Source organism: Cervus elaphus, chromosome 8 (assembly GCF_910594005.1).
Source record: "Cervus elaphus chromosome 8, mCerEla1.1, whole genome shotgun sequence".
Taxonomy (NCBI): Eukaryota; Metazoa; Chordata; class Mammalia; order Artiodactyla; family Cervidae; genus Cervus; species Cervus elaphus.
In genome coordinates, this window is record NC_057822.1 from 28007888 (window position 1) to 28140471 (window position 132584).

Consider the following 132584-nt stretch of genomic DNA (forward strand, 5'->3'; position numbering starts at 1 on the left):
TCTCCCTTACCTCCTACCCTGAATGGCAGGGAGAAAGAAGGCAGGTAACCCAGCCCCCACAGCTCCCTCGTGAGTGAACAAGAGGAAAGGAATGAGGCAGGTGTGTCTGGCTGCTCCTGCCCACCCCTCCTCCCCGGGGGACTCTTACCCGCCTGCCTGTGGGGCTGTCTTTGGGGGGATGGGTAGAGAAACCCTGTCTTTTCCAGAGGCAGAAGAGCTGAGCATGTGGAAGGCCCTGCTGCTTTAGGCATGTCTGGGAGCTGCTGGGATGCAGGCAGTTGGAGAGAAGGGAACTGAGGGCAAGTGAGTGGGGGCAGCTCACCCAGGTGGTGAGCCTACGGGGGTGCATCACCAGGAGGGCTTCCTTCCTTCTCACCCCTACTCAGGGGTGGAGAGACGTGAGTTAGGGCCAGGGAGGTATGGAGATGTGTGTAGGCTGACAACTGGGAAAAGGAACAAGACTTCATCCTTGGCTGGTTCATCAAGAAGGGTGCCATTCTGGGGTAAATTGAGGCAGGCAGCAGGACTCTCAACTGTGAGCAGCAGGAGGCCTGGATGAAGTTGACAAAGTGTACTTTCTCCAAGATCCTGACCCACCCTCCCTCTCCACTGCCTCCTCCTTGAGGGTCTATTCCAGAAAAACATCAGCTCTGAGAGCCAAGGAGAGGGCAACACTGGACCTAGGCTGCCAGCTCCGCAGTGTTCTTCTGAGGGTCTAGACAGGAGGCCAACTGACCTGCCAAGGGGTACCCCCAAACTGGGGATCTGGGGGCACAAGAGGCCCAGAAAGGATGTCCCCCACCCCCAGCCTTACTTACACACCCCGCCTCCCCTACCTGGACTGAGAGAGACCAGAATCCAGACAGTGAGTCTCCTGGCCCTCCCCCGCCACCCTTCTCCCCGGCCGCACCTCCTAGCCCCACCTGCTCCCCGGGGCGCTGGGCTGGCTGGGTTGAGCTGGGTCTTGCCCAGGATTACTGCTCTCAGAGTGCCTCCTGTCTCTGCTGACGGGTGCTGCTGGCCAACACTCGTCCTGGCTTGTGGCAGAGGGCTCAGGCATAAGGTGGACAGCTAGAGCTCTGGCCTCCAGGGCTCCTGATCCGGCTCCTTGCCAACTTCCCCACCACCTCCCATCTAATCCAGGCCTTATCTCTGGTTGTCTCTCCTACCTGGCCCCCTGCTGTCAACTTGTCCCCAGTCATTCAGTTCCCCAGACAGCAATCTATGTGGGAATCAGACCATGACACTTGCCTGCCTCAGACCCTCTGAAGGGTCCTATTTCTCTTACATAAAGTCCCAACTCCTTACCTTGGCCTGGAAGGACACATCATGTGCCCATCCCCCTACCCCCACCTGGGCTGCTCCTTTCCAACATCTGTCCCTTGATTTCTTCCCTCCAATCACACTGGTCTCTTTGCTGTTCCTTCTGAGATCTTTCTGACCTCAGAGCCTTTGCATTCACATGGCCTGTGCCTGGAAAGCCCTTAGCCCTCAGTTTGTGCATGGCTCTGGCTTCCCTTGTAGCTCAGCTGGTAAAGAATCTGCCTACAATGCAGGAGATTCCAGTTCGATTCCTAGGTTGGGAAGTTCCCCTGGATTCCCCAGTATTCTTGGGCTTCCCTGGTGGCTCAGATAGTAAAGAATCTGCCTGCAATGTGGGGGACGTGGGTTCGATCCCTGGGTTGGGAAGATCCCCTGGAGGGAGGGCATGGCAACCCACACCCACACCAACCCACACCAGTATTCTTGCCTGGAGAATCCTCATGAACAGAGGAGCCTGGCAGGCTACATATAGCCCATGGACTCGCAAAGAGTCAGACACAACTGAAACGACTTAGCATACACATTTTACACAAATACTTTAGCACAGCTCTCCTCATCATGAGGTCTCAGCGTGCAGTTCTCTCCAACCAGCCGTTTTATCTTAAGGGGCCCCACTCCCCACAAATCACTCTACATCTAGCACCTTGCTTTATTTTCTTCACATCACACAGCATTGTCTGAAATGCCCTTGCTTGTGCATTTTCTTGTTTATTGCCCATCTTCCCCAGCCAGAATGTAAACTCCAAGAGGGTAGGTGCTGTGTCTCTTATTCACATCTGTATCCCCAGCACCTCTCATCCCCACAGAGTGCCAGGCCACAAAGAGTGCAAAATAAATATTTGTTAAATGAATGAGGAGGGGCAGGGGCTTGTGGAGGAGAACCTCTGAGGCCTCTGCGGAAACACTTCAGCTCAGTGATGTCCATTTCTTCTTTGTACTCCTCCTCCCCCTACCCACCAGCTTCCACTGGTTTCCTCCCACTCCAGGGGAAGGGGTGAGGAGATAAAAGGAGGCAAGCCCAGAGCATGCCTGGCTGACACTGCCCTAAAGTGTGGGGCAACCCCCACCCCAACGGAGCTGTCTGAGCTTGGGGCAGAGATCTGGGAAGGGAAATCGGTCCTGGAGCCCACAGAAGTGAGTGGGGGAGGTCCAAGCAAGCCTGAACTGTCCCGAGATTGAAGTCTTGATGACCTCAGAGCTGGGAGGTTCCTATAAAATCTTGTGGTCCAGCCTCCACTCTCAGGAACCAAAGGTGATGCTCGGCCAAGACGGCAGGCCACAGAGGGCCAGCCTGAGGGAGGAGAGCCGTCGGCTCACTTGCAGACGCTGACCCACTCCGTGATGCGGCACTCCTCGCAGACCACGAAGCAGCACCAGTGGAAGCGGCAGTGACAGCGCTCACTGCGCGTCTGCCGAAGGATGTTGTGGCCGCGGCCACAGCACATGCTGCCGCAGCCGTCGGGGCCCGCACTGCTCTTGTTGCACAGGCGGCCCACGGTGCCCGCCGAGTCCAGGCGCGGCTCCCGCTCGCAGAAGTCCGGCGACTTCTCGAAGTAGACCAGGTCGGCGGGGCTGGCGCGGCGCCGTGGCCCCGGAAGGCCCGGGGCGGGCGAGGGTGCCCCCGCAGGACCGGGCTCCAGCTGTCCGCTGTTGCGGTTGTGCGGCCGGATGAGCGTGGCGCGGTGGAAGCGGCTGCGCAGCAGCGCCCCCACCGCGCGGAACTCGGGCGTCACCTGCCAGCAAGTCTTGAGCTGGCAGCTGCCTGACGTGCCGTGGCACTTGCACTTCCGCCGCATGTTCTCCATCACCGCCTGCAGAGGGAGGCACGGGGGAGGGTGACGCCCGCGGCCGGCCCCACTGCCCTCCTCCCCACGCAGACCTTGGCCTGGGAGAATCTCAGAGGCTTTGCAAACCAACTCCCATTGAACAGAGGCAAAGGCTGAGGCCCGAAGCCGCTGGGTGGGTGGCACAGCTTCTCAACCAGGCAATCAGGACAAGAGTTCTGCCTACTCTTCTGCTGTTCTGTCTTCCACCTCCCACCCGGTCAGACCCCAGGGGAATTCCCTCCTTCCTGCACCCCTCCTCTCCCACCGCCTTTCCCAGCAGCTGCAGGGGGCCCTTGGGGCTGGAGGCTCTTGCTTCCTGAGGGGGATCCCAGATCCTCAGGGAAATTCCCTCTTCTTCCAACCCTCAGGTGGGGACCAGGAGCAGGGGTGTGCTGGCCCCACTACCTCCCAGCCCAAAGCCTCTGGCCTCACTCCAGTGAGCAGAGGCTGTGGGGAGTCTGAGAAAGCCCCTTTCTTCCTCTGGGCCCTGTAGCACTTTGCAAGGAGCCTAAGGGGAGAGCCAGGGCCTGGAGAGATTCCCCGTCCCCTCCTCCCCATCATACAGGCTGGGGCTTATTCTGCCCAGCACTGAGTGCCACCATTCCTCCTAGGAAACAGCATCAAAGGCTCAACCTGAATACAGAACCAAAGGGAACGCAAAGAGCCAGACCCCCAGGGCAATGAAAGTGGAAAGAGGCTCCTGGGCTTCCAAGGGAGCTAGTTACCGTAATACAACCTACCCACTTCTTGCCCAGCCCTTAGCCTGCTCTCCTGAGTCTCCTCCCAAAGAGCCCCTTCACGTTATCCTCACCAGAGACCCTAGAGGAAACTGGCCACATGCCCCTCCCCCTGCTCCACTCCAAAAACACAAAGCAATGATTGGGGGCCCTCAGACCTGGGCAACAGGGCCATAAGAGAGGGACCCCATTCCTCCAAGTCTTAAAAGGCTCTGCAGCTTGTATGTGCAGCCTGTGGTGTCAACACCACGTGGAAAGCAGCCCAGTGCCTCCCCAGGCCAACAGCTCCAGAACATCTGCTTCCCACAGGCAGCAGCCATTAATTAACCAGTTTAACAAGGAGGAGGAGGCACTGCTGGTATGGGCTGAGGTAGTAATGGAAGCTTGGGAAAAGAGCTGCATGAACAGGGCAGAACCGGGTGGGAGCTGGACGTGACCTGAGGGTGGATATGCCTCAGTTTACCTCACCTCTCAGTCATGATGGGAGAGCTGAATCAGCTCCAGTCTTTGTGGAAGAAGGAGGTGAACCGGCCTGGGCTGAGAAGCCAGGAGAAAGGGGAGTGAGACGGAGAAAGTGCCAGCCAGAGTGAGGGGAAGTCAGACACAAGGCCTGAGCAGTCGGGGCGGAGCAGAGAAGGGACAGGGGGCTGAGTAGCCAAGAAAAGAGGGTGCTGAGCTACCACAAGGGCTAGGGAGGCATCTTCATGTAGACTACACTATAGAACAAAAGCGTTCAGGGCTCAACTGCTTGGAGGTGAATCCTGCCTCTGCCACTTTCTCACTATTTGCATCACCTTAGCCAAGCTTCTTAGTCTATTTGTACCTCACTTTCCATATCTGAACATGAGGTGAATAATAGAACCTTCATAGGTAGGTATAAGTGAAATATGCAAATATGCAGTAAAATGCTCCAGAACAATGCCTAACACAGAGAAAGGACTCAATAAATCGAATGTGTGCTATTACTTTCCCTTCTTTCCTTCCTCCACATCTCCCTTCCTTTGCTTCATCCTTTCTGTCCTCTCCCTCTCCTCCTCCCCCTCCCTTCCTCCCTTTCCTCTCCTTCATCCTCCTCCCCTTCTTCCTCCTCCCCCTCTTCTCCTTCCTCTTCCTCCCTTTCCTTCTCTTCCCCATTCTCCCCCTCCTCCTCCTCTTCTTCTTAAAGGGGGGAGCCCCCTTTAAAATGAATGACCCTTTCAGGGAATATGAATATTGGAGGTGGCAGGGGGTGCAGAGAAAGGAGGATGAAAACATAACAAGTACCACTGTGGCCCCAGGGAATCTCCCTTTGCAGGAATTTCTCGTTCTGCACAGAAAACCTGGGAGAGGAGGGGTGTCTAAGCATAGGGAAACAGAATCAAGGAACATTCGCACTAGGGAGTCTTAGGGATCATCCAGTTCAACCTTCTCACTTTATAGGGGAGGAGACTGAGTGGCAGAGCTAGGCCTAGACTTGGAGGTCCTGACTGCAACCCAGAGCTCTCCCCTCTGCTCACAGCAGGAACTGGGAGGATCAGGCTGCTCAGCAGAGGGGAAGCTCTTCCAGGTCAGAGGCTGTTTTGTCCTCATAGCCCCAGGCCTAGTCTGGTGCCTGGCACACAGTAGCTAGCTGACACACATTTGATGACCAAATTAGGAGGGGGCAATGATAAGTTGGGGCTTCCCCGGTGGCTCAGAAAGTAAAGAATCTGCTGTAGGAGACCTGGGTTGGGAAGATTCCCTGGAGGAGGGCATAGCAACCCACTCCAGTATTCCTGCCTGGAGAATCCCCATGGACAGAGGAGCCTGGAGGGCTACAGTCCATGGGGTTGCAAAGAGTCGGACAGGACTGAGAGATTAAGCACACACAACGATAAGTTGTTGAGTTAGGGACAGTGATAAGGTCTCCAGAGGAGAGATGAGCCCGGGGGAGGGGAGGGGCCCTAGGCAGAGGGGTCTGAGCCGGCCCAGCGGGGTGGGGCGCTCACCTGCCTCCCTACTCGGTTGTTGTGGAGCCTCATGCGCGCATGGATGTCTCTGTGAGGTTCCCGGGAGTCCAGAAAGTCTTTAGAGAAGCGCTCTCCAAAACCCACGTCAGGGCTGCAGCCGCCCCACTCCCAGGAGTCCTGCAGGCCGGGGCTGGCAGGGGGCAGGGCAGGGTGCTCGGGAACTCCGTGGCTCAGGCCTTTGCCGCGCTGCAGCGCTTCCAGCTGCAGGCGGTGCAACTTCCGACGGAAGGCCTCCTCGTCGCCGCGCCGGGACGCGTCGCAGCCGCAGGCCCTCAGTTTGCCCAGGGCGCAGGCATTGGATACCGCGTGCACCACGCCGGCTGCCGAGATGGCGTAGGCGAAGGCACTCTCTCGGAAACCTGGGCGTAGAAATGCGGGAATCGGCCTTTGAGTGGCCTTCACATCCCATCCCTCTGCCCTCCTCACCCAGCCTTCTCACCGCACCGAGGGGAAGCAGAGGCCCAGTGTTCGGCGGGGGAGGGATCTGGTACAAGGACATAGACTCAGAGAGGGGCAGAAATTACGCCTCCGGAAGTTCTGCACGGGGGATGGAATGGGGGAAGTCTTCCCACAGCCCTCCGTTTTGAACTCCTTTCCCTTCACCCTTGGCAAGCTCAGAGTCGGATTTGTGTCTACAGCTCTCCCGTTGGACAGACACTATCTAGTAAACATTTTTTTTTTCGCCATCAAAGACTTAAGTTATTACCTCTCATGCAATATTTGCAATTTTAAGATAAGCCTGCAGAAAGAAGGCAAATTTTAACTTAAATAAATTACCAATGATGGAATTCTGGGCCCCAGGGGATGGTAATGGGCAGAAGGGTAAGTAAGAGGAGATGGTGTCCTCCTAAGGTTCCCAGCCCCAAGATATCCTGACTGCAGCCACCCCTTTGGGCACATCACAGAACACCCTCTGATGGCCAGGTACCAGAGGAAGGGAAAAGAGCCAGCGGAATTTCCCCCTTCCCTGTCCACGTGACATCCCAGAAAGTCTGCTCAGAGAAGGGCATTGCCCAGCCACCCTGCCTGTGGTTTGTTCAGGTCAGTTGAAGAGGTTGTCTCAAGGATGCTAGGAGTGAGCCCCCTGCTGACTCGGGGTTAAGAGTATAGTCATGTTGAACATTGAGAAGGAACAGTTAGCTAAGGTAGATGCCTTCATGAGATGCTCAGGGGTGCAAAGCTTCCCAGATGGGTGACTCTCAGGAGCCCAGGACTTGTCTACACTGCTCCTCCTCCTTGACATTCCCAGCTTGAGCCATCCTCTCGGTCTGTGGCAGGGGGAGGCCTACTTGCAGAGGAGGGTTGGGCTTCTGGACCTGCAAGCAGGATCTTATTCTGCATCTGAGAAAGGACCGGCTAAGGGCAGGTCTCTGACCAGCCTCTGAACCCGAGAGAGTGTAAGCAGTGGGAGAAACCAAGGGCAATAACAGCTCCCACATGAGCAGGAGATTTGGCTGAGCCATAGACACCTGTGGGGAAGCCAGAACTCGGCTAGGAGCTGATGGCTTAGGAGAGGCCAGAGATTCAGAAGAAAAAACTCCGGATCCTACTACCTCAGCATCAAGACTGAGAAGACTTGGAGGCCTCACTGACCCCAGAGAGCCAATCAGGACTGGACAGAGACCTTAACCCAGTCCCGCCCCTAATGCTCACCCTCTGCATCACAGGGCCCTGTCCCCCTCTCCCTGCCTGGCAAAAAAACAAAAACAGAAAACAAGATGTGTAAAAGAATATGAACTCTGGAGCCACACTGCCTGGGTTTCAATCTTGGCTCTTCCACTTACTAGCTGGTAATAGCTATGTGACCTTGGCCAAGTGACTTGACCTCTCTGTGCCTCAATTTTCTCATCTGTAAAACATCTGTCTCATTGTTGTTCCAAGAACTGAGTTAAGAAATTTAAATTGCTTAGGATAATACCTTACTCTTGATATTATTGAGAAGTTCCTTCCTGCTGTCTGACTTCACCCACCGCTGCTGCAGTTTCAGGCTATTGCCCTTTCTTGTTTCCCCAGCCAGGCTCAGAGCTCTGCAGCTCATGGCCCACTCTAGAACAAATCGCTTGGGTCACCAGAAGCCCATAAAGCAGATGGTCCCTCTTTAGCTTCTCATTCCAGCCGATGACATCTCAGGACCTTTTCTAAGAAACACCCAGCTCTGAGGAAACAGGAAGGAACAGAGAATAGGCAGGAGCCCTCAGAGGGGGCTCTGGGAACTGGTGGGAGTTGCAGAGGAGTAGACAATGCCCTGGGAGGTGGGGCCCAAGGGAAAGAAAGGCAGACTCTAGCTGAGGCACACACCCTGTATTTATCCCTTGCCTTTTATCTGTGGGACCCTGAGCACTTATTGCTTGGGGTTGGGGAGTCATCAGCCTGCTTCTAGGACAAATGGCCATATATAGACCACCAGAGGCGGCCCAGAAAGCACCCCTCCCAACACACACACACACACACACACACACACACACACACACACACTTAAACACACTGTACAAAAGAGGGCTAATGTAGCTGGGCCCAGCCCCAGCTCTCCCAGCTCCCAGGCCTGGCCACTTTCTGCTGAAGGACAATTGGCTCTGGAGAAGACTTGCTGCTGAGTAAGAAACCCAGATAGCACAGTTCCCAGTCCTCTGACTGTCTATGCATAACACCAGGAAAGAGCAAGTTGCTGGCCCCAGGAGATGTGCTGGGCCAACCCAACCACCATCTTCCAGGCTCCATTACATTCAAGGGCAGGCCTAGAGGAGTCTGGAGAAATGTAGCCCACAACCTACAAAGAACACCCCTACCTACCCTGGGCAGCTAAAGACACCATCCCATGGCCTCTGGCACCTCTCACAGCCACGTGTAGGAGTGACCAGGCAAGGCTTGTGTGGTCACCCTCTGCTCCAAGCATTCAGAGAAGGCCAGGCCATTGGGTCTGCCCCCAGCTCCCATTCTGGGCCCCCGTTTCGGTCCTGGCCCCAACTGTCTGGGGCAGACGCAGGCACAGTGCCAGCTGGCCAGCTGGAGGGGGAGGGGGTGGGGCCTTGGCCAGCTGGGCTGCCCGGAGCACTGGGGGGTGGGGGCTCGTTAAGACGCACAATTAGCCGCCCTGCCTTTGATCTGGGACAGGGACTGCCAGCATCTAACTGGAGTCAGCTGCTGCTACAGGACGCAGCCAACGGCCAGGAAGGGGCTGGGGGAGGAGGTTTGGAGGGCAGGGAAGTGTGGAGGAGAGAGGACTCGGGAGCCAGTGGGAACTAGGAAGGTTTAGAGAAGCTTGGGACCTGCCCATTCAAGTCAAAGAGGGAGGAGAGGTGGAGAAGTCTGGTCTCCATTCCCTCCACACAAATAATCTGTGTGCAAATAATCTGTGCGTGTTCATGTTCCTGGCCTGGGAGAGAGAGAGGGTTGCGTATATGTGGGAACACTTAGGAGTGACACTGAATGTAGTGTCACGTCTTCACAACTACGGGTAGGTGCTGGTGTGTGAGAGTGCGTGTTTATGTGTGTGCATGTCAGTTCCATTTTTTGGATTACTTCTCCATTGTACCAGTTCACCTCTGGGCACCAGGTAGGAGATCATGGTGGCCTTGCAGCTTGGGAGGCAGTATGCAGGGGGTTGAGTGCAATCTCTAAGAACAGCTGGCCTACACTTGAGTCCTGGCTCTGCAGCTCATGTACAAGCTGTGTGACTAATGGCAAGTTACCCAACCTCTCTAAGCTTCATTTATAAAAGGAGGATAATGATAGAACCTAGTGCATGGGGTTTGTTTGAAGATCCTACAGTACAGGTAAAGTGCTTCAGAACAGTGATCAGCACACAGCAAGTACTTAATATGTTTTGGGTAATTTGTTTGATCCCTGGGTTGGGAAGGTCTCCTTCCGGAGAAGGGAATGGCAACGTGCTCCATTATTCTTGCCTGGGAAACCCCATGGATAGAGGAACCTGGTGGGTTACAGTCCAAGAGGTTGCCGAAGAGTCGGACTCAACTTAGTGACTAAACAAACAAGAATAACAGGACTTTAGGTGATCTTGTTAGGATATGATTACGATTATGGTTAGGATAATCATTAGGATATGATTGCCTGTGCCTCAGTCTCCCCATGTGAGTGCCATCACTTATCCCAAGCCCACACATAAAAACAAGACTCCCTGAGGGTAAATGTAAAAGGGAGGTGGGAGACAAAGAGCCAGGGCCCTGGAGAGCAGAGGCTAGACTCTCAAATTGCTGGGTTCTCCTGGGCTGGGAGCCTGGCTTACTGCAGAGCCTCACGCCCCCTCTTTCCATCCATTCTGAATGAGTCTGGGCCTTAGGGAGGGCAGTACCCAAACTGTGCCAGTGCTCCAGGACCTGCTGCATGAATCTACTCTCTCCACCACACCTGTCCCTGTCCTCTCATCCCCTCTAACTCCAGTGCCCAAGTCCAGCTCTAAACAGCCCCTTTCTCAAATCTCCCTCTGGTCCCTGCATCCTGAGTAAGAGATGGAGTTCTTTAATCCACATAATAAAGAGCCCCTTCTAAAGCCAATGTTTGTCCAGCATCTCACCCACCCAAGCACCAACCGTGTGAGTCCTCAGAACTGAAAGCTGGGGATATCAGGATCCTTGGGTCACAGCTGCCTCTGAGATGGGGGTGGTCCTCTCACAGTTTATTTAGGACTCTAGTCCCCACTCTCCCTGCCTCCCAACTCCCAGGTTCCAGCAGCCCCACCTCCCTCTCCTTGGTTAGGGAAAGCCCTATTGTGTGTCCTGCTTCCCTAGCACCCATCCCAGGTGCTCAAACACCCTTCCCTCTACTTCCTACATGAGAACTCCATTCCTTCAGCCAACCCATTGCAGGGAAAGTGTCAGGACAATTAGATGACAGTGACAGTACTCAGGTGGAAGACCTGGGGGACCACCTCCTGGAAGCAGTCTCTGAATTTTAAACATGGCGGCATGCATGTGCATGCTAAGTCACTTCTGTCTGACTCTTTGCAACTCCATGGCCTGTAACCCACCAGGCTCCTCTGTCCATGGGGATTCTCCAGGCAAGAATACTGGAGTAGGTTGCCATGCCCTCCTCCAGGGGATCTTCCCCACCCAGGGATCAAACCGACGTCTCTTATGTCTCTTGCATTGGCAGGTGGGTTCTTTACCCACTGAGCCACGTGGGAAGCCCAAGTGCACCTTTAAAAGAACTCCACTGGCAGCCTGGGTCAGAAGAGGGGTCACCATACTGATATTCCATATGGGGAAACTGGGGTCACCTGATCTCCTCATGGACAATCTGTGACTTGAAAAGAAGGGAGACTGGGGGAAGAATCCAGTCCAGGGGCTCCTTACCGCCAAGACTGGCCCATGGGATTCAAATTTAGCTAGTCCTTGAAGTGATGGGCCAAGAAAATGGTCCCACAAGAGTGTGGAGTGAGTGAGCAGCGCAATGGTGGCCCTGGGAGGTGAGCAGAGGGATGGGGGGGGGGGGGGACATTTCTTTCCAGAAGCCCCCTGAGGAGGCCATCCTCCGAGGAGGATGGAGAGGTAGAAATGAGGTGTTGCAAGGGGGAGGTGGGGGTGCAGGGAGAGGCAGAAGCCGCAAAGGTAGGCCGGAGTTCTGAGGCCAAAGGCAGGAGCCCAGCCTCCCTGCAGGAGTCGAGGAGCCGCGCTGTCCCGCCCCCTCCCCGCGCTGGGCGCCGCCCCGCGCCGGCTAGCCCCGGCAAGTCTCCCCCCTCCACACCTCACCTCCCCCCCTACCCGTCCCCCCAGCTCACCTCCCGCTTAATAAACTGCAGGTGAACCCGGGAGCGCCTGGCACAGCGCCAACCCCGCGGGGTTCCACCGCTCCGAACTCTCCCCCAAGCTGCAAAGCCCCCGTGTCCTCCACCAGCCCGAACGGGCCTCCCCTGGTCGAAGCAGTCGGGGCGCCTGGGTTCACTCGGTCTAGAGGGGGCAGGAGGACCAGAGGGAAAGAGGGGACACGGAGGCCCCGGGAAGAGGGGCGAAGAGCTAGCCTCGCCTCCCCCGAAGAGAGAGCGGTGCCCGAGTCCTCAGCGAGCGGAACCCGGAGCAAACTCGGGGCCCAACGCTGGCGAGAACCGGACTTCGGGGAGCGCGGGTGACCCAGAATCTCGGAGTGGGTTCGGGCGCGCGGCAGTGGGGAGCGCCGGCCCAGCCCGGCCGGGGCAGGAGAGATGCAGGGGCCTGTCACTTCGTGTCCGTGAGCCAGGCGGCAGCGGGGGCGGCCAGGGCGGGGCGCCCGGCCGGATCGGGCCGGCCGATCGGCCGGGGGTCGCGGGCATCCTCTCCTGGCAGACGGCTGGAGGGGCTCGGGGGCGGCGGGGCGGGCGGGGCGGGAGCGCGGGGACGGGGTGGGTGGGGGGGTCGCCCTCTTTGAGAGGCGCGCGGCTGGGGCCGGGAGCCGTCTGCCGCGGCCCGCGGGGATTAGTTCGCGGCTGCATGCCGCCACACGCGTCGGGCTGGGCTCGGCCGGGGAGAAACAGCGCCCCGGGCGCGCGGGGGAGGGAGCGGGGAGAGCGCGCGGGGGCGGGGCGGGCGGCCAGGGGCTGGGCTGGGGGAGGCTGGGGTGGCCCCTGACTTGGGGGCTCTGGGGATGCGCGGAGGGGTCCTGGTGGACAGGGAATGCCCCTGACTCAGTTCTTTCTGAATTTAGGGTACATTAGAGTCTGACTCTCCCAAAAGCCCGTGGGCCCAAAGCCACCCAGTACAGGGGTACCTGGCCTCCTCTCCTGTCACCTGAGAATCGTACAAGTCCCAAGGAGTCAGGTCCCCACGCTGTCCCACCCGAGTAGTTGCGCGGAAGAGAGATAGACACAGTTAGGTCCATCCAGGAGGCAAGACCCCCATCTTTTCCCAAAGACCTGAGTCAAAGCTTAAGATACCAGGGCAGGAGGTGGGTGTGAGGGGAACTGATGAGGAAAGCACCTGCCATCTCCAGCCCAAGCCACTCTAGGGATTGTCCAGGTGGGTCACCCAAAAGTCCAGGGAGGGGGACAGATAGTAGGTTGCAGCTTCTCCCAGCCATGAGGGGAAAAGGGATAGGCAGAACCGTAAGTGAAGCCTATTGGGCAGAAGACAGGCACACACCCCGTGCCTCTGATTCAGAGAGGGTTTGCAGGGGCAGCAAGGATGACAGGGAGGCTGGTGGTGTTCCCTACTGGGAAAGGCTTCTACGAAGTATAGTTTTACCTACTTAGGCTTCCCTCACCTACACTGTTGGGCAAAGGTCCCTGACCCCTCTTCGTGTGGATTCTGGGTAGTTCATCACAGGCCCTCCATCCTAAATGCTATTTACTAGTTGGGTATAGGTTAAATTGAGGCAGGTGACAGATATGGTTATTTCCTGGGCCTGAGATATGCAGAGTCCATCTCAGGGCAGGATAACCCAGGAGTTCAGTTCTCAGGGATGAAACCTGCCACCTGCATCCCACACAGCCCAGCCTGGAGTCACATCTGCCCCGTTTGTCAGACTGCCCACCCCCCACCCTCCAACCATGGACTTGCCCAGAGCAGAAAGAGGCAGGAGGAGAGCAACGCGGCTAAGAGATGAGCACCTGGGGGAGCTTGCCAGCTTGAGGGAGTGGGTTAGGGGACAGCTGGCAGATCACCTCTGGAGTGGGGGTGCTGAATGGGGTGGGCAGGGCAAGGGTGAGGGTGAGGGGCAGCTACCTCTGCTGAAGATGGGACTCTCATAAGGGATCTTGTTTCGAGTCTCGAGACTAGAGCAGTTCCAGCGCTGATCCCGAAACTGGTGCTGGCACTCATGGATGGCGATCTGGATGCCCTGGATGGCTGAAGCAGCCACGTCAGGGTGGCGCACACACACCTCCATCTGCCGCTTGCTCAAGCCTGGCAATGTCAGGCACACCGTGTTGGCGTTGAGCACGGGCTCCTGGGGGAGGCGGAGGCCCAGGATATCGTTGGGTGCAGACCTGCAGGCAGGTGGGGTTGGGGTGGGTGAATGTTTTGGGGGCTAGGAGGGCCCCATCTAACTATACACACTCTGTCCCAAAGGCCATAATCCATCTGTTCCAACCCCTGCTTTCCAGGGTTGAGCCCATCAGTGTACCCCCAAAGCACTCTCCTTTTCTTGACCTTCTCACCATCCTCCCCTCCAAGACAGCCCACTGGGCTTATTAATCACCCATACTGATTAACATGTGCAAATGCGCACACATCCGGTATGCCTGCGCACACAGTATTTCATAAGTACATCCCGAGGCACTGATGCGCTCAAGCGCAGCGTTCTCCTGGAGACCACTCCCAACGGCATGCTTCAGACAGTCACATTCATGCAGACACACTTGTGCACACATTGAAGTGGACACACAGATGCAGGAACACTTACCCACATGCACACTTCCTCAGACATAGTTATACACATACACACGGACACTCACAAGTTCACACACATGTTCATCTGAACATACATTGATCTATGAGCCCTCATATCCACACATGTGCACACACAGACTGCTGTTTACAACTCAGCTTGCTGGGCTCACTTGACCACAGACAGAAAGACACGCACACACACACATGCATATGCACCCTAAGGACACTTTAGCTGCCATCTCTCATTGACCTCACCTGGGCGACCCCCTTTGGGCTCCCAGCCCCTGCCTCTGCCTAGGGACAATCTCCAAGGTAAAGCTTGGCAATTTGAGCTTACTCCTGGGGCGAGGTATGTACCCCCAGCATAGCAGGGACTCCACGTTGGCACTTGCTGCCCCCTAAACACACTTCCCCTTCTAGTAGCCATCACTCTTCTGGGCACTGCCCTGTCTCCCTGGCTTGCCCTTATTCTGTCACCAGTTCAACCCCCTCCTGTGAGAGTACTCTTTTCATTGGTCATCAACACTTTCCTGCGACACCGTCCCTCCCTCCTTTCAGGGTCCCCTGCCCCAGCAGGCGCATAGAGGCCCCGGTGGCTGGGGGTCCCAGCTCTCCAGGAGGGCGGGGCATAAGGTGAGGGCTCACCTGGGCACGGAGGCAGCCAGCAGCAGTAGGAAGAAGAGGAGAGCGCAGAGCGCGGGCCGCGGCTGGGGCCGAGGTCGGAGCCGCAGCCAGGGGCAAGGGTGAGTGCTGCCCATCGCGCGCAGGCCGTGATGGGCCAGGAGTGGGGGGCTCACAGCCCGGTGGGACCGGCGAGCCAGGGGCGACGGCGCATGATCCGCGGGGGGTCGGGGCGGCTGCGACACACAGCTCCGACTCGGGTCACGGCTCCCAGAGCAGACGGTGCCCGCCTCCCTGCTCCATGGGGCAGCGCCCCCGGGCACCGCCCTCGGGGGGGGGGGCGGCGGGCGGGCGCACCGGGCACCTCCTGGCACAGGGGTTTGGGGAATTTCCCGAGGCCCCCCTGCAACAACTCCTGGTGCCTCTTGAGTGTAAGGGGGGCCCGGAGGTGCTGTGGGCTAGGGAAGAGAGGCTGGGGTGCCGGGGAGTCCCCGAGCACAGCGCGGTGAGCCTGCGCTTCCTAGGGCTTGCGAGGCGGGCGGCGGGGTGGGGGGAGTTGTGGGGGGGCGGCGCTGTCTGTGCCCGGCCCCACCGCCCAAAAGAGTGAGTGACTGTCCCGGCTCGGGGAGCTCGGCCGCCTCCCCTTTCCTCCCCCCAACCCCCGTGTCTCAGGGCTCTACCCCACGTGACGTCACGACGACGGGGGAGGGGGTCAGAGGCGTGTACTCCTCCCGAGGCCACTGTGTCTGCTCAGCATTGGGGTGGGAGCCGCGGTGCAGACCGTGCGGGGAGGGGCGGGGAGAAGAGGTGTTGGGGTCTGCGCGATCAGGCCCAGGGCGGTGCCAGTGAGCCGGCTGGCTGGTTTGTGTGGGAAGGTGTGTGTTACTGTGAGGTGTGTGCGCCCGGCTGAGCCCCAGCTGCTGGGAAGCCATCCCCCCCCCACCTCCCCCTACCCCCTGCCGCATATACACACCTGCAGGGACTGGGAGGGGCTGGCCCTCTGTTCGCCTCCCCCACCTCAGGAGGGACTTCCCAGGCTTGGCTGCTGAGGCAGGTGTGGGGTCCTGCAGAGGGGTTGGCAGCCTCCCCCTGCCCACCCCCCCCCCATCTCGCTCTTGTTGGCTGTGCGACCTTCAACAGGTGCCTCCTGGACACCAAGCCACCCTCTGCCTCAGTGAAATGAGGTTAATGAGACCCACCTCATCTCATCAATGAGCCAGTGAAGGTAAAAGTCCTGGGACGCCAGTGGATGCTTGTCTGGGAGCAGAGCATCCAGGGGTGGCATACCCTAAGAGGAGGGATTAGACAGCCTTTTAATCCTAAAAGTGTGCTTTGAGGTCATCTTATTTCATCCCCTTTTATTTCATAAGAAAATACTGAGGCTCAGAGAGGGTCATGACTTACTCAAGGTCACCCAGCAAGATAGTGGAAGAGCTGGATCAAAGCCCACTTGAGCATAGCAGCAGCAGTCCCAACAGTGAGTCCTCCTTCCCCACGCCCAGCCTGTAGATACCCCAGGTCTCATCTTGGCCCTGCCTGTTGGTCCTCTGGGAGCTCCCAAACACCAGCTTCCTGGCTCAGGGCCACTTCTCTCTGGGATCCCTTTCTGTCCTCGTATCCCAGCTGAACAGTAGGCTCGCCTGGCAGGATGAGTGTACCGGATCCGGGTAAAGGGCCCGAAAGCCAGAGAGGTGGGGACAGAGGCTCCAGCTTCTGTTTCTGGCTCTAACCTGTGCCCTGATAACAAAACCTATGCCCACTGTGGCCTTGACATCCCCCTCTGTAAAATGGGCACAAGCCTCTCACTCTATACCTATGTGTCCCTCCCAACCTCACTGCCCCCCTCTCTGAAGAGAGCCCCTCCTGGCTTAAGGATAAACAACCAGAGCCTCTGGGCTCAGAAACAAAAAGGGGCCCATTCCTGGAATCGCCCCCCCCCCCCCCGCCCCAGGGAATCGAACGAGAGGGGTGGGGCCTTCCCTGTCCCCAGACTGTCAGGTGGTGGGGGCGGCCTGGGCAACAGCAGGCTGACGGCATCTCCCTCCTCCTCTCCCCCATCTCTGCCGGGAGCCACCGCAGCTGTCAGGAATTAAGGGCTTGAGGCTGCTGGGGGTGGGGGTGGGGCAGTGGGGGGTGCAGTCTGGCTGGACAGCAGGGAAACAGCCGGGGGCAGGAAGCAGTCTGCGTCAGCCAGAGCTGGGTTTGACCCCAGCCGCCTCCTGCCCTCCCCACTCTCCCCTACCAGGCTGCAGGAAGAGCGACAGCTTGGGTCTAAAGTTTGGGAAGGGTCTGGGGAAGGGCAGGGCAGAACCAGTCTCAACCCAGGAAGGAGGCGTGAGCCCAGAGTAGGACAGAGCACCAGCAGGGACAAGCCAGACTGGGGAGCCATACTCCCATTGGCTGCTGGGGAAACTGAGGCCCAGAAAGGATCAAGCAATGGGTTCATAATCCAGGCTGCAGACCTCCTTACTCCACATCTAGCGCTCACACTAGCATTTCCCACACTTGATGCATTGTATGTTTCCCCTGGGGTAGGCCATTGTGGGAAATTCCAATTCTGGGCTCTGTGAAGCTGAATCAGCCTTTCCAGAGGCAAGACCTGGGGGTCTGCAGTTCTATCCAACGTCTCAAGTGCTTTTCAAGAGGACCACATTTGGGAAATGCCACTGACCTGGTTTAGTGACTGATTTTTTTTTCCCCCTTTGGCCTTCACCAGAGGAAGACTGATCTCTTTGCTCCCCTACCCTCCACTATTCATGAAATACAGAAATGTAAGGGAGAGGGAGAAGACCCTTTCTTTGAAAACTCCAGGAAGCAAACAATGCCCAAGCCTTGCTGGCACTCAAGCATGGCACTAGCCTGCTGTCATGAGGGTCCAGGAGTGCCCCATCTGGGGTGCTTCTCCCTAGCCCCAGGAAGTGAGGACCTATGTGGGCCCATGGCCTTGACATATGTGAAAATGAAACCCTGAAAGGGTGTCTGCTGCTGGAGCCCCAACCCCACAGGACCCATGCCATGGGCAAGCCCGTATCAGCAGCCCCCAAGCCCCGCCCTGGCCCTGCCCTGGGCTCTGGCCCTCAGCCTAGCCCCAGCCCCCGCAGCCGCTGCCTGAGACCACAATTACAGGGGCCACTGGGGGTGGGGGAGACCAGGGATGAAAGGCAGCGCCGGAGAATGGTTCCAGCTGTGGCAGCTCCGTCGGAGGTTGCGGGGAAGGGAGGGCCAGGGAGGCACCAGGGTGAGAACAGGTGGGACCCCCACCGCCCCAGCTGGCCCAGTCCAAGCTCAGTCCTAATGCTCTGCTGGAGAAGGTTAGCTTTGTGAAGAAGGGAGGGAAGGAGCCCCAGAGCAATGAGGCAGTTCTTCGTCCTCTTGTCCAGGCCTCAGAGACCATGACCCCCTCAGGAAGGTAAGGAAGGAAGGGGGAAGAGCCGGCCGCTCCAGTCTCCCAGACCCGTGTGTTAGGTCCGGAAGGGGAGGGAAAGAGCTTCCTGAGTCCTGGGCCTTCCTCCCGGCCTCCCCGCCCTTCTGCCTGTTTGTTCCGGCGTTCCCTGATGTGGTCACACACACATCTGGAGGGCCTCTGTGCTCTTCCCCCATCTCCCCAGTTCCACATGTCCCCCACCACTCAGCCAGCAGGGGACCTCGATGGCTCAGACTGTGCCTGAGGCTGGGCAGCTGGGTGAGCAAGCGGGGGAGGTGGGGTGGTCATGGTGTTGAGGCATTTCTGAGCTCTGCTTCCAGCCCCCATTCCAGTCCTCAGGGCAACGATGCAGAGCCACCTCCAAGCTTAAAGAGGACCAGGATAATGGTCAAAATGGTGCCTCCCGGGGCCACCACTCTCACCTTTCATAGAAGGCAGTTCCCAGACTCCTGCTGTAGTTCCCAGTCTCTACTGGTCACAGAAGATGGACGCTAACACACGAGTGCCCGTTCAGAGACTGCAAGCACTCTTGCCATGTGCTATCAGGCACTCTCATTTCATAATGGGGAGACTGAGGCTCAGAGAGGGTAACTGACTTGACCCAGCTCGAGCTGGCAAACTAGGCCTTTTATCCCCCAACTGTGATCGTGCTACTTCCACTGAATTCCTTTTAACCTACTAGGGATGGTGTCAGTTTCTGCCACTGTCTCAGTTGTCCTCCCTAGCATCACAGAAGAGGAAATCCAGCATCCCACACCCTGTATCACTGCCCCACCATCACCACTCCGCACTAGAATCCGGCAGTAGAGACAGAGGCAGGCATCCCAGCCCTACATCTGGGTCAGCCTAGAGGTCTCAGACAGTCTGGATCCCTAGCAGCTTGACCCAGCTGTCCGTGGGTCTCCTTACTTCCTTTCCATCCTACCCTCTCCTACTGACAACTCTTGAGTTCCCCAGATGTCCTGCAGGTCCTATCTGTGGGCCGTGTTAATAGGGAAGCTGGGCTCTGTGCACCCTCTGGTGGCCTCTGAGAAAAGTTCAGGAGACTTTTTTTTTAAACAGTAAGTGTTGTACCCAGCCAGGGAACTGGGGGGGTGGGGGTGGGGGGCCGGGGCGGGGAGCGGGGAAAGCAGTTGTTCATTCGCTCAGTCTGTTCTGACTCTTTGCGACCCCATGGACTGCAGCACGCCAGGCTTCCCTGTCCTTCAGCGTCTCCCAGAGCTTGCTCAAACTCATGTCCATTGAGTCGGTGATGCCATCCAACCATCTCATTCTCTGTTGTCCCCTTCTCCTCCTGCCTTCAGCCTTTCCCAGCATCAGTGTCTTTTCCAATGAGCAGGCTTTTCACATCAGGTGGCCAAAGTATTGGAGCTTCAGCTTCAGCAGCAGTCCTTCCAATGAATAATCAGAGTTGATTTCCTTTAGAATTAATTGGTTTGATCTCCTTGCAGTCCAAATGCAAGGAGTCTTCTCCAACATCACTGTTCAGAAGCATCCATTCTTTGGTGCCTGGAGAAGGCAGAAATGTGAATAAAAACCCTATCCTGTACAGGGCTTCATTTTTCTTCCATGGGCCCACAATGCTGGCTCCATTCTCCCGCCTTGGTAAGTTAGCCAAACCCCTTAGTTCAAGAGATTATGAGTCTGAATTCTCCATGATACTTCCCTGAAGCCCAGGTATTTGACTTAAGGGAGACAGGGGGAAGAAGATTGGAAAAGAAAAAGAAAAGAAAACCCAAATGTCTGTTCCTTCTCGCTGCAGCCTGATTCTCCCTCTCCATATCACTCTGGGGTGCCGATGTGATCTTCGAGGGCTGGACCAGGTGAGGTCACACAGGTGTGTGTAAGGGGTATTGTCAGGGGAGGGCTGATACCCTGGAAGCCACGTAAAGGGTCTGTCATACCCAGGATGAGTTCCCCTTCCCTCTCTTTCATTTGAAGAACTCTTCTCTCCTCGCTGTGCCCCAATTCCCTGTGGTTTTAAGGGGGCTACCAATGCCAGTCGTGGTGGTACATTTCCCTGGACACTAGTTTTTTTTTTTCCTGCACTATGCAGCATGTGAGTTCTTAGTTCCCACTGACTGGACCCATGCCCCTTGCATTGGGAACATGGAGTCTTAACCACAGGACTGCCAGGGAAGTCCCCCCACACACACACATACCCCCACACCGCACTGTTATTAGTTCAAGGATAGGCAAGCGGGTCAAGTTGACCTGATCCTAGCTTCCTTAGGACTTCTGCTGGGAATTCCATTCTTTTTTGATCTTTTATGGGTCAGCGGCACTAAGAGTCTAAGAATGTAGACATAAGGCTGCCATATAGAGAAAGTCTGTCTGCAGCAGGAGAAAATGAGGACAGTATGAAAAGAGAGACAGAGACAAGTAGAAACAATAGACCTGGGAGTCAGGGTGAGAGAGAGGTGACATCAATCATTTGGGCCCCTGAGCTCAGCCATGCCTAAATTCAGATTTACCTGGACTTTCCAGGTATTTTTGTTGTTGTTCAGTCACAAAGTCATGTCCAACTCTTTGCGACCCCATGGATTGCAGCACTCAGGCCTCCCTGTCCCTCACTATCTCCTGGAATTTGCCCAAGTTCATGTCCATTGAATCAGTGATGCCATCCAACCATTTCCAGGCGTGAGATCCACTCATTAATTCCCTTTGGCCTAAGTTAGTTTGAGTTGGGTATCTTCATTGGCAGTCAAGACCTGCCCAATGCCTGCAAAGTATCAGCTCTGTATCCCCTTTCTCACAGTAACTACCATTTATTAAAACAAACTTGACATAAATTATTGCATCAAATGTTAAGTGCTTTGCATATCTCACAGAATCATCCCCAAAATTATATGAGGGTGTGGATAGATTATGATGGGTGTAACAAGTTGCCCTTGTCCTACTGAGAATCCCACAGTCAGAGGAGCCTGGCAGGCTACAGTCCATAGGGTCACAAAGAACCGGACACGACCCAAGTGACTTAGCACACACTCAGCACACTGAGAAGTGGTCTGTTTTCTCTCCCCTTGAATTTTGGCTGGTTCTGTGACTTGTGTCAACCAAGAGGGAATGACAGTGATGCTGGGTACCTTCCAAGGCTGGACCCTAAGAAGACACTTGCAGTTTCTGCCTTCAACTTTGGCACAGTATAATTTGAAATCCAGCTTTATGCTGAAGCCACCATGCTGTAAGGAAGCCCAAGCTAGTCACATGGAGAGAAGGAGGCTACTGGAGAAACTCTGGGACACTGGACATACATGAGTGAAGTCTTTTGGACTGTCCATCCCAGCAGAGCCACCAGCAGAATCAGTCAAGTGGATGACCACAACCAATAGCTTGTCACAAAGAGCAGAACCACCCAGCTGAGTCCTGACAAATTCCTGACCTAAAGGATCATGAGGAATAATTACTTTGGGATTGTTTGTTATGCAGCAATGGATAACTGAAACAATGATATTCCCATTGCATAGGTAAAGGCACTGGAACTAAGATGACCTATATCGTAAACTTCTAAGCAACAGCACTGGTTTCCAACCCAGAGTGCCTGAATCTAATGTTCATGCTTTGCTCTGCATACCTTGATGGGAGAGTCATTCTCCACTGCGGTTTTTGGACTGTGGGGACATTGGGGGCTCCAAATCCCAGCCATTTGGCCATGTCCTCTTCCATTCTCTCTGGAGAAAGATGAGGGCCTTACCCTCAATTCTGGAAGACCCAGAACCCCAACCCTTCCTCTGTCCCTTTACCCTCACCATTAGCTTTCCAAGAGGAATCAGAAAGGCAGGAATGTGGTTGGATACCAAGAGAAACCTTGGGACAGCTTTGCTTCCCCTCCCTCTAAGTTTGATTGGAAATGCCATTCTAAGTTTTTTCATTGTTAGTGGGGGTGAAGTTAGTTTTGATGACAACAAAATCTGATGTTACTAAGGACATTTTCATCACATTCTACCTTTTTTAAAGTTAACTTTTGAGTTTGGGTGGCCCTATAAGTCTACCCTCAAATTCCCAAGAAACAGGAAAATAAACTCCCCCCACCCTGAATTAGGACAAGGGCTGACCTGAGAACTCAGTATACCACCGGAGGCTTCTGGTCCTCTTTCCCTAGATCCCCTCAGTCTGCTCATTAAAGGGGACCCCAGGTCTCCCCCAGCTTGCAGATACAGACCCTAGATGTGTACCAGCATGAACAAGAAGAATGCCAAGGGCGGGATCCGGCACTCTTCACCACCAAGAGAGCCCAGTTCTGGAAGACAGATGGGGACCCAGGCGATGACCCCTGAGAGGCCCATCCTATCAAAACCATCTCCCTTCAATCACTCCTTTCAGAGCCTGTCCCCACAGCAGCCCCGCCTCCCAAGCCCTGGGCCCAGGTTCAAATATCTTTATTGATATATCCTATTGGTTTAAATATCTTTATTGATACAAAACTCACCCACCCACCCCATGGCCAGTAGTTCTGAGGAGCCCCACATCCAGAGGCCTAGAAACTGGCTCTTTGGTTTCCATCTGGGGGCCGAGGAGAGAGAGGCTCTATATGGTCTCCTCATGAGGTCCCCGGGAGCCCCTGTCGGGCGGCTCCTTCAGTGCCCTGGGCCTTGATGAACCGGCATAAGTCTCAAGCCCCACCGCCTCGCAGTTTCCAGAGGCCTGGGAGATGGACTTTCTCAGAGGGAAGCCGGGCCGAGGCAGCGCCCTCTGCTGGCGCCCAGATGTTCCGCAGATGCCGAGAGGCGGCCCCGCGCGCAGTTCCGGGTGCGGCGGGCGGCGGGTCAGAGGCAGAGGCTGAGCTCCTTGCGCACGCGGCAGCGGTGGCACTGCACCACGCAGCACCAGTGGAAGCGGCACAGGCAGTTCTCCTCGAGAAGCACGCTCTCCTGGCGGTGCCCGCGGCCGCAGCACAGCAGGTCGCAGCCGCTGAGGTCCGGGGCGCTGCTGTTGCAGGCGCGGCCGCGGGTGCCCGGCGAACCCGTGCGCCGATTGGGGGCGCAGAAGTCGGGCGAGTCGGCGGCATAGAGCAGGTCAGCGCGGCCCGGCGGCTTGAGCGTGCGGACGGCGGGCAGCAGAGCCTTGCCATCGTTGGTGCCCATGACACGCGAGGCGCCGTGGAAGCGCTCGAGCAACCGCGCGCCCACCTCGCGGAACGGGGGCAGCTTCTGCCAGCAGGTGCGCAGCGCGCACGAGCCGGACAGCCCGTGGCACTTGCATTCGGTCCGCGTGTGGCTCCGCACGGCCTGCGGGGAGCAGAAGAGCAGGCGGATGGGAACAGATCCGGGAGGTGGGGCGCAGAAAGGTCCAGAGGACAGACGGAAAATAAGATAGGGGAGGGTGGTGAATGGAAGACTGCAAAGAGCAGACCAAAAAAACACAAACAAACAAAAAAGCGAGAGCGCGCAAAGTGGGAAGGAGGAACTCACGGGCCAAACACCCCGGAGAGGAGGAGTAGGAAGAATGATGGCCAAGTGGGAGCAGTGGGGAGTGGGGGACAGTATGCAGTGTAGAGATCCCAGGATCCAAAGCCAAGGAATGGGGGAGAACGCGGAATGGACAGCAAGGGTGAGATTCTCCCTGGAGGGAGGGGGTAAAGGTGGCAGCTGTCGCACGGATTCCTCTTGCCAGCCAGCCTTCTCATTCCTGCTCTCAGGGCCCCAGGCAGAGCAGGAGGCCTGGGCTCTGTCTCCGCCAACCCTCCCCAACCCTTTCCGACAGGTATGTGGGCCTGTCTGGACATTCCTCTCTGAGTCCCCTCTTCCCCCCCTGCCCAATGCCTCAGGCCAGAACCCTACAAGACATAGGATGTGGGGGTTCCCTGGCACACCCTAGAACTGAGGCATAGGGTGCAGGAGGGCCCCTATGAATGCCCTACTGAGAACTGAAACCCAGGAGTCCTGCCCTTTATTTACCATTTATGTCTGAAGCTGGAATGGAAGATTCACAACCCTGCTAGAGATTTATGGGGTCAGATGCCCCAGAAAGATCATTTCCGGAAGCTCAGAGTCCAGGGGCCAACCTTATCTACAGTCTTAAAGTCTACGGGCCCCCTCCTAGGCCCCTTCTCTTTCCCCTCCCCCCCCCCAACATCTGACTCATACTTCTTCTTGTCCCTAAACAGGAGCTCCTGAGGCTCTGCTCATCATAGAGGGAAGGGGAGAGGCTGCCAGGGCTCTGGGCAGGGACTGGTCTGGGGTTGCCAGGCAGCCAGTTGACAAGTGCCTAGACTGTCACAGCTTCCCTGGCCTGTGCCTGACCCCTCCTACCATCAGGATCCACTACTCGTCCGTCCTTCACTCCTTTGCAAGAAAATTGTCCCTGGAGCCTCCCTCACTTCTCCCAGCTCCCCAACCTCCAGACCCCATACCTTTACTGGGTTTCTGTCCTTCCTCTCATCCTTGGCCTTGGTCTCCCTCCTCAGCCCCTGCCCTGGCAGCCCCTAGCCACCCAAGCTTAGCCCTACTTGTCCTGTCTCAGAAGTATGTCCTCCCTACCTGAGGTCCCTAAAGGCCCTGGGTCCTCTTCCCTGCGTGTCCCCTCCCTACCCTGCCCACTGGGCCATCAGCCCCTAGCCCTCCCAGGCCCCCCAAGTGACTCCCTCGTCTAGGTCAGCCACCTTGCCTCCCACTGGCCCAACCACACCCCCAGCCAATCTTCCCAAGTGGCCTCCCACACATTAACAAACTCCTACACTGTGCAGGCCACTCACACCCTCACTTCCCCACAGTCTTCCACAAACTCCTCCTCATATACCACAGTCTCCACATCCTTTCAAACTCACCCACACTCCCACATTTCCACACTCACACACGCGCGCACCCTTATACGTGCCTGTCCCCACTCACCAGCCGGCCCGCCTCGTTGTTGTGAAGTTGCACCAACATACGGATGTCTCCGCGTCCCCGTTTGTGCTGCGCGTCCATGAAGAGCCTCGACTTCTCGTCCCCGAAGTCCACGTCGTCGCCGCAGCCCCCCCACTCCCAGGCGGCGCTGCCGTCGGGGGACCCCGCGGGGCCGGGGGGCCCTGGGGTGCCTGGCAGGCCGGGGGGCCGGGGTGGGGCCCGGCCGCGGGGCGCCTGGCAGCCGCACTGCAGCAACTCGCCCATGGAACAGGCCTGCGTGACCGCGTGGCTGGCGCCCGCCGCCGTTATAGCAAACACGAAGGCCGTCTCCCGAATGTCTGCGGAGGCGGGGAGGGGCGGTCAGACAGCAAGACCCGGGCTGGGTTCTGGGGCGCTGCGCTGGGCGCGAGGCAGCGTGGTGTGGGGCTGGGAGACAGGATCGGGGCCGTGTCCTCTGACCCGTGGAGGAAGTGGGGCTCCGTGGGCCTCCCCCACCCCCACCCTCTCCTCTGACTCCCCCAACGGCGAGACAGCAGCCCCCTCCTGGGTCCTCCCCACACTGACCCTGTTGCAGGATGCGCCCGAAGGCCTTGCTATGGCTGGAGCAGTTCCAGCGGCGGAAGCGGAACTGGAACTGGCATTCCCGAACCCCCAGCCGGGCGCCCCGCGCTAGCTCGGCCACCACTTCTGGCTCGGCCTGGCACAACTCAGCCTGCCGCCCTGCGAGCCGCCGGGCCTTCCTGCAGATGCTGGTAGGGTCCATGACCAAAGGGCTGCCCACGGCCCTGGGAAGTAAAGAACAGCAGACCATGGTTGTAACTCGAAGAGCTTGGGGGAGGGGCGGGAGACCAGCCGCGCCCAGCCCACAGCCGGGAGCTGTGACATGCCTCCTGTCCCACCAGCACCCCCAACTGAGATAGATTGTCCCACCTGGTTCTCTTACTATTCCGTGTGTGTGTGTGTATGTGTGTGTGTGTGTGCGCACTCTGAGCTAGATTCTAGGCTGAAATTGCTATAGAGCAAAGAGTCAGTATTATCCTTCTGTGTACATATTCATTAATAAATCCTTACAGGATTTTGACTCAAGGTGAAGGCTTCTGGTACCCGGTAGACCAAGGTTAAAATTCACCAGGTCTAACCCAAAAGGGAGAGGAAGAGGACGTTAATGGAAGGAAGATCAAGCAAGCCATCACGGGGCTTCTTCCCTGGTGGTCCAGTGGTTAAGAATCAGCCTTGCAATGCAGAGGACACTGGTTCGATCTCTGGTCCTGGAAGATCCCACATGCCTCTGAGCACCTAAGCCAGTGTGCAACAATTACTGAGCCCATGTGCTGCAACTACTGAAGCTCTCATATCCTAGAACCTCTGCTCTGCAACAAGAGAAGCCACTGTGATGAGAAGCCGGGCACGCTGCAACTAGAGAAAGCCCTCCCACAGTAATGAAGACCCAACACAGCCAAAAATAAAAATAATAAATACATGCAATTAGGAAAAAAAAAAAGTAAGCTGTCAAAGAAAAGAAGGTACATATCATAAAGAAATAAAAAGAAAAGTAGACAGTGTCAGAAAAGGATCTGGTCTTAGTGGACCACAAGCTGGTCTTGTGTTAGCTGATTAGCCCTGATGCTAGAAAGGTGGGGCAATCCCAGCAAGCCAGGGTATGTTAGAGCGGTCAGGGAAGGGAGCCTTTAAGGAAAGTCACACCCCCTGTCTAGCCCAGATTTCTCCTTCTGTCAGATCCCTCCCTCCCCCGATATCTCCCTGTTTCCCTGAGCAGGAGGAAGGCACTGGGGACTGAGTCTCTGAAGCCATGTTGTAAAGTAGATGGCACTGACCCTTCTCCTGCTCCAGGGTCTGTGACCTTTCCAGAGCAAGATGGTAGCAAGCCAAGACCAGTGCATGTGGCGGGGGTGGCAGGGCAGATAACATAACTGATTGGGGAGGGGATACTCCTTGACTTGGTGGGTAAAGACCTTCCACACACTTGCAGAAATCCCTCCATTCTCAGCCTTTGTTTCATTTGAGGCTAGCACTTCCTTTTAGTCGCTGTACATCATACCCCTGAAGGTTCACTTGGCTGGGTATTCACACCTGGAGGGGACTACTTTAATTGGAATGCTCTTATTTGAGCACTTAGCTGAGATCGCTGTCTGGTAAGAATAAGTAGGTAGAGCATTTAGGCTGAGGGTAATTTGAAACCACTCAAAAGCCTTTAGCAGGGGGTGGAATAAGATTTTGGGTGGGGAGAAGCGACACCACGAGAAAGAAAACCTGGAGGAAAATGTTGGTAGATATGTGCCAAAGGTCAAGGTGGCCTACTTTTCAGCTTAGCTTTAGTGCACATCCACCCCACTGTCCCCATTTGCTCCACAAGTATGGGCTGCCCAGGCATGTTCTGGGCCCACAATGAGATGTAATGGGCTTAAATAGCAGCAGGAGGAATTTAGGTCTTAAGGTAGAACTTCTCTCACTAAGGAGTGAGATGCTTGAAGACGTGATTGCAGGAAGATGTGTAAGCTCAATCCTTGAGCTCAGTCCTCAATCCTATAAAGTCTCCTACCACACTCCACCCCACCCCCATCACCAACCTGTCCAGTCAATGTCATCACCCTTACCCCAGTAGTCCAGGAACCAAAGTTCTCTCCTCAGTGGAGAGACTCATAATCCAAAACTGCCTGCCTCCATACTTAGGACTTACCATCACTGCATTACCACTGTACCTGGGAAGGTCCAGCCCCAACCCTTTCACATCCCTAGAGAAGTAATAGATGGGGCAGGGGCAAGTGGGCCAAGGGTAGGAAAACCCCTGGCCATACTAGTTGATCAGTCTCTATCTATCTATCTTTATTTCTATCTATCTATTCACCCCCCTTCTACTTACTTATCCCATTTCATTACAAAAATAAGTGGAGGCAACTTCCAGTATGGTTGTACAAGGTTGATGAATAAGACTATGGAGCACCTTGAGAGTTAGGACTGTTACTTTTGTTTCCCATGGCAGATTTTTAGCTGCTTAATTTGTATTTCCCCTCCAATATTTATTATGAAAATTTGCATATTGTGAATGATTACTATGCTTCTCCAATGAATACCATCTAATACATGTGTTTTGAGTGAATGAAGGAGCCATCTAAGGAAAAGGTCCTCACTTGAACCCTGTCCGCATGTGGCTTCATGACTCCTAATTAGCTTCCAGAAACATTTTCTCACCAGTTGGATTCAGAGGCGGGGAAACAGACCTCCACACAGCCATCCACTCCTCTTCTGCCACCTGCATGTTGAGAACTCTACCTGGGAGCCTGGGACCCTGCAAACCCATCTTCCCCACTCCACCCCCAAGCTGCCAAGTTCCGCAGTCTCCCCTCCCCAATCCTGCCCTCTGCTAACTCCCTATTTTCCCAAGGCTGACTGGCCTTATCTTCCCAAGGTTACTCTGTCCCATCCCGCTTCTTTCCCCCCTCCTGCTCTGGGGAAGTAGGAGAGGGTGGGCTATGCAGGCGAGAAAGGGAAAGAACCTCTTGACCTTGTCTTTTTCCCAGAAGCTTGAGATAGGAGAGCAATCAGGAGGAGCACGACAGGCAGGGCCCCCAGGAGGTGGGGCTGGCCCTGCACAGGGTTGAGGGGCTGCTCTGGAGTCAGTTTCTGGTCCGGGTCTGGCTCCTCAGGCTGGCTGGCTGCCTGGGAACTAGACTTGTTTACAAGCCGGTCAGGAGGAGGGATGGGCAATAGTAGCAGCTAGAATCCCATGGGACCAGCTTGCTCCCTGCCCTCCTGTCCTCACTCCCATCTTCAAGTCACAGGAAAGGAAACTCCAGAAGGGGACTGGCAGGGAAGCGTTGGGCAAAACACCAGGCCTCACATCTGTACTCTGGTCTCTGTCCACTCTGGGTGAGCTGAGCTATGCTGAGCAAGTCATTTCCCTCTCTGGGCGTCAGGAAGATAAGGAGTTGGCAAGACAGACTCAAATAGCCTCTCTAAACTTTAACACCATCTTTAACTGAATCACAAAATAACTTCCCCACCTCCCCTCTTCCTTTGCCCTCCTTCTTTCCCTTCTGCTTGCTTAGAGACTGAACTCTGCTTTGGGGGCCTCTGAGTTAGCATTGGCCTGAGATCAGCCTAGGAAAGTGGTGCCTGTCTGGAAGCATCTGCGTGTTGGGTGGGGGCTGGTGGTTGGAGCAGAGTGGTGGTAGGAAATATATAATATGTAGGATCTGAGATCCTAAACAAATAGCCGCTCCTGGGCATAGAAAAAACAAAGCTAGCCCTAAAAGAAATCAGTACGAAGACAAGAAGGAACAAGCCTGGGTTTGGCCATTCTAGCTGGCTTGGCCTCCTGTGCCAAGATCTCCTTCCCAGGGACCTCGGTTGGTAGAATAAGTAGCCAAGTGAGGTGGCACCAGGGGGCAGCCACTTCCTATTGGCAGCATCTGTGAATCTAAGCCTTGGAGGCCTGGGTTTCTGGCCTAACTTACCTTTACATGCCTGGATTCAGAGGGTGGAAGATTTTCTAGTCCACTTCCACCCACTTCACCCTTATTATACAGGCAAGCAAGAGAGGGGACTGACCCTGGCCACTCAATGGGGGAATCCCCATCACAAGAAATTTAGGCAAATATTTTAAAAACCAGAGGGACTGGAGGAAACAGCCCTCGCGCCCCAAGGGCTTCTGAAACCTCAGGGGCTCATGCATACTGTCCTCCACATGGTCCTTAGTCTGATCAGGGTTGGCTGACTCTGCATCCATCCCAGATCACACCGCTAAGTTTCTGAACTTAGAGACACCCCCACTCCTCACACCTAAGTCATCCAAATCTCACACAGCATCTCTCCAAACACGCCTCAGATCCCACCTGCTCTAAGGAAACTCTGGTGGGCCCCAGCCCTCACTGACCTCCCCCACCTGCCTCACTCCTGGTGTCACTCATGGCGGGGGGTGTTGTTTGTCATCCTGGCCAGTGGCATAATTGTTTTGTCACATCTTCTTGTCTTATCTTCCCAATTAGATATAAACTCATTCCAGACAAAGATCTCAGGGAGAAGTATAATGTCATTAGCAGAATACGACTCAGGGCCTTGGAAATCCATTGGACTTGGGTTTGGATCTGGGCTCTGCCATTTGCTGGTTCCACGATGTTAACAAGCCCCTAGCCGGGGATGTTGGCACTTAGCCTTTGTTGAATGGATGAGGAAACTTGACCTTCTGAACCTCAGTGTCCTCAGCTGTAAAGTGGAAATAAATAATAATACCTGCCTACTTCTTGGGTTACACAATGAAAAGAGCCTGTCCAGAGAGTGGGCTTCCACAAGTGTCTTCCCATGGGTGACTTCCCATTCACACCCTTAATCATCTCCTGGGCCTACACAGTGCATGGCAATCAGGCAGCAGGTATGAATTCCTGAGAACATGCTTTGCTCCAACTCTTCTTAGCCTGGATCCCAGTATCTCCTCCTCCCCTGCCAGTCTAACCCATGGACCAGGAGCACCCTCCAAGATCTCCCCACCCACTGCCTCCCTTCTCCAGCCAGCACTCCTGGGTGGATTCTTGAGGCCAAGAGGATCACAGACCTTTCTGAAGCCTGCTCCTCTAAAGGGTCTCACAGCCAAATCCCCACTAGTTCCCCGCACTCATTCTGGGTACTCCTTAGTCTGACCCTCAGCTCCCAAGAGCCAGCAGAGGGAGCCCTGAGCCCTGGGGCTGTGGGTGGGGGCTGCACAGGGATGGGGGAGGTGGGTGGTGGAGAAGGGGTAGAAAAATGTTGCCTGACGGCTGGGCTGCCGAGGAGGCTGGGCCCGGGCCTGTGCCCGGCCCGCCTGTCCTGTCCTGCTCTGTCTAACTCAGTAATTACTGTTCCCCCTCCCCCAGTCCCTACCCCCATCCCAACCACCACATCAAAGTCAGTAATGCCCCAGCTCCATTAACCCCTACCTCCCCACCGCCCACCAGCCACCCCATTCCCTGGCTCCCCAACCCCCCACCCCCGGCCCAACTGGGTTCTTTCTGCCCAGTCCCAGGTGCTGCCCTTCCCACCTCCTCACACTTCTCCCCTTGCAGGGGCTTTCTCTGCCCTGAATGACTTCCCCACACAAGATGGCTTGCTGCTGGTCAGCGGCCTGGACACAATGACCATCCACTGGATATCCTGCAGAGAGTCTGCCCTGTGCCATCTGCTCTCCCAAACCGAGGTGGCGAAGCCCCGTGAGAAGGGGAGGATGGGGGGAGCAGAAGGGGCTTGTGCAAGCCCCTTTCCTGACCCCTACCCCTCTGCACTCCTGGTACTCATCGGGAGGTGGACTCCTGGTCCCCAACCCTCAGCTACGTGCATTCTGGGTGGCCTTGGGCAAGTCACCTCCTGTCCCTGAACTTTGCTAGACTTCTCTCTCTCTGAGAGTGAGAAGATTGGGCCAGATGATCTGTAGGGTCCTTTCTAGATCTAATTTCTGGATTAAGCAGAGGGCTCCAAGCTGGAGGAAACAGCCAAAGAGACCGGGCAGAGAGTGGGTGAAGTACTTGCCCAGCGACCTTTGTCTCCCTCTGCGCCACCTCGGACAGTCCAGGGGAAGCACTCAGGGCCTCGCCCCACCCTGCCCCTGGCAGGAAGGAGGGTGCAGGCTAGAGGGCGCTCTCCCCACTCCCCGGGGACAGGCTTCTGTGTTCCTGAGCACCTCCTGCTCTGGCTGGCTGGGTGCCCTACCGCCAGCCTAACTGCAGCCCGGCTGCCCATACCCCACAACCCCCCCCACTCCCGCCTCATCCCCTCCACTGCTGCATTTCTTCATCAAAGTACACATTCTGGAATCCCCCTGGCTGGGCCCTGATGATCAAGCCTCCCGCTGACTCCCCCCCCCCCCCCCCCCCCCCCCCGCCCAGCTCCTGCTCCCACCCAACTCCTGGCTTCCGATGAGAATGGGGCAGGAGGGGACTGCACCCCCCGGGAAATGTCACGGTGCCAGGACTCTGGTGGGCTCAGGGCATGCTCTGGCCTGGACCAAGCCAGCCTCCTTTTGCCCCTGCCCTTTTCTGCTCACAGCCCCATTGTCTCCCTCCAGGGGAAGCTGCCAAGGCGAGGGTGGGGGGGCTGGGAGGGGAGGCCTGGATGGCCACCCTACCCCCACCATCTACCCCATCCTAAGCTTGTGGGAGCCAGCAACAGGACTGCCCATGAAGGGTCAGGGGCCCCAGAGAAAGAGAGAATGGGAAGGGGTGGTGGAAGTCACAGCTGGAAAGCCTGGGTGTCAGGAAGAGGCCTGGGTCCTTTCCCTGCCTCCCTGAGGGGCCAGAGCTGACCAGCACCTCGTTCCTGTTTCCATAGGGAAGATGAGATGGGGGAAGGGAGTGAGACTGAGTGGTGCTTTTCCTAGTGGAACAATGGGAGGGTTAGTTTCTTTCATAGAAAATATCAAATGGAAAGAGGAAAAGAGAAGAAGGGAGATTGATTTGGCTATTCTGTGAGACTGAGCTATTTTCTACATTTACTGATTGAAGGTAGAAATAAAGATGGGCCAGATATTGAGAAGAACTTCCTGGGGGAGGATGAGAAGGGGGCAGAGAGCAGGATGGGAGGGCTGGGAGCTGATGACCAGGACAGAATCTGTCAGGGCCAGAGCATAAACTGGATAGCCTGGAGGCAGTAAGCTGGACAAGATGACCTCAAGAGAGCCTGGCCAATGTCCTGGAATCTGGGATTCTGTGATTCACAAAGATATGGTTACAGATGAGAGAGAGACAGACAGAGGTCAGAGGCAGAGTTTAGAAAGCATTGGAGAAGGCGGGGCAGGGGGCGGGAAAGAAGGGGGAGGAGGGAAGAAATTGAAAGGAGAAACTCTGGGTGACCTAGAGCCAGGTCCGTGAGCCTAAGGCCTGGGCCATACCCATCCAGGGCCCTCCTTTCCTAACCAGGACAGTCCGGTCACTCAGAGTTCCTGGAGAACTAAGTCTTCCCAGCCTGGCTGCTGCTAGAATGACAGCAAGGACTGCAATGGGCTGCTGTGAGGGCAGCCGCTTTCCTGTTCACCACTGGAGCTCCCGCCTGGTCAGTGTTCTCTGAGAAGCAGGAAGAAAGGATCCAGCCAACCAGTCCTAGACATCAGGGAGCAGCCCATACATTTCTTGCCTGAAGAAGCTCTTGCTTCAGGTGAAGCCTCCGGGGTGGGGACAGCCTCTCCAAAGTATCTGAGTGAGCCAGTCGCCAGACACCTTATCACTCCAACTCCTCACTCTTCACCCGGCTTGCCCTGCAGCTGTGGCCATGAAGGCCTCTGTGTTCTTCCACACCTGCCCTCCTCCCCTCCTCCCCCACTCCCTCCTTTCGAGCTTCAGGGTCAGTCTCCAAGGGACGAGGTCTCTCCTCCTCCGGCATGGCTCCCACCCAGCAGCCCCTCCCAAACGAAGGGGCCACCATGAACACAAACCCCAGCAGATCTCCATACAGCTGCGCCCAGCACCTTTAGTCTCCAGGCCCTAAAGACAAAGGCTCCGCCTCCCAGAAGCGGGAAAGGGGACCCAAGAGGAGAGGGCAGTCAGTGAAATGCCTAACTGGCATAGTGTCCAATGCATGGAGTGCAGTGAGCATAGAGAAGGCAAGGGAGGGAAGACAGAGGGGCAGCGTCATGGAGGAAGTGGTATTTTTAAGTGGAAGGATGATAAAATTGGGACAAATAGTAGGGGGTGGAGTGGGGTGGGGAAGGAAGACAACAGCCCTCAGGGAGAGACCTCTGTTTCCATACTTTGAGAAAGGGCAAAGTTAGGACAGGTGTGTATGGGGAATAAGAGATAGAGATCCCTTTGCAAAATTTTGCTAGAGACCCTAGGTTTTAATGTAAATTGATCCCCCTTTCACCCATGGGGATTCTGGCCAGAACCTGGGGTGTGGAGGAGAGGACTTACATTTAGAAGCACCTCCCAACGTCAGATTATGCTGTAGGTCATCCCACCCAGCCCTCCTATCAAGCCTTCCAGGTAGGAGGACCGACTCCCTATCTTACAGTTGAGACATCGGGGAGCAGGGAGAAGTGACTTGCCCAAGGTCATAGGCTTGACAATGGGGGGAGATTAGATCGCAGGTCTCTTTATTTCAAAGCTGCTACTGCATTATTCTAAGTCAGGATCCAAGGACGCATGTTCCCTAGCCGGGACCTAGGTCGCCCTGGCTTGGCCCCCTCACTGACACCCTGAGGGACTACTCTCCTACATCATGGAAGTGGGATCGTGGCCAGCAGCTCCCTGTGTGGGCATCCAGCTATCTTCCTAGAAAAGAGGGAACTGCCTGCCCCACCCCTTCTTCCAAATCCGGGGTGGGAGAGGAGTGGAGGGTAGAGAATCCAGCCAATGACATGGCGGTATGCAAATAGACAAGGTTTTGACTTGTTAGGATTGGCTAATGCACCAGCGGTAGCGTCCAAGTCCCTCCTCTCTAAACACAACTATTCCGGGCGGGTCCTTGCTGCTCCCAAGACTGAGAAGGGGAAAAAAAGTCTACGGGATCCGGATCGCTGAGCGGTCCCGGCCGGGCACCCACCTCCCCAGCCTCTATCCATCCCGCAAGACTCCAAGTTCCCGCAACATCAGCTGCTTAAGTATCTGCTCTAGCTAGGGCAGTCTGGGAACTCGACCCCATCCCTTGGCTGGCCAGGCCTTGCTCCCTTCCACCAGGACCCTCCACGATTCCCAGCAGCACATTTTTTTCATCCATGACCTCTACATCTGGAAGGGCCAGGAGTCTGGGTCCTTTTCCTGCCTTTCCTCCTGTTTGCTCGGGGAGGAGAAAGAGAAAGCGAAGATTCTGACTCAGTTTCCCCTTTTACGCTCCCTTTCCTGCCCCTCCCACCCATTCTGAAGGAGCCCAGAGAGAAGCTGGTGGGTTTGTGGGCAAAGTAGGGCGGGAAGAGGCAACAGCTTGGCTCTCCCTGCCAGTGGCTTCCCACCTTGTTCTTCTCTTTCCCCCAAATTCAGCCTGTCTCCCCTAAATCCAAAGCCGTCTTAACACACACTCTTTTATTCGGATCTCAGACTACAGATCTTGCCCCCGTCTCCCCATATCTCTTTCCTACCCATCCGCTGATTCCTCGGTGATCTGGATTGAGCGCGTAACCTGCGGTGGGGGTGGGACACAGGGGGAGGAAATACAGTAGAATGTAGGGAGGGGGCAGGGGGTGTGTGGGCACGTCTAAGTGGCAGTTCAGAAATGCCCCTAGAGGAGGTCGGCAGGAGCGGCACGCACCTCCCCCTCGCGTCTCCTGCCGAGGGGCTGGGCTCCGCGCACAGGTAGAGCCGGGAGGCGGCGGGAGCGCGATCCGGAGCCCCACCTTCGGCCCCAAGGTCCCCGAGTCCGAGCTCCAGGGGCCCCGAGGGGGCAGCCAGACGCAGCACTCACCACCACAGTCCGCCGACGTGCGCCGGACACAGGAGCAGCAGCAGGAGCAGCCCCAGGCGGGAGGGCGCGGGCGGCTGCATCGTGACAGCTTTAGGGCCGGCGGGTGCGGGCAGGGCGCGAGGCTGAGGGGCCAGCCGCTGCGCGCCGGGGCCCGGGCTTCAGGGCGAGCGCGGCGGCGGCCGGGAGGCGATGGCTCCGGCGGCGGCGGCGGCGGTGGCGGCGGCGGGGGGGCCCATCCCGGGCGAGGAGGGCGCGGCGGAGGCGGAGAGCGGACAGGGCAGCCAGAGCCTGTGTCTCCTGCCGAGCTCGCTCGGGAGAAGAAATCAGAGCCGGGGGCGGGGGTGGGAGGGGAGCGGGGCCGGGGCGGGGGCGGGGGGCAGGGGGGCCGTGGGGGTGGCAGTTGCGACAGTCAGGCGGCGGGACTCTCGGGAGGGAGCCGAGCGCCCCGGGGCGGCGGGCGCGGAGCTCGGCGGAGGGCGGGGCCCGAGCACGCTCGTGGCTGGGGGACTCGCCTGCCTCGCCCCCTCACCTCGCCTCTCTCACGGCCTGGGAGCCCCCCGCCGCAGCTTGGAGTCGGGGGCAAGGAGGGGCGGGGAAGCAGGGTGGAGAAGGGTAAGCGGGGGGAAGGAAGAGGAGCGAAGGAATGGGGGACGGGCTGGAAGGGAGACGTTTGACAGGTTTGTTGACTGTAAAGAGAGAAAACTTCCCAGGAATGAGGGAGTTTGGGTTGGGGGGCGGTGCGGAGTGGGATGCTGGAGCGGGGGCCGGGAGACGCAGTCGGCCCCCGGCGCTGGGTGCTCCGGGGAGGGGTGTCGAACTCGATGGCCCGATGGGCAGACTCCGGAGGGGGTCACCTCTGACCGGACCCCGCCTCCGCGCCGCAAGCCCCGTTTTTCAGCCTTTTCTTGAGCATGGAGGAAGCGATGGGCCTCCACTCTGCTCCCCAGCCCCCGCCTCATCAGGCCGGCGCTGAGGGGAGGAGGTGCGGGAGGGCAGATTAGGCAGCTAGAGAGAGGAACCTCTTTATGGCCTGCGATCAAGTGCTCGCACGTGCAAGCGAGCGACCGAGTGGAGGTTGCAGAGCGAAGGGTCAGGACTCGCTGCAGCCGGGCCTTGTGGGTCCGAGGGTCCCTGCCTCATCACTGCTCCCACAGCTTGGCCGGGGCCGGAGCGGGTGGGAGGGCAGCTGCAGGTGAGATGGCGTTTTATCTGATTCTCTAATGCCACAAAAATGTCTTTGATGCCCCTGGCCCCCTCCCCACGAGGGGAGATCAAAGGCCCCCGTGGGGAGGAAGGACAGCTCCATTCATCACGCCAAGCGGGCTGGCAGGGAGCTGTAGTCCCTGCTCCTGGCTCCAGCCCCGTGTGCCCCGGGGGTGCAGAGAGACAGGTGGTGCTGGACATTCCATGGCAAGGGCCAGTCTCCCTTCCACCTCTATCCAGAGCGGCCATCAAGCTGTGCGGGTGCTCCTGGCTGGAGAGAACGATGGAGGACCTCAAGTCCATGTGGCAGAAACTTCAGGCGTCTAGAGGAAAGCTCTTGGTCTTCTGGACTGTGTGTGGTGGTGGGGGTGGGAGTGGGGAGCACCTGAACTTGGGGAGTAGGGCCACTGCCAAGAGTGATAAGAGAGAGAAACACCCTGGTGAGCAGAGAGAAGCCACAATTCGGAGTGTAGGGACAAGTGGATCAAGATGGGCTGGAGGTGTAAGAAGAGACCACAGATGTGGGTCCCAGGGGAGGAGGCAGATCTGGGAAACGAAGGATGAGCAAATGGAGAAGAGAAAAGAAATGGAGAAACGTTGGCCTAGGGGCACAGGGAAGCCCCTGGATTTGCCTGGGGCTGTGGTGTCCAGGTTGAATCAGTCTAACCCCTTGTCCTGGTCACTGAGAGTTCTTCTGGTGAGGGTGCTGGAGTGCTCTAGAGAAGGGGGCTAGTGGCTTGGAGAGGTAGGGGGCGTGGCCCAAGTGCAGCCCCTCCCATTTTAGCCTTTAATAGCAACCAGATGCCAGGCACAGCCCCTGCACCTTTTAATTTTGGACCCAGTTGCTGTTTCTGTAGGGCAATGCCAACTCCGGACCCTGCACACTCAACAACGCAGCCAAGGTTGGGCCCACACTCAGGCCAGATGGTGCTGAACAGGCGGCTGGAGGGCTCGGGGGGGGGGGGGGGGGGCGGTCCCTAGAGGCTGCAGGTGGCCAATGACCAACCCCCTGGGAACCACTGCCTGGGTTCCGAACCCTCTTCCCCCCCCCCCCCCGCCCCCACCCTGCTACTGTTATTGCAGATTATGAAATGCTCTCCTGATCCTGCATTCTTCTCTGAGGCAAGAATTTTAATGTATTTGTCTTTGTCATCAGGGGACCTGGGCTCTGGGACCGCCCTGCTTCTGCCTGAGGAGGGAGCGCCCCAAATCTGGTCCCTGCTCCCTCCAGACCCTAGCCTCTCTCCACTACCACCCCCTCATGCCCTAGCCCTGCCCCTCGCCTCCCCCTCCTAAGACACGGTCTCTCTGTGGGGTGGATAAAAATGATGTTATTGAAACAACAGAATTGGGAGCAGTGGCAGGGAGCAGGGATCAGCTCAGGAAACTGGGGCGTTTGCCAAGAAGCCTTCTCCCCCGCAGGCGGCCTTTCTGCCCCCACCCCCCACCTTTCCTACAAACACACACAGAACGCCCCACCCCTCCTGCAGTACTCTCTCTGGCCAGACCTTGTAGAATATTTGGCCACCCCTGGATTTCCCAGGTCCTCATCCTTCCCCCAACTCAAGCACCCCAGAATCCCATTCCAGAAACAGCTGGCCCACTAGTGCCTGTGGAAGCACTGGGGCAGGGAGGGGATGGGCAGGTCTCCTGAAACATCAATTCTCAAGGCCTCTGTTTCAAGGGCAACCTTGTCTCTGCCCACTGCTTTCTGCCTTCTCTGCACCCCCATCTAGGTGTTGGTTGGCATCTGGGCAGAGCGAGAGCCATGACTTCACTCCTGAAGCCCTCAAACCTTAACAGAGATGAGTTCAGATGTTCCTGAGGCTTCAAGCCATCACTATCACCTTGGAAGACCCTCCACGGAGAAGGGCTGGGAAACTAGGAGATGGAAACAGAGGCACACAAAGACAGATCGAGGTGCATGCACAGCATACGCACTCACACACACCCACAGCTGGGCATAGATTTCCAGATAGCCTCGCAGAAACCACAGGACACCTCGCCTCTCCTAGACGATGCTGGATAACTTTCATCCACAGGTAGGGCAGGCCACACAGGTGGGCTGGCTCAGACTGAGACACATGCTGGCTTTCCTGGAGATCACGCACTCACACACGTGCACACACACATGTGCACACACGTGCACACACACACCACCTCTGTAGCATGGATGGGGTGCCGCACTGATCTCTTTCTCTCTGTCCTCCCGGCCCCCTCCACCTCTTCCCCCATCCCTCCACCTTAGGTCTAGGCCCGTCCAAAAGAGAGGAGGGGACGGAGAAACAGGGTTGTCTGGCTATGGGGTTGGAGAGGAAGGAGGGGCAGAAGTGGGGACTGTGGAGGGGGAGAGAGGCAGCTGGGGAAGATAACATCAGATTCGCTGCAGGGGAAAGCGGAGCCCTCTGTCGGATTCTCTCTCTCTCTCACTGTCTTTCTGTGTGTCTTTTCATGTCTTCCCCATCTCCATAATTCGGTCTCTGTTTGTGTCTCTCTCTAAATCATTCTCTGTTTCTTTGTTTCTCAGAATGACTGAAGCTGCAGGAGCCCAGGAATTTGGGCCTGTGACCCTTCCCCTCCCAATCACCTCTCTCTCCCTCTCTCTCTTCTCCCTTCCCACCATCCTCCCTCCCTCTTTCCCCAGCAATGAGACCTAACTCTCATTCCTTTAGGGTGGTGATGGGACTTGAGAATTCCTCAGGGCCCTGGGTCTCTGGGTCCCGGGAGAAGAGAGAGCGGAAAGGCCAGCCCTCTAGAGAGATGGCAAGAAGGAAACAGATAGAAGAAAGGAAGAACCGCTGTCCTCTCCTTTCTGAATCCCAGATGCTAGTCTAACTTTTCCCAGCCCACCTGAAATCATGAGAATGTGCCTTTCCAGCCCAGAGTGGGAACTCAAATGCCTGGTTCCCAGCTTTAGGCAGTTTAGGTCAAGTTTCCCCTGAGATTGCCTCTGGGCCTTTGTCCAAGGGAACCCCCACCCCAGGCCCTGGTTCCCCATGGAACCCACCTGCCTTGTATCTTCCACATCTCTCAAACCTATCCATGCTCCAGCCTTCCCATCACTCCATCAGTCAAAGGGAGAAAGAACTCGGTGGGGTGGGAGGGTGGGACGGCGGAGGGGGGAGCAGAGGCTGAGAGGGAGGAATTGCTGCTCGCCCACTAGGACTGGGCTGGTGGGAAGCCAGGAAACATTTGTTTCTACTTAGCTCAGCCCCAGTGGCCCCAAGGAGGAGTGGTTGGGCCCAGGAGCCTCCCCAGGCATCCCTGTCCAGGCCTGGCTCCAGCATTAGAGGCCATGGGGTAGGCAGAAGATCCCTGGCATGGCCTCTGGGGTTCTGGAGACAAGTCCCCACCCTCTTCTCACACTATCCCTCCTTCCCAGGTCACACCGCCTATCCTCACTGCTTCAGCCCTCACCTCTCAGGGAATCAGATCTCCTCCACCCAGGTCTCCAGGACCAGACACCCTCCTAACTGCGTCGGTGTCTGCTGGCTCTCTCTCCCTGGACAACAGTCAGCAATTTTTTAACAGAACACATACTATGTGCCAGCTGTTGTTATTTAGTCACTCAGTCATGTCCATCTCTTTACGACCCCATGGACTGTAGCCCGCCAGGCTCCTCTGTCCATGGGATTTCCCAGGCAAGAATACCGGCATAGGTTGCCATTTCCTTCTCCACCAATGTGCCAGGCACCCAGCTAAATAGAGGAAAGACATGGTGAGCAAAAGCAAACATAATCCTCACTTTCATGGAGCCGACAGTTTTTAATCATATCATCTCACAAACAAATGGAAAAATCACAACTCTGACCTGTGCTTCGGAGAAGAGAGAGCACTGGAAGAGGCTTGGGCAGGAGGGTTGATCAAGTCAGGGAAGGTGGAAAAGGCCTCTCAGAGGGGGGACCCCCCAAGTGAGATACAAAAATAAGTCAGAATTAACTGGGAGCTGCAAGGGAGGGAAGAGCATTTCTGGCCAAGGGAGCAGCCCTGTAAAGCCCTGCAGGGATATGGAGAAGGCACCAAGGTGGGGGTGGGGAGCATCCACTCAAGGTTGGCTTGAGGTTGACAAGAGAGTAGAAAGCAACCTGGTGGGAAAGAGGCTAGAGGGACTGGAGTGGGGGTTGATCAGACCAAGTAAAACCTTATAGGAATGGAAGGGAAATTTTTTTCTTACTTTAAAAGCAACGGGAATTCTTTTAAATACATTTGAAGAAGGGAGAATAAAAAATAGAGGGGAGCTGCTAGATTAAAAGAGAACTAACAGACATAAATTTTTTAAAAAAGCAAAATATTTTGGGAACTCTAACATTTCGGGATGTATGCTTAGATGACAAAGAAGCATCTGTGGATGCTTACTATAAAAATCAGGTTAGTAGTTTCTCTGGGGGTGAGGGAAGGTGGCACATGGAGTGGGATGGTAGCCAAGTTCTGCCTCCTTTCATGGCAGCTGGTTTCAAGAGTGTTTCATTTGTACATTGATTCTGTACTCTTTTGTGTATCATTTTAATAAAAAAAAATGTTTTAAAGCAATGGGAAGCAGTGGAGATTTCACTGGGACAGTGGTGACACTATCAGCTCTCCTTTTGAAAAGAGGGGGTTGGACAGGAGCCAGAGTGCATGCAAGATCAGTTAGGAGATTCCGCAGTGGCCCTAAGTGGTCCAGGAAAGCCTTTGCGGCTTCCACCTGCGTGGACCACACAGAGGTGAGGAAAGAAGCGGATAGTGCTGACTGCTGTAGAGGAAGTAGAGTCAGTGGACTTGGGGAGAGGTTGGAAATGGGATGAGGAAGAGGGAGGGGGCAAGGGTGGTGCCTCTGAGATTTTTAACTGGCCCCACAACAGAATGAATGGTGGGATGTCCACTCAGGCGAGGAACGCCGGAAGAGGACCAGTATTTGGCGAACTGGAGTGGGTGAGTTTGAGACATGAATTAAAGATGCTTTGAAAACATTCACAAAGAACTGACAAGGAGGCAAGTGGATATATGGGTCTGGAGCTCAGCGGGGAGGCCCGAGTCATCCTGAGGTAGGGTGTAATTAAGCTGAGCCCAGAGGAGAGTGAGGAGTGAGAGCAGCCTTCATGAAGTTGTGTTTCATGGCTGGATGAAGGGGAAGAGGCTGCAAGGGAGACTGAGGAGGGGCCACAGAGGCAGGAGGGGGAAAAAAGCATTGCGCTTTCACAGAAGCCAAGGTGGCTCAGTGACAAAGAATCTGCCTGCCAGTGCAGGAGACACGGGTTGGATCCCTGGGTCAGGAAGATCCCATGAAGAAGGAAATGGCAACCCATTCCAGTATTCTTGCCTGGGAAATCCCAGGGAAAGAGGAGCCTGGTGGGTTATGGCCCTTGATGTATCCACAGAACACGCTTAGGAAAACCACTGAATCAGTTAGATCTCAGGCTACTCTTGCCAGAGCACAAGGATAACCCCACCATTTTATTGCTGTGACACGTCCATGTGCATACCTCTTACAAAACCAAGTCCATGCTTCTTGGCATGGCATCAGGTCACACTACAGTTGGGCTCTCTTGGGGTCTCCCCAACCTCATCTCCTGTTAGTCTCCACCAGAGCTCCAGACTCACAGTGGTTCTCGGTCAGACCCCCACCCTGGCCCCCACCTCCTCCCCTCCGTGCTCTGCTCACTTGCCTCCTGTCCCAGCTGACCCAGCTCAGCCCCCACGTCTGCCAAGACTCCACCCTGTAGTTGGAGACAATCTTTCCGATTCCCAATCCCTCAGTGCACTTAGAAGCTGTTTTATAGGAAGTACAGCATTTCAAGTTGATTTTGTCCTCCACTTGCTTATGAGTTTTTGAGAGGGTGTGATGATCTATGTCTCCAGTCCCATCACTTCATGGCAAATAGATGGAGGAAAAATGGAAACAGTGACAGACTTTATTTCTTAGGCCCCAAAATCACTGTAAAAAAAAAAATCACTGTGGACGGTGACTGCAGCCATGAAATTAGAAGACACTAAAAAGAAGATGCTTGCTCCTAGACAGCATATTAAAAAGCATAAAAAATAAAATAAAATAAAAAGCAGAGACATCACTTTGCCTACAAAAGGTCCATGTAGTCAAAGCTATGGTTTTTCCAGTAGTCATGTACGGATGTGAGAGTTGGACGATAAAGAAGGCTGAGCACCAAAGAATTGATGCTTTCAAAGTGTGGTACTGGAGAAGACTCTTGAGAGTCCCTTGGAATGCAAGATCAAACCAGTCAGTCCTAAAGGAAATGAATCTTGAATATTCATTGGAAGGACTGGTGCTGATGCTGAAGCTCCAATACATTGGCCACCTGTTGTAAAGAGCTGACTCACTGGAAAAGATTCTCATGCTGGGAAAGATTGAAGGCAGGAGGAGAAGGGGGCCACAGAGGATGAGATGATTGGATGGCATCACCGACTCAATGGACAGGAGTCTGAGCAAGCTCTGGGAGATGGTGAAGGACAGGGAAGCCTGGCATGCTGAAGTCCATGGGGTCGCAAAGAGTCAGACAGGACTTAGTGCTTGAATAGCAACAAGGTCTACGTCTGGCCTGCAGTGGAACTTGGGTTCTGTTGAGTTTGAGAGGGTGGTAGATACACTGCTGGTGGGGGTAAAGCAGATTCAGCAGGTGGGGAGTCACCTCCTCACCAAAACCAGGTCTTTCTGACCTCAGGTGTGAAACTGGGGTTCTGGTGGGGGGGAACCAGAGGATTTCTTGACATCCCCTCTCCTGGTACACACACACATACACACACACACACCGTAACAGGCTGCTTAGTCTGTCTCAGGAAGCCTAAGCACAGAGTCACAGCGCCATCTCTTGGCAAGATGGGACACTGGCCCCTGGGCCTTAAGAGAACACTTTCTGCAAGGTCACCATAACAGAAATGCAAATTTAAAAAATATTAGAACCAAGAAGAACATCAACTTGTTAAGTCAGTAACAATATTTTAGAAAGTGAAAGTCGCTCAGTCATGTCCAACTCTTTGCGACCCCATGTCCATGGAATTCTTCAGGTCAGAATATTGGAGTGGGTAGCCTGTCCCTTCTCCAGCAGATCTTCCTGACCCAGGAATAGAACTAGGGTCTCCTGCATTGCAGGCAGATTCTTATTTCTAAATTCAAAACTGACTGAGAAAACTCTTGCATATTGCTTGTGGCACTATAAATTTGACCGTGCTTTCCAGAGGGCATGCTGACAAAGCTGATCATATGCTTTGCATGATTTTACCTCTGGGGTGAAACCCAGTGTAAGCTACCTAAGAGGAAAAGAAAGAACTTATTTTATGCATACAAATATAATTATAAATATGTTTTTCTATGTAGATGAAGATTTAGAACTTTATGCAGTACTTAGCCAGTAATAGGGTTTAGTTAAACCAAATATGATCTGATCATTCAATAGGATATTGTGCACGCATTACAATGACAAATACATTCACTGTATTGAAACAAAGAACAGTTCCTATAAAATAATACCAAGTGACAAAAGAGCACCCAAATTGTTATTTTTACAATAAAGACTATGCAAGCCTCCCCTGTGGTCCAGTGGTTAAGAATCCATCTTGCAATGCAAGGGATACAAGTTCTATCCCTGGTTCGGGAAGATACCTAAAACGATGGAACAACTAAGCCCATGTACCACAACTCTGAGCCCCTGCTTTAGAGCCCACAAGTCCAACAACTGAGCCCATATGCCCAGAGCCCATGCCCCGCAACAAGAGATGCCAAGAAATGAGATCCACCATGCATGGCAAAGAAGAGTAGCTCCTGCTTACTGCAACTAGAGAAAGCCCCAGTAGCAATGAAGAGCTAACATAGCCAAAAACAAATAAATAAGTGTTTTAAAAGACTATGCAGTAGAAACAGTGGGTGCAGTAATAAGGATCAGGGGAGGATTTTTAAATCTTACAAGTAGTTGGACCATAAAGAAGGCTGAGCACTGAAGAATTAATGCTTCCAAACTGTAGTGTTGGAAAAAGCTCCTGAGAGTCCCTTGGATTGCAAGGAGATCAAGCCAGTCAATCCTAAATGAAATAAACGTTGAATATTCATTGGAAGGACTGATGCTGAAGCTGAAGCTCCAATACTTTGACCTTCTGATGTGAAGAGCCAACTCATTGGAAACAACCCTGATACTGGGAAAGATTGAAGGCAGGAGGAGAAGGGGGCAACAGAAGATGAGATGGTTGAATTGCATCACCAACTCAATCGACATGAGTTTGAGCAAACTCTGGGAGATGGTGAAGGACAGGGAAACCTGACAGGCTGCAGTCCATGGGTTCCCAAAGAGCTGGACACAACTGAGCAACTGAACAAGTTGTTATATTCAGTGATAAAAAAGCATTTTGAGGGTTTTTTTTTTTTGCTTATTTAGTTACTCTTTGGCTAAAGTTCGTTTTTCATTATAGAGATTTTGATTATTCAGTGAAAAGAAATCAAAGAAGGAGATAACTGTTTAGGAAAATGTCCAGAGCTCATAGGGCTAAGAAATAGCTCTTAGGGACAGTCAGGGTCAGAGGAACTCCTTGAGGCTTTTCTCCAAAACTTTTCCCCTCCTAGCTTGAGCTCTCACACATAATGTATGTTCAATGGATGTCTGTGGAGCTATTGCCTAAGGTGATGCATTGCTGGAAGCATCACCCATCTTCCTCGGCACCGTTCTCTCTCCAGAAGCCTCCTTCAATTGCCCCTCAGCCCTTTTGTTTTTGAGTGACTTGCCCGGGTTCTGTGAGGTCACATCATGCAGCAAGGCTGCCTGACTGTCCTGCAGCCTTCAGTACTTCCTCCCAAAATGACTCTTGATCTGGTCAGAAGGTAAGTCCTGATGAGCTGGACAATTCTCACGTTTAGATTAACATCCAACCTCGTTTCATCAAAACCGGTGGCATGCCTCCTCTGTCCTGAGTGTGTAAAATGGATATGTCACAGATTGGGTTCTCCAGAAACAGATTTGGAGAGGGAGTCGGGGGTGCCAAGGGTTTATTTGGAATCAGCCCCTGTAAAAAGAGAGGGGACAGAGGCGGCACAGGACAGAGGCAAAAGTGGAACAAAGCCTCCGTCGACACCGGGACCTTGAGCTCTGGAGGGAGGCTCCCTCCCCGGGTTAAAATGGGTGGGCCTTTCCACCCCGCCTTCACTCAGTCATCAGATGTGCCCACAGCCCCAAGAGGGGGAGAGTGGGTTCTCTGCAGCGGACAGCTGGAGGCTGCTGACCTCACTTCCCATAGATGGGCAGCAAGTTGTTCCATGAAGGGGAAGCACAGGGCACCTCTGTGGGACTTTTGGCTGAGGAGGAAACTGAGGCCAAGGTCATAATCATCAAGAGGTAGAACTATGAGTCCAGCTTATCCTTCCACCTGCACCTTTACCCCCACCTTGATTACCTGTCCCTTAGGGACACAGCCCTAGCCTAGGAGAAGGCCGCAGGCAGAGCCACCCCATCAAGAAGGGCTCCCATGGATAAAAGTTACTGGATGATCTATAAGTGATCAGAAGGGGCCACAGAGGACCCAGCAGCATTGGAAAAGCACGGCCAGGAATGCTCCTCTTGCCCCCTCCACCTCCCTGGGACTTAGGACTCACATCTTGTCTGATCTTCTTATACTCCCACATGTTGGATGCTGCTCCTGGTCCCCTCTCTATCACACACGGCCCACCCTACTGTATTCCTATGTCTGCTGTCTGCCTTCCACCTGCACAGTGAGTCCCTCCAAAGCACAGATGCCACACTGGTCATTATCTCTTACTATTGCTTTGCATCATTTTACTTTTTAAAAATTGCATTTATTTATTTGGCCGTGCTGGGTCTTTGTTGCTGCGTGGGCTTTTCTCTAGTTTCAGCGAGTGAGGGCCACTCCCTAGGTGTGGTGCACGGGCTTCTCATTGTGGGGCTTCTCTTGTTGTGGAGCATTTGGGTTTCAGTAGTTGCAGCGCATGAGCTCAGTAGTTGTGGCACACAGGATTAGTTGCTCTGCGGCATGTGGGATCTTAGTGGACCAGGTATTAAACTTGTGTCTCCTGCATTGGCAGGCAGATTCTTTACCACTGAACCACCAGGGAAGCCCCCATTTCACTTATAATTTCAAAAGATCAGCAAGTTCACATCAGTTGGCTTTGGAAGTAGAGCGTGATCCAGTTCAGTTCAACTATTTCTCAACTGTGAGACCTTGGACTAGCCTGTCTGTGCTTTGATGTCCAATTTAGATAGTAGCTACCCCCAAAGAATGTAACAAGGAGTAAGTGAAGACTGAGAATGGTACCTGAAAGATACCAGTTTCTTATTCCCTAGTAATAGTTGTTTTTCCCCCCAAACTTTATACTTTTTATTTTGTGTTGGGGTATGGCTTTTTCAGTACTTATGTATGGATGTGAGAGTTAGACCCTAAAAAGTACTGAGCACCGAAGAACTGATGCTTTTGAACTGTGGTATTGGAGAAGACTCTTGAGAGTCCCTCTGACAGCAAGGAGGTCAAACCAGTCAGTCCTAAATGAAATCAACCCTGAATATTCATTGGAAGGACTGATGCTGAAGCTAAAGCTTCAATATTTTTGCCACCTGATGCGAAGAACTGACTCACTGGAAAAGATCCTGATGCTGGGAAAGATTGAAGGCAGGAGGAGAAGGGGGCAACAGAGGATTAGATAGTTGGATAGCATCACCAACTTGATGAGCATGAGTTCGAGCAAACTCCAGAAGATGGTGAAGGACAGGGAAGCCTGGCATGCAGCGGTCCATAGATCACACAGAGTTGGACAAAACTGAGCAACTGAACTGAACTGATAGTCGATTAACAGTGTTGTGGTAGTTTCCGGTGAACAGCGAAGAGACTCAATTATACATATACATGTATCCATTCTCCTCCCCGGAGAAGGCAATGGCAACCCACTCCAGTACTCTTGCCTGGGAAATCCCATGGACAGAGGAGCCTGGTAGGCTACAGTCCATGGGATCGCAAAGAGTTGGACCCGACCAAGCGACTTCACTTTCACTTTTTACTTTCATGCACTGGAGAAGGAAATGGCAACCCACTCCAGTATTCTTGCCTGGGGCAAGAATCCCAGGGACAGAGGAGCCTGGTGGGCTGCCCTCTATGCGGTCGCACAGAGGTGGACACGACTGGTGCGACTTAGCAGCAGCAGCAGCATTCTCCCCCGCAACCCCTCTCCTATCCAGGCTGGCACATAACACTGAGCAGAGTTCCATGTGCTATGTAGTAGGTCCTTATTGGTTATTCATTTTAAATATAGCAATGTGTCTATGACCTTCCCAAAGTCCCTAACTATCCCTTTCCCCCAGCAACCATAAGTTCATTTTCTAAGTCTGTGAGTCTCTTCCTATTTTGTAAGTTCATTTGTATCATTTCTTTTCAGATTCCACATATAAGGGATGACAATATGATATTTCTCCTTTTCTATCTGACTTAGCATGATGCCCTCTAGGTCCATCAGTGTTGCTGCACATGGTATTATTTCATTATTTTTAATGGCTGAGTAACATTCCATTGTATTAATGTATTTATTTATTTACTTATTTACTTGGCTATGCCAGGTCTTAGTTGAGGCATGCAGAATCTTTTTTGTTGTTGTTGTTGTAGCATGTGGGATCTAGTTCCCTCACCAGGGATCAAACCTGGGCCCCCTGCATTGGGAGCTCAGAGTCTTAGCCACTGGACCACCGGGTAAATACCTATATTAATATATATGTACCTCATCTTTTTTATCCATTCCTCTGTCAATGGATGTTTAGGTTGCTTCCATGTCTTGGCTATTGTAAACAGTGCCACAATGAATGTTGGGGCGCACGTATCCTTCAGACCATGTTTTTCTCCAGATAAATGCCCAGGACTGGGATTGCAGGGTGATATGGTAGCTCTATTTTTAATTTTTTAAGGAACCTCCATATTGTTCTTCATGGTGGCTGTACCAATTTACATTCCCACCAACAGTGTAGGAAGGTTCCCTTCTATCCACACCCTTTCCAGCAGGTAATGGTTTTTATTTTGTTTTTAAAGGGAAGATTTCTGGGTGGGATCAAGTCTTCTTGCACTAAATGCAGACAGCAAGGGCTCAAAGACAATTCCAAGGGAACCAGATGCATCTATGGGTTGTCACCTAGGGAAAGGTGATTCATTCCCTCAGACTTTGAAGTTTAAAATGAGACACTTTAAAGAAAAGTATTAAGTAAATTATAGTCTGAGTGATTTGTAGACATGCAAAATCCATGAAGGAAGCTGTGAATGATGGCATTTGGGGAAGCACAGGCTATGCCTAGGGCATCATTAAATCCATCCATACTCTGATGGGAGTATTGAGGTGTATTAAAAAGCAGAGACATCACTTTGCCAACAAAGGTCCGTCTAGTCAAGGCTATGGTTTTTCCAGTAGTCATGTATGGATGTGGGAGTTGGACCATAGAGAAAGTTGAGAGCCGAAGAATTGATGCTTTTGAACTGTGGTGTTGGAGAAGACTCTTGAGTCCCTTGGACTGCAAGGAGATCCAACCAGTCCATCCTAAAGGAGATCAGTCCTGAGTGTTCATTAGAAGGACTGATGTTGACGCTGAAACTCCAATACTTTGGCCATCTGATGTGAAGAGCTGACTCATTGGAAAAGACCCTGATGCTGGGAAAGATTGAGGGCAGGAGGAGAAGGGGACAACAGAGAATGAGATGGTTGGATGGCATCACCGACTCAATGGAGATGAGTTTGAGTAAACTCCGGGAGTTGGTGACAGACAGGGAGGCCTGGCATGCTGCAGTCCATGGGGTCGCAAAGAATCGGACACGACTGAGCGACTGAGCTGACTAAACAGAGAGGGCAGTAGTACCACTGCCCTAGAATACAGCAATGGAAAAGTCCAGCTCAACATTCAGTCCTTCCCCAACATGGCAGGAGGGCTCCTGAGGATACATGTGGAAGGCGAACTTTTCCCCAGCCTTGGAGTCAAGTCTGCCATCTCTTCATTTCTTCCAACGACAGTGTACCCGAGAGAGTGCAGAAAGAAGGGTCAGAAGGCCCAAGTCTTAGCCCAAGAAGTTTCTTTGCTTTCTGTTCCGGATCCAGTCACTCCCCACACTTGCTGCCTCAGTTTTCCCTATGACTTTGGGGAATGAATGAGCTGCTAAGTTCAGGGCAGGTCGGGTGGTCCTTTAACGATTGTGGTGAATCCTCAGAGCCAGCAGAGGGCGCCAGACCCTAAGGAGCAGATTCGAGGCACCCTTCAGACCCAGAAAAGGGAGGCGATGGCCGCAGAGGGACGGGAAGAGCGACGGCTGCCAGCAGAGATGGGGTAACCAAGGGACTCACTGGAGGGGCAGGTCTGCTCAGGAGAAAGAGCTCCGTGCGGACGCAGGGCGAGCCGTGTCCTAGCCTGGCTCTGGGCAGGGCAATTCTCTCTCTGGGCTGATTGCGGTGAGAGACCAAGCCGACGGTATCCAAGAGCATCTTTCCCGTTCCAGCCCTGACTTCTTTTAGGAGCCTCCATTAATTGAGTGGGTATTGAAAATTAGTCTCTCTCTCCCTGTTTCTGTCTCTCTTTCTCTTCCTCCCCTGCCCTCACAAAAACAGTTTTAAATACACGGGGGAAAGAAATGTAGCAACAGAGGAAACTATTGTATTCCCCACAAGACTCATCTAAGTTCACATTATAAAAATTAAAATTTTAAGCTGTTTAAGTAAGACAGCTCATTAGTATATTACCAGTAATGGCTTTTTAAAAAACTGTAAACAAATTTCAATGGGAAATAATTATCTTTATTACAGCATATACTACAATAAAATATGGGCTTCGCTGGTGGCTCAGTGCTAAAGAATACACCTGCAAATGCAGGAGACTCAGGTTCCATCCCTGGATCGGGAAGATCCCCTGGAGAAGGAAATGGCAACCCAATTCAGTATTCTTGCCTGAGAAATCCCATGGACAGAGGAGCCTGGTGGGCTACAGTCCGTGGGGTCACAAAGAATTGGACGCAACTTATCAACTAAACTTTTTCCATTTAACAGTCCTGAATACCTTTCTGTATTACTAAAAATATCTTTCCCATCTTCTTCATTCCCCCTTTTCTAATGTACGTGTTTAATGCTATAAATTTCTCTCTCAGCACTGCTTTAGCTATTTTAGGGATGTAGAAATCAAGGTTCAAAGAACGTAAGTGATTTGCTGAAAATTACACAGGCAGGGGGATACTGTTGGCTGGGCAGAGCAGAAGCTCTGCTGAGGCCCAGACTTCTCAAAAGACCTCTCTCTGTGCTTCTAGGTAGACTAATCGGACCTCTCAGGACAGAAGTCCCTTGAGTTTGCATGCCACCCAGGGGCTCTGCAGGAGAAAACTTAGGCTGTCATTGGCCTTTAAACATATGCAGCTGGTGGGCTGGGCTTTCCTGAAGAAGGTAGACTGGGAAGGGCCCCCAGGGGAAAGCGAGCCAGCTAACGAGCCCAGAGGCAAAGTCACAGCCTGTGAAAGAAGTCTGTACTGGGCAGCAGGGCTGGGATGCTGGAGGATGCTGCAAAGCCAGGTGGGAAGTGAGGCTGTGTGTGTGCATATATGCTAAGTCGTTTCAGTCGTGTCTGACTCTTTGTGACCCTGTGGGCTGTAGCCCTCCGGGCTCCTCTCTCCATGGGATTCTCCAGGCAAGAACACTGGAGTGGGTTACCATGCCTTCCTCCAGGGGATCTTCCTTACCCAGTGAGGTCTCTTATGTCTACCTGCATTGGCAGGCAGGTTCTATACCACTAACGTCACCTGGGAAGCCGAGGAAGTGAGACTGTACTTGACCATAATCCAGTCTGCACTCCACACCCTGAGACTCTGGGAAGAAGGCGGCTCTGGTACAAGGGAATGAAGGATATTTCTAGGGGTCAGAAGTTCGACTGTGAGAACCCATTTTGAAATAGCTGATCTGAAGTAGATGGAAAGTTTCTGTTGGCCAAAGAGAGAGACAGAAGCCTCAGAGGTCTGTGGTCATAGGAGTAAGGAAATGGAATAGTCAGTGGTGTGGGCAGTGGGGCGATCTCGGCCAATGGAGAGGGTGGCCAGTGCAAAGGGCCATGGGACCCTAGCCCAACATGAAAGAACTGACCGTGTGCAGAACAGACTCAAACTCAGAGAAGGAGTTGGGGGAAGGGCTAATCCCAGGGGAAAATAATAGGTCTTTTGCTAATCAAAGAGCATCACTTTAAGCTCCAGGATTTTGGCATATCAGATGCAAAAGCAGCACAGTTACTATATTCAGCAGGTGAGAAGTGAGTACACACAACTCATATTGGTTTCTTTTTGTCATCTCTTAGTTTAGGTCAGTTTCACAGCCTCCATAACAGAGATTTTTAATCTCATTTAATAGCTGAGGAGGCTGAGGCTCAGAGTTTTCTAAATGCATGTAACAAGAAACAATCACTTCATTCCCCCACCCAGTTTCTCTTAAATCCATGTGCACGTAGCTGACTCGATGGAGAGACCTGCACATCTCCCAGAAATGCTGGGTTTGCACCTGGATACATAATGAGATGAAGTTCGGATGGTGCTTTTTTCAGTAGGGCCGGAGCACATTTCATTAGGTATGAGCGTTTCTGAAGTGTGTGTAATGAAGCATGGAGGGTGAATGTGAATATTGGACAACTAAAGGGGAGGACCATAGTTGGGGTCTTCCTGTGAATCCATTCCATTCCTCCTTATTTTGTACCAGCCATGCCACTAGGAGGATTGACCTTAGTCAAGGATGAGCCTTGACTAGTCTTACATTACCTTGCCGACAAAGGTCCGTCTAGTTAAAGGTATGGTTTTTCCAAAAGTCATGTATGGATGTCAGAGTTGGACTATAAAGAAAGCTGAGTGCCAAAGAATTGATGCTTTTGAACTGTGGTGTTGGAGAAGACTCTTGCAAATCCCTTGGACTGCAAGGAGATCCAACTAGTCCATCCTAAAGGAAATCAGTCCTGAGTATTCATTGGAAGGACTGATGCTGAAGCTGAAGCTCTAATACTTTGGCCACCCGATGCGAAGAACTGACTCTCTGGAAAAGACCTTGATGCTGGGAAAGATCGAAGGCAGGAGGAGAAGGGGACAACAGAGGATGAGATGGCTGGATGGCATCACTGACTCGAAGGACATGAGTTTGAGCAAGCTCTGGGAGTTCATGATGGACAGGGACGCCTGGCATGCTGCAGTCCATCACAAAGAGTCGGACATGACTAAGTGACTGAACTGAACTGAACTGAGTCTTACGTCAATTGTGTTCTGCTGGCGATAGGGACTGGTTCTAGAATAAGTACGTGGCTCAGTTTGGACCAATAGGATACAAACAATTTGTGGAGGATTTTTGGAAGGTATTTCCTTCTCTTAAAAGAAAGTATAGAAAAGATGGTCTCTTTTCTTCTGGGTGTGGTTGGGCATCGATAAGGAGTTCAAAACTGCTGCCACCACCTGAGCAGTTGAAGCTGGCGCCAGGGGAAACCACGACTAAGACAATCAAGGGGAAGTATATCCAAGCCACTGGATCAAGATCACTGGAAGCTCAGCTTGCCCCCGGATGCCCTGTCAAGTGAACCAGCAAATCTCAATCTTGTTTAAACCAATTTGAATTGAGTTTTCTATGACTTGTGCCTGATACTGATACAGCCTGCCTTCTGAAAAATTTAATCTCAGTGAAATCAGGTTCTCCTCAACTCCCCTGGGTTTGTGTCTAAGTTTCTGAGTACTTACGCAAAGCTGAGGTTGAAATGCCAGAGTAGGTATTCAGGTTCTCAGTCATCAGCTGTCCACCTGGGCATCCACAGAGGCATCCATCACACCACGTGGTCCTTAGCTGATGGACCATATAGGTTGCTGTCATGCTGTTCCTCCTTCCCATCTTCTGCCTCTGTCTCTCCATTTCTGTCCCACTCTTGGTCTCACAATAAACACCCTTGCCATGTGGATGTTAGGCTAGATCAAAGTCACGTGACTTTCAACAGCTTGGTCTCCTGCAGAGCTTTTGGATGCTAGGATCCAAGGAATGCTGCTCTTACCATGCTGGGTTTGGGGAAACCCTGGAAAGTGACCTAAGGGTCCCTCTCCCCACATAACACCACGTGCCTACTTTGGATTTTATCTCGGAATTGAGCACAGGCCACCTCTGCCCTCAGATACCTAACACACTAGCCAGGGCTGGGGGTTAGTGGGTGCGGGGAAGAGGCAAAAGATAGGCCGTCCCTCTTCAGGGACCCACAGCTGCTCACCCTTGCTTCCCATCTAACTCTTCTCTTCCTGCCAAACCACGAGATCTTTATCCCCTCTTGGGGCTACAGAAGTCTCACTCTGTTTCATATTTATCTTCTGAAATCCTTCAGAGGTACTATTTGTCCCATTTGTTCTGTTGTTTCTTTCTCTCTCATTTCTTCCTTCTTTTATTTGCTGGCTCTGTTTCTGTTCTTTTAGGGCTTTTCCTAGACATTACAGCATGCATGATTAATAAATAAAAATTGAAAGTTAATCAAAACTTTTTCCTCTTCCCAGATAACACAGAGATTTTCAAATACTTCATGTACTCTATTTTCACCACCTCTGATTTGTATGTTATGGTTGGCAGTATTTTAATTCTAATCTCACAGGACATTATAATTCTTAGGCTTAATGTGGTTTTCTGCAGTTATGATTCATTTAGATTTATCTATTTTTTAAAAACCATTTTCCTTGTTATTTCTCATATCTAACATATGGGATCACTTTCTTTCTGAAGCACATTCTTTAGAAATTTCCTTTCCTGAGATGAACTCTCTGTTTTTGCTTGTCATAAAAAATTTTTTTTCTCTTCCTTATAAATTTTCTCTTTGTATAAAATTGTAAGTTGGAAATTACTTTTTTTCAGCACTCTGAAGGTACTGTACTCAGTTCTGGGTTTCCATTTTCTACTAAGAAGTCAACTATTAGACTGTCATTTTTTTCACATTTTTTCTCTGTCTTCGATTTTCTGCAGTTCTCATGTGATGTTTCTACATGTGGGTTTCTTTCATTTATCCTCTTTGGGATTCATACGCTTTTCAAATCTCGGGGTGATTATCGTTTATCAATTCCAGAAAATATCAACTGATCTCTTCAAACAGCACTTTTACCCCTTTCTTTCTCTACTCACCTTCTGAGATTCTATTTAAATATGTTGTTGGCTTTTCAACTTAACCTCATGCCTCTCACTCTCTTTCATATGTATTTTTACAAATTTTTAAACTTTCTGTATTACACTGTAGGTAAATCCTGGCCTAATATTCAGTTTTCTCTTCGAGCTGCGCTTCATGTGTTGTTAAACTCATTTATTAAGTTTTTGCTTTCATTTGTGTATTCCTCATTCATTTCTAGTTCTATGGGCTTTTTTTAAAAGAAAAAATTTATTTATTTGGCTGCTCCAGGTCTTAGTTGCAGTGCTTCAGATCTTTAGTTGCAGCATGTGGGATCCAGTTCCCTGACCAGGGATCAAACCTGGGCCCCCTGCATTGGGAATTCAGAGTCTTAGCCACTCAGCCACCAGGGAATTTCCTATTTGCTTTTTTAAAAAAATTTTTAAATAAGTTTCTACATTTTTATATTATTTATTTAATCTTCATGGCTGTGTGCAGGCTTTCTCTAGTTGCAGCGAGCAGGGGCTACTCTCTAGTTAGAGTGTGTGGGCTTCTCCTTACGGTGGCTTCTCCTGTTGAGAAGCATGGGCTCTAGGGCACAGCCTAGTTGACCTGCAGCATGTGAAATCTTCCTGGACCAAGGATCGAATCTGTGTCTCCTGCATTGGTAGGTAGATTCTTAACCACTGGACCACCAAGGAATTCCCTGCTTAAAAAAAAAAAAAAAAAAGTGTTCTGCTTTTTATAGCTTTGCATTTGCTCCAGGCTTTTTCAAACTTGTCTCCTATTTTATTAAACATAAGAAGCATTTGTTATAAATAAAGTGTCTGTAATTTCAGTTTCTGAAATTCTTTCGGGTTTATTCCTGCTATGTGTATTTTATGCTGGCTTTTGTTCATAATTCCTAGTTTCCTTGTATATCTAATTATTTTCAACTATGTGCTGGAAGTTGTTGGAATTATTTGTGGCTTTGGAAGAGATAACTCTTTCCAGAGAACATTTGTTGTTTGCTTCTGCCAGGCTTCGAGGTCATTACTGACCTTCCCATACCCTAAACCAAATTTGAACCTTGACACTCCCTGAACCACTCAGATGGGGAAGACCATGACTGCCAACCTTGCTTGCTTCTGGAGTACACTTCGAGGATGTGGTTTTTTGAGATCCCAGTTTTTTAATAGATGGGATCTCCTACATACTCCCAACTTGTATGAGTCCTTGGCCTCCATAACCCCGTATGGCTTTTGCTAGAATTGGCAGATGCTCTAGAGCAGTGGTCCCCAACCCTTTTGGCACCGGGGACCAGTTTTGTAGAAGGCAATTTTTCCATGGACCCGGGTTGGTAGGGGATGGTTTTGGGCTGATTCGAGCACATTACATTTATTGTGCACTTTATTTCTATTATTATTACATCAGCTCCACCTTGATTATCAGGCATTAGATCCCAGAGTTTTCAGACCTCTGCCCTAGAGCAAAGCTACCTCTTTTCTCTCTAACTTCTCTGTGTGCCTATTTTCCTTTCAGTTGGATCTAGTATTTACCATCTTATATTTTCTGTGCTTTTTAGAAGATGCTCGTTATTCACTAAGTGTTTTTAGTAGAATATGTTTTCTCAATAACCTAGCCTGTCAAAGCTCTCAAATCTTTTCTTTAAGCCAAAGGTATTCCCAGAAGACTAAATCACTTTTGAGACTCAGAACCCAGAAGATGCCCTTCTTTATATTGTATCATTTCTTCCTTGAGACTATAAGCAGAGAAACTCGAACGAGCAAAGGACTCCTAGGGAGAAAGATGTACCCCTCAATTTGGATATTATTTCAAAATATTGTCCCTTCACATATGTCAACTGCTTAACTTGGTGCCTAGTCCATAGTTAGGGTTCAGCAAACAGTTGCTGTTGTCATGATGGTTATTTCTATGTCCAAACTCATCTTCTTTATGAGGCCTTCCTTCTTTAACTTTGTCCCATTCCAATTCTTCTTTTACTGCATTTTATCAAAGTAACTTTTAGCCTGCTATCCCCTGACATCTTGTTGATTACTCTAATTGTGTTTTCAAATGTGCTCTTTTTTCTTGGGAAAGTGGAGTGAATGAACATCATGCCCAGCAACTTTTGCAAGTGTCTTGGGGTTGTTTCTTTATTAAATCTGGTATCAGGGCTGTTTCAGCTGCAGGTGACAGAAGACTCAGTTCAAACTGCATTAAAAAAAAAACAACAACAAAAAGATTCTATTGGTTAATGTAACAGAAAAAAAAAAAAACCCAGTATAAAGTCTTCAGGTACAGTTTGATCCAGGGGCTCAATGAATGTCAAGAGGACCTGATCTTTCTTCTTATATCGTGGTTCTTTTACTCTCTTTTTTGGTCTTCATTCTCAAGCAGCTCTGTTCTGTGTGGTAGCAGAATCTCCACACATACATCCTCATAGCTCCAAACCCAGTGGGAAAGAGTCCCCATTATCTGTAGCAGAACTCCCAGGGTTCACCTCTATTGGGCTAATTCGGTCCATGCCCCTTCACTGTGGTCAGGGGAATCTGATGTGCTCATTGGCTAAGTCTGAGTCAGCTGTATACTTCCTGGAACCGACGGGTGAGTTCCTCTGAGATTCAGATGCTCTTAAATTGGAGGAAATGTGGTTCCCTGAAGGAAAACTTTGGGGGTTGCCAAAAGAGGGGTGAAATGGATCCTGGGTAGACAAAAGCACCATCTGTCCATTTCAATCTCCAACAGTTGACAGAAAAAGGCCCAGTAATGGGGCCTGTGGGGCTGACTAAATTGTAGTAACAAGGTGCTTGTTCAGTCCAGGTCCCTGGGACACTGGCGTAGAAGCTGCTTGGTTTCAGCCACACACAGACAGTTCAGGAGCTGGGGTCTGGGTGACTGGCATGAAGGTTGCTCTCACAGCCTCCCAGCTACTCTGGCACAGGGGACCCCATCTGTGATTTATCAGTAATGGTCTCATCCAGGCTATCCCCTTGACCGACTCCAGCTGCTTTACTCCTTCTGATATAAAAATAACACTTAAACAGGATCCCAACCCCATGTCCTAGACAAATCAGTGATCCAGAGATGGTGGCCAATTTCACCGTAGGGTCAGAGGCCAGTGTCCTTATTACACCCAGTTTTGAGATGGCACTGAGAAGGAGGGTTTCAAGAAATATGATACCATGACCAGAGACTAAACTCTAACACCCAAGGAGTATTTATTTCCCAACCAAAGCCAGTACCTTCTGCTGATTCGCCCAGCCGAAGAGGATGGGTGGGGCTGGGCTGGCCGCAAGAGCAGGTGTGGGAGCTCCTTTTTCACAACTGGAAATTCACTATGATTTTAGTGTTGGGCAGTGCTGGTGTGTGCCCCAACCTGGCCCTCTTTCATCCCAACCTCGGTGCCACCATGAGATGACTACTGGAGAGTCAGAGACCCCCCACCTACTCCCACCCCCAGCCTGCCTGCTTTCAGAACCTTGTAGCTGGAGGGTTAGGGGGACTGGAAGCAGGTAGTGAGGTAGTAATTATAGTAACCACTTACTGAGCATATATTACCTGCCAGGCCTGTGCTTCGTTTATATTACGCTTAGTGGCTGAGAGTGTGGTGCTAGTTCAGAAACACTGGGTTTGACCCTGGGCAATGTCTTGGGCTTCCCTGGTGGCTCAGCTGGTAAAGAATCTACCTGCAATGTGGGAGACCTGAGTTCGATCCCTGGGTTGGGAAGATCCCCTGGAGAAGGGAACTGCTACCCACTCCAGTATTCTGGCCTGGAGAATTTCATAGACTGTATAGTTCATGGAGCCTCAATGAGTCGGACATGACTGAGCAACTTTCACTTTCATTTCACTAGCTCTGGGATTTTGATCAAGTTACTTAATCCCTTGTGCCTTGATCTTGTGATTTGTAGAATCACCACATAGGATTGTGAGGGACTACCTGGGATACTGCCCACAATGTGTTTTGCAGTGTCTGGCAGATCTTTAGCACAGCATACATATGAAGCATCATTATATACACTTGTAATTTCTCACCCTACCCGGATCCTGTCATGTAAATACATTAGTTAGAGGCTTGGCTGCTGTAGCAAAGTTTCTATTGATTAGTGCCTTAAACAAGATAGATGTTTACTTCTTTTTATAACATAACAATTCAGAGATGGGGAGTGAATGAGATTCTATTATTTTCAACCTCTATTATTTTCAACCTTCCACCAATGAGTTGAAATGACCAGTCCAGCTCCCACCATCATATCATAATTCCACTCAGTAGGAGGAGGGAAATCTGCCCCTTCCTCCTGAGGGCATCCTTAGAGGTTGCAGATAACGTTGCTATGCAGATCCCATTGGTCAAGCTTAGTCACATGGCCATGCTATCTGCAAAGAAAGCTGGGAAATACAATCCTGCACTTCACTGAAATTGTGGGGAATTACCAGTAGAGGAAGAAGAAGGGGAAAATAACTATTGCTTTGCCAGAGCCCATACTGGGCCACCCCTCAGCCTACCCTGCATTTAGCACCCTCTGAAGAGAGCCAGATTCTTTACCGTCTGAGCCACCAGAGTCGAGGCCATCACCAATGCAATGAGCATGAACTTGGGCAAACTCCATGAGACGGTGAGGGACAGGGAGGCCTGGTATGCTGCAGTCCATGGAGTTGCAAAGAATCGGACGTGACTGGGGGTCTGAACAATAATAACAATGAAGAGAGGCAAGGCAGAGTTCCATCTAGGCCCAGCTCCAGCTCAGAACTCAGAATTTCTGAGGGCCTGGGTGTGGATGGGATCCTCAGTGTCTAGAGCCCTGTGAACCAAAAGGCAGGTAATCTGGCCCTCCCCCTCCCCGAGATAACAGTGGAGGAACAGGATAAACTCCAGAACACAAAGAATGGCAAACACTGGGCAGTCACCTGATCTTTAGCAATAACTAAATCCAGTTGGACAGGAATTGCAGCATGGCTTCCCCACAGAGGAGTCGGTTCTAGGGCGGCTCATCCAGCCACTGCTGGTCCTGCTGTCTGGGAGGGAAGCTTTCTACTCTCCTAGTGGTTTCTGCCATTGCCTCCTGGAAGTTATTTCTCATGCAACATGCCCTAGGCTGCTGGTGAACACGGCCGTCCTTGCAGACCTTACACAGCCCTCTTTTTGCTGGTGCAGATTTCAAGGGCTGGGGACTATTGGGTGGGGGCGGGAGCAAACTAGTCTTTGCTGACCAGGCTTATAGTTTCTCTGCCAATGTTGCACCCTCAAAGTCTCCCAAGGCTTCTGATTGACTTCATATTTATGTAACCACAGCCAAATGTGTCATCATTTTCCTGCTTGATTATTCTGGACTTGGAGTTCTTCCCATTCTCTCTTGAACTGCTGGTGGCTACCTTAAGGTTGTCAAAAAAATATGCTTGGTTGTTAAGTGTTAGTCACTCAGTCATGTCTGACTCTTTGTAACCCCGTGGGCTGTAGCCCACCAGGCTCCTCTGTCCATGGAATTTTCCAGGTAAGAATACTGGAGTGAGTTTGCTATTCCCTTCTCCAGGGGATGGGGTTCCCAACCTAGAGATCGAACCCGGGTCTCCTGCATTGCAGGCAGATTCTTTACTGTCTGAGCCACCAGAGAAATTTCCTGTTTTGCCCATGGGACTGGTTTCTATAATCTACAGAACTGGGTTCACTTGAGAAAGGTTTGGAACCCTTGCTAAGGTTGCCTCTTTCAAGCCACCACTTACAACTTGCTGCCTGAATGCATTTCTCTTATAGGACCTTGCCTGTAGCATCCAGCAGAAGCCAATACATGCTAGTTTCCATGAGTTATAGCATATGATGACCTTTCAAGGCATCATAGGTGACAGATCATATGTTTTGCTGTAACATAACAATGGTCATCAGCTTACCAGCGTGCAATACTTTTCTTTGCTACCTAAAGTCCAATTTCCAAACCAATGCCACTTGTTTTAGGCTTTTAAAGCAGTGTCACTTCCAGATATCAGATTTTGCATTAGTTAGGATACATGTTTGGTTGCTATAACAAACACTCAATTTAAGGATGACTTAAACAAAGGAGTTTATTTCTCTAGTGTTGTAGTCTCCAGACAATCTAAACCTGGAAGGGTGACTCTGAAACCTTGAACAAGCATTTTCCATCTTGGCTGTGAGATAGCTGCTCTAGCTCCTGCCATCACATTAGCATTCCAGCCATCAGAGGAGGAAAGGAACTTGTGCTCTTTCTTTTAAGGCCTGATCCAGAAGTTGCTCCCATCACTAGCACTCACATTTGTCAAATTAAGTCTCAAGGCCATATTTAACTGCAAAGGCTGGGAATTTAAGTCTTTGTTATAGGCAGTCATTCCAGTTAAAATTCAAGTGATTCTATTACAAAAGCAAAAGAGAGAAAGAGTTATTAGGAGGCAACTGGCAGTGTCTGGCACAGAATGCTTTTATCCTCATTTTACATTTGTGGAAACATGCTCAGAGAAAACAAGCAATGCTTTCCAAGGTCAAATGGCAGAACAAGAATTTTAACAAGGTCGATCTGACCCCAAAACAGATTTTTCCCTCACATCCAACCAACATATTGTGGTCATCAAGGTACCCAGTGTTTACTAAGGGATAAAAGACATTCACACGTGAATAATTATGCGAGTGCCAGCCCAGTGTACCCTGAGACGTGCACACAGAGCGTGGCTCTAGGATCAGTGCAATGAGGGTGATTGAGCAAACCACCCACTCCTGGAGATGGTGAAGGACAGGGAAGCCTGGTGTGCTGCAGTCCATGGAGTCGCAAAGAGCCAGACACTCTGAGTGACTGAGCGACTGAACAACCACAATAAGGGTGATGCAATCAAGGGCGGCTTTATTGGAAGAGGAGCCCCTGCTTCTGGTCTTGCAGGTGAAATATGTCTGAGGTAAAGGGGAGGATGAGGTATTGCAGGAGAAGGCAGAGGTATGAGCTGCACGTGTTCTATATCTGGCTTGGCTGTGAAGGTGTCCAGAGGATAAGCGGACGGGGCTTTACAGGACTGAGGCACTACCTATCTCCAGGGATGGTCCATGTGACCTTTCCCCCATTTGAAATGTCCCATTGGCTGTGCCTTTGCTATTCCATCATCTGGGACCAGACAGGAACAAGCCGCAGGGGCCCTGCAGAAGGGGAACTGCACCCGTCCCCAGTATTGACCAAGACCCGCATGACAGGCAAGCCTCTTCCTGGCTCTGTTCTCCTCCACCATCCCCATAGGCAGTACAGGGGCTTTGAGGAGTGATGGGAAATACGTTCACTAAATCAGCAAGAAATCCGGTAACCCATTACTGAGCATCCGTTCACTCCCTGGTGAGACAGGGATGGAAGAGGCTGGAAAGAGAAGAGGAAGGGGAGGGGGGCCGAGAGGAGAGCTGGAGCAGCTGGGTCAGCATTCCCGATTTGGACACTGACTCAGGCCCCAGGAATGCTAAGGAAGGGGGAGGTGGGTGGGCAGTCACCAGAGCCAGCTGGGATCCTGTTGGCCCCGGGAGACACAGAAACAGCACACACAGCGGAATGAGGGGACAGTGGCTGCTGCACACCTGGGTTTGCCTCCACAGGTACAAACAGGTGTCCCTGACACTGGAGACACGTGCAAGCCCACCACACACCGTCAAGGTGATTCTCAGGACTCCCTACCTGCCTGAACCCTCCAGTCCCAGCTCCTTCACCTAGAGAGGAATGGGCCCCTGGGACTCGAATAGTGACATCTGGACACACACTGGCCACTCTCCCAGGACCACCCACAAACCTCTTATCCCCAACCTGCCAGCCGGCTGCAACCTGCCCTTTCTAATTCCAGCACCACCCGTGACCCAGGTTTGTACAAGGAAGAGAGTTCAGCTCAACTGCCTCTGTCTTTCCTCCTTTGGCACCCGACAAAGATGAGAGGGGCCCTCAGAGAAGAAACCCCGGGGCTCTGAGAGACCCTCTCCTCCCACCCCAGCACCCATCCTCCCCCCACAGCAGGGTTTTTCTTCCCTCCCATCATCGGACACCCAGGAGGCAGACAGAACCAGGCATCAAGATTCCAGGTGCGCCCCTCCCCTCGCCTCCCCAGCAGCCCCCAGGCCTCAGGGCTGGAGCAGCTGTGCGCGCGGGTGGACCCCTTCCTCCCCAGTGCCCGACACCCAATCAGAGAGAACCCGATCCGGGAGGGCAGGGTGCCAGGGGCCGGGCCCAGAATAGTGCTGCCCAGATACAGTGTTGCGCACTCGCTCATGGAGCCCGCCGAGCTGGAGCACGCCCTGAGCAGGGTACCGGGGTCCCGGGGGGCTGGGAGCCGGGGCAGCTGAGGCCACAGGGCTGAGAGCACCATGCCGCATGGATATGTGCGTGTGTGCGTGCATGTGGGTGTGTTTGACCAAGATTTTCTCTGTGTATAGGAGCAGGAGGCTGTCTGCATGTGTATATTCTTGGTGTGAGTCTCTCTGCTCGTGTGTGTGTCTGGGGAGGGTTGAGCATGCGAGTTTCTGAGTGTATGTAAGTGTCTGGGTAGGTTGTATGGGTTTATGTGTGTCTTTGGGGTGGGTGTTTGTGTGTTTGTGGGGGGTTGTGTGGTTGTGCATGTGTGGCGGGAAGGGCAGCTCCTGTGGTTCTGAGTGTAGGATGTTCTCCCCACCCCTTCAGTCACTTTTCTCCACACAGACCCCCTCCTGGAGCAGCTTTGGGGGACCCGAGCATCAAGGTAGGTGGGGCTGCCCCTCCTCACGGCTCCAGCCTCTTCTTCCATTTCCTTTCCTCTCACGTCTCTAGGCTCCCCATCTCCCCCATCCCACTAGCCTGTCTTCTTCTCCTTTTCCTTCTTTGTTCCTACTTGCTTCTTCTTCCTCCTTTTCCGGCCCTCCTCCTTCCTCTTTCAGAAGAAGAAAGGAGGGGGTTGGATCTAGAGTCTGAAGATTTGGAGCCGCCTGACTTTATCACATGTTACCTGTGTGATCTGTGGCAAATTGCTTAACCTCTCTGATCTCAGGTCCCTTGTTAGTAAAATAGGGATGATACTAATGCCTCCCTTATAAGATTGCTATGAGGTTTGAATGACAAATACACTGGAGGGAAAGACCTTTGGACATTTGCAAATAGTGAATATTATTGTTAACAACATTTCAATTGTTTTATTGTGTTACTCCCCATTAACCAAACAGGCCCCATTCCCCCTTCCAGAGATGAGCTTCCTAGAGCAAGGAGACAGCACTTCATGGCCATCACCAGCCATGACCACCAGCGCAGAAATAAGCCTTGGGGGACAAGGGACCAAGGTCTCAAGATGGACAAGCCAGGAGGCTGTAGAGGAAGGGGAGCTCCCAGGCCTGAAGGGAGGTGAGGCCACGGCCAGTCCTGAGGAGATGGGATTGGGGGCAGTGGGAAGTCCCCGAGACTGGAGCTGGCCTTGCCCTGGATCCCTCCATAACACAGACGCATGACATCCTGTGGCCTCAGTTTACCCACATGAGACAGGGCAGCTGCAGTGCTGATCCAGGGGCCCAGCATGGCCAGCTCAGGACAGAGCCACCCTCTGCTGTGACTCTCTCGGCTCTCACTAGCAAAGTGGGGACCTCAGCATCCAGGCTTCCCACGCTGCTCTGAGGATGAAGGGAGACAACAGATGGGAACATGCTTTGGAAGGTGGAGTTACTGTCCTCTCCCCCTGAACAGGTCCCCAGTCCAGGCCAGCTGCTGAGTCCACCAGGCTGGAGGCCACATTCCCCAAGGCCACACCCTTGGCCCAAGCCACTCCCTCGTCCGGGGTGGGCACCCCCACAACAGAGCGAGACAGCCTCCCCCCTGACTGTTCAGCCTCTGCTTCTGGCTCCAGCACAGATGATCTGGATCTGGGCATAGAGTTCTCAGCCCCAGAAGCGTGGGGGAATGAGCTCGGCCTGGTGGAAGAGAGGCCGGCCCAGTGCCCGTCCCCGCAGGTGCCGGTACTCAGGCTGGGCTGGGACGACGAGCTGCGGAAGCCGGGGGCCCAGATCTACATGCACTTCATGCAGGAGCACACCTGCTACGATGCCATGGCAACCAGCTCCAAGCTAGTCATCTTCGACACCATGCTACAGGTGAGGCTGCTGCTCTGCCCCACCTGCGTACTCACAGCCCCCAGGATGCCCTGCCAGCCCTGCCTGGCTACAAGTCCCTTCCAGAATTCCTTCTTGGCATCATGGAGACCGGGGGAGGGGCGCTTTTGCTCTCTGTGTGGACCCCCTAATTGTCATCCCAGCTCTACAACTCAGTATCTATAGCGTTTGGGGTAGGTCTTTTTACTTCGCTCATCTCTAAAATGGGGACAGGAATGCCTGCTTTACCCTACAAGTTTCAGAGGACTTCTGGGCCAGTCCAGGATGACTGAGAGCATTTTTTCACACCCCAAATTGTACAGAAAGCATTTTCTTCTCACTGTGTATCGAAGAGCAGAGTGTAGTGCAGAGTAAAAACAAGGTGTATCTATGACCCACAGTTCACTTTGATTCTAGCAGTATATGAACAAATATATTTAATTTAGTAGCTTTGTATTTATTTTGATATGTGTTAGAAAGCTACAACCAGCATGTATGGATAATATTGCCACAGATGAGGCCAAAATGAGTCAATGTAAAATATATTTAGAGAAAAATATTTTGTAAATATCAGATAATTACACCTCTAGTATTTAGATTGGCAAAAATTATCCTGTGTGCATCTGTACACTTAGGACTTTGGTGTAGAAACACTGGGCTTGTCTCCTATGCCCTGGTGTGCCTGTTAAGGGGTCACCTAATGCCCCCGGCCACCTGCAGCCTTATCTCTGTAGCAAATGTGCCCACGAGGGTCATGTCAAGTGGCAGGCAGGCTCCTGGAGTGGAGGGCCTGTTAGAAGGCCCCTTGGAAGGCCCCTGGTGAGGACAGGGGACTCAGGGGCGGTGAGCAACTCACCCTCAACTGTTCTTTCTGTGGCTCAGATCAAGAAGGCCTTCTTTGCCCTGGTGGCCAACGGCGTTCGGGCCGCACCTCTTTGGGACAGCAAGAAGCAGAGCTTTGTGGGTGAGGAGGGGCCAGGGAGGGGAAAGGGGGGACCTTGTGGGGTGATTCTGGGGCTGAGCTCTGGGGCAGGGCCCTGGCTTGGGGGGAACAGGCTGGCTGGGAGAACCCCATCTGTGGGACAGCTGTGACCAGCTGATGGAGAAGGGGCTGAGCCCTCCACCTGCCTCCTGCCACAGGGCCCAGGGTGAACCCCACTCCTCTCTCTCCCCTCCCCCCCGGCAGGGATGCTGACTATCACAGACTTCATCTTGGTTCTGCATCGCTATTACCGGTCCCCCCTGGTGAGGAGTGGGCTCAGGGTCCTGGGGGCACCCATCTGGGCTGGGGCGGAGGGATTTCAGGGAGCCCACGTCTGAATCGGGGAGCTCTGTTGATGTTCTAGGTCCAGATCTATGAGATTGAAGAACACAAGATTGAGACCTGGAGGGGTGAGTGGGTAAAGAGTCCTGCAAAGGGGCTGAGGGTGTGTGGGGACAAGGACCCAGGATAGAGGATGGGCAGGGGGGATTTCCTGGAGGGGGCAGGGGAAGGGTAATAGAGAGCTCAGAGGGCCCAAAGGAGGGGAGCTAGTCTGGGGACTGCTGGGTGAGACAGGGTGGCCTGATCCCTTGCCCTGACTCTGCTTTTCTGCAGAGATCTACCTTCAAGGCTGCTTCAAGCCTCTGGTCTCCATCTCTCCCAGTGACAGGTAAGCATCCCCAGACAATCACTTGAGCCTCCTTGCCCTGCCCAGACCCCCTCGCCAGCTCCTCAGTTCTGAAGTCATAGGCTCATTCTTGGTGGACTGCAGATAAGGCAGCCTCGGCACCCTGTCCTCCTTCCCCGGGGCTGGGGTAAAGGCACCTCTCCCCAGGCAGCCCCAGCCTCATCGCTCCCACTTCTGCAGCCTGTTTGAAGCTGTCTACACCCTCATCAAGAACCGTATCCACCGCCTGCCAGTCCTGGACCCAGTCTCAGGCGCCGTGCTGCACATCCTCACACACAAACGGCTTCTCAAGTTCCTGCACATTTTTGTGAGCCTGGGCACAGACTCAGGGGATGACCAGAAGGGCAGAGAAGGCTTCTGCCCTAGGGGTTGGGAGGGAGCAGCTGGGAGCCCGCTGGGGGCTACTCCACCCTGAACCCTACCTGTCTCCAACCCAAGCAGGGCACCCTGCTGCCCCGGCCCTCCTTCCTCTCTCGCACCATCCAAGATCTGGGCATCGGCACATTCCGAGACTTGGCTGTGGTGCTGGAAACGGCACCCATCCTCACTGCGCTGGACATCTTTGTGGACCGGCGTGTGTCTGCGCTGCCAGTGATCAACGAAGCTGGTACCTACACCCAGGATGGGGATTCTGGCTGGGGTGGAGCTGTGGGGAGCCAGAGTCTATGTGACCTTAGCTCGAGACCCAGGATGGAGTCAGGGCTGGAAGTCTCTGCCTGCTTTGAGCCTTGGATCAATTATTTACCCTCTTTAAGCCAGATATCAGGTTCTTGCTCTGAGAATCAGCTGTAAACTGCTTCAAAGTTAAAAATTAGCATAATGAAGTTGGCTATCAAGAAATGTTTTACTTTACTTTTGACTACGAAAAATTTCAAATGTATAAAAATGGTAGAGAACACTGTGTAATGAACCTCATAGATCCCCCTGGATTAACTATTGTTAATACATTGCCATAACCACTTCTACCTCTCTTTTTTATGCTGAAGTAATTTAAAGTATAGAATCATGTCATTTCACCTCAACACTTCATCTGCATCTCTTAAATAAGTATATTTCCTAACTCACCTGACAAAATTATGAATAATGTGTTAATGTTATCTAAAATCCTATCCTAACTCTCATTTCCCCGTTTTTCCCAAGAATTATTTTTTTACAGTTGATTTGTTCAAATCAGGATCCAATTAAGGTCTATGCTTTGAAGTTGCTTCTTTTATCCCTTAAGTGTCTTTTATTCTAGAAGAGTTCCTTCCCCGCTTAATTTTCATGGTGTTGATGATGTGGGAAGCCTGGGTTCTGTAGCATGTCCCGTTTCCAGAGATCTGCCTGTTCGCTTTCTGCAGGTGGCCTTTACATTGGTCCTCTGTTCCTGTGTTTCACAGTTCCTTCCCCACTTAATTTTCATGGCATTGATGTTGGGAAGCCTGGGTTCTGTAGCATGTCCCGTTTCCAGAGATCTGCCTGTTCGCTTTCTGCAGGTGGCCTTTACACTTGTCCTCTGTTCCTGTGTTTCCTATAAACTGAAAATTAGATCTAAAGGCTCACGCAGATTCAGGCTATATATTTGAGGCTAGACTATTTCAGAAGTGATGCCACGTACTCATATCTCGTCACATCGGGAGGCATGGTGTCGGGTGTCCGTCTCGGAGACACTGTTTGATCCCTGGGTTCAGGGTGGTGGCAGCCTGATGCCTTGTTATAAAGCCAGTAACCTGGAGGGGTAGGGAGGATGTTGAGGAGTTCATTCTGAAAGCCCACGCCAGGCCCTTGCACAGCATCCTGGTTCTGACCTGAACCTTTTCCCTGTCTTTCGCTCACCTTCCCCCCGCCTTTCCAACTCTTGCAGGACAGGTCGTGGGCCTCTACTCCCGCTTTGATGTGATTGTAAGTGCCTGGGGTGGGGGGGGCGGGGAGCTGGGGGCGCCACCGGGGGGCTGTGGTGTGAGGATTGGTGGGGGAAGGAGTGTCTGACGACTAGGGGGTCCTTGAGCCTTGAGGGGCTGGAGCCTGGCTGAGGGCTAATGAAGAATGCTGTTCCCTCCCTGCCCAGCACCTGGCAGCCCAACAAATGTACAACCACCTGGACATAAGTGTGGGAGAAGCCCTGAGGCGGAGGACGCTGTGTCTGGAGGGAGTCCTTTCCTGCCAGCCCCACGAGACCTTGGGGGAAGTCATCGACCGGATTGCCCGGGAGCAGGTACCCCACGCCCCTTTAGACACGCTCCCAACACGTGGGGCCAGCCTTCTCATGAGCAGCTCCAGCTCGCGCTATCCATCAGGCACATGCCCCGTCCTCCCATCACATGGCCAAGCTCTCGGTGTCCACACTGGCCGGCGACAGGTGCTGTCACTGGGGCCCCCACCCCAGGGCAGGCAGAGCTCCTGCTAACTGGGAGACACTAGTTTACTGGGAGACACTCTCTTACTCTTCCAGTTATGTTAAATTGTTGACCCTGATTCTCGGTGTCAACCTCATCGGCTGCTGTAGCCACATGATGCTGCCCCCTCACGGAGCCTCTGTGGACCCACAGGTGCATCGGCTGGTGCTTGTGGACGAAACCCAGCACCTGCTGGGCGTGGTGTCCCTCTCCGACATCCTTCAAGCTCTAGTGCTCAGCCCCGCTGGCATCGACGCCCTCGGGGCCTGAGAACATGGCAGTCTTCACTCTTGGGCCACCTTCCACACCTGGAAGCAGTGAAGGGAGCCGGGGACTCGGCCTTCACCTCCCCCACCCCCTTTTGTGGGTTCCGCTCTTGTTCAGGTAGGCTCTGCTCTGTACCACTGACCTCAGACTCCCCGGGGAACCCACATCTCAGACTGGGGCTCGCTGAGTAGGGGAGGGGCCCAGCTCGGAGCTGAGCAGCCTCATGAAAACAGCAAGTGTCAGCACTCGTTGCGGGCCACTGTTTCATCCCGTTCTCAGCTGAGGTGAAGGAGGCCCTCACGAGAGGGGTGGATAGGGGCCGGAGTAAAGGCAAGGGCAGCGATGTGACTTCAGGGGCCCCCAGGAAAATTGACCCGCCCTCTCACAGTTCAATTTCCGCCTGCTTGGGCTTCCACTGGGAGGAAGCCAGTTACTAAACCTGGGCTGAATGGAATTTCCACACCCGGTAAGAACTAAGGCTGAAAAGAGAGAGCTTGTCTCTCCAAGTAATCATCGCAGTCCACTGGACATGATCTCACACTCTCCTGGCAGTACATCTGCCAGGGGGTTGCAGAGCGTGGGGGCACAGGTTCCACCTGCTTGGCAAAGGATGGCAAGACTGAGGTTCTCCTATTGGAAAGACAACCTCCCCTCCTTATTTAGTCTTCCTCTTTCCCTCACAGGCTTCCCTAGCCCTCCCCAATTGCCCCCTGCCCTGCCTGTGCTCCCAGAAGCCCTCAGGAATGCCCGGTCCACCGTGAATGATGAAATTAAAGAGAACAGCTGAGTCAAGCCCAGAGGCACTAGGAGCTGACTGCTCCGTGCCACCCACACTGCTCTCCCCCACCTGGCCCCAGTGGGGTGGGGAGCCCTCAGTCAGGGGCTCTGGAGCTCAGGCAGGGGCTCTGGATTCCTCCGCTTCTGGATTACCTGGCATCAAGCCCCCAGCTCCTGGAATCCTAGTTGTGCTTCCCCCATGCACGCTGACCTGGCGGTTCCTCCTGACTTTGTCACTGTCCTCCTGCTCCCCCAGAACTGCATTTCAGGGCTGCCTGCAGGGCCCCACAGAGCAGCAGCTTTGTAGAGCTGCCGGTTGGAGTGGGGTTCCTTCTCCATTCTCAACCTTGGCTCTCACCATCGAGCAGTGTGCCCAGTCCCCAGGGAGGGCCTGCATTTGGATCACCGAAGATGAACCATCGAGACAACAAAAAGGAAACGAACAGCCCATGAACTCAGATTTTATCCTTTTCACTCAGAAAATGCTATGGTCATCTGATCTGAACTCGTGGCAAGACTCCCCCGCCATCCTTTCTGAATTCAAAGACACAAAGGAAAATCTGTAATTGACAAACACTGCAAGTGGTGTTTCTGTTGCTTATGGAGTGTTATTCCACCGAAAAGTCTTTTTCATCATTTGTTTATAACAAAACGATAAAGAAAATGTTACTTACGTACTGGGTACAATTCAGAATCCGAACTCTAACCTGTAAGAAACATATAGTTTTTCTAACACTGAATGTTAACTTATTTTAAGAACTCCATTTCAACAGGTGGTAGAAATTAATCTTAGTCAATCTGAAGGGGGTTCAATTGAGAGGGTTCCCCTCCCACATTTTCTCAGGGTTAAGTTCGGCGATGCGGGAGGCTTGGGGTGTAAGACTTTGTTCCTCAGCCATCAATCATCCACCCATGCCAGCACCTGCTGAAACATCCGCATTTCCAAGTGACTGTCCCTTGGTTGGTTATCAGTGGGTGTGGCCCCTGCGAGGTGCCCCCTCCCTCCCACCATGAAGCTTCTTTGGGTCTGCCTGCTGGGGTGTGAGGACATTCTAGCTCCTGGGCCCACACCCCTCTAGACTTCAGGAAGCTCTGTGGGGCCATCCTAAGCCCACCTGCTGAGACAGACAGCAAGGGGTCTGGTCTGCTCTAACTTTTCCTGTTTCCCCAGCCTCTACCCAGGAAACACGGGGCCCAGGGCTTTCCTACCCTGAGCATCTCTGAACCCCTCTGGGGTGTTTGTCATGCTCCCCTTTCACTTCAGACACTGCTCCCTTCTCAGGGCCCTTTTCTCTGCCCTCCCGCCAAATGTCAGTCTATAGTCTCTTTGCTCCCTCAAATCCCACCAGCCTGAGGAATCTTTACACAGTAGAGGAGAGAAGGGGCCTTTTGCTCTAGTCATATATTCTTCCAAATGCACTGTAAGCGTCTTGAGTTCTTGCCATCTGCCCCATTGAGTCAGGCTGGGCTTTGCTGTGTCACCCCCTCCCCTGTGATAACAGACACTGCAGGTCTGCTGTTGCGGGGAGGTTAATGTTTCTAGAATATGATCCTACCCTGTTTACCTCACAGAGCAACAGAGTGGGGCCATCTGTGTTGATGAGTCGGGTAGAAAGTGAAGGCATTTTTTCATAGACACTCAACTTCCATTTCCGGTTTTGCCATAACCAGTGGGTCAGCGCTGGTTCTGCTCTGGCCCCACCTAGAAAGGTCCTGGGTCTTGGGTTCAAGTGGGAGGATGGGATGGGGGTGCCCTAAGGGCTGTCTCAAGTGAGTGTCCTTGGGGACCCGGGGAGAGCTGTCTTGCCTGGCTCTAAGATGCGTGTAGCAGGGTCCGTCTTTGAGGCAATGCCCTGCATGGCTCAAACCAGGGCTGATGTCCTGGTTTTTCATTCTCCAGAAAGAAAGTTGCATGGGAAAGAGCCCACATATTATATCATATCTATCCTGTGGGGTGTGTTTTTCTTTTTCAAATTTGACTGTGCTGCAGGTTCCAGGCTCTAGTTCCCTGACCATGGATCAAACCCAGGACCCCTGCATTGGAAGCATGGAATCTTAACCATCGGACCACCTACGAAGTCCCTGTGTATGCTTTCTAAGCCTTATGGGTTTTTTAAATTGAAGCAGAGTTTATTTACAACATTGTATCCAATAGGTATACTCTATATATTTGAATGAATCATTGACAAAGAAAGTAATTTTTTTTCCCATTTACAATAAATGTCTTGTCCAGGCAATGAGATGCAATATAAACTGAGAGATGTCATGTTTAATTCCCAAGAAAAGCCAAAGAACTTCATGTATGCTAACTGCCATATTTGTTTTTCTATAGGCATATTTCAATAAATAGCCAGTGAGAATTTGTTGTGTGACTCAGGGAACTCAAGCCAGGGCTCTGTAACAACCTAGAAGGGTGGGATGGAGAGGGTGGGATGGAGAGGGAGGTGGGAGGAAGATTCAAGAAGGAAGGGTATATGTATACCTATGGCTGATTTATGTTGATATATGGCAGAAACCAACACAATATTGTAAAGCAATTATCCTTCAATTAAAATAAATTTTAAAAAATGTAAAGAACCTCAAGTATAAAGAGACAACCTCTGACCATGCCCATACTGAATTTTGTCTTTTCCTGCTTAGAGTAGGAGTCTTTGACACTTTTCTTCCCAGAGCGGTGTCTGTGGACTCTCCAGTAGCAAACTCTGGGCAAGATTTCACAGCTACGTTAATAGCACTTCAGCTCATCTTTTAGAACACAACCTGTCACTTGTCACTTTCAGGGGGAAGCCTCTGAGGCTGTGCCTACACTTCACCGAAATGTAAGGGGATATAGCCTGCTCTTTGATTCAGCCTCACGAGGACATCATTACATCACCCTTCCTCTGAGCTCTTGTCTCAGTTCTGCATCTCTGATTTCTGATTATGGACTGGATTTTAGGCCCTTCAGATGCACAGCAGGGCACTGCTGCCTGTTTCCTGTGGTATCTTTGGAGGTATAACTTCCAGTGGCAGCTATTTCTACAATAATCTCACCAAACTGGTCTTTACAGATTTTTAAAAATTGAGATGTAATTCACATGCTTTTAAATTCACTGTTTCAATGTGTACAATTCAGCAGTACTTAGTATATTCACCTAGTCATGCAAACATCACCACTATCCAATTTCAGAACACACTCATCACCCCAAAGAAACTCTGTATCTGTTAGCAGTCACTCCCCACACGCTTATCCAGGCAACCACTAGCTCACTTTCTATCTCTATGGATTTGCTTATTCTAGACATTTTTATGTCAATGGAATCATACAAGATGTGGTCTTTTTGTGTCTGGTTTCCTTCATGAACATAACCTTTTCAAAGTTCATCCATGATTTAGCATGAATCAGTACTTCATTCCTTTTTTATGGCTGAATACTATTCTAACCTACAGATAGATACACCAGATCGTCACAGATTTTGATGTGAGATTAGTCTATAAATTCAATAACTGAGACACAGACCATGAACCCTGACACTCTTCCACAGCTACTAAAAACCTCAATCCCAGCCACATCACATGATTTCCTCCTCCCCTCCACCCTCAACCCAAAATGCGAGCACTGAGGGGTCCCCGTGGTTTGGGCAGCCGACCCTTGGTGGTCTGCAGGAGCAGCCCACTGGGAAAGGCAGCAGTCTGCTCCAGTCGACTTTGTGCAGAGATCCTGGCCCCCTCAGTGCCCAGCCCCCATCCTGTACATTTACAAAGAGCTCTCACTGGTGAAGCCCTACACTGGTGGATTTGAGAGCCATGGGCTCGTAATCAAGCATCCCCGCTCAGTTCTCTCCAGGTTTCTCTTTTTAATATGGAAAGCTCTGTAGCCTCCACTCTTCTTCCCTTCCTCCCAGTCCAGTCTCTTCTCATTCAACATTTATTCATTACCTTGATTAACTCTGTGCCAGACACAGAGTTAGACACTGGGATGGTGCCCTCCATGGGGCTCCCAGCTGGCTGGGGAGACAGTCGGGCCTAGGATGCAATGAACACGCCGAGTGCTTGGTCTTATGGGTGGACAGGAGATAGCACAAGAGGAAGTGTTCGCGCTCGCCCAGAGAGGTCAGGGAAGGCTTTGCAGAGGCGGTGACATTTGAGCTGAGTCCTGAGGAAGAGCAAGTTCTCTGAGACGATATGCCAGTTGGTGAAGAGGGTGTTCCAAGGAGACAGGACATGAAGTACCAAGTATCGAGGCTGGAAAGAGCAGAACGTGCTCGGGGGAGATACAAGGAATTGGGGCACCGCTGTGGAAAGGGTGGAGGCGGTGGGCAAGTGCAGAGAGCAGGCTGCTGGAACACCAGCCTTCTAAGCCACCGTAAGGACTTTAGACCTTGCCTCAGGATTGAGAGGAGCCGTGGAAGGATGTTAATCAGGGCAATGACGTTTTTTTTTTTTTTTTTTTTTTTTTTTAATAGGCTCTAACTCAAATCCCCACAGACATAAGAAAGTCCAGCTTTCTGTGACTCAGCAGAAATTTCCCACTGGGGCTGGGCCTCCTCGAGGCTGGGATCAGTTGATTTTTCAGGCTTGTGTTACCGGGCACTGGATCTCCATGCCAACCCACTTTCCTTCTAGTTGGCTTCCTATACTGAAGGGGCTGGAAAATTAAAGACTACAATCCCCAGACTGTCTCAAAGCTGGAGTTCCAGGTAGGACCTAGGCTCTGCCTCTTAGCTGTATGCAAGAGATCTGAAAGGTGTTCGTGAGGGAGAGACCACCCTCTGCAGCTCCTGTCCCTTCTGCTGTCAGAGGCGGTTGGGAGGAGGGGGCATCTTTTCTTTTTCTGTTTAGTCAGCACAGATCTGGGAGACATGGAGTAGCTTTGGGGCCAATGGTCGTAGTGAGTTTCCCAAACCCCATCCTCCTGAGTGTGGCTTCCCGGACTGATGAGCCTCCCCAGGGGTGCCCCTAGAATCATTCCTGTAGGCCTATCCTAGAGCTCTTCCAACCATTTTTGTGACCTCACTGCCTGTATCTAAGCACTTTCTGTTCAAAATACGGTGTCCTCTCTGTGCCTAGGGAGTGGATCAGCAGCTTCTGCCTGGACAGGGCCTCAGCCGATGCTGGGTAAGCCAAGACTTCTCTGTGAGGTCTGGGAAATCATAGGATGTGCTCAGCTTCCATGAAGGGAGGAGGCTCTGCCTCCCACCAAGTTTCCTAAGTGGGAGAGTGTGTTCCCCAACCACAGAAAGAGCTTCAGATGCTGGGTTGTCAACAAGAATGACAAAGATCTCCAGTTATGAATAAAAAAAACCCTTTATTCAGTATTTTCCCCCAAGATTAGCAATGTGCCATGGCAGCGGTCTTTTATCTGAGAGGACATGATACAAAATAGCAAAAAGCTCAGGTTCTGCAGGAAGCACATAGGTTCTCCAACCCCTGGCGCCTGGCACACATTTTCTCTCCATCTTCGTGTGCCCGGGAAGGGAGGAAGCAAGGGCCCAGCTCAGCTCTGTCTCTGCAGAAAACGCAGGCCCACCTTCTTGTTGGGAACCAGAACGATGCGAGCCACACTCGTCACCTCCCCCGTCTCAGGGGCCAGGACAATCTCATACTGCTGGATCAGCTGGGAGGTAAAAGGCACAGGGGCGCTTAGAGTCTGTGGCCTCCATCCACCGCCCTCCTCGGCATGCCCCCACCTGTGCCTCCCTCCCCCATCAGCCCCCCTAGCCCACACACCCCTCCAGTCTCTCCCCACTCACCCTTGTCAGCAGCAGCTGCATCTCCAGCTCTGCAATCCTGCGGCCCAGGCAAGCCCGAACCCCATAGCCAAAGGGTACAGAGCCAAACGGATGCTGGGTTTTGAGGGCATCAGGCTGGTTCCTCCTCAGCCAACGCTGGGGCTGGAAGCTGTCAGGCTCAGGGTAGATGTCAGGGTCCCGGGAAACCACGTAGTGGCAGAGCACAAACTGGGTCTGCACATACAGGTTGGGGGGCGCATCACCACAGGTCTGTGAGGTCTCCCCGGGAACCCTGGCTCTCCAGCCCCACTCACATTCTTGGGAAAGAGGAAGCCACCAACTTCAATTTCCTTGTCCACCACAACCCGGGAGTTCACAGGGACCACAGGATAAAGACTGCAGGGAAAAGAAAGTACAGGTCTGCCTCTGGATCCAAGGAGGGTCAGAGTGGCCACCCTCCTGGCCACACCCCTCTGGTCCCCCAGTCCCCCTCTTCCCATCTCATCTCTGACCCCGGCCACAGTCCCTCAGCCCCCACTTGCCACTCCTCTCTGAGCTCCCCTCCACACACAGACCCTTGTTCCCGGGGACAGTATCCTACCGCAGGGTCTCCTTAAGCACAGCTTTGAGCAGGGGCATGCGGGCCAAGTCCTTGTGCTGGGGCACCTGCCCAGCGGGCACCACGCCCACCACCTCCTTATGCAAGGCTGCCTGGATCTCTGGGTTCTTTGAAAGATGGTACAGGGCCCACGTCAGCGTGTTGGATGTCTGGGAAGTACAGTAAGAGATGAAGTGAGCAGGGATTTCTAGGGAAGAGGCTCAGTTAGATGGTGGCAAACACCATGCATGTTTGCAAAATGTGGGAGAGAAATTAAATTGCTTCAAGTATGGCAGGTCTTCCCTAAGGGCTCAGATGGTAAAATATCTGCCAGCAATGCAGGGGACCCAGGCTCAATCCCTGGGTCGGGAAGACCCCCGGAGAAGGCAATGGCACCCCATTCCAGCATTCTTTCCTGGAGAATCCCATGGACAGAGGAGCCTGGTGGGCTACAGTCCACGGGGTCGCAAATAGTCAGAGATGACTGAGCGACTAACATTTTTACACAGCGGGATTAGACTCCAGGGTTTGTAGGACCCTCTCTCCAATGCTCAGTGTGGCTTCACGCAGGATAAGGACCGATATGATAGAGAATCACACTGTAACAGCATAGGAGACTAACGGAGAAACCCAACAGGACAAAAGCACACGAAAGAGGCCCTACTAACAAGGTGCTATGGGCAACCTCTTCCACTCTCTGCTTAGATGACAGCGTGAAGGAGGAGATTAGGTGTGAGATGAAACTTCCCAGCTGTCAGAGAGGCTCCAGGGAGTGAGCGAATCCCTCACACTCTTGGAACCACTCCTCGGCCACCTCCGCGAGGTTGAACGACCCCCATTTTCCTTCCAGCTCTAAATCCACATTACAGAAAGAGAAGCAGGTACCTGGAGGGACGAAGGTCAGGCTCAGGTGGAGGATAGTGGGGAACAGGCCCAGGATGAGAGCTGGGAGGCCCTGGCCTCCGTGCCCGCCCCTCTCACGCACCGTGTCTACTCCAGCCAAGAGCAGCTCGGGCAGGCTGCCCTCAGCCTCACGAGGACTGAGCTGTCCACTGGTCAGCAGGAAGTGCAGATAACCAGATATCTGGGTCTTCTCTGGATTCCCTGTCTTCAGCTGGGCCTCTATCTCCTCCAATTTCTGATCAATCAGCTTCTTTCCTACAGGGACAATGGAGAACCGGGAGGATGCAGTCAAAAGCCATGCTCTCCAAGTACTGAGGGAGAAAGTCCTGGGAGAGAGTACTGGGGGCTGTTACTACACTGACCCTCGGACCCATGCCCCCACTTCTTCCCCTGGACTCCTCACCAAAAGAGAAGATGGTGTTCCAGCCATCCAGGTACCGCTTCCAGAAGGGCAGCAGGGGACGAGTCCACTTGGGCAGGAAGGTGGCAAAGAGAGAGTTGTGGAACATGAGCCCGACAGATCTGACGAAGGTCTCGGTGTCCTTGGGGATGGAGCGCTCCAGGCAGCCAATACGTTTCTCAAAGAGGATGTAGGAAATAGCTGGAGGTGCATGGGGGCCATCATCAAGGGAGAGTACAGCCTACCCCTGACCCACGCCACCCGGCCCCTCTCCCCACCAGAGTACCTTCCAAGGCAAAGAAGTAGAATTGGTGAGCAATGTCAGGCACGTGGTCCCCGGAGGCGCTCTCCGCCCGCCGCTGTTTCAGTTGAGCCATGAAGTCACTGATCACCTCATTCAGCGCATCCGTGTAGAGCGCAGCCTCGGCTGGCTTCAGCATCCGCTGGTTCAGAGTCTGGCGCAACCGGTACCACTGCTCTCCCATCCTGCAGACGATGGAAGAGTGACATCAATGTCAGTATCTGGTGGGGACTGGATTAGGTGATATCTTCCCACCCTGAGACCCTTATAGAGTTAAGGAAAATCTCAGACTCCTAGACCTAGAATTATGGAATCACAAACTCTCAAATGACAGAATCTTCAAATCACAAAACTTCAGAATTTCACTAACAGCATAAAGGAAGTAGTTGGTGGGCATCTGAACCAACCTGTGCCCTGCTAAGTCGCTTCAGTTGTATCCGACTCTTTGCGACCCTATGGTCTATAGCCAGCCAGGCTCCTCCAGTCCAAGGGATTCTCCAGACAAGAATACTGGAGTGGGTTGCCATGTCCTCCTCCAGGGGATCTTCCAGACCCAGGGGTTGACCCCCGTCTCTTACGTCTCCTGCATTGGCAGGCGGGTTCTTTACCACTAGTGCCACCTGGGAAGCCCTCTGAACCAATCTGCCTAGGGTCAAATCATAGGTCAGATGATGTCGGCTGAGTGACCTTAGGCAAGTGACTCAACTCCTCTGTGCCTCAGTTTCCCTTCTGTAAAATGGGAATAACAAGAGCGCCTATCTTAGTAGGATAATTATCATGCTTAGATTTGTGCCTGGCAAATGGGTGAATACTTAATGAATGTTGACTGTGATTATCTTAGTATGACACAACTCTATAATCTTCTGTATGTGAAATGAGCTATGAAGCTACAGTGGCTCTGGTCCCTCTGTGTCGAGGATGAGGGATAAAAGAAGAGCAACTGAGGGTTCTTGAGGTGCTCAGAGGACCTTTGTGCTCTGTTAGGCTCAAGGCGCCAAGGAGATGGAGAGAGCTATCTGTCTGATGCTCCAGGTCCTCTTGCCACAGCCATGCAGTAGGCAGTTGGGTCCTCACCCTGGTTAGACAGGGATGCTCATGTGGATGGACACACACTTCCCATTCAAGGGGCTTAATGTTCAGGGGCTACTCCCATCTTCAGCGGTCCCCCCAACCTGTTACCTTTCCTAAGCAAGCTGGGTACAGGTCAATTTTTAAAAAGCTAGATGTAGGGTAATAAGTACAATATGGCACAATTTTAAGAGGAAGAGAGGAAACCCTATATAACTACATGCATGTCTGTATGTTCACAGAGAAGACTATAGGGCTTCCCAGGTGGCGGTAGTGGGAAAGAACCCACCTGCCAATGCTGGTAGATGTAAGAGATGCACGTTTGGTCCCTGGGTTGGGAAGATCCCCTGGAGCAGGGCATAGCAACCCACTCCAGTATTCTTGCCTGGAAAATTCCATGGATGGAGGAACCTGGAGGGCTACAGTCCAGGGATTACAAAGAGTTGGGCACAACTTAGTGACTAAACAACAACAACAAGATAAGAATATACACCAAATTGTCAGGATTACTTAGGAGGATGAGACGGGACCAAGGGGTAGGGAGACAATATTTTATTACTGGAATTTTTACAATAAATATTACTTTTGAATTTTAAAAACTCATAAGGTCTTTAGAAAAGAAAAACATTTACAAGTATTAAGGCAAGAATCAGGTTTTTTATTTTGAACTGTTGGGCTTCCCTGGTGGCTCAGACAGTAAAGAATCTGCCTGCAATGTGGGAGACCTGGGTCTGATCCCTGGTTTGGAAGATCCCCTGGAGAAGGGCATGCTCCAGTGTTCTTGCTTGGAGAATCCCCATGGACAGAAGTGCCTGGCGGGCTACCACCCATGGGGTTGCAAAAAGTTGGACATGACTGTGTGACTAAGCACTACACAGCATTGTAAGCCAACTATACTTCAATAAATTTGAAAAATATATTTTTACTTAAATGAACCTTAAAAAACAAACTAAACAAATAAATAAATGAACTTCAAACCCTAGGAGTTTTCTTTCTTATATTGGTGTGTGTGCTAAGTCACTTCAGTCATGTCCAACTCTTTACGGCCCCATGGACTGAGCCCACGAGGCTCCTCTGTCCATGGGATTCTCCAGGCAAGAATACTAGAGTGGGTTGCCATGCCCTCCTCCAGGAATCATCCCGACCCAGGGATTGAACACGCATCTCTTAGGTCTCCTACATTGGAAGGTAGGTTCTTTACACTAGCAATATCTTATGTTGGGGAAAACTGCAAAAACGTAAACTAAAAGTGTTGCTAGAAAAGAAAACCAGAACAGACCTACTTATTGGAACTTCAGGTTTTGGGTGCTTCTCCAAGAGTAAAACTCTCCCAACAATAGGAATAGATTTGCAGAACTTAAATGAGAACCTTTCTGTGGTTGTTAAAATATTTCTTGGGGAAAAGATGCTTCAGAAAATGAGGTTTTAAATATATATATATATGTTAAAACAAAAAAGTCTCATAGGTTAGCAAAATAGCCTTTAAATACATATATTGTATAACATATTTAGGAAACTGGCTTTAGAGGAAATGGGTATAATAGATCACAAAGGGGTATATATATATACATGTTTAGCTCCAGTTCTAAATCTGAACCATCAAGTCCAGTGATGGCCTGACCTGGTGAAAAACTGAGACCCAAATCTTTTATTATTATTATTATTGATTTATAATTGACATATAACATTATATTGGTTTCAATATAATGATTTTACATCTGAATACATTGCAAAATGATCACCATAATAAGACAAGAATGTGGGAGAAGAAGTAGACGACAGAGAATGAGATGGTTGGACGGGATCACCAACTGATGGACATGAGTTTGAGTAAGCTCCGGGAGTTGGTGATGGACAGGGGAGCCGGGCGTGCTGCAGTCCATGGGGTCACAGAGTCTGACACGACTGAGCGACTGAACTGAACTGATCATCTGTCACCATAAAAAATAAACTTCAAAGATTTACTCTCTTGGCAAGATTTGGGTCCCAAATATTGTACAGCATCCTTGAGACCCAAATCTTGCCCTCAAGGTCAGATATCAGGCTAAACAGCTCTTAAAGAACATTCTCTATTCTCTTCTCAGAACTTAGAAAAAAGGACCCAGGAATTAAGTTCTGAAGCCACCCACCTATGAAGGAACCAGGAAAAGAGAAAGTTAAGAAATGACGGAATAAATATACAGGCATCAAAGGCATAGAAAATGAACCTTCCAACCAGCCTGTTCCTTTCCAAACATGTCAAGGCAGTAAGTCCTTGCATTCCAGAATCAGAGATATCTATGTCACCACTCACTGTGTCACTTCTGGCAAGTAGTGCAAAAACCAAACCCTTCTAGGCCTGTTTATTTGTAAAATGGGGATTAATAATACTATCTACTTCATGGCCTTGTTGTGAGGTTAGAATGAAATAATAAATGTAAAGAGACTCGCCTGATGCCTGGCATGTCACAAACACTTAGTTATTATCAGTGTTGTTGCTATTACTTCAACCACCTGGATCAACTTTAATAAAAAAATGACTTTAAAAATGTGGATGTCAGACAGCTAGGGAAAATAAAAAGCCATTCATTGTTTTGGAAGCTCTTTTAACACACTATAGCAAAAAGAAGCGTGTAATATATCCAATTACAAGTTGTGGCACTGGGAATGGTTTATCACCAATGATTCTCAGTTATTTACCTTAATTGGTATTTGAATATATAATACACTCAGCTCATCTTTCAATGTGTCACTGCCAAAATAATCTTAACTTTTTTAGGTATGACTTTGAGGCTAAAACCTACACGTATCTCTGTGCTGAGAGCATCCATGAAAGTTATAACCAACAACAAGCATATAATACATAACTTTGAAAATATTCTTAAAATTAAACTGAGCCCTCCCAACTAATATGGTGCTGCTGTTATTTTTTTTCAACTATAAGTAAATATGTCCCAGTACGATTTGAGTTAGTATATTTTCAACCATAATACAGAATCATGGAGCTTGAAAGGTCTGAAAGATACCTTGGAGATACTGTAATTCAAGCTTCCCATTTTATACATAAGAAACATAAGCCCAAGGAGGGTATATTATTCATTTGTTCATAGTTATAGGATACATTAGTGGAAAAGCCAATGAATGGTACACGGGCTTCAGTCCAGCCCAACCACCGCTTTCTAGACACACAGGCTTTTTTCTAGACTCAGGCTCAGAGGACACAGGGAGATCCTACTCTGCCCATTATCCTCTGGCTGCCAAGTGTCACTGTTCCTGGGCCTGGCCCTCTGGGGCCCTCTTCCAGTCCCTCTGGCCCCAGCTCACGTGGTGAAGGGCCCATAGGACAGGCCTTGCTGGTCCCGGTGCTCCTTCCACAGTTTCATGTCGTCCCGTACTGGGTACTTGCCCTCTTGGCGCATCACTTGCTCCAGGAGTGGGGCACTGGCCAGGTTCACGTGCATCTGCGGCCCTACTCGGTTTATCCATATTGGGCCGTACTTGGCCTTGTTCAGCACCTGTGGGGTTCAACCAAAGCTGAGTCATCATGGCCGAGGCAAGCAGGCACTTCCTGGGGAGGAGAAACAGGACAGAGGAAATGTCCGATGGCCACACCAGAGCAGGTGGGCTGGGCAAAACTCACTGTGTGGGAGGCAGTGCGGGGATGGACCAGTGGTCTTGAAGGGAGAACACTGGGAAAAACGGTTACACAGGAGTTACAAAGTATTGAGAGCAATGAGTAGCTGGCAGAACTGGGGGAACTGAGATCTTAGAAGAAAGGAATTTTGGAAAAATGAGATACCTGGTAAACTAGAGTATGCTGAGGTATGGATATTGGGGGTCCAGGGTTTTAGGGAAACTGAGCCCTTAGTGACGTGTAGTAGAATGTCTATGGCCCCTTCATATGTGTGTGCTCAGCTGCTCAGTCACGTCTGACTCTTTGCAGCCCCATGGACTGTAGCCTGCCAGGCTTCTCTGTCCAGGGGGTTTCCCAGGCAAGAATAGTGGAGCAGGTTGCCATTTCCCACTCCAGGGGATCTCCCCAACCCAGGGATCCAACCTGAATTTCTTGTACCTCCTGTCATACAAGGCATTTAAATTTCCTGCAGTTTGCTTCCAATGAGCAGATAAGCATCTCGTGTAACCAGTAAGAAAAAAGAAACACAAGTAGAAATGCCAGGAAAAATAAGAAGCTGAATGAGAAAATCAAGTTGTAAGTATGAAGTAAACTATGTGGTATGAATTTTTTTAATAAAAAATTTTATTAGCTGTGTTAAGGAAAGTAATTCTCTATTTTATTTTAGAATTTCTAAAGCATTTGAGAGTTGAGACACATAACATCTATGAAATTGACATAGCAATGAATGATGTTTTTATAGTTGTTGAAAATAAGGGAGAAAATAATATGTTTTGGCAGGGGGAGGTAAAACTTAAAAAAAATCCAGAAATACTAAGATTAAATTTATTAGCTAAATTACACCTATAAACTGAAATAAAATGAAACATAGTGGTTTCCCAAGTACACTTCTTTCATAATCTGTTACTGAATATGTTTTAAGAGGATCAGATGTGTTCCAATATCAAAATTAGTCCAAAGGGTTTCTATAAAAGAAACATTATAATTATGGAGACAAGGGTCTTCCCTGGTGGTCCAGTGGTTAGGAATCTGCCTTTCAATGAAGAGGACGCGGGTTTGATCTCTGGTTGGCAACTAAGATCCCACATTCCACAGGGCAATTGAGCCCACTTGCCGCCACTACCAAGCTATGTGCCACAGCTAGAGAGAAGCCAGCCCACCGTACTGAAAGATACCATAGAGAACCTTCATGCCACAGCTGGGACCTGACAGAGCCAAAAATAAAATAAATAGACATTTTTTTTAATTATAGAGAAGAGATCTATTATGCAAATTATAGAACTCATAGTCCCTAGAATCATCAATTTTACTGGGTCTTACTGTTGACATTAAATACTAGGTTCTTATCTGAAGTTTGATTTCTTTTCCTTCTGTTAAGTTCAAGTAAAACGACATGTAGTGTTTTTATATAATGATGCAAACAATGCTTATTTCTGAGTCATGGTTTATAGATATACTTTCTTCTTTATACTGTGATTTGTTTTTCAAGGATTATACCTTCATCTTGGAATCAGAAAAAAATCATATTTTAAAGGACTAGATCAATAAGCTTGGGCACCACTTCTTGCCTGGAATCCAAAGCTCCTGGCACCACTTCCTGGCTATTGGTTTGGAATTTTCTGGGACATTTTCCCCCATGCCTAGGCATCGCTTTCTTCCCTCTTCCTTCATACTCCTCTTCTCAGTTAGTTTACTCGGTGGAACTTAACAAGGATCTATTTTAGTAAGAACTTATTTTAGAAAGACACCAGAATACTTGCTGAGAGATGTGTGCTATGTCTGTGAGCCTACCATTAAGCCGTAACCTGAACCAGTTAGAGAGCCCCAGCGTTCTCAGATAGGTCCTATCTAAATGCCCCTTTGCAGACCAGAGTCCCCTGGGGATCATCTTCCAGGATGAATGGGAGGGCTAGCCTCTGCCAGGTGAAATTCCAAAGATGGACAGTATTAAATTTATCTAATACTCATTTATTGAGCTCATATCCTGTTCCTCCTATACTGATCTAGGGGCTGGGGATACTGCTGTGACCTACTCTTTTACAGTTTATTTACATTCTAAGGCATAAGTCACATAGTTAAGGATTGGATTACTTATAAATGGTTCCTTAATATTTTTTAAAGATTTTTTTTATGTGAACTATTTAAAAAGTCTTTATTGAATTTGTTACAATACCGCTTGTATTTTATGTATTGATTTTTTGCCCGAGGTGCTTGCAGGATCTTGGTTCCCAGAACAGGGACCAAACTCAAATCCTCTGCATTGGAACGTGAAGTCTTAATCACTGGACCACCAAGGAAGTTCATTTCCCAAATTATTTTGTAGATGTGTGTTTCTTTAACTAAATTGAAAGTTTTCAAGGGCAGGACCATGTTGTACTTCCTTATACCTCCCCTACTGCTAAACACACTGATAAACACATTACAGGCACTCAGTAAATATTTAGCAGTTGCCAATGAATCAAGTGGAAGAATAAAAAGCTGCAGATAAAACAGAGTTTATGAGACAGAGTCAGAAAGGAAGCAGGGGAGAGGATACATAGGACACTGGTAACAAGGGCTCCACTGGGGCAGGCATTAATTTTAAAAAGCCTAGAAGGATAATCAGAAAAGGAAATTAAGAGAATAATTCTAATAGCTAATTACAATAGCATCTTTTATGGACTGAATGTTTGCATTTCTCCAAAACTCATGGGTTGAAGCCCCAACCCTCAGTGTGTATTTAGAGAAGAGACATCTAAGAAAGTAAGATTAAATAAGACTGGGGCCCTGATGCAGTAGGATGAGTAAGTATCCTCCTAAGAAGAGACATCAGAGAGTTCTCTGTGTGTGTGAACATACACATACACACACCAAGCAAAGACCATTTAAGTACACAGGGAGAAGGTAGCTGTCTGCAAACCAGAAAAACTGTTACCAAACGCAAGTCTGTGTGCCCAATGCACAAAGAGGCCAAAAAATACCAAAACATCAGAATTTGGAGCAGAGAAATCCTTACTGCAGGGCCATGCAAGGAGATAAGTGAGTGGCTCAGGCCTTAAAAACCCTGAATTTCCTGAAAGCTTTCAGCAAAGCCCTTTTATAAGAAAGATGAAGGAGAAGGAGGGGCATGGTTGTGCACGTATGCTTAGTTGCTCAGTCGTGTCCAACTCTTTGCAACCCTATGGACCATAGCCTGCCAGGCTCCTGTGTCCATGGAATTCTCCAGGCAAGAATACTGGAGTAGCTTGCCACGTCCTCCTCCAGGGGGTCTCCCCGACCCAGGAATTGAACTACACATCTCTTATATCTCCGGCATTGGTAGGCTGGTTCTTTACCATTAGCGCCACCTGGGAAGCCCAGGGCATGGTTTAGTTGTTGCAAATTTCTTGATGTCCAAAAAAAAAAAATTTCTTGGTGTCAGATCCTTTGTTCTTGAGGTCAGATCACAGTCAGGTCACCATGTACCTATAAACCTCCACCAAAACAAATATTATTCTCTATTCTGAGGAAAAACAGGCAAGGTCCCATGGCTCAACTTTCACCCTCTCAGATCCAGGCCCTGGCTAACAGGAGGGGGTCCCTGTGTGGGCTCATTACCCTGTTCAGCAGCATTCATCTAGTACCCAGTCTGGGTCCTCCCGCCAGTGCCCACCCCTGGCCGAAGAGGCGGTTCTCAGCTGATGGTGCCTTCAGGGCCAGGTTCCCAGGCTCAGCCCAGCTGTCATCACTGAGGGAGCCAGGCGCCCAGGACCGAGCTGGCCCTCAGGCTTTTCACATAACTGGAGACAATCATTTATATAGAATCAATAGGAATACATGTTGTAGCAAATACCAACCAGCTCACAAGAATCGCCCTTCTTTGAAAATAGCCCCAACCACAAAGACGGACCTGAAGTAGTGACGTGAAATGTCCTTTTAACTTAACCCTGACCTCTGGTCACCTCCTAGGAGTAGATAACCAATCTAAGCTGTACCTATTTTTGAAACTTGAAAGGAGAGCCTGAAGTTGGATGAAGGTGACTTTAATGGCAGTGTCCATATATTCCAGTTGCTGAGGCCTCCATGGACTGTGACCCATGAATACTGCCACTGCCATTAGGTTGCAGAGGTGGGGATGGGGGAGAGGTTCACTGCTGCCTTGAAGCCTGGGCCCAGCCAGAGGGCGGCCCTTGCAAAGACTCAAGAGCTCTTCAGGACATAGCCCCAGCCTTCAGCCTGTCCCTGGGCCTCTCTAGATCACCCCACCAGCCCCAAGGCCTGAGGGCCTGGAGTGCCCCAGGAAGAAGGCCACGATCCACCTCTTACTGTACCCTTTACTACAAGGACCACAGTGAGGTCCACTGTTGGTAGAGAGGGACCTCAAACCACTGTGCTAAGGGTGTCACACTAACAGTCTCCAGCTAATGGGCATGTGCCCACTCTACCCCTGTTAGAAAAAGACTCTCACCAGAAATCAACTCTGCTGGCACCTTATCTTGTACTTTCAGCCTTCAGAACTGTGAAAAAATTAATTTTTGTTGTTTAAGACACCCAGGTTGTGGTATTTTGTTACAGCAGCCAGATTAAACTAATATATAACATCCAAAAGAATAAAATTACTAATAATAAATTTAACCAAGGAGGTAAAACACTTGTACACTGAAGACTACAAAACACTGCTGAAAGAAATTAAAGGCCTAAATAAATGGAAAGATATCCTGTGTTCACAGATTGGGAAACTTAATACTGTTAAAATGGCACTGCTCCCCAAAGTGACCTACAGATTCAATGCAATCTCCATTAAAATTTTCATGGGCTTTTCTCAGAAACCAATCCTCAAATTCATATGAAATTGCAAGAGCCCTAAATACCTGAAACAACATTTAAAAAGAAAAGATGGAAGACTCATACTTTCTGATTTTAAAACTTACTACAAAGCTACAGTAATCAAAACAGTTTGGTAATAGCATAATGATACACATATAGACCCATGGACTAGAATCAAGAGTATCCAGAAAAAACCTAAATATCTATGGTCAGTTCATTTTTGACAAGCGTGCCCAGATCATTCAGGGGGAAAAGAACAATCTCATCAATAAATGGTGTTAGGACAAATGGATAACCAAGTGCAAAAGAGTGAAGTTGGACTCCCACCTTACTTCATATACAAAAATTAACTCAAAATGGATCAAAACTCTAAATAAAAGAGCTAAAACTATAAAACTCTCAGAATAAAACACAGTGGTAAATCATCATTATCTTGGATTTAGCAATGGATTCTTAGATTTGAACAGTAACGTATGAGCAATAAAAGGAAAAAAATAGAAAAGTTGGACTTCATAAAAATTAAAAACTTTTGCACATCAAAGGACATTATCAAGAATGTGAATAAACAATTTACAGAATGAGAGAAAATATTGGCAAGTCATATATCTGATAAGGGTTTAATACCCAGAATATACAAACAACTCTTTAAAACTCAACAAGAAGACAATCCAATTTTCAAAGGATGAATGCACTTGACATTTCTCCAAAGAAGATACACAAATAACCAATAAACACACAAAGAGATGTTCAACATCACTGATCATTAAGGAATGAAAATCAAAACCATAAAAAGGAAGCATTTTATATCCACTTGTTGTTTATTCACTAAGTTGTATGTGACTCTTTTATGACCCCATGAACTGTAGCCCACCAGGTTCTTCTGTCCAAGGGATTTACCAGGCAAGAATACCAGAGTGGGTTGCCATTTCTTTCTCCAGGGGTTATATCCCCTAGAATGACTTAAATCCAAAAAACTGAATATAACAAGTTGTTGGCAGGCAGGTGGAGAAATTGAAGCCCTTGTACATTGCTGATGGTAAAATAGAAATAGTGCAGCTGCTGTAGAAAACCATTTGGCAAGTTCCCAAAAAATCAAACATCAAGTATTACCATATGATCCAGCAATTCCATTTCTAGGTATATACTCCAGAGAAATGAAAATATATACCACACAGAGACTTGTACAGGAATGTTTATAGCAGGATTACTTATAGTCATCAAAAGGTGGAAACAATCTAAAAGTCATCAGCTGATGAATGGATAAGCAAATTGTGGGATATACATACAATGGAATAGTATTCAGCCATAAAAAGAAGCAAAGTACGGAAGTACAATACAAGCTAAAACTTGGATGAAATTTGAAAACATATGCTAACTGAAAGAAGCTGAGACAAAAGGTATCATATTGTATGATTCCATTTATATATGTGAAAAGGCAAATCCATAAAGATGGAAAGCAGATTAATGTTTACTAAAGGGTGGCATGAAGGGGAATGGGGAGTGACTAATGACAGAGTCTCTTTCTAGGCTATCAAAACTTGAAAAAGTTATGAAACTAGAGAGAGGCAGTAGTTTTATAACATTAAGAATACACTAAATGCTGCTGAATTGTGCACTTTAAAATGGTTTGTTGTTTTATACTTTGTGAATTTCCCCTAAGAAAAAGCCTAGAAGTTTGTGATACTTAAAACCTCCAGAGGCTCAGAAAGGGCCCTGCTGAGATTTCCCCTCAGCAAAGAGAGAACTGAAAGCGAGTGAGGGGTGTTCCCCTGAGTTGGCTCTTCTGTGGTTCCAAGACTTCCTCTCTTGTGAATCAAGAAGAAGAAAGGACCAGACCAACCTTTCCTTTGCCTTGCCAGCTACTTATATAGGATTAAAGATTAGGTTTTAAGGGGTGTTTGCTCATCTGTTTATTTGCTCTGGGAAGAAGACACTGGCAGAGTCTTTCTTTTAGAAATGGGAATGCCCCCTATTGCACAAAACTGTTGCCCTTATAACTTTTCTGGAGGATGATTTGGCAGCTAATACATATCAGAGGCCTGGATGAAATCTTTTACTGCACCAATTCCATTTTAGAACTTATTTTAAGGAGCTAATTCAGGATGTGCATGATATTTAGTGATAGACATATTTACCAAACCTTTATACATTTAAAAATCTAAACATATAACAGTAAGCTTCAGTATATTCTCATGTAGCCACAATGCAATACCCATTAAAAATTATTACTCAAGTGACAGTAAAAGATATTCATATTTCAGTAAAGGGCAGGTTATAAAAGTGAGTATATGGTATGCTTTCATTCAAAAAGTACATACGTGGATGATGCATGGGGAAAGTGCGGAAGTCTATTCACCAAGGACAAACAAGCAGGATTAAAGCCTACTTACCTTGAAGACTATGTGTATATTTATGCATTCATTACACAAATGCTTTTTAAAAAATTCTATTTATTTATTTTTGGCTGTGCTGGGTCTTCATTGCTGTGTGGGCTTTTCTCTAGTTGCAGCAAGCAGGGGCTACTCTCTAGTTGCAGCATGCAGGCTTCTATTGTGGTGGCTTCTTTTGTTGCAATGCACAAGAAGGCTCTAGGGCACAGGCTCAATAGTTGTGGCACATGGGCTTAGTTACTCTGCAGCATGTGAGATTTTCCTGAACCAGGGACTGAATCCATGTCTCCTGCATTAACAGGTGGATTCTTTTCCACTGAGTCACCAGGGAAGCCCACAAATGCTTATTAACACCTATGTGTGCCAGACACTTAATATGTACAGGGTATTGAGATGGAAGATTTGGATTTTCTTTGTTTTGTGTCTTTATATTTTCTGATTTCTCTACAATAAATAGAGAAATTTATCAGGTATTACTTCTGCAAATTACTTCAACTAAGTCGAAATGATATTCTTTTAAATGTGTTATGTAATCACAAATAATCAGTAGGCAACTCATATTTACTTGCCTTTTTTTAGAACAAGGGTCATTTTATAGGAAAAAAATGTGCCTGTCTCATTGTCATGGGTTTTGATCTCAAGTCAGTCATCCACAGCTGCCCTGTTCATTTCAGTTGAGGGGTAAAGGATTGCCTGGAAGGAGATTTTTGTCCTAGTTTCAGTTCCAGCACAGGGGCTGTGTTACTTTGTTGGGTAATAGATTGGCGGTGACACCCTCCCAATCTTGCATGTGTCTGCAGACATAAAGGCTTGAACCCTGTGTCAACTGAGAAAAATACACAACCTAAAAGCTGAGAATTATGTTTTATTCAGTGAAATTTCTGAAGACTTAAGCCCAGAAGGCAGCCTCTCAGATAGCTCTGAGGGACTGCTCCAAACAGGTAAGTGAGGAAACAGTAAATATAACAGCTTTTGCAACAAAACCCAGGTAGTTGGGACATCAGAAGATTACTGTTACTTAAAGAAAACCTGACATCTGCAGTTAATGAACTTAGTGCTTTTCTATGTGAAACAGTTGGGTGGCATTTTAAGGGTTCTCTGAAGAGCTCCATGTGGTTCTTTATGTCTCGGTGCAGAAGGAATTCAGCAAGAAGCAAAGTGATGACGAGAAGTGATTTATTAGAATGGGATGTTTGTGAGGCTTACAAGCAGGCAGGTGAGAGGATGCTATACCCCAAGAACTTACTGGGCTACAGTTTTATAATCAAAGGAAAAGTGGGGTGGAGGAAGAAGACCTTCTTGTTTTTCTTGAATAGACGTCACGCTTCCACCATTAGTTCCTCCTCCAGGTTGAGCAAGGGAGTTTTCATGTCCTTACGTGGTCAAGCTAGGCCCACAAATTATTGCTTTTTATGTGTGCAGAGAGCATGTCCTAATTTGCTGAGCTCACTGGGCAGGCTGTGGGTCTCATGCCATCATTGTTTCATTGTCTTGGGGCATGTCTCATGTTTCTATCGCGTGGTGTTGTTGATCATTAAGCAAGCTTGCTCGGTTTTGTGGTTAAGTAAACCTGCTTTTTTAAGTAATCATTAACTTAACAGGGGTATCCCATATTTTTTCTACTTATAATCCCTGAGTAGGATTAATTATTTAATTATCTACTTTGTCCCTTTATTCGGTCCCTGTCACATATATGCAAGAGTCTGGGCTCATTGAAATCATTCCTTTGATATGCACATTAGCTACCTAGGGCCAGTATCCTGCTCTTTTCTACCCTGGCTCCCCTCTCAGCCGATTGCTGCGGGCAGCTCCAGTGGCCAATGACTTGATGACTACAGTATCCTGTGTTGACTGATATGGCAGGCAACATTTTTTGTCCACACCAGCCTTCCCTGAGGCTGAATGCCCTTTCCTCCTATAACAGAACTGGAGACCTACATGTAGCTGTCACCCAGCTATCTCCCTCCCTAAGTCCCCTATATCTCCTGACAAGCATAAGTCCCGGTATCCTGAGAGTTTCCCATCGCCTCTGAGTTCTGACCAATGTGGCTGTGCTGTTCTCCCCTCTTAGAAAAGAGCTACAGATAATAAAATCTCTTCCTGCAGTCTAGCAGGGGCTCCCCAACAACCTGGTACTCCACAACTCAGCATCGCAGTCATGTGACCCCTTTTGTTTAGGGGTGTTCTTTAGCGTGTGAGGGGAGGAGGAAAGTGGTGGTGGGTGGAGGGGGTTGGGCGGCCAGGTTAGGAGAGAGTAGACCCATCCTGCAGAGGCGCAGGGGGTCTTCTCACAGTCCTATCTATTTTGTCCATAACCGGCCACTGAAAACTGAAAGTAAGTGCAAATTTGTGCTTTCTGGTAGTGGGTGGGGTTGGCTGCCTGCCCTGGACCCCTGGGCTTCCAGCCACTGTGGAATTCCTGAGGTGCCTGTTCTACATCCCTGTGTCTGGGTTTCTGTAAAAAAAAAAAAAAAAGCAACTATAATAGTTTGGGGCAAGAACCACAGTGAAGAGAGAACAAAAGGGAAAGTGATTCTTCAAGTAAGAAGTCTGAGGCCATTCCTCCTACTACTTTGGCAAAAATGTGAAACCAGTAATACAATGTTTAATTATGTGACTTTCCAAAATGTTAGGAAACTTCCTCTCATGTCCAAAGTTTTAAATGTGTAATGTCTTTTTAAAAAATAATATTATTTATCTATTTATTTTTGGCTCTACTGGGTCTCTGTTGCTGCATGGACTTTGTCTAGTTGCGGTGAGCGGGGGGCTTCTCTCTAGTTGAGGTGGGCAGGTTTCTCACAGCAGTGGTTTCCTCTTGTGGAGCACAGGCTCAATACTTGTGGCTCGCGGGTTTAGTTGCTCCACAGCACATCGGATTTCCCTGGATCAGGGATCGAACCTAAACCCGTGTCTCCTGTGTTGGTAGGTAGGTTTTCTACCACTGAGCCACCAGGGAAGCCCCGAAAGGAAATCTTGATTAGCAAGATAAAGATCTCAGCAGGGTTGACTGCTAAGCCCCAACAAGGTTTGGAGTGAGCTTGTCAAGTGGTTTCTGGAAACAATGTTGGTGGAATACATACAGAATACAGAATCCCTCTGGCAGTCGAAGAAAAACTGCTATCTTTTACCAACTAAAAAGCAGTATATTCCTGACATAAATACTGTACTTGCAAAAGGAACCATACTCCAGGGGTGTTGCCCTACTGCTCCTGACGGACGGACTACATGGGGTTTTGAACCCTCTCCTCCCAAATATTGCTGGGAGAAATATCAACAACTTCAGATATGCAGATGATAACCACCAGCAGAAAATAAAGAGGAACTAAAGAGCCTCTTGATGAGAGTGAAAGAGGAAGTGAAAAAGCTGGTTTAAAACTCAACATTCAAAAAACTAAGATCATGCATCCGGTCCCTTCACCTCATGGCAAATAGAAGAGGAAAAGAGGAAGGAGTAACAGATTTTATTTTCTTTGGCTCCAAAATCACTGCTGATGGTGACTTCAGCCATGAAATTAAAAGACACTTGCTCTTTGGAAGGAAAGGAGGTTGCTATGGCAAACCTAGGCAAAGTATAAAAAAGCAGAGACACCACTTTGCCAACAAAGGTCCATATAGTCCAAGCTATGGTTTTTCCAGTAGTTAGGTATTAGATGTGAGAACTGGACCATAAAGAAGGCTGAACGCCAAAGAACAGATGCTTTTGAATTGTGATGCTAGAAAGACTCTTGACAGTCCTTTGGACTGCAAGGATATCAAGCCAGTCAATCTTAAAGGAAATCAACCCTGAATATTCATTGAAAGGATTGATGTTGAAGCTGAAGCTCCAATACTTTGGCCACCTGATGCAAAAAGCTGACTCGTTGGAAAAGACCCTGATGCTGGGAAATATTGAAGCCAGGAGGAGAAAGGGCAGCAGAAGATGGGACGATTAGACGGCATCACCGACTCAATGGACATGAACTTGAGCAAGCTCTGGGGGACAGCGGAGGGCACAGGAGCCCGGCAAGCTGCAGCTGATGAAGCTGTAAAGACTCAGACACAACTTAGGGACTGAACAACAACCACCTCCCCAACGCTGATAGAGTTACAACATCCTCTCAGAAAAAAGAAAGTGGGGCCCCAGCAGGCCCACTCACAAAGTATGGAATGGGATCCCAGTGGGCAGTGGCAGGACCTGATTGCTGGTGTACTTAGCAACAAGGGGACAGGAGTTCTTGATCATTGTCCTGAGAGCCTAATGAATTCTACTGGTGCTTAGAGTTAAAGAGAAAAGTGTTAGTTGCTCAGTCATGTCTGACTTTGCGATCCCATAGACTAACCTGCCAGGCTCCTCTGTCCATGGAATTCTCCAGGCAAGAATACTGGAGTGGGTAGCCATTCCCTTCTCAAGATGATCTTCTCAACCCAGGGATTAAGCCCAGGTCTCCTGCACTGCGGGCAGATTCTTTACCATCTGAGCCACCAGGGAAGTCCTTTTAAAGGGGAAAGAGCCCCATACAATTTTTTAGAAGCATTCCATGATTGTTCCTTTCCCTTCTGTATCACCAGGAAAGCAAAACTGCCTGGCTAAGACAGGAGGTTGTGACCATACATAAAATGCTCTTTATTCATCCAGGGCAGTCAGCTCCTCAGAGATAGACTGAGATCCCTTCTTACAAGGAGCAGGAAAGGAGAAACTGGAGATAGATTTGGCTAAAAGTCTAACGAGACTCTAGAAGTTTGGTTGCTCCCAGTAGCAGATGTAAAAGCCACACCAGTTCTGCTGGTTGAGATGGCATGGAAATCAAATCATCACCTAATGACTGACTTCAAGCTCCTAGAATTCCAGTTGAGCTATTTCAAATCCTAAAAGATGATGCTGTCAAAGTGCTGCACTCAATATGCCAGCAAATTTGGAAAACTCAGCAGTGGCCATAGGACTGGAGAAGGTCAGTTTTCATTCCAATCCCAAAGAAAGACAATGCCAAAGAATGCTCAAACTACTGCACAATTGCACTCATCTCACATGCTAGCAAAGTGACGCTCAAAATTCTCCAAGCCAGGCTTCAGTAGTACATGAACCGTGAACTTCCAGATGTTCAAGCTGGGTTTAGAAAAGGCAGAGGAACCAGAGGTCAAATTGCCAACATCCACTGGATCACTGAAAAAGTAAGAGAGTTCCAGAAAAACATCTATTTCTGCTTTATTGACTACACCAAAGCCTTTGACTGTGGGGATCACAACGAACTGTGGAAAATTCTTAAAGAGATGGGAATACCAGACCACCTGACGTACCTTCTGAGAAATCTGTATGCAGGTCATGAAGCAACAGTTAGAACTGGACATGGAACAACAGACTGGTTCCAAATAGGCAAAGGAGTACGTCAAGGCTGTATATTATCACCCTGCTTATTTAACTTATATGCAGAGCACATCATGAGAGACACTGGAGTGGGGGCTGGAATCAAGATTGCCAGGAGAAATATCAATAACCTCAGATATGCAGATAACACCACCCTTACGGTAGAAAGTGAAGACGAACTAAAGAGCCTCTTGGTGAAAGTGAAAGAGGAGACTGGAAAAAGTTGACTTAAAGCTCAACATTCAGAAAACTAAGATCATGGCATCTTGTCCCATCACTTCATGGCAAATAGATGGGGAAACAGTGGAAACAGTGACAGGCTTTATTTTGGGGGGCTCCAAAATCACTGCAGATGGTGACTGAAGTCATGAAATTAAAAGATGCTTTCTCCTTGGAAGAAAAGTTATGACCAACCTAGATAGCATATTAAAAACCAGAGACATTACTTTACCAACAAAGGTCCGTCTAGTCAAAGCTATGCTTTTTCCAGTCATCATGTATGGATGTGAGAGCTGAACAATAAAGAAAGCTCAGCACCAAAGAATTGATGCTTTTGAACTGTGGTGTTAGAGAAGACTCTTGAGAGTCTCTTGGACAGCAAGGAGATCCAACCAGTCCATCCTAAAGGAAATCAGTCCTGAATATTCATTGGAAGGACTGATGCTGAAGCTGAAACTCCAATACTTTGGCCACCTGATGTGAAGAACTAATTCATTTGAAAAGACCCTGATGCTGCGAGAGATTGAAGGCAGGAGGAGAAGGGGACAACAGAGGATGAGATGGTTGGATGGCATCACCGACTCAATGGACATGAGTTTGAGTAAACTCCGGGAGTTGGTGATGGACAGGGAGGCCTGGCGTGTTGCAGTCCATGGGGTTGCAAAGAGTCGGACACGACTGAGCAACTGAACTGAACTGAACTGAAGCTCCTAGCCACTCTGGCCATGAACACCTTACCGATGACATGAGGGTGGAAGAACAGGTAAAGACTAATTAGGGCTTGTTGCAGTGAGTCTTTACATCCACAATGAAACCATCATCTCACAATCACCCACAGATGACAAAAGGGGAAACTATAACTTCCTGAAGGGCCACTGTAACTCAGGCCTGGATTTATAGTGGAAATCACGAGTGCCCAGATGATGAGATAGTCACTCAGGGTTAGGTGGAGCAGTTTATTCAATGGGTACCATCAATCTTTGAGGGACAGTTAGATCTCTTGTGCCCCAAAGAGAGAAGCTGGAAAACTATTTGGTTCTAGACAACCAATTTTCCAGAATGGAAGCCTAAACACAGATTGAGATAAATGCCCTTCAGGGTAAGAGAGGGTGTTATGGCTTGAACTGGGTCCCACTGGCAAATTTATCTGTTGAAGCCTAGTACCTCAGAATGTGACCTTATTTTAAGATGATGTCTTTATAGAAGTAATCCAGTTAAAATGAGATCATAAGGGTGGACCTGAATCCAGTATGACTGGGGCCCCCATAAAAAGAGGAAATTTGGACATAGATGCACAAATGTTCAAGGGAGAATGCCATGTGAACGTGATGATAGTCATCTACAAGGCCTGTGTCAGTGACTAACAATTATGCAGACAGGAGCCTGTGGCAAAGTTATGTGGTCACTAGGCACTGGCTCTCTAGGGTTTTGGACATGGTGCTTGCCTGACATCACCACTTAGAACACTCCACTTGAAAGATACAGCCTGGCTTGTTTCGAGTTCTGGTGGACACTGAGAGATTGACAAAGGAAAGTGTTGCTGTACCCTGATGTGCCTCTCATGAGATGAGTCAGAAAGGAGAATACCAGGGGAATTCCCCAGTGCTCCAGTGGTTAGGACTCTGTACTTCCACTACTGTGGCCCAAGTTCAATCCCTGTTTGGTGAACTAAGATACTACAAGCTATACGGCAAGGCAAAAAAAAGGGGGGCGGGGGGAGAAAGAAGTGAGAACAATGTCCAGGAAAGAAGTAAACCTAGCATTAAGTGGTTAGTCACCCTCTAGATGTGCTGATTCAAATGCAGGGTATACGCTTAAACCTTGGGTATCTTAGGGGCTTCAACACACTGAGGTTCCTGACAATGCCTTGGCCTATTTCATGGATGGATCAGTTAAGTTGAAGGCCATGGGGTGTACCGAGCAGCTACTGTTGTGCAACACAAAGAAAAATGTTTAAAACTACACATGGTATACATGGAAGGGACGTCCCTGGCAGTCCAGTGCAGTCCTGGCAGGCCAACGCAGGGGCACAGGTTCAATCCCTGGTCAGGGAACTATGATCCTATATGCTGCAAGGTGCAGGCAGAGAAATAAGAAAACTATGCACAGAAACTCTGCTCACTGGGCAGAGTTATGAGCTATGGTACTTGCCTTGAAAAGACCTATCAATAAATACCCTGTTACATTTTCACTGATTCAGGGCAGTTTGGGCTGTTACCTGGCAGCAGGATGCCTAGATGGTCAAGTCTCAGCCTTTTTGAGGATACCATTACGGCAGCAGATTATACAAGATCCACACTCCCTGTCTGTGACCCAGGTGATGTCTATGGAAAAGTTATTCTTGGATGAACATCAGTGGAATCAGCAAACTGATAAGATCTGGGATGCCCATTGCACAAGGCGTGGTAAATGGTTCACAATTCAAGACTGAGTCCCAAGACAAATTATTTGAGCACACAAAGTCGAGAAAGCCTGGCAGACTGCCAGCTACAAAGGCCAGTGGCAAAGGACACTCTGGGGCACATAGCAAAGGGGTACTGGACCTGGCCTGTCTTGGCAAATAGACTGTGTAGATAGGTCCCCTATCATTCTCATAAGGATGGCATTGGACACTGGCTGCAGTAGATACCTTTTCAAGGTATGGCACTGCCATCTTCATCCACACAGCAGATGGGGGTGGGGTGGGTGCACTAGTCAAAGACCCTTAGATGGACTGTACCACATATTTGGATTCCCAAGAGCATCCAATCAGACAGTGGCACCACCTTTATAGTAACAACTGCCTACCAGTGGGCAGATACTTGGGGGTATTCACTGGATCTTTCATGCCTCCTATCACCCCCAGGGAGCAGGTGCCATTGAAAGAGGAAATGGACACTTAAAGGAGAAATTGAAAAAGATAACTGGACAACCAAGGCTCAGTTTCCAGTCGACACTTAAGAAAATCAGTTTGGACTATAAATGTGGCAATTCACCAGAAGGGTACCTCCTGTTTAAGCAATTTTTCATTATGATATGGGGAAGGTGGCAAGAGGTCCAGATAGGCTGTAAGAGACCTAAATAATTCCCTCTTCTCATTCTACCATTTTTCTTTCCACACCTATCCCCTTGGGAAACCAGGCCTGGAATTTGCAAGTAGAAAGAAGAGTCAGGGAGTGAACTACTCAAACTTGGTGCTTCTTCAGTCACCAGCTATGCTTGCCGCTGTTGCACAATCATAGATGTTGATGCTAATGACCATGATATGAGGTGAAAACTCCTAAGGTGGTCTTGATGTGGTCCCCATGTCAGGAGGTGGAAGATGTTCTAGGGTGGTACCAGGTATACAAGAAAGAAACAACTGAGGCACCTCAGGAGAAACCAGGGATCATGTGAGGGTAAGACACAGGAGGATGAGGACAAAGAATGGAGTGACTGCTAGAGAGACTGCTCAAACTGGTCAAGCGGCCGTGGAAGTGACAGGCGCACCTCTGGCGTGTGGGACACCGGAGATCAACCCTGGGAGGCTGGGGGTGGAGGGAGGGACTATTAATCTCTCTCTTTCAATTCTTGTCTACAGACATCTCACCGGTTTAATCCAGACTGCTGTCACCACCCTCAACTTGACCACTGGCCAGAGAGAATCTGATCTGAAAACTCTCAGAAATGTCCCAAGATCCAGTGACGTCAGAAAGGACTAGTCTCCACTAAAGATGACAGAGCAAGATTAACTTTCCGGACATTGATTTGGCCTCTTCGGCCTCATCCTGCTACCGTTGGTCTCTTTTGTTTATTCATCAGTCACGGGTTGTTCTACACGCTTCAGCATCGGTGGCAACAGACAATCACACTGCCCAGAACTTCTGTGGCCCAGCTGAGGTGGGGGAGGTGTGGTTGCTGACACCTCTAGCTGTCCCCTGAACGGGGAGCCGGGGAGCAGGCTGCTGCAGTCCAAATAGGCCTAGTCAAACTAGAGAGTCATGGTTGTAGCGACTTCCACCTGATGGTGCCTACGACAAACAAAACAGATTTGGTATGAGCTCCTAACAGTAAAACTAGAATATATATCTGGGGACTTCCCCAGTGGTCCAGTGGCTAAGACACCGTGCTCCCAATACAGGAGGCCAGGGTTTGATCCCTGGCCCGGGAACTAGATCCCATGTGCCACAATGAAGATCTAAGATCCCATATGCTGAGACTCATACCCTATGCAGCTAAATAAATATATAAAAGTAAATATTTAGAATGTCTGTCTGATGTGGTGATCTCTGCCCCTGAGAATCCTTAGTTGGATCAGTGAAAGGTCAGGGTTGGAGCCATGGGGCAAACTCGCACACATATCCACACATTCAAAGACCTGAACTACAGCTTAAGAGCTCAAAACATGAGTTTTGGCAGACTTTGTGATCCTCCTGGAACATGAGAGACTGGAGGACTGTATGGTATGTCATTATATCTCAAGAAAGCTGTCAGAAGGAAAAAAAAATTAAAATCATCTAAAAGTGAAAGTGACAGTCGCTCCGTCGTGTTCGACTTTTTGCAGCCCCATGGACTGTAGCCCTCCAGGCTCCTCTGTCCATAGGATTTTCCTGGCAAGAATACTGGAGTGGGTTGCCATTCCCTTCTCCAGGGGATCTTCCTAAACCAGGAATCGAATCCAGGTCTCCTGCATTACAGGCAGTTCTTTACAGTCTAAAATCTCCCCTCAAATAAAACAAAAAAGGAATATTGCCTTGTAATGTTCTATTCTCCTTCTCAGGGGCCTGTTTGGTTTACTGATGATGGGTTCCTTGGGGAGGCTCTCAGCACAGGAAAAGCAACACTGAAACAGCAAGTAAATAGTCCTGAGGACAAAAGTGAACTCATAAACACCAAGTACTTTTTGGCCAGTGTCAACAAACCTGGCCCGAAAAGCTGGCAACCATCAGGTAGATAAACAGATGGAGAGATGTAACTTCAGGCGCAGGGCACCCTTTTGCCTCCCCTGACAGATGCCAGCAGGAGGCATCATTTAGGGTCAAAGGTGAAGAGTCCAGCTGGACAGTCATGAGGCAGTGCTGTCCAAGTGTCATCAGGAGTTTAGCCTCAACCCCCTCACACAAGTGGAATTCACATTTCCAAGTGACAGAAGGTGCTAAATATTTAACAGCATTCCCAGGTTCTCCTTGCTCTGAATCTTGCCTTGAGCGCTCTTCTCAAAGATCAGACCAAGCCAGGGGTCCATATGGACCCATAATGAGCATGATTACTTGTATTTTTTTATTATGAATATTTTAATGCAGGTGATTTAAAAAGTAACACTATATGCTGTCCCTCCAGAATCAAGAACTGTTAATATTTGTCAGATTTGTTTTATATATTTTTTAAACATGAAAGCATTTCAAAGTCCCCTTTTTATCTTTCCCTTTGCCCTGGCCCCAGAGCAACCACTATCTTGAATTTGAAAAGTGTTCGTTCTGTCGATATTTATATAATTTTATTACATATTATATGTATATATATATACACACACACAATGATAGCTCATATCATCTTCATGTGGCTTTTAATTTATAGAAATATTAACAGTACCTTACATATCATGCTTATTTAAGTTATATGCAGAGTACATCATGCAAAATGCCAGGCTGGATGAATCACAGTCTGGAATCAAGATTGCTGAGAGAATTATCAATAACCTCAGATATGCAGATGACACCACCTTAATGGCAGAAAGTGAAGAGGAACTAAAGAGCCTCTTGATGAAAGTGAAAGAGGAGAGTGAAAAAGCTGGCTTAAAACTCAACATTCAAAAAACTAAGATCTTGTCATGTGGTTCCATCACTTCATGACAAATAGATGGGGAAACAATGGAAACAATGACAGACTTTATCTTGGGGGGCTCCAACATCACTGCAGATGGTGACTGCAGCCATGAAATCAAAAGACACTTGCTCTTTGGAAGGAAAGCCATGACAAACCTAGACAGCATATTAAAAACCAGAGACATGACTTTGCGGACAAAGGTCCATATAGTCAAAGCTGTGGTTTTTTCCAGTAGTCATGTACTGATGTGAGAACTGGACCATAACAAAGGCTGAGTGCCAGAGAATTGATGCATTCAAACCGTGGTGCTGGAGAAGACTCCGGAGAGTCCCTGGGACAGCAAAGAGATCAAAGCAGTCAATCCTAATGGAAATCAACCTGAATATTCATTGGAAGGACTGATGCTGAAGCTGAAGCTCCAATACTCTGGCCAGTTGAAACAAAGGACTGACTCATTGGGAAAGATCCTGATGTTGGGAAAGATTGAAGGCAGGGCAGGAGGAAAAGAGGGCTATAGAGGAGGAGATGGTTGGATGGCATCATCAACTTAATGGACATGAGTTTGAGCAAACTCCAGGAGATAGAGAAGGACAGGGAAGCCTGGCGTGCTGCAGTCCATGGAGTTGCAAAGAGTAGGACACAACTGAGCAACAACACATATCATTTTATACTCAACTTTGGTTCTGAGTTCTATTTCTTTAATGAAAGATAGTTGATTTACAATACTGTATTAGTTTCTGGTGTACAGCAAAGTAATTCCATTCGACATATATATACACATATGTATATATATTTTTCTTTTTCATATTCTTTTCCATTATAGGTTATTACAAGATATTGAATATAATTCCCTGGGCTATACAGTAGCTCCTTGCTGTTTATCTATTTTATATATAGTAGCATGTATCTGTTAATCCCAAACTCCTAATTTATCCCTCTCCCTGCTAAATTCTATAAGTGAAAGTGAAGTCACTCAGTCGTGTCCGACTCTTTGCGACCCTGTGGACTGTAGCCCACCAGGCTCCTCCATCCATGGGATTCTCCAGGCAAGAATACTGGAGCAGGTTGCCATTTCCTTCTCCAGGGGATCTTCCCAACCCAGGGATCGAACCCAGGTCTCCCACATTGCAGGCAGACGCTTTAACCTCTGAGCCACTAGGGAAGCAATTTGATATATAAAAGCTTGTGCATTCATTACAACTATTGCATAGTGTTCCACTATATGACTATATCACAATCTATCTACCCTGTTGATGGGCATTTAACATGCTTCTGAATTTTTTATTTTACAAACAAAGCTACAAAAAAAAACTTTTGTGCATGTGTGCAGCCATTACTTCAATAATCATAAAAATGTCTGCTTTTATGCAAGACAGAAGCACTGTCATAAGGTTACAAAGATATGCACAGGATAGGTGAACAATAAGAATTTCCTTCTGACTGTTTATTGTAGAGAAACAATGGGCTGAGGGCAGAGGAAGATCTAAAGATGATCCAAGAAAAGGCATTGCCTGTGACATCTTCAGAGAGGCTATTAGGGAAACAGAAGCATTTCCCATCCCAAAGCCACACTCCTGACACACCCAGGGGCAAAGCTCTGTACACTGTGTACACCTGCAAGCTGGGCTGGTCTCGAATGGAACAATGAGAGTATTCCGAGAACAAGGACAAGGTGACTAGCAATGGACACAGAACTAAAAAGAGGATGCAGACACAGAAGTGGACATCAAAAGTAAGGACACAGAGCCAAACAGGGGTACCAAAGGAAGACCTATCAAAGACTTCAAAATATTATGCTGGACCAATAAGCTAGGTCAGCCATCCTTTTATCTCTTGCCCTCCATTCTTTTGTTGTTGTTCTTAAAATTTTTTAAGGTAATATGTATATGCACACTGTTAAAATGTAAACAGTACAAAAAGGGTACAAAAAGACTCAAAAGTTGGTGAATTATGCCTGGGCAGGATGAAGCCAGAGGAAACTCTGATGGAGGTTCATAGCAGTCCTGCAGTAAAAAGCTAAGTCTCCTAAGTCTCATCTCCAGACACAAGACCCCTACAGAGAAGCAGCCAAAATTACCAATTTCTTGTGTGTCCTCCCAGGGATATTTTGTACACATTCTCTCCTTCTCTCTCTCAGTAAAAAAATTTCATACAATAAAAAAATTTCACCTGCAATGCAGGAGACCCCGGTTCAGTCCCTGGGTCAGGAAGACCCCTTGGAGAAGGGAATGGCTACTCACTCCAGTATTTTTGCCTGGAGAATTTCATGGACAGAGGAGCCTAGCAGGATACAGTCCGTGGGGTCACAAAGAGTTGGACACAACGGAGCGACCAAGCACGGTGGCATGTTATACAGTTTTGCGCCTTACTTTCCTCCCATATCATAGCAAGCAATTCATATTAATACACATAGATCTGCCCCTATTCTTTTTTAAAAGATTTAACATTTTAAGATGTTTTTAACTTATTTGTTTATTTTTATTTTGGTTCTGCTGGGTCTCTGTAGCTGCATGCAGGCTTTCTCTCGTTGCAGCAAGAAGGAATTACTCCCTAGTGGCAGTGCACATGTCTCTCATTGCAATGGCTTCTCTTGTTATGGAGCACGGGCTCTAGGGCACGCAGGCTTCAGCAGGTGCAGCATGTGGGTTTAGAAGTTTCAGCTCTCAGGTGATGATGACTCAGTAGCTACGGTACATGGGCTTAGTTGTCCTATAGTATGTGGAATCTTCCTGGACCAGGGATCGAACCTATGTCTCCTACATTGGCAGGCAGATTCTTAACCACTAGACCACTAGGGAAGCCTTCCTGCCTCTAGTCTTTTTAATGGTTGCATAAAATTCTGTTGTATGAATGTACTACAACTTTTTAATTAGTTCCCTAGTGGGACATGTAGGTCATTCTAACATTTCCTAACCAGAAATACTGCTATATTGAATAGTCTGGAATATTTCATTGACCACAAATTTTATCTGTAAGATAAAAATTCTGGCAGTGCATTTGCTAAGTTGGTATAAGTGACACTTTATACCCTAACGGTAATCGTGTCTGACTCTTTGCGACCCCATGGACTGCAGCCCACCAGGTTCTTCTGTCCATGGGATTATCCCAGCAAGAACACTAGAGTGGGTTGCTATTTCCTCCTCCAGGGGATCTTCCTGACCCAGGGATCGAACTCGAGTCTCCTAGAGCTCCTGCATTGGCAGGCAGATTCTTTACCACTGAGCCACCTGGGAAGCCCTTATACCCTAATACCTAGTTTCAAATTTCCCATCCCTGAGGCTTTAAAGCGATACATTAGATTCCACCAGAGTCTCAGGGACAATTCGTAAATGTCTGCCAGATGAGACTGAGGAACACTCGAGCCAAGTCAAGGTAACTGGAGGATAATCTCGGGAAGGCTTGATGGTAACCTGAGCACTGGGAAAGAAAATCCATCTAATCAACAGTATTAGCCAAACTGAAGAAAGAATGTGTTAACAGGATGAGAGAGGCCATTACAAAACCCAGAAGGAGGAGCCAAACAGCAAAAATAGGCAGTGTTTATTTCTGAAGAGAGAGAGATACTTAATCTAATGAACAGGCACCAGAGAAGCACATTCAACCAGGTTTCTCCAAGGCCTAGAGGAAATTTTTTTCGATGCAATTCTATGTTTTAGTTCTGGAATCCCTGTACACCAAGCAACCCATTAAAGCAGTTACTAATTTCTCTCCCTAGGTACCTGGATTCTAGGAAGAGGTTAAGCCTATTAAAGAGGGCCACATACTTTTTGATATCTCTACCACTAATAGGTCAGGTCTACATCTTCCTCTCTAGGTTCTGGGTGTGCTCTGTAACTGCTCTGATGGGTAGAACACAGCAAAGATGATGCTATGCCAGTTTCCAGACAGAGACTTTAAGAAACTGGCAACTTCCACTTTCATCTCTTGGAATATCCACTCTGGGGGAAACCAGCACCCTGGAAGAAGTCTTGACTATCCAGAGACCCACCATGCTGTGAGGAAATCCCAGGCTAGCTATGTGGAGAAAGAGACACTCAGCCATTTTGGTCACACCCATCCAGGCACCCAACATGCAACTGAAGAAGCCATCTTGGAAATTCCAGCCCCAGCATATGTGACATGGAGAAAAGTTAAGGAAACCAGCTAAAAGTCAGACCTGAGGCCCAAATATATGGCCCTACTTGATCCATCTCAGACATCTTCACCCGTTCAAACTAAAGCTCCACTCCACTGTGAAGCAGAGATAAGCCATTTCTGATATGCACTACCCAAATTCCTGACCCACAAAATCACGAGGATAACAACAAACTGTGGCTTTCAGCTGCTAAGTTTGGGGATAGTTTGACAGGTAGGAGCAATGAGAATAGGGGGCTTCTGTGTGATGAAGTATAAGATCCCTGGGAGGGCTAACTTTTGTAAATAAATACTCCAATCCACAATTTGTTTCTGTGGGTTTGGCCAATGGGGGTCAGTCCCCAATAGTCTACCCATGCTGAAGGAACTGACAAAATTTAGTTTCTGAACCTGAAAAGCTAAAACCTGAAGGGCCAGTCTTGATTAATATGCCCATCTCCATCATCGTCTGTTTTTCACTCTATCTTATGTCAAACAACTCAGATTAGGGAGCTGAGAAGAGTCTCACAAAGTTTACCACCAGATGTAGCTACTGCTCAGTACCACTCACAGACTTTTGCCTGGTACATGCAATGTATTTATTTATCAAACATTACCAAGAACCTCCCCTGTACCCAGAACTGTGCCTGGTGCTGGGGGGACACAGAGCTGGGAAAAACATAGGCCCATCCCTTGGAACTTCACAGCCCAGTCTCTAAGCCATATAAACAGGCAATGATAAACAAATGCATTTAAGGGACTTGCCTGGTGGTCCAGTGGCTACCACTCTATGCTCATAATGCAGGGGGCCTGGGTTCAATCCCTGGTCATGGAACTAGATCCCACATGCCACAACAAAGAGTCTGAATGCTGCAATTAAAGACGTGCATGCCACAACTAAAGATCCCACATGCTGCAATGAAGATCAAAGATCCCATGTGCTGCAACTAAGACCCAGCACAGTCAAATAAATAAACAAATATTAAAAGGAAAAGAAAGAAATACATGCACTTAAATATATAGCAAATCTAAAGGGAGAAAAAGACAGCAATACAGTAGGAGACAGAAAATCCACTTCATCATCCAGACAGAAAATCAATACAGAAACACTGACTTTAAATGACACATTAGGTCAGATGAACTTAACAGATTTACACAGAACATTCCACCCCAAAGCAACAACATACACGTTCTTTTCAAGCAAATATGGAACATTCTCTAGTATAGATCAAATGTTAGGCCACAAAAGAAACCTTAATAAATTTAAGAAGACTTAAATATGATCAGGCAGCTTTTCCCACATAATGGTATGACTAGAAATCAACTGCAAGAAATCTGGACAATTCACAAATATTGGTTAAAGAGATAAAACAACATGGAGATTATGGAGATTAAACAACATGCTACAGAAACTACTAAGTCAAAGAAGAAATCAAAAGAGAAGTTAAAATAACTAAAGGTGAATGAGAATGGAAAACACAACACACCAAAACTTAAAGGAAGGGGTGCCTAGGTAAAGGAGGCTGGGGACTCAAATGTTTACTTGAGATATTTAAGGGCGATTCCCCAGATCTTGTGGGGATTCCTGAGCAAGTGAACAACTAATCAAACATGATTTTAGGGGCACTGACGTGGCAGTGGTGTGTGGGTAGATTGTTGGGGCAGATCAAGCAACAGTGGAGACCAAGCAGGAGGGACCACCCAGACATCATCCCTTTCCAGAGTCACTATGGGGCTGCCCATGCTGCCAGCCAAGATGCAGACAAGCAAGGAGGTTGACATGGTGATGGGGCTGCTGAACGTGGGAATGACAGCCTCTGTGTTGGGTAGAACAAAGCCTGCTGGGTTCAAAAGGTCACAGATCATCTGGCCTTTGATGTTAATGTCCAGTAGAAGGTGGGAACAGGGGTTTCGGGGAAAGGATGCAAAGAGTAGTAAAAGCCAAAACTGATGGCAGGCAGCAAAAATAGTTTCAAGAAGGAAGTTCATAGCAATAAATGCTTACATTAAGAAATAAGAATGACGTAAAAAAAGAAGAAGAAGAAAAAAAAACAAGGAAGGTCTCAAACAACATAACATTACACCTCATGGAACTAGAAAAAAGAAGGACAAACTAACCTCAAAGTTATAGAAGGAAAAAACGAAGATCTAAGAGAAAGAAATAAATACTAAAAAGACAATAGAAAAGATCAGTGAAACTAACAGCTGGCTTTTTAAAAAGCCAAACAAAATAGACAAACCTTTAGCTAGACTCACAGAGAAAAAAAGAGCAGAGAACTCAGATAAATAAAACCAGAAATGAAAAAAAAAAAAAAAAAAACAGAAATGAAAGAGGAGACATGACAACTGATACCACAGAAATACAAAGAATCACAAGAGACTACTGTGAACAATTAAATGCCAACAAATTGAACAACCTAGAAGGGATGGATAAATTCCTAGAAATACACATCATACTAAAATCGAAACAAGAAAAATAGAAAATCTGAGCAGATCAGTCACTAGTAAAAAGATTGAATCAGTCATCAAAACTCTTAACAAACAAAAGTCAAAGATCAGATGGCTTCACTGGGGAATTCTACCAAGCATTTAAGGAAGAATTAATACTAAACTTTTCCCCAAAAGTTGGGGAGGGGAGGAGGGAACACTTTCAAACTCATTTTATGATGCTGAAATTTCCCTAATACTAAAATCAGACAAGGACACTACAAGAAAAGAAAATTACAGGCCAGTATTCTTGATGATTGTAAATGAAAAAATCTTCAACAAAATATTAGCAAACCAAATTCAACAACATATTTTTTTTTAAAAAACCATTCTCCATGATCAAGATGGATTTATTTCAGGGATGCAAGGATGGTTGAACAACTGCAAATCAATGAATGTAACACAACACATTTACAAAATGAAGGATAAAAATCATAGGGTAATCTAACGGATACAGAAAAAAACATGACAAAATTCCACATTCATTTACAATAAAAATGCTAACAAAAGTGGGTATAGAGAGAATGTACTGTTAACATAGGAGTTCTCTTGAGAGTCCCTTGGGCTGCAAGAAGATCAAACCAGTCAATCCTAAAGGAAATCAGTCCTGAATATTCATTAGTAGGACCGATGCTGAAGCTGAAGCTCCAATACTTTGGCCACTGATATGAAGAACTGACTCATAGAAAAAGACCCTGATGCTGGGAAAGAGTGAAGGCAGAAGGAGAAGGGGACAACAGAGGATGAGATGGTTGGATGGCATCACAGACTCAATGGACATGAGTTTGAGTAAGCTCTGGGAGTTGGTACTGGACAGGGAAGCCTGGCGAGTTGCAGTCCACGGGATCACAGAGTTGGATATGACTGAGCCACTGAACTGAACTGTTAACATAATAAAGGTTATATGTAACAAGCCCATGGCTAATATCATAGTCAACTGAAAAGCTAAAAGCTTTTCCTAAAGATCAGGAAGAAGATGGACGCCCACTCTTGCCACTTTTATCCAACATAGTATTGGAAGTCCTAAACAGAGCAATTAGGCAAGAAAAGAAGAAGGCATCCAAATCAGAAAAGAAGCAAAATTATCACTATTTGAAGATGACCTGATATTATATACAGAAAACCCCAAAGACTCTACCAAAACAACTGTTAGAAGCAATAACTGAATCCAGTAAAGCTTCAGGATAAAAAATCAAAATACAAAAATCAGTTGCATTTCTATAAGCTAATAACAATCAGAAAGAGAAATTAAGAAAACACTCTCATTTAAACTGTATCAAGGAAAATAAAATACGCAGGAAATAATTTAACCTGTTCACTGAAAATTATGACATTGAAGAAAGAAATTAAAGAAGACAAACAAGTGGGAAGATATTCCATGCTCATGAATTGGAAAAACTAGTATTATTAAAGTGTCCATACTATCCAAAGCAATCTATAGATTCACTGCAATTCCTATAAAATTCCAATGACATTTTTCACAGAAACAGCACAAACAATCCTAAAGTTTACATGTAACTAAAAATGACCCTGAATATTCAAAGCAATCTTGAGAAAGAAGAACAAAGCTGGAGGGTTTGTGTCCTGATTTCAAAGTATATTACAAAGCTATTATGCCAATAGGTATTGGCATCAACACATATACAGAGATTAGTGGAAGAATAGACAGCCTAGAAATAAACCCATATATATATCATAAATTAATTTATGATGAGGGAGTAAAGAATATATAATAGGACTGCCTCCTCAATAAATGGTTTTGGGAAAACTGGATAGCCACATGCAAAAGATTACTATCTTACACTATACACAAAACTTAACCCAAAATGGATTAAAGATCTGAACATAAAATCTGAAACCATAAATATCCCAGAAGAAAACATAGGTGGTAAGCTACGTGATGTTAGCCTTGATGATGACTTTTTGGATTTGACAGCAAAAGCAAAGGTAATAAAAACAAAAATAGACAAGTTGGACTACATTAAACCAAATAACTTCTGCACAGCAAAGGAGGCCATTAACAAAATGAAAAGACAACCTACCAAATGGGATAAAATATTTGCAAATCATATATCTGATAGGAGTTAACATCCAAATATATGAAGAACTCAAACAATTCAATAGTAAAACAAACAAATAAAATCCAATTAAAATATGGGCAGAGGATCTGAATCGACATTTTTCCATAAAAGACATACAGATGGCCAACAGGTAAAAGAAAAAGTGCTCATTGTCACTAATCATCAGGGAAATGCAAATTAAAACTTTAATGAGATATCACCTTGTACCTGTCAGAATGGCTCAAAGACAAAAAAAAAAAAAAATAAGCATTGGCAAGGATGTGGAGAAAAGGGAACTCTTGTGCACTGCTGGTAAGAATGTAAATTGGTGCAGCTACTATGGAAAACAGTATGGAGGTTTCTCAAAAAATTAAAAATAGAACTATGATATGATCCAGTAGTTCTACTTCTGGGTATTTATCCAAAGAAAAGGAAAACACTATTTACCTCAATGTTCACTGCAGCAGTATTTACAACAGGCAAGACATAGAAGCAACCTAAGTGTTGATCAATGGATAAATGACTAAATAAAATGTCACACACACACACACACACACACACACACACACACGGGAATATTATTCAGCCATAAAAAACAAGGAAATCTTGCCATTTACAACATGGATATACTTGAGGGAATTATGCTAAATGAAATGTCAGACAGAGAAAAGCAAATACTGAATGATCTCATGTATATGTGAAATCTAAAATTGAAACAAACTAAAACAAAACTCAAATATACAGAAAACCGATGGTGGTTGCCAGAGGTGGCAATGGGAGGAGGGCAAAATGGATAAAGGTGGTCAAAAAGTACAAACTTTTAGTTATAAAATAAGTAAGTGGGGATTACAGGACTACCTCCCAGGGCATAATACACAGGATGGTGACTATGACAACACCGTATTGTATATTTGAAAATTGCTGAAAGAGTAAATCTCAAAGTGCTTCTCACAGGAAAAAAATTTTTCCTAAGTATAAGTATATAAAAAAGAAACATGATACATGAAATGACAAATATGTACAGGAAGCATTAGGAAGACACAAGAGGGGTCACCAAACCCAGGCAATCCACAATCAGAGCTACAGAATAGACAGTTGATCTTATCATTCTCAGGGTCGACACCTTTGAAAGATATCAATTTGTTGTAAATTTACATATAAATTTAAGATATATTCACATTTCACTTTTGCAGCACTCGTCATTATTTTAGTTAGAAAAGAGAAAGGAACTGGTATTTATGCACTTGCATGGTTCTCACATGTCTCAATTCCCAGTCCGACCCCTTCAAGTCCTACAATGCTTCCCTAAGCTGATTTTGTTAATTCCCTGTGCAGTTTTGGATGACTGATAGTACAGGGGACATTATGGTCAGCTACCTTTATCTCAGTTCCACTCCTCCTCCTATGCAGTCGACACCTATTTAAGTGGCAGGGATCCCAGCCCCAGCTTTAGGAGTGAGCCTGCATGAATCTAAGCTATAGTGCACCTTTGGCCGCTATGATGGGTTCAGGAATGGGCAATTAACCCAAGCCAATCAACTAAGTTCTGTGAGACAGCAGAGCCAAGAGAACTTGAGAAGAACAAAATGGTGGGTTGGATGGTCTCATGAATACCTGGAGCAAACTAGACCTGGTGGGCAAACAATTATTAAACTTTTTAAATAGGAACCAATAATAGGAACCAATAAAGCTGCTTTATAGTTTAAACTGGTGAGAATGGCAACCAAACAGATTTGAACTGATACAAAGTGAGTCACCGGAAGCATCCTCTTCCTCAAAATAAGGGTATTAATGGGCTTTTAAAGATGTGCAGCCCTCCACTCTATACTAACTCACACCAGCCACACAGCGGAGGGGTTAATATATTGCCCATGGAGCAGCCCAGGTTCATGTGACTCCAGATCTTTGAGATACAAAGGCTGGAGCCAGGAGGCTCTGCAAAATTTGAGTCCTGATCTCTCCTTTAAAAAGCCACGCATTTCTGGCTTTCTCCTGCTTCCTCTTCCACTTTCTAGGGCAGTCGAGAATTTGTTTGGTAGTTACTGCTATAGAGATAATCCTGAGGAAAACGTCCCAGTAAACTTTCTCTGAGAAATGGTAAGAAGTCTTAGTACCCACCCTTGGGGCATCCACTGGGCTGCTCACCATTTCTAGGGTTAAATCAAGCAGGAGAAGCTCTCAGGACTTTGGTTTCTTGGCTTACTTGGTTTCTTGGAGAGGAGCACACAGCAAATGATTTTTTTAACTGTCTCTGAGTGCGTTGTGACCTGCCCACCATACCTCAAAACCACGAACCCAACAGAGAAGACCCCAGGGGAGATGGCAGCGGCCCAGCCAGGTGCAGAGAAATTGTTCAGTTCGGACTTTCAAACACTCACAGTCATTTTCTCTCTCATTGTTAACTCTCAGTCCAGTTTCCTGGGGGGGAGGGGAGGTGGTTGCTCAAATACTGCCATTTGTATTGCTATCGGAGGCTCTCTCTGCTTCTCTTGCCCAACCCATCCCACGGCACATAACTGGGCAGTGTCCCTTGGAAGCCATCTTCTCCCCACGCCTGCTCAAGAGCCCACCATGACCCTTCAGAGGAACCCCCAGGGCCCATAGTCTGGTCTTCAAGGCCCTCCTCGAAGGCCTGTCACAGATATCCCAAGTCCCCACAGTTCCTCCTCATTTTTAACTACTGCCCAGCACAGCCACTAGGTGACCAGTCAGTTCATCAGCCCAGCCCAAGGGCTGTCTATGCTTCCTGTCAGTCACTGATAACCTCACATGTGCCAGGATGGCACAGGCTAATCAAAGGTCCCACTTCTCCCCCAGCCCCAGACTGGCTTCTTCTCCCAGGGCACTCAGGTCTTCTTTCTGAAATTAGCTGATTACTGATTTGTTTACTCCCACTCATTGGAAAAGACCCTGACGCTGGGAAAGATTGAAGGCAAGAGAAGGGGATGACAGAGGATGAGATGGTTGGATGGCATCACCGACTCAATGGGCATCATGAGCTTGAGCAAACTCCAGGAGCTGGTGAACGACAGGGAAGCCTGGCATGTTGCAGTCCATGGGGTCACAAAGAGTCAGACACCACTTGATGATTGAGCAACTAACAATCCACCTCTTCCTCAAAAGGAGCATTTAACCCCCATGTGGGTATTGACCATAACTTACTGAAGCTCAGTTCTTAGGAAAGTTCCCGGGGCAGAGTGGGTGCATTAATATTCAATAGTTATCAGGAAGACAGATCACACGTGAATCTCTTCGGTTCACTTCCTAAAGCCTCTCCAACTTAACCAACATTGGGTTTTCCAGTCTCTCTCCATTGATAGTGGGCTATCCCTACCTGTCTCATAACAGTGTTCCACTGGATAAACCTCTCACTGGATATTGATATCTTAACAAAAATGTATCTTTTCATTAATGTCTATGATGTTGCTTTCACTCTTTTAAGCAATGACATCTTTCTTTCCACTAAGGGCAAATTTACCCTGCAAATTGCCAAACCTCTGCAATCCTCCAGAAACCACTTCCTTTGAAAGAAGTCTGGTAGGGATGTCACCACAGAAAAAGTGGTTCTATAACATCCCGCAGCTTGCACACTTGCATCTGATATTCAATTACCAAGACAGTTCCCTTCTCTCCCAAACTCTATCCACTTTAGTCCTAGCCTCCCGACTCATCTCCTGCCTGTGCCCTCCGGCTTCACGCCCTTCCTTGACCTATTTGTTCATTTCAACTCAGAACCGCTACAGATGTCCAGGGTTATGACCACAGCCTCAGTCGGTCCCGGGCTACGTTCTCCTGGTGTCCTCCACGTTTTGTTCACTGTCTCCTCATCCCAGCCTCTCTGTCCCGGTGCTCACCGCATCCCCTTGGCGCGAGCCCCACCACCACCGCCACCCCCCTCGCTCGGTTACCTGGAGCTGGTGCAAATGCAGAACGTAGCCTTGCACCAACAGCTGGAATAAGAGGCGCAGCTGCCCTGGCCCTGAAAGCTCATCCAGGCTCCGCAGCCTCCGATCTCCAGGCCCGGTTCCGGGAGCCTCAGCCGCCTGGGCCGCAGGGAGAGCGGAGGGGATCGCCGCCTTGGCTCTGGCCCCGTACGAGCCGAGGCCAGGGAGTGCCGCCCGCGTCCCCAGCAGCGCCCACCGCAGCCTCGAGGAGCCCAGAGCGCCCATTCGGTTCATGGCTCGCGCCGCCGCGCCTTTGGCCCGCGAGCCAGAGCGCCTGGAACTTGTCCAGAGACAGAACAGTAGGGGCGGTTCAAGGGTACCGGTGGCCCAGGGCGGGCCGGACTAAGGCGGGCCCTTACTGTTCCCTTTTCCTCGCGGTTTTCAGTCCCTCCAGATATGACTTAAGGGACTCACAGAAGTCTCCTGACTCGGGAGGGGCCGGACAACGCCAAGGCAGAAGATGCGCGGGGGACTTAGGGGAGCCCGACGGAGCTCTGACGATGGCCGCCCCTTCCGCGACTGCCCACCTCGCACTTCCGCGAGCTCTCCAGGAGAACTCGAAGTTCGCTTGGTCTCAACTCCCGGGAGGAGTGCAGCGAAGTTCTGAACAGCCCCGGAGCCCTCCAAGGCCGCGAGGCCCCACCCAGGGAGACGGGCCTTCGCTTGACCCGCGGGCTGGCCTCCTCTCTTCCCAGGGGCCCGTTGGAGCCGGCCGCTGGCATTTTCCAAATAGTCCCCAGAGTTAATCCCGGAGTCCGAGCGCTGGGCAAGGAAAGAGGAAAAAAAAAAAAAAATCCTCCAAAGGAAAAACAAAATTCCAGAAAACCCGATCCTGTATCCAGGGCCGTCTGATTCTTTGGAGGGAGGAAGCCAAAGTAACTAATTTAAATATTAGTGTTTTTTTTTTTTTTTTTTTAATGCAATTTTACCCCCTCTCCCTCCCCGTCACCCACTCACTCCCTTGTCAGCTGAAGCAGGATTTCTCAAACCGCAGGTTGAGATTACGTTTAGTGAATGTGACCAAAATGATCTTTTAATAAGATGGAAAAGAATAAAATAGAACAGAAAATATTGCAAGAAGGAAAAGTATTATTTCATGAAATCTTTGTTTCATATATGTATATTCGAAGTACAAGTTTCAAAAAGTTAAAAACATGACTCATACACATATAAGATAAACAAGGGGTCAAAGTTTGTTCAACCCATTAGAGGTGGAACCAGCAGGAGGATAGTTTGTTCTAAGAGCATTTGAGGAACTGGTTATTTATAGGCAGGCGGAGGCAGTAAAGGCCTGTTAAGATCAAGGGGGCAACAATTAGACTGATAGCTCATATAGCTAGTTGTGGGTTTCTTTTTATTTATCCCCTTAGGGGGTCATAGAGTTTCTTGATTCTGTGACTGAATATCTTTCATTAGTTCTGGAAGTTTTCAGACTTTCAAACTTTCCTTCTACCCCATTTACTTTTCTCCTCTCCTTCTAGGACTTCAAATTATATGTTAGACTTTCTAAATGTTTCCTTCCTGTATCTTACCCTCTCTTTTGTACTGTTCTATCCTTTAGTCTCTTCTAGCTCATTAATTCTCTTTTCAGCTGTGTCTATGTTAAATCTATCCATTGAATTTTAAATTTCTATTATTTATTTTTCAGTTTTCAATTTTGATTAGTTTTCTTAACTCTATTTTTTAAATATTTCTAATTTTGTGCCAAATTCTTAATTTTATTTTTTCTTATCCCTTTTACTTTTGTAAACATAGTTACAAAAGTTCTAAGGATTATGACCAATAACTCCAATATATGGAAGCTATGTGGAACAATTTCTATTGTTCATTATTTCTGGTGATTTTGTGCATATTGTCAGGTTTCTTCCTGGGCCTGGTTTCTTTTGATTGGGTGTTCATTCAGAAAATGTATTCTTTAAGTTTCTGGTGGAACGAATTTGAAGTTTAGGATGATTTCATTTTCCTCGCAGAAGATTTACTTTTGTTTATTGACAGTTGCCTAAAGGCACCCACAATCCAGAATCACCAGAATTCCAGTTTCAAGGAATGAGATGCTTTGAAACTGTACTGCCGTCCTTTAGAAGGCTAGTGTATTTCCAGTCCTTAATCCTTTTGGGTTCCAACTCAAAGTTTGGGCGTAAGAGATTATGGACTTCAGTTATGCTTCACATAGCCCCGTGAATCTAAACCACTCAGCTTCTCAGCTACTTTTTCTGAAAATGGGAAATACTACTTCGAGGAACAGGCTTCCTTAGTTGCTCAGTGGTAAAGAATCTGCCTGCCAATGCCGGAGACTTGAATTCAAGCAGGAGATGTGGGTTCCATCCCTGGGTCAGGAAGATCCCCTGGAGGGTGCATGGCAATCCACTTCAGTATTTTTGCCTGGATAAGCCCATAGAAAGAGGAATTTGGTGAGCTACAGTCCATGGGGTCGCAAAGAGTTGGACATGCCTGAGCTTCCGAGCAGCATGCACTAGGAGGACAGTGGTACCTAATACCTAACTTACCCTGGGAGTTCTGTCTTCTCCTGCTTCTTATCTGATAACCCTTTATTGCTTTGTTTGTTCTCTGATGCTGATGCCTTTAAGAGAATGCTGGTCATATTTGATTCAGCTTTTCAAGTTATCCTTTGAAAGAGAGTTGAGTCCAGTATTAACAGAAGTGGAAATCCAATTTATGCTTTTATCTTTATTCATTTTCTGTCTTCTGGGTTCATTTTCTTGATATATTTTATTTCTGTTGCTGTGAAGTCACTTAGTCATGTTCAACTCTTTGCCAACCCCATGGATAATAGCCTGCCAGGCTCCTTTGTCCATGGGATTTTCCAGGTAAGAATACTGGAGTGGGTTGCCATTTCCTTCTCCAGGGACCTTCCCAATCCAAGGATCGAACCCAGGTCTCCCACACTGCAGGCAGAGCTACCAGGGAATCCCATTATATTTTTAACCTTTAAAAAAAAAAATCATTGTTTAATACAATTTTGTTTCCTAATAAATGGACTTAATGCTGCATATTTTCTTTTTTTTAATATATTTTATTTATTTGGCTGTGCTTAGTTGTAGCATGTGGGATCTATTTCCTCAACCAAGAATCAAACTCGAGCCCACTGCATTGGGAATGCAGACTCTTAGCCACTGGACAACCAGCAAAGTCCCCATATTTTCACAATACTATTTTGGCCATATCCAATGAGATCAATATGCAATTTCTTTCACTGTCCTTCATTTCCCAATAGTTTGTAGTTTCCACTTTGATTTTCTTTTTAATCTAACAATCATACAGAAAGTTCTTTTTATTTACTTGTAAATGGTTGTAGTTTTCCTTTTTGTTTTGAAAAGGACCATTCATTTATTATTAATTTATAATATTATTACTTTGTGGTCAGAGTGTATATGATCTGTTTTTTAGAATTATTAAAGTGTCTTTGATGGTCTAGCACTTTATTTTTCTGAATGTTTCACATACATGTTTGAAAAATATGTATTTTCTGCTTATTAACTTATTAATTTTGTTATTTAAATCTTCTGTAGCCTTACTTATGTTAATTTCTGAGAGAAGCCCATTCAGGTATTCCCCAAATTTTATGAATTTGTGAATATCTATTTTTCTTGTATTTCCAATAGCTTTTGTTTTATATTTTGAAAATCCATTTTTAGTTTCATAAAAACTCATGACTATTGTATATTCTTGATGGATAGCATCTTTTATAAATTTGAAATATTAAATTGCTTTGGATTTAGTTTGTTTGACTTTAATATTGTTACTCCTACTTTATTTTTATGCATTTGTTTGATATATCTTTTATTAGTCTCTCCTATTTTTCAGATTATTTTGATTTAGAAGTATCTCTTATAAATACCATGTAGCTAGATTTTTTTCTTACCTAGCAAGAGAATCTTTAAGTAGCAAACATTATTTTTATAACTTGAATGAAAGTTTAAAAGTAAATAAATGAAATGAAAGAAAAAGCATAATTAATGGATAATTCATAGAAGAGGAAATATGCATAGAGGAAGGAATATTGCTCTTTAGCACGTGCAAAAATGTTCCACTCTACTTGCAATAAAGACAAATCAGAATTACATCAGAAACCGTTTTTCACCCTATAAGACTGACAAAGATCAAAAGTTTGATACCACTATGTAGTTGAGGGTGTAGGGAAACAAACTCTCCATCATGATTTAAGGGAGTACGATTGCTGCAAAGTTTTCAAAATTTAAGGTGCACTTACTTTTGAGCCAGAAGTCCTACTTGTAGGGATATTTTTTCCTACAGATATACTTGCACATTTGCAAAATCACAAGTATACAAGGATACTTATTACAGCGTTGTTTGTACAGATAAAGAAAATAATGGAAACAACCTGAACACATCAGTAAGGGACTAATGAAATAAATTCTAGTAAATCCATGCGTTGGAATCATTTGCAGCTTTTTAAAAAAAGAAACAGTGATTCAGCTCTAGGTGTACTGATACACAAAACTTCCAAGATATATCTTTTTAAATAAAAGCAAGCTGTAATGGTATGGTAGGCTACCACAAAATGTTGGCATATGCATGGAATATCTCTGGAAGGATACACATGAAATTTGTATTAGTAATGGCCTTTAGGACAAAGGTGACAGGGACATAACTTCACAGGATGCTTTTTGGCTCTTGGAATTGTGTAACATGTATTGTAATATGCCTTTTTTTTTTTCAAGTGGCTTATTCAAAAGCCACTAACAAGAGAAGCCACATAGCAAGCCACATAGTAAACCATTTTCTTTTGACATTTCTGGAAATTTGTTTCCCAATGTGACATCTGACTGTTAATTTGGTCACTTGGATCCTCACCTAAAAGTAATTGTTGTTCAGTGGCTCAGTCCTGTCCAACTGTTTTCGACCCCATGGACTGTAGCGCACCGGGTTTCCTGGTCCTTCACCATCTCTTGGAGCTTGCTCAAACTCATGTCCATTGAGTCAGTGTTGCCATCCAACCATCTCGTCCTCTGTCATTTTCTTCTCCTCCTGCCTTCAATCTTTCCCAGCATCAGGGTCTTTTCTAATGAACTGGCTCTTCACATCAGGTGGCCAGAGTATTGGAACTTCAGTTTCAGCATCAGTCCTTCCAGTGAATATTCAGGATTGATTTCCTTTAGGACTGACTAGTGATCTCTTTGCTGTCCGAGGGACTCTCAAGAGTCTGCTCCAACACCACAGTTCAAATGTACCAATTCTTTGGTGCTCAGCCTTCTTTACGGTCCAAACTCTCACATCCATATCTGACTACTGGAAAAATCATGAGTTTGACTAGATGGACCTTCGTTGACCAAGTAATATCTCTGGTTTTTAATACACTGTCTAGGTTTGTCATAGCTTTTCTTCCAAGGAGCAAGTGTGTTTTAATAATGTATTAAAACAATTAAATCCTTACATACATATAGTACCCTATTTTTTTCTTTCTTTACTTCTTTTTTCCTCTTTCTTTCCTATTTCAGGGGAGGGAGGTATCTAGAAAGAAGTGTTTGGGGAAAAACATATATTTGAAGATATCCAGGAATTAAGTACAAGGACAAATAGTATGCATAAATAATGGTTTGAGATGTGAGAGTAGGTAAAAACTAGTCTGATTCTTTTAATTAACTCATACATTTTTGTGATTTTGCAAATGAAAATAAACAAACAAAAGTTTTCTAGCCTCCTGAGCATAGAGAATTTATGTTTACCTTGTTTTCCAAGGAATTAAATTATACAGCAAAACATCCCCAAAGTAAAAATCACCAATAAACCACCACGTGAAAAAGTATATAAAGTAACAAATTGAAAGACTTCTGCTCTGCTTCCCCACTTACATTCCTTTAAAATGAAGTCCTGTTCATAATTTACTGCATATTCTTCCAGACCCTGTTCTAAATTTATATAAACCCTTTTTTTACCTGTCAGTGAAAAAAATCATGTTGATACTTTAATGCAAATTCCTTTAAATATTATGAAGTCTCAGGGCTTTTTAAAAAAATATACCTTTTGACTATTTCTATTTCTTCCATGAAGTCCTTAGTCATATCCTTTGATCTTTCTCCTATTGGATTTTTTCGCCTTTTCTTATTAGTTTGTTGGTGTTCTTTTAGGGAGATCTGTTACATGTATTGCAAGTATTTCCTCCTGGTTGTCTGTTCTTTATATCTTGGCTATTATTTAGGGTACCTTGTTAATTTCTGTGTGGTCCAATCTAGCATTTTTTCCCTTTTATGACTTCTGGGTTTCATATCATGCTTGGGACAACCGCAAGATTATTAGGGGAAAAAAATCCTCCTATGTTGTACCTTATATGTGACAATTTCACTTTTTTACCTGCTACTTTTTTTTTCACAGTTAGCAATTCAATCCATCTGGAATTAATTTTTGGCTTTGGTGTGACCTAGGATCTTATTATCTAATTATTCCCACATCACTTAATTAAATAATATCCATAAATAATCTATTAATTAATTAAATAAATAATAATAATATAAGTAATAAATTGTTCCAACGTTTTACTAAATGACAGCTCAGGAGTTTGATGGATACCCCATCTCCTATCTGGGAGCAACATTCTTTACATGACAGGACTCAGTTGGAAATTTGATCTTCCATTCCAGTCCAGAACATTCCTTTGGTGCCAAGTAGCTCTCAAGAATTGCCTCTGGATCATCCCCTGCTGGGCTTCTCAGGTGGCTCTACTATTAAAGACCCACCTGCCAATGCAGGAGTCACGAGAGATGTGGGGTTTGATCCCTGGGTCAGGAAGATCCTCTGGAGGAGGTCATGGCAACCCACTCCGGTATTCTTGCCTGGCGAATCCGGTGAGCAGAGGAGCCTGGTGGGCTACAGTCCACAGGGTCTCAAAGAATCGGACACAACTGAAGTGACTTAGCATGCACGCATACATCTCCTGCTACTGTGATGACCATCTGGAGCTCAGAGTTCTAGTCCACTCAAGGGTGACCCTCCATCTTCACTGGAGGCCAGAAGGAGATGGGAAGAACAGGTCTTTCTACCTCATGCCACTCTGCCTCCCCAGTGTTCATAAGACCAGACAACACTTGTTCCTTTAGCAAAAAGTTAGGACACTTCCAGAGGTAAATCCCTACATAAGAGAATCAAACATGTTAAATCTCATTTCTCCTTTAAGTTGTACAAAGGTGGGCAGCTGGTGGCCCAGTCCATCCAGACCCTGTGCTTCAGATGCTTCTCAAGCAGTTCTCTAACTGTGTCCTTTGGTTTGTTCATTGTTTCTCTTGCATCCTCTTCTTCAAGTCTTAAAAGAAACCAGCCCCACTGAAACCTTGATCTCAGCCTTCTAGCCTCTAAAACTGTGAGAAAATAAATTTCTGCTAAGTCACTAAGTCTGTGGCACTTGGTCTGCCTTTCTTGAGTCTGTGGCAGCCCTAATAAATTAATATATCACCTCTTTATAAAAAGACCTCCTGCTTATAGCAACTTATTTGAATATAACAGTCTCCCTGAGTAGTTAGAGGTTCTTCTTCTTCTCCTCCCAATAAGGTAAATAAAGTTCAGTGAGGTAAAGAACAATAAGTGGCAGAGCAAACATCAAACCCAATGCTTTGGGTACTGAATTTAATGCTCTTTCCACCAGATTTGAGGTGAAGGGGGAAGGATTAGGCAATATGAATGTTTCTACTGCAGAAATGGGAAGTCAAGAGGAGCCTACTATCACCCTGGTTACCAAAGGCTGGGTGATGGTCAATAAGAAGGAAGAACCACTTACCTGGTCCTGCGTGATGACAGATTCCTGAAGCAAACAGTACTCTCAGCCCTAGTGACTTCAGAGAGGGTAACTCACCGTTATCCCATTCAGGGCATCCATGCTGAAGTCTCTAAAAACATCAAGGGTATGCGCTGCCTTCTGAGTCTGCACACTTTTATTTGAAATTCCATTTTGTACCATTAAGTTATCTTCTGTAAATTTAGGAATACCTGCCACTCTATAATAAATAATCTGTGGAGTCTTTGTCCCAGGTTCCTGAGATAGAGCTTCTAATTGTTGGAATTTTGTCAGTGATGGGAGTGTCTTTGTTGGTGGATCCCTAGATAGTTTCAGGATGGAAACTGGCCATGCTGGAAAAACTGGTCACATAATTAGAGGGTTGAAGCTTCAAGACAGGGGATACCAACTCTCCTTCCTTCTGGGAAGGGGAGGGAGGCTGGAGACTGGGTTCATGGCCAGTGATTCATAGGCCGATCTCTGCCTATATAATGAAATCCCAAAAAAACTCTAGACACCAAAGCTCAGTTGAGCCTCCTGGTTGGTGCTAGAAGGGTGACACATCCTGATTTCATGGGAGAGGACATGGAAGTTCCACGTTCAAGACCCTTCTAGAGTTCGTTCTAGGGAATTCCTTGGCAGTTCAGTGGTTAGGGCTCTGTGCTCTCACTGCTGGAGGGTCTGGGTTCAACCCCTAGTCAGGGAACTAAAATCACACAAGCTGTATGGTGTGGCAAAAAAAAAAATAATAACCCAAAACCTTTATAGAGCCAGTCCTATAGGTCTCTTCTTTTGGCTGGTCCTGATTCATATGGTTTATAATAAAACTGTAAGTATAGAGCTTTTTTAAATTCTATGAGTCATTCTAGCGAATTGTCAAAGCTGGAGGGGTTGTGGGAAACTGAATTTGTAGTCAGTTGGTGAAAACTACAGGTAGCCTTCTTGCTGTTGTTTAGTCGCTAAGTCGTGTCTGACTCATTGCAACCCTATGGACCGTGTAGCCTGTCAGGCTCCTCTGTCCATGGGCTTCTCCAGGCAAGAATACTGGCGTGGGTTGCCATTTCCTTCTCCAAGGGATCTTCCCAACCCAGGGGTTGAACCCGTGTCTCCTGCATTGGCAGACAGATTATTTATCACTGAGCCACCAGGGAAGCCCCAACCTTGTGGTTGGCATCTGATGTGGGGGCAGTCTAGTTGGGGATGATGCGTTTGACCTGTCGAGTCTGCACTGACTCCAGATAGTTAGTGTCAGAATTGCAGTACTGTACCTGCCCTTTCCCTTCCTTGTGCTTGGTTCTAACTTTGAGGGATTACGTTGTGTCCATCACATGTGAGGTGCCCAAGCTTGTCCTCAGCTACTATGGCCTATGCTGCCATTAACTGAAATGTCTTCATTTCTACCTGGCTTCACTTTCTACCCCTATTCCTGACCCGAAAGCTCTCACGTCCATCTCTCTCTCGCCTCTCTCTCCTCTCTCACTTTCTCCCTCCTACTTTTCCACCCTCCACATCTTTTATGGGTTCCTGGGAGCATCTGACTCTTTCTGAAAAACTGTGAGGTAATCTCAGGCCTATCTACCTATATGCCCAAACATGTAGTAAGATGTCCTCATCCTTGGCATGAGGGAATCTCTGAACCTTCCCTTCCAGGAAGGAGGCACAGGTGTGTGTTGTTCTCGGGTTCTCGATCACTGGCAGAGGAGAAGTGCAGAACATGGTCGCTATATCAGGGACACACATCAGCCTAGGAGGAAGAGCGGGGGAGGAGAAGGAGGGAGAGAAAGGGGAGGACGGGGGAGAGGAGGAGGAGGAAGATTTAACACTTGAGGACTTGTTATGTGCCAGGCACTGTTTTGACCATTTCTAATATGAGTTCATTTGATTCCCTCATCAATTCTAAGAGTTAATAATGTTACTATCCTAATATGACACAAAACAGTGGGGGCAGAGATTAAAAACAATTTTCTCAAGTCATACAGCTAGTGAAGTCAGAGCCAGAATTCAGAGACCAGGGTCCCAGTAATGATGAATGCTCTGTATGACTTCTTTTCCAGTAGACCTCAGCCTCGCTGCCTTCTCTCTACCAGCTAAGGTAATTCTTTTGCTCTCAGAGCAGAAAATCCTGGCCCCTCATAATCAAATATTTTGTTTGAAATATTCCAACACCTGTCTGAACTTCAACTTTTGCAATGCAAATAATTGACTATTTTTTCTCTGTGTCAATCTTTCCCTGAAGGGAATGAGATGAAACCCTCCAACCACTGCTTCCTTAATGTGGGAGGGCCCCTGGACTACCTGGGGGCATCTGGAGGTGGTGCTGGACTTGGACACTTGAATGGGGCTCCCTATCCTGAAACAAAAGAATTTGTTGAAAAAGAAACAGCATGACTCAGTGAAAAGAGCATGAGTTTTATTAAAATGCTTACAATGTTTCATTAAGAAACAAAAGCAAGTTACAAAACCCTTTCAACAGTTGATTCTCTGTCTCTCTCACACACACACCTCACTGGAAATACACACACCAAATATAATAATGATTCAACTTTATAATTTATATTATATGATAATTCTATTTTATTCTTTATACTTTTCTGTATGTTTTCTTAATTAATTAAATGAATTTCTTTACAGTTAGAAAAATGCTTTAAAAAAATTAAAAAAAAAAAAGAAAAGAAAAATGCTTGCTCACAACAGCAAAGGACATAGGTTGTAAAGCAGTCATCCCCAGTGGCCAATGGACATCTTCTGCTTTAATAGTCCTTGTGTTCTCCTTGATCCTTTGCATGTTTGAATACATGCTTTATTATTTTACTTTTTAAAATACTTTTTTGATGTATGTTTATGTACAGTAAAATGCTCAGATCTCAAGTGCACAATTGACTAGTTTTGAAAAATATATACATCCATGTAATCAACCACCAAAATCAATGAATGTTTCTATCACCCGTAAAGCACTTTTATTCCTTTTTCCAGCAATCTCCTTACGCCAAAGCGATCACTGTTCTGATTTCTATCACTAAAAAAACTAATATAAGGACTTCCCTGGTGGCACAGTGGACAGAAACCCACCTGCCAGTGCAGGGGACATGGGTTCAGTCCCTGGTCTGGGAAGACTCCACATGCTGTGGAGCAACGAAGCTCTTGCCCCACAACTGCTGAGCCCATGTGCTGCAGCTACTGAAGCCCGTGCTCCACCATGAAGAGTAGCCCCCTCTCACCACAACTAAAGGAAGCCTGAGCACAGCAATGAAGACCCAGCACAGCCAAAAATAAATAAATACATACATTTATAAAATTATTTAAAATATATATATAAAAGGAATTGGATAGCATGTACCCTTGTGTGTGGTTTCTTTTATACAATACAATATTTTGGAGATTTATCCATGTGGCTGTATATATCAATAATCCATACCTTCTTTATTGCTGAGTAATATTCCATTGTAAATACCAAAACTGATGATCTGTTTCCCTGTGGTACATTTGGGTTGATTCTTGTTTGGTGATATTATAAATAAAGCTGGTAGGAACCAAAAAAATAAAGAACATAAGTTGTATGAACATACAGACACAGGTTCTGATCCTGGCCTTGTTGCTTATCAGCTATAAGATTTGGGGCAAGTTACATAACCTTTGAACAAGCCTCAGTTCCCAACAATTAAATAAAAATGAATAATACATACCAAATTTACATGGCTGTTGTGAGAATGAAAGATAATATCAGCAAAACCCGTCAGTTAACAAATGGTCATTATCATAATGTATGGGATTTCTGGGTGGCGCCAGTGGCAAAGAATCTGCCTGCCAATGCAGGAGATGCAAAAGACTAAGGTTTGATCCCTGGGTCAGGAAGATTCCTGGAGGAGGAAATGACACCCAACTTCAGTGTTCTTGCCTGAAAAATTCCATGGGCAGAAGAGCCTAGAGAGTTACCATCCATGAGGCCGCAAAAAGTCGGACAGAATTGAGCAACTGAGCACACCCAGGTGACAACAAGACATCTGGCCCCAAACCACATGCTAAGTAGCTGGGTCTACAGGGATGAAGACACCAGTGAGGATGAACTCACAGCTGATTACTTACTGATGTCTTCATACTGGGAGCATTGGTAAATTCCTGGAATGGGTAGGAGGCTGAAGTTCAGGTTTTACTAAGAAGGAGAGGCACCCTCAAGCACTCAACCACTTTCCCCTTAAAGACCTTTACCAAACTCTGGGATGCACAGAACGGGAGATTGAAATCTAAGGAGAAAACCCTCCACAAAGGCGAACGTTTCTTTTGTCAGTCTTGAGATATATGTAGCATTACAATGTACTGGCTTGGCCAAAAAAAGTTTATTTGAGTTTTTCCGTGTGGAAAAACCCCAATGAACTTCTTGGCCAACCAATGCTTCAGTAGTTAAGAGGTTCTGTTCCCAATTCCAATGGAGTAGAAGTTGTTTCCACACCAGCAAGCAGTGCTCCCATACCAGCTGGGTGTCCCATAATTACTCAATTCTGACACTAGTTACTCTGGAGAGAGGATCAGATTCCATGGGTTAGAGGCTCAGTCCCACAAGACTAACCCTCACTTCAGATGTCAATCACAAGTCCAGATTGTTACCTGTGCTTCTAACTAACCAGCTACAGATTGGAGGGTCTCCTTTTCTTCAGACATCAGTCACAAGTCAAGGCTATTATCTGTACTTCTGATCAACTGGCTATAAGTCAGAGGTTCCCACAACTCCCTTCTTGGGTTTGATTAATTTGCTAGAGCACTTCATGGACTCAGGAAACCCATTTACTCATTAGATTACTGGTTTATTACAAAGAATATTGAAAGGATACAAATCAACAGATGAAAGAACTGGTTGGAACAAGGTCTGGAACAAAGGAACTTTTGTCCCCATAGACTTTGGGCCTGGCACAGTGGCATGTGGAAGCATTGTTTCCCTAACTTGGAAGCTCTCCAAAACCTTCCTTTGGGTTTTATGAAGGCTTTATTACATAGGCATGGTTTAGTAAATAACTGGCCATTGGTGACTGATTCAACCTTCAGTGCCTCATCCTCTCCCTGGAATTCAGAGTTCCACCTCAAGGTTGGTTTCTCTGACAACCAGTCCCCATCTTTAGGGGTTTTCCAAAAGTCATCTCATTGACAAACAGTTGTGGAGGAAAGGGGCTTGTTATACAAGATAATCATTTCACTTTTCCAGTTCTGAAACATTTTCAGGAACTGTGAATAAGACACCAAATGTAACAGAAGATTCTCCCATTGCTCTTATCACTTAGTACGTTCCAAGAGTCTTGGGTTGTGTGAGCCAGGAACCACTGATGAAGACCAAATATATATGAGAAATATATTTTGGTCATCTGAAAAACCACATATGTATTTCTTATTAATCATGATAATAATGCAAAAGGCAGGAAGGGGTAAATGGAGCTAGAGGATCTGAACATTCTAGCCTTATGCAATGAAACCAATAATTCATGTTAAACTTTTGTTATTGCTGCCTAACATACTGCGCAAGTACTTAGCAACTAAAACAACAGTCATTTTATTACAGGTATGGAGGCTGACGACAAAGAATTTAGAATGGGAACAGTGGGAATGACTTGTTTCTGTTACGTAATGTCTGAGACTTCAGCACGGGAGACTTAAAGACCACGGGTTGGAAGAATCTGGAAGCGCCTGGTGACTCAGAGGCAAGGACTGCTGTCCCGAGTGTGTCCTCACATGGCCCTTCATGTGCTTTGGCTTCCTCATAGCATGGCAGCCACAGAGTATAGGATTTACCACATGGCAGCTCAGGGCTGCAAACGTGAATGCTCCCAAGAATAAGGCAGAAGCTGCATGATACTTTATGACCCAGCTTCAAAGGCGACACAGCATCACTTCTGCCACACTCTTTAGTCAAAGCAGTCAGGTGTTCTCCCCAGTTCAAGGGGGAGGATATTAGATTCCATTTCCTAATGAAAGAGTGGCAAGGTCAGTTGTAGATCTACACATGTGTTGAAATTGTTGTAGCTACCTTTGGAAAAAACAATCTCTCATGTTAGGCATCGTGGAAATGCAAATTCTATATATACCATGTATAGCATAAATTACTCCAGAGATCTGTGTACTAAGACTGATAATGTCATTATTACAGCCTTATCTGCTGATCTCATGATCAGTTTCCAGCTGACCTGACATGGAAAACTCCACTCTGATGTATACGTTTGTGATGGAGGGAATTGTGTGCCTCCAAACACATGTGCTGACGTTCTGATCACACTGTGACCTTATTAGGGAACAGGGTCATTGTGGATGTAACAAGTCAAGATGAGGTCATACTGTAGTAATGTGTGTGCATGCTAAGTCACTTCAGTCATGTCTGACTCTTTGCAACCCCATGGACTGTAGCCCACCAGGCTCCTCGGTCCATGGGATTCTCCAGACAGGAATACTGGAGTGGGTTGCCATGCCCTCTTCTGAGGAATCTTCCCGACCCAGGGATCGAATCTGTGTCTCTTATGTCTCCTGCATTGGGAGGCAGGTTCTTTACCACTAGTGCCACCTGGGAAGCCCATCCTGGAGTAGGGTGGACCCCTCTTCCAACATGACTGGTATCCTGATGAAAAGGGGAAATCTGGAGATAGATATGCACACAGGGAAGATACCATGTGAATGTGAGGGCAGAGATTAGCATGATGTGTCTACAAGCCAAAGAATGCCAAAGACTGCCAGCATGCCACCAGAAACTAAGAGGGATGCCCAGAACACATCCTCCCTCACAGCCCTCAGAAGAAAGAGACCCTGCTGACACCTTGATCTCGGGTTTCTAGCCTCTGGAACTGTGAGACAATAAATGATTATTGTTTGACTATTATTCTAAGTCACCCAATTCATGGTGCTTGTTACAGCAACCCTAGCAAACTAATAGAACATTCAAAAGAACAGAAAGGAGGTCCTCAAGAACATACACACATGAACATATGCATAACATATGCATGACATATTCAGACACATGTTCACAACAGCACTATCCACAACAGTAAAAAGATATGGCCCAAATACTCAACAGTAGATCAACAAATAAACTGTAGTAAATATATATGATGTAACATTATTCAGTCACAAAAAAGGAGTGAAATGCTGATAGATGTTACAAACTAGAGGAACCTTGAAAACAAGCTAAATGAAAGAAGTCAGCGGCAGAAGATCACATATTGTATGCTTCCGTCTATATTAATATGAAATATCCACAATAAGTAGAGCCACAGAAACAGAAAACAGAAAACAGGGGTTAGGGGTCCAAGAGCCCTGGTTTCCTTTTAGGTTGATGAAACTAAAGGTCATGGTTGCACAGCATTTTGAATGTACTAAATGCCACTGAACTGTTTACTTTAAAACAGTTAATTTTATATTACATTAATTTCACTTTTATTTCTGAAACAATTGCTATCTTCAAATTAAGGCACAGGTAAGTATACTGTCAGATGGGTTTTAACTAGTGCATTACCTACATCTGAGTCAAGAATAGAACACCACCACCACTCCAGAAATTTCCCTTGTACTTCTTTTATTACTATACTGTTAACTCCCAGAGGGAACCATGTTCTGATTTTAATCCGTATAGGTTAGTGTCCTCTGCTCTTGAACTGAATTATTCAGTATGTACTCTTTTGTGTCTGACTTCTCTCACCCAGGATGTTTTTGAGATTCATCATGTTGCGTTAATCAGTGATTTACTGCTAAGCAGTAGTCCAAACCAGTTCATCTAATCTCCTGTTGAGAGACTTGAATTGCTTTCAAATTTTTGTTGTTATTAAAAAGCCACAATAAGCATTTTTGATGGACATATGATTTGATTAAGGTGGGGAGAGAACACCTAGCAGTGGAATTGCCGAGTCATAGGTAGTAGGTAGTTAATTGCCAAGTCATATCATAGGTAGAGATATATATGAACTTATAAGAAACTTCCAGTTTTCACAGTGATTGCACCTGCACCCTCACACCATCATATGTGAAAGCCCCAATTGCTTTACATCTTCTCCAACATTCGGTCTTGGCTGTCTTTTAAATTTTAACTCTTTTAGTGTTCTCTCATTGTGCTTCTATTTTGAATATGCATCATGAAATGGACTCTCCTTAGCCTTTTCAAAGTCAGATTTATTTACTTCTAATTCATCCATTTTAAGTCTGTAAGTTGATGCATTTCAACAAACATAATGGTTGTAAACCAGTATCACAATCAAGGCATAGTTTTATTTCCAACATGCCCCTCAACAGTCACTCCTGTCATCTAGTCCTTGGCAACCACAGATAAGCTTGCTATCATGAGTGAGCCTTTTCCAGAATGTTACATAAATGGAATCATAATGTAGTCTTTTGTTTCCAGCTTCTTCCACTCACTATAATAATCTTGAGATTCATCCATGCTGTTGCATGTGTCAATTTATTCATTTTTTATACCTAAGTCATATTGAGTTTGTTTATTCATACACAATTTGTTTATTCACTCACTAGTTGCTGGATATTTGGGTTGTGTCCAAGGTTTTGCTATTATGAATAAAACGGCTGTGAACATTTGCCCTGCAGGGTCATATGTTGAATGTGCTTCACTTAGTAAGAACCTACTGAGCTATTTTTCAATGTACCATTTTGCATCCCCACCAACAATGTATGTGTTCCAGCTGCTCCATGTTCACAGACACTTGGTATTTTCATTTTTTTTTCATTTGAGCCATTCTGTGTAAGTGGTGTCTCCTTGTAGTTTTTATTTTTCTTAAGACTCCCCCCGCCCACCCCCTCAACAACCCCCCACCCACCCACCAAACCCTAAAGTTGAGGGCTGACTTTCAATACATCACAGTGAGCTGTTCGGCTACACAGAAACCCTGACCCAGAAGCAGGCTGTCTACATATGTTTCAGCACCAGGTTCCCCAGGAAAGTGCCTTGAGTGACATGCAAGGAGGAGGACCTCCTTTCTCTGAACTACAGACTCTTGGCTCAGGCCACGGTCCTGCGTGTGTTGTGGGCCTCACAGGGAAGGGAGAGGAGAACTTGGCCACCTGCCTGCAGCAGGGACTGAGGGACTGGCCAAGAGAGGTTCAGCCAGGCCTGCCCAGTGATTCTGCCTTGGTGCGATTCTTATTTACAGGCGCAGTCGTAATCCCACGGGTGGTAGCTTTTCCCTATTGGCTCCTCAGCCTGCATCAGTATAGGTTTAATTGCACTTCTCTGACTTAACTAATGTTAAGGACTTCAATCCTTCTGAGTGAATTATCTTGATTAAATCACCTGTTTGCTGTTTCATGTTTATCACAGTTTTATAATGCTACTATACTGGTATCATAGAACCACTGTAACAGTAACATGCTGTTACAGTTACTGCTCCTCTATGAAAATGGCTTTGGTAGTATTACTGCTTTTTTGTTTGTTTTAGAATCTATTTTAAATCTGCACTATATAGGTATCAGGTACTTTGCTAGGTGCTTTATGTATATCCCCTCCCTTCCCAACCCTCTTAACTACCCATGGAGCTAGGCTTTGGTCTCCCCACTGTATTAGTTACAATTTAGATCATTATCTTTACAAAATTGTGTTAGATTTCCCCATGACCTTCTGCAGCATTTCATGCGTCTCAGTCCATTATAATCATTAAGGCACAAATGAGCTTTAGAAAACACCCGCCCTGCTATTGATGCTTCTTGAATTCTTTCACCCAGGAGAAATCTGCCAAGGACAACCTAAGGTTGCTCGCAGTTCTCAAGGCTCCAAAGCTGATGAAGAGTCAAGTCAAATGAGCCTGACATTAACAAGGGTGCAAACTGCTACACAGGGATCAAAGGCCGAGTGGTGTTCGAGAGGCTGGATTAGAATGTCAAGTGGCATGAAATGGAGCTCCCTCCACACACCTCTGAAGACCATCAGTATTCCAAAGCAGTTGAGGATCTGAGCCGTAAACAGAGCTGAGCCGTAGTCTTAGGACAAACCCAGATGAAGTCGGGAGGGAAGGTCCCCCTGCTGCCTTCAGTGACTATGTTATTTGGGTAACTGATTCAGCTGTGTCCCTGGATTATCAGCCTCCTTCACTGACTTGGTACTGGATGGTCCCTGAGCACAATCAGGTGTCCTCTCAAGAGGGTGACAGGAGACACAATCACCCTCAACTATTAATAAATACCCTGAAATCACAAGAATGGACCTATAACCACAAGCGTCCCTTGGCACAGCTGTTATGTGGGTGCATGTTCTTTGGCTCTAGTTCAAGGTCTCTATTTTCTGTGCCCTGCTCCTCCCTTCTCCAGCTTCTAGGCATTCACTGCTCCCTTGCATTCCCTTTCTATTTTATTTTTTTGAAGGGGAAAAGACTTTTTAAAAACTAATTTAATTGGAGGCTAATTACTTTACAATATTGTAGTGGTTTTTACCATACATTGACATAAATCAGCCACGGGTGTATGTGCATCCCCCTTCCTGAACCCCCCTCCCCATCCCATCCCTCAGGGTCATCCCAGTGCGCCAGCCCTGAGCGTCCTGTCTCATGCATCGAACCTGGACTGGTGATCTAGTTCAAATATGACAATATACATGTTTCAGTGCTATTCTCTCACATCATCACACCCTCACCTTCTCCCACAGAGTCCAAAAGTCTGTTCTTTACATCTGTGTCTCTTTCGCTGTTTCACATATAGGGTCATCGTTACCATCTTTCTAAATTCCATATTTATGTATTAATATACTGTATTGGTATTTTTCTTTATGACTTACTTCACTCTATATAATAGGCTCCAGTTTCATCCACCTCATTAGAACTGATTCAAAAGCATTTTTTAACAGCTGAGTAATATTCCGTTGTGTATATGTATCACAGCTTTCTTATCCATTCATCTGCTGATGGACTTCTAGGTTGCATTCCCTTTTTAAATCAAAGTGTCTCTCTGAATAGAACTGAATAAGCCCAATTCACATACTTTTAATTTGCATTCTGTCTGTGAAATATTTAACCAAAGAAATAAATCCCCAACAAAGAGTTAAACAGTAGAATGAATAATGGTGATAGGGTTTCTTTATGCACCAGGGTGGAGGTAGGTGTGATAAGGTATCTAAACCCTGTCCTGGCCCCTTCACTTCTATAATGTCTCTAGAGTGCCTTCATTCCCTCATGGAAAGGGTTTTACATCTCTAGCCTGCCTTTCCCTCCCCATAATTTCCATAACCTTGCTCAATTTCCATAATCTTGCAATGCAGGTATTAAATTTGTATTATTGTAAAACTTTAAAAAGCTAGATGACATGCCCAAG

General features: G+C 48.3%; 4 protein-coding genes and 1 long non-coding RNA gene across 20 annotated transcripts; 2 read left to right on the forward strand and 3 right to left on the reverse strand.

Annotated features, from left to right (window-relative positions):
- Positions 1-2011: 2011 nt before the first annotated feature.
- WNT10A (Wnt family member 10A) lies at positions 2012-15457 on the reverse strand. The gene is made up of 4 exons (XM_043910007.1): positions 14835-15457; positions 13524-13786; positions 5854-6233; positions 2012-3134 (listed from the first exon to the last, which is right to left on the reverse strand). The coding sequence occupies exons 1-4, from the start codon at positions 14945-14947 to the stop codon at positions 2637-2639; spliced, it is 1254 nt and encodes a 417-aa protein (XP_043765942.1). The 5' UTR covers positions 14948-15457; the 3' UTR covers positions 2012-2636.
- On the forward strand, positions 14364-22516 carry LOC122698673. Its single transcript, XR_006342390.1, has 4 exons — positions 14364-14932; positions 15951-16035; positions 19997-20057; positions 21296-22516. It is a non-coding gene; the product is annotated as an uncharacterized LOC122698673 (long non-coding RNA).
- An 83-nt stretch (positions 22517-22599) lies between these two features.
- WNT6 (Wnt family member 6) lies at positions 22600-35729 on the reverse strand. Its single transcript, XM_043910009.1, has 4 exons — positions 35436-35729; positions 25626-25846; positions 25065-25399; positions 22600-23462 (listed from the first exon to the last, which is right to left on the reverse strand). Exons 1-4 carry the CDS (start codon positions 35513-35515, stop codon positions 23001-23003), a joined length of 1098 nt encoding a protein of 365 aa, XP_043765944.1. The 5' UTR covers positions 35516-35729; the 3' UTR covers positions 22600-23000.
- Positions 35730-62370: 26641 nt separating this feature from the next.
- Positions 62371-72254, forward strand: PRKAG3 (protein kinase AMP-activated non-catalytic subunit gamma 3). Of its 16 annotated transcripts, none has more exons than XM_043910013.1 (14): positions 62371-62523; positions 63352-63391; positions 63868-64023; positions 64360-64763; positions 65643-65724; positions 65947-66005; positions 66107-66152; positions 66358-66412; positions 66611-66737; positions 66869-67037; positions 68274-68311; positions 68478-68624; positions 68959-69189; positions 69756-70584. In XM_043910013.1, exons 1-13 carry the CDS (start codon positions 62386-62388, stop codon positions 69073-69075), a joined length of 1578 nt encoding a protein of 525 aa, XP_043765948.1. In that variant the 5' UTR covers positions 62371-62385; the 3' UTR covers positions 69076-69189; positions 69756-70584. The 16 variants fall into 16 exon arrangements, with proteins under 16 accessions (XP_043765948.1, XP_043765951.1, XP_043765952.1 ...); XM_043910016.1 differs by lacking the exon at positions 62371-62523 and adding an exon at positions 62868-62960; XM_043910017.1 differs by lacking the exon at positions 62371-62523 and adding an exon at positions 62868-62960 and having other exon boundaries at positions 66872-67037.
- Positions 72255-75116: 2862 nt separating this feature from the next.
- On the reverse strand, positions 75117-114291 carry LOC122698676 (sterol 26-hydroxylase, mitochondrial). Its single transcript, XM_043910027.1, has 9 exons — positions 113531-114291; positions 82134-82324; positions 77748-77947; positions 77465-77662; positions 77144-77316; positions 76162-76328; positions 75875-75956; positions 75582-75794; positions 75117-75445 (listed from the first exon to the last, which is right to left on the reverse strand). The coding sequence occupies exons 1-9, from the start codon at positions 113798-113800 to the stop codon at positions 75326-75328; spliced, it is 1614 nt and encodes a 537-aa protein (XP_043765962.1). The 5' UTR covers positions 113801-114291; the 3' UTR covers positions 75117-75325.
- Positions 114292-132584: the final 18293 nt, after the last annotated feature.

Excerpts from the sequence above, each read along its gene's own strand:
- LOC122698676 (XM_043910027.1), bottom strand. The coding sequence starts at position 113,800 with ATGAACCGAATGGGCGCTCTGGGCTCCTCGAGGCTGCGGTGGGCGCTG. Across the intron at positions 77,663-77,747 it reads CTACTTCTTTGCCTTGGAAG|CTATTTCCTACATCCTCTTT; the intron begins GTACTCTGGTGG and ends ATGCACCTCCAG. Across the intron at positions 76,329-77,143 it reads TCTTGGCTGGAGTAGACACG|ACATCCAACACGCTGACGTG; the intron begins GTGCGTGAGAGG and ends TGTACTTCCCAG.
- WNT10A (XM_043910007.1), bottom strand. The coding sequence starts at position 14,947 with ATGGGCAGCACTCACCCTTGCCCCTGGCTGCGGCTCCGACCTCGGCCC. Across the intron at positions 13,787-14,834 it reads CTGGCTGCCTCCGTGCCCAG|GTCTGCACCCAACGATATCC; the intron begins GTGAGCCCTCAC and ends ACCTGCCTGCAG. Across the intron at positions 3,135-5,853 it reads ACAACCGAGTAGGGAGGCAG|GCGGTGATGGAGAACATGCG; the intron begins GTGAGCGCCCCA and ends CTCCCTCTGCAG.
- PRKAG3 (XM_043910011.1), top strand. The coding sequence starts at position 63,208 with ATGGGTTTATGTGTGTCTTTGGGGTGGGTGTTTGTGTGTTTGTGGGGG. Across the intron at positions 66,006-66,106 it reads GCTATTACCGGTCCCCCCTG|GTCCAGATCTATGAGATTGA; the intron begins GTGAGGAGTGGG and ends TTGATGTTCTAG. Across the intron at positions 66,153-66,357 it reads CAAGATTGAGACCTGGAGGG|AGATCTACCTTCAAGGCTGC; the intron begins GTGAGTGGGTAA and ends GCTTTTCTGCAG.
- WNT6 (XM_043910009.1), bottom strand. The coding sequence starts at position 35,515 with ATGCAGCCGCCCGCGCCCTCCCGCCTGGGGCTGCTCCTGCTGCTGCTC. Across the intron at positions 25,400-25,625 it reads CGGGCGCATCCTGCAACAGG|ACATTCGGGAGACGGCCTTC; the intron begins GTCAGTGTGGGG and ends CCGCCTCCGCAG. Across the intron at positions 23,463-25,064 it reads ACAACGAGGCGGGCCGGCTG|GCCGTGCGGAGCCACACGCG; the intron begins GTGAGTGGGGAC and ends TGCTCCCCGCAG.